The sequence below is a fragment of the Varanus komodoensis genome, unplaced genomic scaffold (genome assembly GCF_004798865.1).
Source record: "Varanus komodoensis strain SLA01 unplaced genomic scaffold, ASM479886v1 scaffold26, whole genome shotgun sequence".
In the NCBI taxonomy this organism is placed as follows: Eukaryota; Metazoa; Chordata; class Lepidosauria; order Squamata; family Varanidae; genus Varanus; species Varanus komodoensis.
The window spans coordinates 12,242,802-12,385,526 of record NW_025335684.1 but is presented as its reverse complement, the minus strand read 5'-3'; the positions used below and the strand labels follow the sequence as shown (position 1 = coordinate 12,385,526).

At 50.7% G+C, this 142,725-nt stretch overlaps 1 protein-coding gene across 1 annotated transcript; it reads left to right on the top strand.

Annotated features, from left to right (window-relative positions):
- The first annotated feature begins 48,935 nt into the window (after window positions 1–48,935).
- On the top strand, window positions 48,936–138,575 carry NTN3 (netrin 3). The gene is made up of 6 exons (XM_044433548.1): window positions 48,936–49,902; window positions 74,574–74,762; window positions 104,538–104,687; window positions 105,473–105,526; window positions 135,322–135,396; window positions 138,247–138,575. Exons 1-6 carry the CDS (start codon window positions 48,936–48,938, stop codon window positions 138,573–138,575), a joined length of 1,764 nt encoding a protein of 587 aa, XP_044289483.1.
- Window positions 138,576–142,725: the final 4,150 nt, after the last annotated feature.

Sequence of the window (142,725 nt, the reverse complement as noted above, 5' to 3'; positions counted from 1 at the left end):
CCTCAAAACATCTTCCTGAGAGAACCTGGCTTGACCAGCCGAGTTAGAAACTCTCATCCTAGTTTGCCCTTGCGCTGGCCTTCTGCTTGCATGGGCACCTCTGATGAAGCAAGCCCAGCAGCCTGTTCCAAAGGTCCTCTTTCCATGCCCTGTGTGTGTGTGTGTGTGTGTGTGTGTGTGCACTTGGGAGATTAGTACACAGAGGGAGGAGACGGAGTCCTGGAGGCCTCCATGCGCTAGGACAGATTATGTGTGTCCTTAATCCATGGAGCTGGTGGTACCAGCAATCCTTGAGTATGTTACATAAACAACTGCCTGTGCTTTCTAGCCACCCGTTCATGTGACCGATTGCAGAAAAGTGTGTCTTATGTGCGATTCGGAAGGGAGGGGCATGGACTCCACAACTGGTCCCAACAGCTCCGTTTCTTCCCTCAGCTGTCCTTGAGATGGCCTGGGATGCAACCTAAAGCCAGCACCTGGCAGAACCCAATCTGAATGCCTGCAGGACCACCCCCTGACACACACGCTCCACGTTAAAGCGCTGACAAAAGGCAGCCCGTGCGACTTCAGTACCAGCCACGGTTTTAACTCTGCCCGCCCCACTCTTTCGCTCTGCTGGCCGTCCTGCCCAGCGAACAGCCCTGAGGCTCTTGGAAGCTGCATGCCTGGTTTGCTGGCCTAATTAAGACCTGGCACTAATGTGGGCTTCAGCCCCAGTGAAGGATCAAGAAGGGGCGGGTTGGATCCTCTGGCTGACATCAGCCGTTGTGTTAAATTACTCTCAGTTGCACTGGGACTGCAGGATGGTTTCTGCAGGTGCCCTGCAGAAGGTGGGGTGGGGGAAAGGTCATCTGGACTTGAGGGAACAAGAGAAAGGGATCAGGACCCCCGGGGAGGTCAGGGGAACTATAAATGTGAGGTCTCAACCTGAAAATGTTAGAAATAATGAGCCGGGTTCCTTCGCTATCCCAACTTTGCTCCTACAACAGTCCCATCGAGAGCAATGCCCTGATGCAGAAGGACAGGTGATGTGACGCCTAGTCCACCCCACCCCCCAAAAGGAACGTGGGGCTGCAGGCGAGGGAAGGGACAAACAGATGCCATGAAGTCTGTCCCATCCACGTTTCACAGGCGGCCAGAGCCCCGTCATTCCATTCTGTGTGCTTTTGTGCAAGTACAGTCACATGCCTCGTGCAAATCCAGAGCTCTGCAAATTCACACTCCTGTGAATGCACATCTCTCTCCCCAGGTATGCAAATCCCAGAAAAATGCAAATTTTCACACTTGAGCCTATTGGGGAAATGCACATTATGGTTGGTGCCTTTTCATTGTTTGTCATTTTTAGCTGTGTACAATTACATGAGACAATTATAATTATACTTCCTCAAGTCCATGGACTCTTTGCGAATTGGGAAATCCATGGTGGATTTTTCCAACTTCCCTTGTGCCTGGCCAAAGGAACACCCAGAAACCCGCAGATGCCAAAGCAAACTCCATTTTATTCCTGTAGTTATCATAATGCTGTGATTTAAGCGAGCTTGAAATGCAAAACAGCACATGCTCGGGGTGTGTGTGTGTGTGTAAATAAGTGAGAACTGGCAAACATTTTGTTGTTTAAACATGTCAGGGATGCAGGCAGCATTTTAAAGCACAGAATGGCAGTTGGAGAGAGAAAGAAGGAAATGTTAGCTGTATGTTTCCAAGGGAGGTAATCTATATGGTCATTAAAAGCCATCTGCCTGAAGTTCAGTAAGCAAGGTCTGGCATCACGCAGGTGTCGCACTGGGAGGGCCCGATCCTCTCATTTTGAGGCTGAACGGCCTCAGTGCAGAGCTGGGCAGGACCTTGAGGAAATGCTGCCGGGCGATAGAGGCCTGGATGAAACTCTGTTTGTGGCAGCATCCTGTATTTACAAACGGTACATGCTCAGCAGGGCTGGCACTGGTCCCTGGCATCTCTGGGCACTTCCTGGGGCCCCCACAGCCGGACAGGACCCATTCAAGTCCCTTTTCAGTTCTTTCCCTTGCCTGGTACACTGCATGTGAAGTTCCCACAGGTCCCCGATGCAGCGCTGGGGTGGGGCATTGTGGGAAGTTGCAGTGGAGGTCCTCAGTCCTCCAGTGCTGCCGCTGACTACCAACAACATGCCTTTCCAGATTGGCTGGGGCAGATGGGAGTTACAGTCAAACATATCTGACATGCACATGGCGGGCATGTCATGAGCGGAGCTGGCTGGGGCCGGGGGTCAGACTAGATGGCCCGGGAGGCCCCTTCGGACTCGCTCTGTTTCTATGTTTCTATATCTGAAGGGTACCAGAAGGCTGCAATTAAATGGGGGAATGTTTACTGTGAACAAAGCAGATACTAAGTTACTCTTGGTGAGCACCATATTTCTGTAAACTCAAACAGGTGAGGCCCACTCCCCAAAGAACACAACCAGCTGGGAAAAATGGAAGGCAGATTTTGAAATGGTGGGGAGAGGGGGCATCCCCTGTCATATGAATTTGGGACATTTATCCATTTTCCCTCCAGTCCTTGAGTGTTTTGCCTGTCCGTTGTATGTTTATTCTTAAACCAAGCATAGCTGCAACAACTAGGACTAGAACCTTGCATTTTAAAATGCACTGTCTTTTCCAGGATTGTAGCTAGACCTAGAGAATATTAGTCCTCCAGATATTGTTGAACCGCAACTCCCATAATCCACACCCCAGGATGACTGGAGCTCATTGGAGACGGAGTCCAGCTTCTCCACCCCTGACATTTATCCATCACATCCTGCCAGCTTATGGAGTAGTTAAGGAGAAACTTTACAGGAATACAGAGGGGGGAACAACTTTGCAGGAAGGAAATAAGGTGGGATATGAATGTACTACCACCACCACCACCTTACAATATTAACTTGAAAGGGTGTATTAAGTTTGCAACTCTTCACATGTTTACTCAGAAGTAGTTCCCACTATGTTCAGGGGGGTGTATCCCTTCCTACAGTTTCCCTGACCTGGAGCAGCCCAGGTTCCTTCCATGTACCTGCAGATCCCCAGCCAAGCCGGCCCATGGCCTTCCACACGTGCCAAAGGATAGCGCAGCTCATGCCAGCCCCAGCAAGAGGCATTCCTTTCTGCCTTGCTTCCAGTGCCTGGTCATCACAGAGGTACACTGCCCTGGGATGTGGAGGCCCCATTCCTACCTACCCACATTGGTAGAATTTGAGCGATTCTTGCTTGCTCATGTTAGCAGTTACTGTCACACCCCGTGGCTGCTTTTGTGTGACCAGGTGAGTGCCTGGCTGCTGATTCAGACCCTGAGCATCAGTGCTGTAGTCCAGCCAGGGCTCACAGGGTTGAAGCACTGGGAGTCTTTTACTCACAGGAATTTAATTTATGTCTCTGCTTGCTTGCTTGCTTACTGCATTCCTATTCCACCAACAGCCAAAGCTCTTTGGGAGGATGAAATCATGCCACCCCCTCAGACTTCTCTCTGAATTTAACTGCACCTTCTCACAGTAACTAGAGCAGCTGGATTTTCTTGGCAACGTGAGGTTGTTGTGGGCTAGCCCTGCTGCAAGGCAGAGCCTCTTGGGGTGGCTTGGTCTGTCCTGGGCAATTAAAACCATTCAGGTCACAGACGGAGCTGGAAACTGCTAAAACTGGTTTGTGGGTAAGGATCAACAGGGCTGCCTGCATGCTTGGACTCCCTCTGGGGCTGGGAACTGCTGTGGTGCCTGCTGTACAGCGTGTATCATCACACCATACTGCGCATACAGAAAGACTATGCAAGGACCATCAATAAAGGCAAGGTGTGTGCCTTTGATTGAATTTTGAGGGCTCTGTAGAAGCCCAGATACTCCTGGCGAGATGCGGGGTGCTTGGAAGGCATGTGACATTTCATCCAGGATGGTATGCCCCCCCCCACCCGCATCTTGATGCTCATAATTCAATGCACCCCTCAAAGATCCACAGAGGTTTGTTCTTAGTCACAGATAGATTTTACTTTGGGGGCAGCATGGTTTTGCCTAGGAGCTGGGCAGAATCAGTGGGAAAGAGAAACACACAAAGAAAAGCCACAGAGGTTTGTCATTTGCACTGCTGTGATTGTGTTTCCAAAGAGCAATGCTGAAGGGCGTTGTGAAACTGTGCCCTGGAGGAACAAGGTGATCTGCGCTGGAGGAACAAGGTGATCTGCGCATGGCGTGAAAGCATTGTGACTGTGCCTGCATAGGCTCAGGGAAAGATCACATGCGCTACATGCAGGAGGCCACGGGTTCCAGCTCTGGCGTGCCTGGGGAGGGCCGGGAGAGATCCTGGCTGGAAACCGCTGCCAGTCACTGCAGAAACTCCTGAGCTGGCTGGACCGAGGAATTAACTCTATGTGAAGCACCTTCTTATGCTCACAGGCTATGGAAAGCTTCAATGGCTGTCCTATCCAGCCAGCAGCCATGATGGACCACAACTTACTGGTTGCGCTACAACTCCCATCAGCCATGAGCAAAACTGCCCTTGCTGGGAATGGGGATGAACTTGCTGTCTGACCCATCCGGAAGACATCAGATTGAGGAAGGCTGGCTTACGGGACAGTTTCCAGCTGCTGAGCCGCGTCCGACACAGGTTTCTACAGCCGCTTAAGCCCGTCTCTGACCACGGAAAGCCCTTCCACCCACATCCTGTGCCCAAGGGCTGTGTGGGTCGTCCGTGGTTGCTCCAGGCATTGCCCACACCCTCCGAGGGTAGATTTTCTGCATGTGTTGCACTTCTGATCTCTGCCACTTGAGGTCAAGGTGGTGGACAAATGTTCTGGAATTCTCTACCTCTTTGTTGGCAAGGATACGGGGAGCTCTGTTTCGGCAAACTTCCACAGGAGGAGGTATTTCCAGCAACTTTTCAGGAATGGGGCCCACCATCACCACCAAAATTCAGTAATTCTTCTCCCCCCCCCCCCCCCCCTGCTCTCCTGCAAGCTGCCCCTGCAAAGGTCAGTGGTGGGAACCACGTCAGTAGAGCGTCTTGCACTGACCGCAATGCCCTGCCCCCGGTGGCGTCCTGAGGCACTGCACGTGGCCGCAGCAGAGAAATAGCCAGCACAACGAAGTTGGTGAAAATATTTAGAGAAAATTCTGCAAAATGGTCTCCCTTTTCCACAGGGAGGAAAAAATATCTCAGCAAAATGTCTAGGGAGAGCAACACAACAGTGGAACCATCTGCCTGGAGAGGTGGTGGGCTCTCCCACGCTGGAGACATTCACAAAGAGCCTGGGCAGCCACCTGAGTGGGGTGGTGTGACTTGGTGTCCTGCAACAGCAGGGGGTTGGACCTGATGGCCTTCATGGCCCCTTCCAGCTCTTCTGTTCTATGATTCTGTGACTTCTGCTCAGCTCAGTTATTGGATGAGCCCCTGAGTTGGATGCAACAGTAAACTGGAAATCCAGCAGGCTGTCTTGCTGTTTCCCTTCTATTATTATTGGATCGCATTATATCCCACCTTCTTCCCTCTTGTAGGCAACTCAAGGTGGCTTACAGAACTCCCCGTTATCCTCATAACAATCACCTTGTGGGGCAGGTGAGGCTGAGCGGCAGTGACTGGCCCAAAGTCACCCAGTCAGCTTCATGGCCAAGCAGGGACTACAACTCAGATCTCCTGGGTCTGGATCCAAGACTGGAATCTCTGTCCTGCACTGGTTCTCACACTGGCTTTATGGACGGAGATCACTTGCTCCTGAATCAGAATATGGAGGGGGGGATTAGTTTCTTGATTTTCTATATTTTTCAAATGCTTATTCCTCTTTCTTTTTCTCTCTTTCAGCCTTTGGGTTTTTTTTTAAATGCTGTAGCCACTTGTTCACACCCAGTGTTACTTGCGCGGGTGACTCCTGGATATTTGTGCAGCCACGACTGACCATTTGCTCCCCATGAGTCCGACACTAGAACACAGCTGCATCCCTTGGGATGGAGGAGTCGCAACGGGCCTCCTGCTGGCTCACACATGAATGTTGCTGGCCGCGGGCTGGCAGGATGCGGCGTCCAGGGCGGCTTTGAGACTCCTGGCCGGAGCAAAGCAGGAGGTACAGCTTCCATCAACAAAAGTCAGGAGTTTCGAACGAGGGCGACCTGGGTGGCTTTGGGCCGCAGTGGTCTCTCCAGCCTCAGTTTGCCTATCTGTAAAGTGGGGTGGGGGAAATGAAGGCCCACACTGTTGCGGGGAAGAGAAAGAGGCAAACCGAGGGGGTGACCCTCAAGTGCCCGGAGAACCGATAAAACTCCTGAGTGGTACCGACAGAGCAATGCGTCTCGGGGCAGAGTCTGCAGAGGCTTCTCCTTCCCAGCTGGGGGAATTCTGCCCCATCCTCCTCCCCGTCCCAGAGCATCCCCCGCCTTACCTATCGACCCCGGCTTTAGCTGGAGGCGAAACTCCCCCTAGTCGCCCCTCCTGTTTCAATTTCCTAGAACCTGCAAGAACCCAACAGCCCATGAAGCCAAAAAAGAAAAGAAAAGAAAGGAAAAGCTTGCCGGCTTCCCCGCCGCTTTTCCAGCAAGCTGGAAGTGCGGCAGCGCCCGGCAGTCCCCCGGGCCCGCGCAGCTCCTGGTCCGCTTTCCCCCGGGAGCTCCTGCTTCCCTTTCCAGACCCCGCTCTCCACCGCCCGGGTCCCCGGCCAGGACCGCGCGTCCCCCTCGCGCCCCCGGCGCTCGCCCCTCCGCTCTCCCCCCTCGCGGCGCTGCCCAGCCGGCACTCGGGGTGCCCCGCTCGCCTCCCCCGCCTGCCCCCTCGTTTCCCCGCTCCGTCTGGGGCCGGGAGGGGGGGCGGCGAGCGAACCCTGCCGGCAGCGGACCTCCCTTTAAAGCGCGCGGCGCGCGGAGCCGGCAGCCAGTGCAGAGGACGCGGGCGGGCGGGCGGGCGGGCGGGCGCGGCGAGAAGGCAGCCTGCTCCCTCGCACCTCCCTGGATGTGATTAAATGTCTTGCAATCTGCTTCTGATTTCCTCAGGGAGTTGACGCCCCCCTCTCCTCTTCAGCCCTCGGATTTACTGGAACCTCTTCGCTCCGGTCGAGGCAGCCCGCCGGGGCTCAGTTTCTCCACTGTTGCGCTGCTCTCCACCCCGCCCCCTGCCAGGGCAGGAGCCGCGGCGCACGGCCGAGCGCGGGCGCGGGCGCGGGGGCGAGGGGCGCGGGGGCGAGGGCGAGGGCCGCCCGCGGACCCCGGCGTCGCCCGCGGGCTGCAGCGGCACCTCGGGCGTTCCTGGATCTCCGGCAAACAGCCTCGCCGCGCGGAGCCCGCCTTGCCCCCTCGGCCGAGGCGAGCCGGGCGCCTGCACCCGCGCTCCGGGGACATCTTCCGGCCGGCGCTCTGCACCGGGACTTGAACCTGCTCCTCTGGCCGCAGTAAGTCGCCCGCTCGCCCGGGGTCCCCCCCCCCCCCCCCCCCCCCCCCCCCCCCCCTCCCCGGGACCCCCCGGTTTTTACGGGGGGGAGGCCTTTTGCGCCCCCCCCCCCCCACCTTTCTTTCCAACTTCTGACAGTATTTTCAAGCTTGTTTATAGGGAAGTGGAAAAGGCTCTCTCCTCTCGTCTTAAAATTTGCTTACTGCGTGGATTAAGGCTCCGCTTTTACACACAGCCTCTCTGCTAATTCTACCCTGTCCAAGTTAAATAGCATTTAATAGGGTTCTGCCTGTATGTGTGTGTTTTAAAGAAACTTTCCTTTCCATCCCCCCCCCCCCCTTTTTGGCTCTCTTGTTTTCCCACTCTCCCCCCTTTCCTTTTTATTTCCTGTTTAAACCTTTCATAGCCTCACCTTGGAATGTCAAGAAAGGGACAGAACTTTGAAAACACTTTCCATTTGATAAATCCTGCCCTAACGCCGAAGGTAGCTATGCTTGCGTGAGTGTGTGCGTGTGTGCGCGAGAGAGGGAGAGAGAGGGAGAGAATTATATAACAATTTGGCACCTCGAAGTATTGTGTCTTCTAAACTAGCTGCTCTGCTGCTTGCTTTGATACGCGGCTTTTATACGAGGAGCCGGGGAGCTTGGCGTGGCTCTCAGCGGCAACCTGGGCTGCTTCTCCCGAAATGCGCTCCGCAAGCGAGGGGAGGAAGCGGCAGCCAGAGGTGGGCGCCTTCAGGACAATGGGGCCGGCGGGTGGGTGAGGGCCCCGGCTGGTGTCCGCAGCTGCGGGCGGGCACCGGCGATGCTCGGGGTCTGAGGCTGGCCGGGCGTCCTTCTGGGGCAGCGTGCTGAGCCGAGGCCGTGTGCATGGTCCCCGCAGCTCCCCCACGCTGTTTTGCCCGCGCACGTGTGCGACTGCAGCAGGGACACCAGATGTCCTTGGGAGGGTAGTCTGAAGTCCCACTTCTGGAAGAACACCACCTGCCGCGACGACGGAGCGCCCACCGCAAGCTGTTCGCTGGGCATGCTTGGCCCCCGGAGGTGGACGGCGGTAGAAGTGGCTCTTGTAGGGAGCATCTTCCATCCCTTCAGAGACATCCCAGGCTGATAGGCTGATCTCTGTGCCTGTGGTGCTCAGCAAGAGCGATGCCACAGGCTTTCCGTGGAAGTGTTTCGAACCTGTAGCATCCTTTCCTGCTTGCTGTTCTGGGGATGAGTTGCTCATCCAACGCTCTGTGGAGACCCCTCTCCTTCCTGGCATCTGGGCGCATTGCAGTGCAGCCTGGAGCAATCCCGTCCTCTTGCCTTGTGCCGGCAAATCCTAGTGTCTGGAGCGTGCTTCCTGGAGTCTTTAATCATATTTTGGCCAATGGGTATTGGATTTGATGGAAAATAGAAGACATCTTCTAAAGGCATTTTTTTAAAAAGACTGTTTGTTAGAAGGCCCATCCCTATGCATAGTTTTCTGGGAATGAGACCCAGGGAATACAGTGAGAGGTCAGGTCTGTGTAAGACTGCGCTGAAAGGGTGCTCAGTACACCCACTGATTTATTTCGTTTAGCTGTCCTAAGTATATTTGTTCTGAAGCTTTTGTGCTGTTCAAAAACCAATGCCATAATCAAATATGCCGAAAGCAGGCAGTGTGTGAGGAATACGCACGTGTGTTTTTCGGCGGGTAGCTGCGATGCACTTATATGTGAAACATGTGAAGCATCTCTTTGTTTCAACCCTCCATTTCTGCAAAAGTTTCAGAACTGCCTCCTTCCAGCTGCTTCTCCGGGGCCTTCGCCATCATTTTCGTGTAATGCCATGCGCATGTCGTGCGTCTGTTGTGAGTGGCTGCTTCTTGGCAACGCTTGCGCACACGCACCTGATGCTGCTCAAATGCAGACACTCGCCGGGCCACCCAAGAACTTTTACCTGCCGGAAGTGGAGGCGAGTAATTTGGGCACACGAGGCAGAAAACCAGGCACACGCCTGCCTCCTCCCACCACGCCTGGCAATGAAAGATCTGGATAAAGCGCTAAATCAATACACATTTGATATGTGTGATATTGCACGTTTAGGGATAGTGGATGTTTTTAGTTTCAATCTGTTTTTATTGTGGTTTTTGATTTCTGATTGTGAGCTGTCTACAGATGCTATGGCGCAATAGGAGGCATACAAATGTTTTAAATAAATGCATAAGTAAATATTTGCCACTCTGTCATGACACCCGAGATCACCCAAGCCAGGACAGCTGCCCCACTCTGTCTAAACCGGGGGTCTCAAACTCGCGGCCCGCGGGCCAATTGCTGGGCCGGGCAGGGCACGGGGGAGGGGCCCTGCGGCCTTCAAAGCGCCGGTGGCGCCTGGGCCGGCCTCCGGGAGCGACGCGGGATGAGCGGCCCCCCACCACCGCTTGATGCGGCCCGGCCTCACCCAGACTCTACTTCCAGCAGCCCCCAGGTAAGTTGAGTTTGAGACCCCTGGTCTAAATGCAGGAACAGCCTTGATGGCCACCAACATTTTGCCAAAGGAAAGAATAACCCACGGCTAGCAAGCAGCTCTCGCCTTGTCTCATCTCAAGGGTTCTGGCTGGTCAAGCGTGGCACGCTGCACCCACGCCACCGCCTCACGCCCACATCCGGCTGTCCTGCCCTTACAATATAAGGTGGTGGTGTTCAGGTTGACGAGGCAGTAGAAGCAGCAGCCATGTCCCCACGCTGCCACCTGTTATTCAGGAGTCGAAAATGAACCTCAGCAGCACGTCAGGTGGCGAGTGGTAGGCAACAGGCTGCGCCCTCAGGTAGTCCGGCGCGCACCTTCTTTCATTTACGTGCACTGGGGACAAGAAACGTGCACCTGCCTGCCCATTCCGTGATGTGGCTCCCAGGCGGAAGGACAGTGATGCTGGATCCGATGGGCTCACACAGGGGGAGCCAGTGGCTGGTGAGGAGGCCGGCAAGCGGGACGTGAGCGCAAGAGCACCTTCTCACCCATGTTCCCCGGAAACTGACGCAGACAGGTGTGCTGCCTCTTCTCCTGGAAGAAGTGCAGCTCTCGGTCTTTGCCCTGTCCTCCAGGAATGGGCCCGTCCCCTTCTGAAGTCCTCCCAGGTGGCAGCCATAACAACATCTGGTGGAAGTGGCTTCTGCAGCTGGACTGTGTGCTGGGTGGACAAGGCCTTCCGTTCGTTCATCCTGAATTGCCACTGTCAGCTTCCCAGGATGACCCCACTGCTTTCTAGCATTACATAAGGGGGAGAAAGGTCTCCCTGGGCATTTGTCCCATGCTTCTGCCATGTCCCCTTTCCTACGCCTTTAGCTGCAAAAGGAATGTTCCTCGAAGGGAGTTGCTCAGCCCCCTTTCTTCTTCCCCAGCTCTGCAGAAACCTTTTCCCAGTGCAGTGACCAGAATGGTATCCAGTGCTCCAGGTGCAGCGGCTACATGATAGATCTGTGTAAACACATTATGATATTAGCAGACTTATTCTTAATTCCCCTCCTAATGCTTCCCAACACAGCGTTTTCCGCAGAGGAGGAGCTGCCCTGGAAGAACGAACAGGCTAGCAGATCAAGGGAGCTGGTGTGCTGTGGGGTGGCCCTGGGACCTGGGAGAGCCAGGTTCTGGTCTCCACTCAGCCCTGGAGACCACTGGGTGGCTCTGAGCCAGTCACAGACCCTCAGCCTAACACGCCTCGCAGGGTTGTCGTGAAGATCACACGGAGATCATTGTTGGATAAAATGGGTGTACGCTGCCCAGAGAGCTTCGGCTGTGGGGCAGTGCAGAAATGAAATAAATGGAATAAGAGGAGGAGAACCTTGTAAAAGGAAGAATGTCAGGGTAAGCATGCAATAGTTTTTGTTGTTCTTTTAAAGTCAGGCTAATTGCATTAAACAAGACATTCATAGGAGGTAAATTGAGACCATAAGAAGCAGCTTTACATTTGGATTCAGACTCTGGTTCATCAAACTCAGGGTTGTTGGCACTGACAGACAGTGCCTTTGCAGGGTTCAGGCAGGGCCCTTGCCTGCAGATGCTGAGAACACAACCTGGGAATGTCCATGTGTCGAAAGCGCTTTGCTGCTGAGACACAGCCCTTCCCTGGGCTATTCTCAGAACGACTCCATAAATGTTGGGGCAGCAGTATCACCAGTGGCTAGGAATTTAAATACATGCATTATGGATGTCAGAAAAATATGCAATGGATTAAAATAAGTTCAGATTTCTATGAACCCAACCCACAGATTCCACAGCAGTCTGACTTTTTCTGAGTCCTTCTGCAGCAGACCATTTCCCCCCACTTTTGGGGGCATTTGCCCTCATTTGCAATATTACTGAAATTCATATGCATCTGAAAGTGTGGCTTCGTGCTAAACGTGATTTATCTCAAGTAGAATTTAATCCAGGTTTGAAGAATCTGGCTCTGTAAGAGGGAGGATGAGAGAATGACCGACTTGCCCCCACCTGCATGGATGGAATCGGCAATCGCTTCATTCCGTCCTAGGTGACTTGCTTAAGATCAGGGGGAAAGCCTGTGGTTACAGGAAACGGTGAACCCTCTGCTCCCAAGCCATTCCTCAGCAGCCCAAACATTCTTCATGCTGTTAGCAGACATTGCTAAACATGTTCTCTGTTTTTGCTTGAGGCCGGGCTGCAGATGGTCCTGATCATTTGAGCCAGGGTTCAGTCCTGCCTCATGCGAAGTAGTAAAGGATGGGGAAGATGTAATAGCAAAGATAAGAAGTTTCTGAGCATGTGCAGAGTGCATTTTGTCCTGAGAGCAAAGAATTGCAGACAAATCCACAACGCAGCTGGGACTGGGACAGGATTTCCGGGTTGGCGAGCCTGGTAGCATCCTAGTTCTTTTTACAACTTAATGACGTGGAGGTCAACATAAGGCTGTACACCTCTGGAGCAAGGCCTCTTCATCCCCCAGCTTGCCCCCTGCAGATGTGTTGGCTTGAAATTCCCATCATTCCCAGCTGTCAGGGCTGACACATCTGGAGAGTACCATGTTCCCAGCCGCTTTAGAGGGAGTGTCTCCAGTATCCCTTTTACTAATTTCTGGTACTGATCCAGTTTCCAGTGTGGGGCTTTTTGTACCCTCTAGACTGGCAAGGAGTTCTGGATAGCTCAAATCGTCCCACCTTTTTGCAGGGGAATTTGGTCAGTCCCCCTAAATTCCTCACTGTGGATTCTGGATTTCTTCTCACCCTCTTCTGGACCGGCATGACTGTCCTTTTTTCATGCATCAAAACATGCGGTTCGTCACAGTGCTCCCTCTGAACATTGCTGGCCAGCAGCAGCCCCAGTTCCCCCCCCCCCCACTGTGCGAAGGGCATGCGCTGCATATGTGTACACTCCCGCTTGCCTGGTTCGCGGGGGCAGCCTGTCGATCTCGTTGGAAAGTGGCGCTCTCAGTGCTGCTGGGGAAGGCAAAGGGCAAGGGTGTAAAGAGAGGGAGAAGCGATCGTGTGGAGCACCTTGTGAGTAACATTAAGACCAGCAGTACAGAGAGCGCGTGGGAGGGTGTGGTGGATCGCTGGGTGGTGAAGGAGCCAAAAGGGCTCCGAGGGAGCATGCCTGAAGGCAGGTGGGGGTCTGCAGTGCTGCTTGGATGAAGCAGAGGCCGCCAAGAAGCATCCATTTCCATGGGTGGTGCAGGATGACTTTTGGGGTGGGGGGGACACAAAGTAATTCGGAAACCATGTAATCAGAACTGAAAGCCTGGCCTTTAATCACATCTGCATGGGGTGTTGGCTGATGTGAAAGGGCGACAGGGGAAAGGCACTCTTGGCATGTTCAGAGATCATAGAATCACAGAATAGTAGGGTTGGAAGGGGCCAGCGAGGCCATCAAGTCCAACCCCCTGCTGTTGCAGGACACCATGTTACACCATCCCACTCAGATGGCTGTCCAGTTCCACCTCGAATGTCTCTTGCCTGGCAGAGCCCCTGACTTCTCTAGGCAGCTGGTTCCACTGCCGTGTTGCTCTGACTGTGAGGAAGCTTTTCCTGATGTCCAGCCTCAATCTGGGTCGCTGCAGCTTCAATTGCTTATTCCATGTCCTACACTCCGGCATCAGCTGGAAGAGATCCTGACCTTCCTCTTTCTGACAGCCTTTGAGGTACTTATAGAGGAATATCATGCCAGTGTGGTGTGGTAGTGAAGAGCATGGGACTGGGACTCAGACGATCAGGGTCCTAATCCCAGCTCAGCGATGGAGCCAACTGGGTGACTTTGGGCCAGTCACAGACTCTCAGCCCAACCTACCTCACAGGGTTGTTGTTGTGGGGATAAGATGGAGGAGGAGAATGATGTAACTGTCTTGAGTCCTTTGAGGGAAAAAGGCTGGATATAAATCTAAATAAATAAATATCATGTCCCCCCCCACCCGCAAGTCTTCTCTTCTCAAGGCTGAACTTGTCCCATTCCCCCAGTCTCTCCTCAAAGAGCAGTGCTTCCAAACCCTGGATCATTTTCGTTGTACTTTAGTCGTGAGCATTACATCTGAAACTGAATCTGGGGGCAGAGCCCCGAAACAAGCCAAAGGCACCGGTAATGAAAGGAGCCAGAGACGTGTGCATTAAGCAAGGTGGCTCCAGCTTTAGCAGGTGCTACTTTTATGGCAGCCATCGCTGGACCGGAGTGATAACAGGCCTTTGTGGGAAGAGCTCTTCAGGGGTTTCCGCTCAGCCGCCTCAGGAAAGCATTCAGAAGGCTCGGAGAGCAAAGCGATAAATCAGGGACGGATGGGCCATTAGGGCCGCTGAGCCTCTCCCTCGTGCTCTCACTCTCCAAAGTCAGCTCAGAGGAATTGGTGCATATTCTAGCCAGACCGGGGAGGGGTGGGGAGAAAGGAAGGGGCATTTTCTGCACACCACTTGCTCAGCCTGTGACTGGGCTTTGGGATCCGAGAGGCGGTGTGTAGTTCCCGCACTGTAGGAACCGGCTTGGGTGACGCAGTGCCCCGGAGACACATGCGCTCCCCATTCATGCCGTGTTGCTGCACACAGCCCGGAGCACACCGCGCCCGCTCACGGGGCATGCGCGCTGCTGCTGTGGCCGTGCCTCTGGAGGAGCTGGAGGAAGGTGGGCATGAGCCCCACTTTGAAGCAGGGGTGCCCCGTCCGGGCTCGTGCCGCAGGGAAGGCGCTTCTGTCTGGGGCCGCAGCCGGAGCAGTGGCTGCATGGGGCGCCTCTGCCCTCACTCCCTGTGATGGCAAGATGCCTTGCGGTCCAGTTGGAGGAGCAGCAGGCTGATACGCTGACGTGCGCACAGACTCGCTTCTTGCCCCATCTGTCCTCGTGGGTCTTTTCGCTGCCATCATTTTGGCCCCTTTTTGGGTGAGGCCCTGGGGAAGTGAGGATGGTGGGTGAGATCTGAGCAGGTCAGTGCTGGAGCTGGGAGGCTGGTCTGGTCGGACACCTGCCGAGCCTCGTGGCTGCCTGTCCTGTCCTGCCCTTGCTCCTTGGCACTGGTGGGAATGAAGAGGCATGGCCTCTGTTTCACTTCCTCCCGAGTGCTTGGGCACAGAGAAAGAGGGTGAGCGAAGCCCCAGAGCCGACAGAGGACACGCTCTGCATGCCAAGGGCCCGGCTTTGGTCCCTGGGCCTCCACTGAGCGGGAATGTCTCAGGCCCCAAACCCTGTGGAGAGGCAGCAGGCCGCCAACATGGGTGCAGATGGACCGAGGTGGACCGTGACTCAGGACAGCACAGCCTCCTGCATTTCATGAATGACGGATCCCCCTGCGGGCAGCCTGGCAAGCTCCCCAACTCACATTCTGGAGCTGGCAGTGCTGCCTGTGTGTGTGCGCGCGTGCGTGCGTGTGCGCAGAATGCCGGGATTATGGATATTTTACAGCACTGGACACATCTTTGGCTCAAGATGATTAAACCATGCATGATTTCTCCATAAACTCCATTCTAGCCATTACAGTCTTGGCTGTCATTTGGGCACAGCAAGAAACTCACTGTTCCAGGCCAGGTGAAATCCATTTCTGATCTCTGAACTGTATTGTTTCCTTATCCTTTGTCCAGTTCTGTGATTGGAAAACAAAACGATGCATTTCATCAGCCGTGCCTGCAGTGGACACAATGGAACCGAAGCTTATTTTCTGGGACTGGATGGCGCAACAAGCAACATGCATTTTTGTGTAGAACAGTGTAAACACTCCTCCCCTCACAAAACCACATCGTGTGGGATCAGATCAGTGGTAATAAAGCTCCCTGTATGGCATGCGCTACTCTCAAGAACATGTGAGGCAGCCAAACAATGTGGCAGGAATGTGTGAAAGGGTTTAGGATGGCTGGTCTGGGATTAAGGTCTTGAAAAGCCACACGTTGGACGCTATTGAGCATTAATAAATCGCCTATGGCAGAGAAGGCTGCTCCATCTCAGAGCAATTTTCTTAAAGGACCTCATTACTAGCCGTCTCGGCCTCCATCCTGAAACTGGTTTTAGCAGCAGTGCAGAGAACAGAGTCTTCTTGGAAAAGCCGTATCCTCCAAGCATCCATTCATCATCTCGACTAAGGCAGATGATCCAGAGAAGATAAAACTTCCTTGTTTACCTTCTCACCTACTCTCTCCAGGCCTATCCATATGATTTCATTCCAGCCTCCCAAGTTTTTAACTTTGGAAGTATTGAAATGTTTTGGGGGATGAGAGCACAAGAAGCTAGGAAGAGTTGTGCAAGATCAGGCCAAGGTTTCACCTAGTTCAGTGCTTTGCTCCCACAGCAGCCAGCCTGTTGCTCACCTGAAAGCCTTCTGCTCACATTCTCCAGCGCTGGGTGTACAGAAGCACACGGCCCTGGATATGGGAAGCGGTGCAGCGTCGCGAGAAACATAGAAACAGAGCGAGTCAGAAGGGGCCTCCCGGGCCATCTAGTCTGACCCCCGGCTTCAGCCGGCTTCGCTCATGACATGCCCACCAAGCGCATGAGAACCCACAGCCATTGTTCACCTTATTCCCCATTAATGCATCCAATCCCCGTTTAGAGCTGTCCAAACTGGAGGCCACCGTTCCATATTTTAACTATGCACTGTGTGAAGAAGTACTTCTTTTTGTCTGGGTTTAAGAACTGGATACTTCAAGGACATTCCCCACCTGCTGCGTCCTGCAGGAGAAGCCCTCTTCTGTGTCCCCTTCATCTTGTGTCCTAACTAGGTGCCCTCCTCAAGATGTTCTGCAGAACAACCCTCAGCATCTCCTTTCCCACTGGATTGAAGTCGACTGCTCCACAGGGCAGCCATTCCCAGCTGCTAAAATGAGGAAATGCATCACCAAAAAAGAGAGCACAGCACTGCATAACATTTGGGTGGCTAATTTATGTGTACAGATGCACATTTAAACATAATAGCTGAAACGTACACAGAAAGAAAATCCTTGGTCACTGGATTAGCGAGTTTGAAATTGAGACTCGATTAGCATTTTCTCCAAAGCGGTGGCGCTGAGCCGGCCACCGACAGATTGCACAAAAGGCAGAGAGGAAACGCATCATCCCGAGAGAGGCCAAGCAAGGGCACGGATGTGGCTGAAGTGTTCACACGCCGATTGAGCTGCAAAGTACCAAGCCGCACTTAGAAGGAATTGCTATAGGGAGCATGTGAGCTCAAGATTTGCTTAAGTGCAGTTCCTGTTAGCCCTGACCAGCATCGGCGATGATGAAAGATGATGGGAATTGCAGACCACCACTCTTGCGCCCGTGACCAGCTGATCCAGCGCTACCTGTGGAAGGGTGACTTCATCTCCTTTCAGATGGTGCGTGATCTTTAAAGTGAGATCCTATGCATAGGGTTGTATCTTGAACTGGACCTGAACTGGCCGGTGCTTTCCAGCAGAGAACCCCTCAAAGCAGAGGACAGTCCTCTGGGAGTCCTTCAGATAAAGGATAGCCCTCTGTAAAGGAGGGCACACAGAGGAAAGTGCTCTAGTTAAGAAAAGGGATCATGGAAAATTTTCCGTCTTGCATCAGTGTAAACTTAGGTTTAGCTGTTCACAATAAAATGCAAACTCTGGAAGTTCCCGATTTTTTAAAAGCTAAATTTAGATGCTCAGTCTCATATTTCACAGAAGGAGTCATCATTAGGATGTAAAAGCACCGTGGCCAAATGGCCCAAAATGACCAGGAGCCCAAACGGCAACTCTGCCAGCTGCATACACTTGTGGGAGATGAAGAGGTTTCAGTGCGATCCGTAGTGCTGCTCTGCAAAGCGTTGCAGAGGGTGGGATGTGCGGACCCTTAGAAGACAATAGTCTTGGTGATTAGCCCAGCTTCTCTCTCTCTCTCTCTCTCTCTCTCTCTCTCTCTCTCTCTCTCTCTGGTTACTTTACGGAGGACAGTCCTCTCTTTGGAGCCACATGCTCTTGGAAAGACTGGCTGAATGCTGAAGAACATGGGAAAACTCAGACAAGACTGGGCTCCTCAGAATCATTCACCCACAGGTACTACCTGCTTTTTTTTATAGTAATCCATAAACATATTTAAGTCTATGCATAGTCCCGTTTCTCTAGCCAATAATAAAAGGAATTCCAAGTTTGATAGAAGTCTGTATCCTCTTTCTCCTTCAGAGACAAAGTCAATCTGTCCATTTTGGCACAGTCCAAGATCTTCTTTAAAATCAGTTCGTCAGTAGGTGGTTCTTCACTCCTCCAATGCTGGCCAAATGCAATCCTCACTGCAGTAATTACATGTAGAATCAAATGCATTGCTTGATTATCAACATCATCAAGTACAATGCCTAATAAGAAAAATTCTAACTTTAAATATTAAAGGTTTTTGTAACCTTCCCTCAAGCCAAACCTCAGTTTCGTCATTTTTGCTTCTAGGGCAAGCTCAGGCTTGATTTGAACTAGGCTCCCCTTGCTCATCTTTCTGTGGATCCAGAGCATTTACAAAGCTCTCCTCTGGCACCATGCTTTGAACATGCGCATCACGGCCATAGTGAACGATGAGGCTTGGGATGTGCATCTTGCTCAGAAATTGGGTGCAGGGTTAGGGTTCCCTGGCCCAGGGCTCATGTTCACAGAGGGCTTCCAGTGCCAGTGTGAGGAGCAGGTCAAGAGCTGCTTCTGCTCCACTGGGAGAAGCAGCCTTGGAATGCTTAACATAAGCTGCGAAATTGCAAGGGAACCACATCTTCCTGCAAATTTTCCCTGGTTTATTTAATTTCATTTATATGCCATCCTTTGCAGCAGCCTCAGGACGGCTTACAGAAGATAAAAATAACAAATAACAAAATATTTACCCAGGTTAAGATGCAAGTTCAAAAAGCACATGCTAAGATTTAAAAAAAAAAAACTATTACAAATTATTGTGTTGTATCTTGGTTGTGATAAAAGCATTTGTTTGCTAAATGAAAACACTGAAAATGTAACAAATTTATGACTCTGTTTTGGCATTTTTTCATTCTTTAATATGCTTAAAATGATTTGGGATTGACCTGGGCCACTCCCGGTCTCTGGGAAGGCCTGGTTTGGAACTGTAACATGAAGGTTGCTGATGTCATTTGTGGACTCTTGTAGGATATGAACCTTGGCAATGTTTGGCCTGCCAATGGACCAAACGCGCTTTGTTTGGGTTTGGGTTTGTTTTAAATCTTTCTGGACAGTAACCAGTCTACTCGCCAGCCCTCCAGCAAGGCCTGGCTGCGGACGGGGTGAATCAGATTGCCATACAAGGGCCAGCGGAGTGTGTGCGGCCGCGCAGGCTAGTTGTGCCCTGTGGAGGGCCAGCCTTGCAAAGGGCAGATCAATCATATGCTCTGAGCCATATATGGAGGTGTTTTTGGTCTGCGGTGCTGGTGAGCAAAACCTGAGTCAGTAGACCCCGGATTCATGACAGCTTTTGTGGTTTGCGTAGGATGAGCACTCTTTGTGCCTTTCTGTTTGTTCGTGCCTGTGCAAAGCTGCTGCCGAGGCAGAGAGAGCCAAGGCTTGTGAGTTGCGTGTTGGTGCGGGGGAGCTCATGCGCGGGCCCCGTGGAAGGGCCGAGGAGCTGGAGCTGGAGCTGCTGCTGCTGCTGCGTCGGGGCTTCAGTGCAGGAAACGTTGCTCCGAGCAGGACGAGGTTGAGAATACCAAGCAGCCTTGCCTGGATGGAGCCCTTCCTGGCATATCTGCTCTTAAGGGCTTTGCACTCCTTCTGGGTTCTTCCCATTGTGTTTCATAGCCTAAGAAATCCAGCCTCTTTTTCAAAGGATGCTAATTCCCCCCTTTACATTGGGAGGGGGAGGGGGAGGGGAGTATCTGACCTTAATTAAGTCAAACTCGGAAGACAATAGGTTTAAGCTCTGATTGATGCTACACCACTACAATAGGCTGGTTATTTGTTAAAAGAGTGCTTAAGGAAAGATTGGGTGATGGTTGGTTGCAGTTGAACCAACTTTCAATATATTACAAATGTAGCTGGGTATATCTTGGATCCTTTCCAGTTTAGAGTCTGACCGAGTTGTGGAGGATCATACCAATGTACAGCCTTGGGTCCATATATACATAGGTGCTAGATGCACATTTAAAGTGATTATTTTGGCTCCAAGACTGGGATGCCTTTGTTCAAATCCTCACCCTCCGTGACTGTAGGCCAGTTGGTATATCTCAACCCAGTCTCCTTCAAAGGGCAAAGATGGAAAAAAAAAGCTTGAGCAGAGAACCACATAATCTCCCCTCAGTGCTTTGAAGAAATCCTAAATATAAGCAATCCTGAAAATACTTTATGAAATTGGTGGTGCCAGTAAATTGCATTCCTTGAACGGAAAATGCTTCTTCGTGTGTGTGCATGGATTTGACGGAAATACATTCTGTACGTGTCGCAACATGCTCTTTCTCGCAGTTGCACATGCTCACTTGGCTGAGCTACAGCAGTCAAGTTCTACGGCAAGAGGGTTAAGACGACAGGTTGACGAGCTTGCTGTCTGAACTCGGGCGGTGCCTGCAGGCAGAGCTTGCTGAATGGGTTCAGGGTCATTAGTCATGGGAGGACTTCAGTCACAGGCCTTTGGAGAGACAGGTTACAACCTTACATCTGGACTCGCTGCATGTCTTGGAAAGCCATTGACCTTCTTGAGCCCACAAGACTTTGCAGACGTTCTGTCTGATGTTACCTTTAGTGTTGCAATTGAACCGACCCTAACCTGTCTCTGGCTGGGTCCCTGCATCATGGCAAGCCAGGACACAGGCGGAGATTGGGGTAGCTGAACGGTGGTTTGCTGAGGACTTGTTGTACGAACCAAGCTATACTAACAAAGTATGGTTTATTAGCACGGTTCACAGCCCAACAACAAACCATGGTTCTCTTCCTGGGTTGTTTGTGGTTATAGTGAGGCTGGGCTCACAAAACAACCTATGATTCAACAACAACACACTGCAATGACAATCAGTATACTCAACCCACAGGCAACTCATAGTCTGTGCTGTTGTTTTGTGTGAACTCAGCCTTTGTAATTCCCTTTCTTATCGCCACGCTTTGTCTGTGCCACAGAACTCGTGAATGTTCATTTTACAATGTCTGTGCTTCACCTAAGGATGGAGGAAAAGCTAAACAAGATTTTTCCTAATTCCACAGTTCTGAATCACTCCGTGAAATCTGATAATCCTTCAAAATTCACATTTCTCTGCATGTTTAAAAATGAGATGAATTGAACTGGGACAATTCTCAGTGTTCAGTGCAGTCCAAGTTGAGCAGTGGAACGCTGAGAGAGTGAAATTGATAGAGGCGGCTCTCCCTCGCCTCACCCTTCCTCGGCCTATTCCTGCCGCCCCTGCTAGGCTTGCAAGCACGTTCCCCGGCTTTCTGGGCTGGGCATGCCTGTTTCTTGGTCCCCTCCCACTCCTGCTGCACCAGTCAGGACTGGAGCTGTGAATGGCCAGTGTCTCTGGCCAACATTTCTGCCTTTCCCTCTACTGATGGGCTGCATATTGCAATACTTCTTTGAACTCATAGGTGGCCAAGGAAGTGCCCCCACCTCTGCCTGCATTCATTGCCCTCTTCCATATGCTGCATCTGATCCTCACGAGTGATTCGTTTACTGCATTCACCAGCATGTTGGAAATACTTCGGTAAAGTCCAGCAATGGGCATAAGCACATCTAGCTGTGCGATCTGAATTGTAACTCATGGTTTGCACAACTCTTTTGCGCAGCCCTGTGTTTCTGCTAAGCGTCTCCTTCCAGGCTCTGAGCATCCCTTAGCTATGCTTTTTGAAGGCTTCTGTGTTGCCTTCATTCCAACAGTGGTGCAGCGACACCATTTCAGACTTTGTGGTCTTAGGAGGGCCCCATTTAGGGGACTGAGTGTCTTCCTTTTTTGGTGAGATGCACACAACAAACATTTTACTTCTCTGACACCATTCAACCACTATTTCATGTTTAAAAACAGCATCTGTGGCCCTGAAATGTTAGAAAAATACTAACATAACTGGTTGCCGGCCCTTAAGTTAAAATAAAACAAAACTCTGAGCATTTGTAGTTTTGCATTTTAAGCTGAAATCATCATTCCCCTAAGACAACTGAAATAAAAATTAAGTGTATTTCTGCATGTGCCACTTTTGGGGTTTCTTTTCATGGTGCCTCTGGGGCCCTCGGCTTTGACCCAAAGTACCAACCTGAGCTACACTTCTGCACACAAATATGTATTATACACCAGGTTCATCTTTTCCTAACCTGGACTCCTCCAGATGCTTTGGACTTCAACCCCCATCAGTCTAAGCCAACCTAATCAATGGCTAGGAAAGTTGGGAGCTGGATTCCATAAAACATCCGGAGGGACCCAGATGGAGAAAGCTGGCTCAGTTTGATGTAAGCAGCTTTGATTGCCACCAGCACCTGAGCAATCTGCGTCCTGGGAGAAGCCAGAGAGCAAGGCTGGGACCTTCCGTGGGCCAAAGGCCGAGCGTCACTGCAGAGCCCTGCCTCCTCCGGGACTTTCCCTCCTGTTTGCTGTCTGGATGTCTCTGCCACTCTGTGTCTGGATAGTTTCCATGTGTTGTGTGTCTTACCCCATGGATTGATTTATTCATGACCAGAGCTAATGGTTGGTCTTGGCACATTCCCGAATGAGAAGCCCTCATTCCTCTCCGCTCTGCACTGGTCAGACCTCACTGTGGATGCAGCATTCAGCTTTGGCCACCCAGGCTTAAAAAGGATGCTGATAATCTGGCGAGGGTTCCGAAGAGGGCAGCCCAGGTGGAAAATGAGTCTTATGGTGAGAGGCTGCAAGAGCTGGGACTGTTCAGCCTTGAGAAAAGAAGACTACGAGGTGACCTGCTGGCTTTCTACAGGCACGTCAAAGGCTGTCATAAAGAAGGGAAAGACCCATCCACTCTCACTCATCCAGAGTATGGGACATGGAATGGTGAACTTAAACTACGGGACACGAGGTGCAGACTAGATGCAAGGAAGGATTTCCTGACTGTGAGAGCAATGCGACAGTGGAACCAGCTGTCCAGAGAGGCTTTGTACTCTTCCTCACTAGAGGCATTAGAGAAGAGGCTGGATGGTCATCTCAGTGGGATGGAGTGCAAAGGACTGGGCATGAAGGCCTCCTTGGCCCCTCCTGATCCTACAGTTCTATGATTCCCCTTGTCAAGTGAAGAAGCCAGACTTCAGCCACAGGCTTGAGAGAGAAAATGAAAATGCTTGAGGCTGAAACAGGCCAGAGTTCTGCTGGACAAGGGCAAGCAAAGGAACCCTCTCTTCTCTTCTCTTCTCTTCGCTTCGCTTCGCTTCGCTTCGCTTCGCTTCGCTTTGCTGCATTTTTGTCCCATGTTTCAGGCAGCTATTGTTGTCCAAAGATGCTTTAATCAATAAGCATGTGAGAGAATGGGAGAACTAAAGTTACCAGCTACAGCTACAAGCTAAAGTGGCAGGACGTGCAAGCGAGAGCGAGTGGAGGAAAAGGGCAGAGGAGGGCGAGCAACCCTGGGTGAGCCCTAAGCAATGAATGTGCGTAGCTGTGCCCTGGCCACTCTGATCTGCCCTGGCTGGAGTCTTTGCTGGCATGGTGACTGGTGGCTCTTGTTCCTTTGGTGCAGGATTGGGCAGCCTGGGCGTTCTTCCCTCTTCCTTCTGCAGCACTGGGCCGCCTCTCTGTCAGGGTCGAGTGCTTCTTCTGCGCCCGCTGCTGGGCCAGGGATGGGCCAGGGTGTCTCAGCCTTGGCACGATAGGCTCCCTAGGTCCACCTTCCCCAACCTCGTGCCTGCCAGACACACTTGGACTGCAACACCCAGAATTCCCGGTCAGTGGCCCTGCTGGGTGGGAATTCTGGGAGCCGTGGTCCAAATGCCTCTGAAGGCCACCAGGCTGGGGAGGCTGCCCTGGCTGCCCTGGCTGGGGGCAGAAGCCAGGCATCTTGCCTCCTTCGTGTGGCCATCTGTTCCCGGGACACGCTGGGCCGGCTGGATGGAGCTGTAAGCTGCTCTTAGCATGGAGAGGATCACTTTGTACTAGCCGTCCAAGCAGTGGATGAAGATGAGGAGCCATCAGAGAAACAGCGATGGCGACCGTGATGCAGCACCACATGTGTGAGCAAATGCACCGGGATCCAAACCCAGATTTTAAGGGTTTTAAGCAATTTGAAAACAGTGCTGTTGCAAGCTTTGAATGCTGTACCCCGGCTTTTGAACCTCTAAATCCAATTGCATTCATAATAGCGAAAGACTGGCCGAGTCCTTATGAATCTCCCTGTGATTTAAATTATTCTTCAGATATCCTATTTGCATGCCTGGCACTAGGACTGGTAAGACTGAAGAGTGAGAGGGAGGAATCTTCCCTCGGGAATCTGCTGCTGAGAGATATATGGCTAACTTTATTAGTGGTTGCTTTTAATAGACTTTTAAAAACATATTTGTTCTCTCTGAGTCCACTCTTGAAGAGGTTTATGGTATTTGCTGCAGTTGGATATTTGAAATGATGTTTTGTTTTAATTGGCTTATTTAAAAATGGTTTAAATCTAAACTGCTTTAGTCATTTGATAGTGAATGCTATTGTTTTATAATGCAAGCCACCTTGTACAGTCTGATGCTCTGAAAAGGGGATATGGAATATATTCAATCAATCATGTTAAAATTAAATTAGACAAATATGATTTTTGTAGTTAGGTTCGTATTACATGCATATCTCCTGTTTATTCCATGCAATGCAAAGCATGGAATATCACAGAGCTGGGGACACTCGCTCCTCCAGCTGTTGTTGGACTCCGATTGCCATCAGCCTCAGCCAGTGCGGTGGGTGAAGATGGGAGCTGAAATCTAAGGATATTGAGAAGGTTACCTGTTCCCTGCCTATGTTATATGAGACTCCCCAAGTGTCTTCCACCAGATTATTGGCCTGACCGGGACCTTCTTTGCGATTGTGCCTTCAGACAATGCCCTGAGGCCTGAGCACTGGCAAGTAAATGTGACTTCATGAAATTGCTCCGGAAAGCAAATGTAAGCATCATCACGACTTGCCATGCTAACGTTGCTCCCAAACCTTGTTTGCTGGAACTGTTCCCCCTGAATAAACCAGTGCGCTTTGGGCCGCCAGGTTGATGCCAAGGTGAGGTATGGCTGGGCAGAGGCCACGGACCCGCAGCCCAGTGGGGGCTCCCTGGCAGAAGCCTTGGGAGCTGCCAGCCACCCAGCAGGGGCCCATAAGCACGAACCCTGACAGGCGTTCCTGCGCTTCGCCACCGCAACCCACTCGTGCGCCTGCACGGCCAGACGTGGTGGTGGCGGGAAGGAGGAGCCATGGATCCCGCCTCCTCATCGCTCACGGGCTCTCTTCCCTGTCCAGCAAGCGAGCGGCATCAAGAGGAGGGGGAACCAGAGTAGCTGGTGAGAATGGTGGCGAGCAGGCAGATGCTTGACAGGGTCTTGCCAAGGCCCCTCCGGAAGCAGGAGATGGCACTAGCTGGTGGTAGACGAGGGTTGTGAGCCGTCCAGAGATTCAGTGTGATTGGACGGCCTGGAAATAGCCCAAACAAACAAGCAAACAAACAAACAAGGGTGCATCACGAGTGTTCATTGCGTCGTATGTGCCGCACCATGCCCAGAGGTCTGTACAGCCTGCTCCATACAAGGCCCCCCTTAATCTGCCTTAAAGACCTCGGGTCTCCGCATCATCCTCTCCCCAGCTGCTCCCCAGTGCTCAGCGCAATTGTCCCAATCTCAGCATCTGAAATGCTGGCTAAGTGCCTTGCTGGAAGGGTTCATGTCCACGGGGACAGACTGGGCCCGGTCTTCAGCCAGATCGTGCCACGTTTTGTGTCTGTTTTTCCCTTTACCTGCAAACTCAATTTTACCATCATGCAAATCGGTTGAGTAGCTAGTACCTGTCAGGCATGGATTCTTGGAAATTAATGTGTTGCACACGTGTGTGTGTGTGTGTGTGCAAGGGGGAGATGAAATGAGCAGTGGAGTGCACTGCTAGAGGAGAGACCAGGTTTTTCGCTGCTTTGATATCAATTCCAACTAAGGCAAAGCCTTTCCCAAGAGAGTGATGAAGAGACAGGGTAGACGTGAAAATCCACAGGAAACGGAACTCCCCCCCCCCCCCCGCTCCCCAGAAAGAAGGAGGATGGGTTTGACTATCACACTCTCAGAGCGTTAGAAATGATCTTCTAGGACATAATCCTGATCCACTGGGATGGATGGAGGTCACTGAATGGCCTTCTCCATCTGGAATCTCTCTGAGTCTTGCTAGGCTGGTATCACTTACAGTTCTGTTATAGTTATGGTTGTCATCTTTTATTAATAACCAACCACAAATTCTTTTTACGTCTTGGGAGGAAAAAGTCTTTTATGGCTCTTTTGTTTTGTTTTGCTTTGTTTTTTGTTTTGTTTTGTTTTGTTTTGTTTTAAGGAGTGCTGGTTGACTGAGAATTCATCTGGCCTCTAACTGGAGTGCCTATTTGAAGAGCAGCTATTTCCTCCACATGTTCAGGTTGCTGCCAGTTGCTGGTCTCTTCCAAATCTGTACCTGGTGCTGAGATGTGCTTGCTGACTGTTCCTTGGTACAATGCCTCTTACCTGGAAATTGCTTGGTGCTTCTAGATAAGGTGTTTTTAACATATCACCAGTGCCAGATGGTGAGAACACGATCGATTTTCAGAAAATGTCTATATCCTGCATATACAAATTTAGCATAGTACTACCATGGGAGGTGGCTGTGGCCCCATTGGTGTGGGTGTTCAAGGATAGGCTGGACGTCCACATGGTGGGCATGTTGTGAGTGGAGCTGGCTACAGCCAGGGGTCAGACTAGATGGCCTGGGAGGCTCCTTCTGACTCGCTCTGTTTCTCTGTTTCTAAAAGGGAAAGGGCAGCATTTCAAACTGTTTGGGAAAACCTTTATTCATTTAATGCAGCTTTCCCTATCCTAGCACCTTCTAGATGTTTTGAACTTCAACTCCCATCAGTCCCAGCCAGCATGCCCAATAGTCAGTACACTGGAAAGCTGACCATGTGGGTGTTCTTTCCCCACTCCAAGTACTGGAACATTTCTGGATGCAAATTATTCATGTCTTTTTTCTTTCAACAGAATATTCTTGGCAAAGAATAACTTACCACAACAACTATCTTTTCAGGGAGGGAAAGCGGCAGGCTTTCCCTCCCTCTCAGTGCCGTTGCTCAGAACATGTTCCTCACGGCGTCCTCTGGACGCAGCCCCAGGAAGCATGTTGCTCTGTGCCCTGGTCTGGTTTTGGCACCAGCATCAGCCCCCTCTGGGAAAATCGAGCGCTGGCACAGAGTCTCTCTCTTCTGGGGCCACAATCCTCCTGGGAAGCACTTAAAACGCCCCGTTTGTCATATTTGCACGTTGTCACTGAAACATTGCATGAATCAGCTCGTGCACTTCCTCCCTGACCATCCTTTTCTTTTCTCTTAGCCATGGTTTGTTGGGATGTGGATATGTCCAAGCTCAGACAAACTGTGGCTAGTTTTCAATATGGTTTATTGAAACAAGCTAACTTCAGGTTTCAGATTCTGGGTTGTTCCAATAAACTGCAGTTATACTAACCCAAATTCCCAGTTTGAACATGACATGATTAGTTGGAATGGAATGGAAGGTGGTTATTTATTTATTAGATTTGTATGCTGTCTCTTTTCTTACAAAGCACTCAAAGCAGCTTATATCATTTTCTTCCTCCTGCTCTCAGTCTTATCCCCATGACAACAACCCTCCCAGGTAGGTAGGGCTGAAAGCCTGTGACTAGGCCAAAGTTACCCAGTTGGCTCCATGGCCAAGTGGGGACCAGAACCCAGATCGCCTGAGTCCCAATCCCATGTTCTTAACCACTACACCACACTGCCTCTCAAATGGTTAGTTGGAAAGGGAAGAGGAAGAGGGGAAAGGAGATGTGGGAGGAGCCCAGGCCTCAAAGCATGAGACACTAAAATTTAGTGACTAAATGTTGGCTTAACACTAAGCATGAATTGGGCCCTTGTTTTCAGTGGGAGAGTTACAGTTTGCACTGAAATCTGTGAGAATGAAGACTGGATCATGCTTGGTAGGAACAGTGCCAGGAGCTGAAAAGATCTGGGACTCTGCCGCACCGTACCAAAAAGTGTGCACATCTGCTTATGCTCATGTCCATGCACTCTCATGTCTGTGTGAGTGTTGATTTCAGAGAGAGAGAAGACAAAACCCTCAGGCAGGAAAATTCAGGGAGGCAGGCCACGGGAGATCAGCATATGTGGGCAAAACGCCAGCTGCCTGGGGGATCTGATGCAACAGAGATCACCTGGGCCCCTGGATCTCTGTTTCAGCAGGTGGCCATGGACAGCACTGAGCAGAGGGCCTCCCAGAAGCTCAGGGCTGCGAATGACGGATCTAGGGTGCAAGCCGCAGCGAGCCAGCTGCAGATCCTGCTCTTGAACTCATAGTGTCGGAGCTGCAGAGTGTCTACTGTCTGGAGAAAGTTTCAGGCTCCCTCGCAGGAAGCAGGATAGTGAAGACTCCGTGTGAGGTAGATTCAGAGTAGGATGAGAGGAAGCTGAGAGGGAGGCCTCTGCTACTCCAGAACGCCCCAGACCTTAGATATGGGCCACCTTCTCCTTGAATAAAGGTAAGGGTGGGCATGGGCTGGACAACCTTCCCAGGAGAGGACTGGCCTCTGACAGCCCTGCAAACCGAGGACTGTTTCTCGGAAGCAGGGCAGCCCTACGAGCCACCGGTTCTTGGCGTGGCTTTTGGAAAAATGACTTGCAGTCGGTGTTCGTGTTCTTCCGCACCTGCCCACAGTAAATAAATGCATACCTGCAGTCTGGCAAATACCAGGCTGGGGTGGTGGGGATTAAGTGGAACGGAATGGCCTTGTAATGTTTCGTGCTCTCCTTAACAATGCAATGAAATCAGGAGTCCGCATGTGTAAAATCAGTTCAAAGGGTGGAAGAAAAACGGGGGAGGCACAGAGCAGGAAAGCCGGTTCCCCTGCAGTGGGGCTGCTGCTTGACCCAGACTTTTATTTCTCTTGCTTCCATCCCCACCCATTAAAAATAATAATCAAAGCCCTGTTCTGGGCTCCGAGCCCAAATTCCTGGCCCACCCTTGATTGATGTGGCTGGTCCCGCTTGTGGTGCACCAGGATCCCCCATCTGATTGTGGAAAGGGGGCTGCTTTGAGCAGAAGCTCAGCAAAGTCTGCCGAGTGAACGGGGATGCAGAGGAAAATAGGTATGCCTGTTTTACATTAAGCAAACAAGGGATTAATAACATGGGAATGGGCAAGCCAAATGCCTTTTCCATGAGGTCTGGTGACATGCCCTGCCAAAGATGTTTTGAAATATCAACCGCAAAAAAGTGTGTTTCCGTATGGTCTATGCAGCACATTTTTCAGATTTGAATGTCACCGATTTGAACGTTTTGTCTGGTTGCAAAAGATTATGAAGATCTCAGCCTCCGCATCCTATCATTTTGTAATTCCCAAAGGCTGTGCATAATAGGAGGGTTGTCAGGTGCAGTTCCTGAGCATGGCAGGCAGGCAGGCAGGCGGGACTGGACCCAAGGAAATCATCAGCAACTTGCGCATGTGGCGAGAAAATGGATGTCCAAGGGAGGGCTTGGGTTGATGGGCCTGGATCAGACTGTGGGACAGGAGGCCCTGCCAGAATCCTGTGTCATTCGTCACTGCTGAATGCCGTGATAGTGGCCGAGTCGCAGCAGTGACTTGTCCAAGGCCGTCCTCTGCATGGGGATTTCAATCTACATCTACCGACATTTGATCCATTCATTTATTAGAGTTATATCCCATCTTTTGTTTCTTTTAAAGAACTCAAAGATGCTTTCATTATCCTCCTCCTCTCAATCGTATCTCCACAATAACAACCCTGTGAGGTAGGCTGTGTGAAGAGTTGGAAAACCTGAGGACTTGTATGCATTTATCTTAAGTTAAAGGAAAGCATTTCCCCCAAACTCGCTTGGGTAGCTGATTGACATCTTAAAAACCAAGGAAAAAGCTGAACAGGAATATGTGGGAATTCAGTTCTGACTCACAAAATACACAAGTGTGCCCAGTTCAAAGCCCTGAATGTGAGCACAAACCTCACGTTCTGCCAAAGTCTGCCAAATATATTTACAATTTGTTGAACATAAAGCTTGTATTCATCTTTTTCCCATCTCCCAGCCAGTTTGCACAAACTTCCCCCATGGACTGAATTACCCTCATTTTATTTAATGGAGCAAATTTGCTCAAATTTGGGGAGATTTGTGCAAATCTCACATTTGATCACTGCTCTATTTGCACAAGTTTGTGCAATGTTAGAAGCATCCCTAAATGGAAATTGGACATGAAATGGTGTCTGGAGAATTCTAGTGAACTCGAACATCACTAATTTGTTGAACTTACATCAAACTACTTTTGAGCAATTTGCAAAAGTTTGCAATTAGATCTTGGAATGAACGAAGAATTCAGTTCATTTTTGATCAAAATGTACATCATCTGCCTTTTCCAGAACTGGATACAGACCAGGCTGCAATCTGTATGTGGAGCTCACACATTTCCCAGCTTGTGATGCAGTTCATGGAACAAAGAAATCTGTGCGAGAAATAGGCACTTTTGAAATCACAGTAGGGAACAATACAGTGCTGGGAAATTTCATTTCAGTGGCTACTTCTGAGTGGCACCTGCCTGCTTATGGAATGTCCTCCCCACGGAGGGCTGCCTTTTTGTGCCGGGTTAAACTGTTCTTTTCCCCAAGGCACTCAGCATACGGGGCGGGGGGGGGGGCTGTTTGAAATTTTTGTTTAAAATGGCTCTAGAGTTAGTGGTTCTATCCCAACAATATGATAGTTCTTCTGGAGAATCAAAATTGGTACTGGAGGATGTGATTCTACCTCCTGAGCAACTGCAATCGCCCGAGTCCCCGATGGGTGGGAAATTCAGGACAGATAAAAGGAAAATCTCATTTACTCAGTTTGTAGCTGAACTATGGAATTCACTTCCACAAGAGGTTGCTATGGTCACCAGTCTGGACAATTTTATTTTATTTATTACATGTATATCCTGCCCTTTCCCATTCAAGGAACTCAGTGCAGCTTGCATCCTTCTCCTCATCCTTTCATTCTGATCTTCACAGCGACAACCTCGTGAAGTAGGCCGGGCCGGAGTCTGTTGGGGTCCTGAGGTCGCCCCATGAGCCCCGTGGCTGAGCAGGGACGGGAGCCCCCTCAGGGGCCAGGTCCCCAGCCCTCCGTCCTGACCGCCTCACCACGCCGGCTCTCCGGCAGAGGAAGAGAAGGGGAGCCTGGCTGCTGGTCCCGGCGGCCCAGCACGACCACCAGGATGGCACTCCCGCCGGCCACGCAGCTCATTGCCCCGGGTGAACTGCGGGCTGGATGAGGTGGCCCTTCTGCCTGATCTGGCACGGTTCTTCTCCGGCTCTTAAGTGCTTCTGCAGCATGCCCAGTGGTGCCGGGACAGGTTTCGAAGTGCGGGGGTCCCTTCATGTCAGTCAGAGCCACACCCCCATCAAAGCCACATCCATTTCCAACATGATGCAACCCATGATTGTACAATAAAAATGAGATTTCTCGGTTTGTTCGAATTTCTGCTGAGTGAGGACTGCAAGGGGGGGGGTCTCTTTTTGAGGTGGAACAATGACAGCTTCTAGAAGTTATTCCTGATTACATTATTATGAATGAATTAATTTCAGCATTGCAGTCATACCTTGCTTTCCAGCCAGAAAGCTCCTGGAGTGACGTATGTGGATTTAATAAGGCAGTTCCTGCCCACAGGCTTACTATCTAAAAATATGACATACAAGGGAAAAGGGGCAGGGAGGGAAGAGGGAAGGAGGACCCTCAGGCATTAATTGCCACACTTATAGAAACGCATGCCGCTGTATTCCCCCAACAGCAGCAATCTGGATTGACGAATGCAATCCTGCTTGGTTTCTTTCTGTTTTCTGTGGCCTCTGCAGCCACTGGCTTGGCGTGTGCGTACATGTGTGTGGGAGCTCATGCAAGAGTCGAGAGCCCAGAGTTTAGGAGTTCCAGTTTCTCAAAATAGCCAGTGATCTTTTTTATACAGTCTTTGGGTCCGCACAGAATCATGTGTAATGTAGCCTCGCTGAAGGAAGAGGCGCTTGAGGCTGTCAGCAGCCATGGCCGGTTTTTCCCATTGATTCCAGTGAACAGCTCTGGAACCTGCAGGAGTGGTGCCTTTCAGATGCCTCCTGGAGAGGCAGAGGGACCAGCTTCTGAAGCAGAGGGGGATGCTGGGAAAGCACCGAGCATCACCGAGCATCTTAGGATGCATGATAAGGCCCCCTTGCATACTGGAGAGAACCTCTCGTGGGCTGGACGATCCTCATGGGAGACACCAGCCAAGCCTTGGGCAGGATGCAGCTGAGCCTTGGGTGTGTGGGGCTTTGACAGCTTCGACCTTGCCAGCTCTCACTCCTGACTTGAGAGTAGCTGGAAGCATCCAGGCTGCGCTGCCCCTTTCCTCCCAGATCTGGCCACGTGTTTGGGCTTCTGCGTGACCTTTTGGGTTCCTGGCCGATTCCTCTTTTGGCCTGCATTTCTACTTGGGTGATCTCCCGGCTGTTGACCTTGGCTGTGCTTCAGACCTCTCTCCAGAAATGCTGTTCCTTGCCAGGTGAAAGTGAGCTAGATGATCTGCCTGCTGCACTGATGACTCCGCAGTGGACGTTCCTCATATCCCTCCCAAAGAGCAAAGAGCAGGGGGGAGAGGAGCACCGCACGCTTCCCTTGCACCCCAGTTGCCCGGGTGCAGCAGAGCCAAAGGGAAGCTTGCTCTGGTCCAGTCCATCAGTCGGAAGAAAAAGGCTGGTGGACTTTCCTCTCTCTTTGCATTGTGGCTTGCGAGCTGTCTAGAGCATCTCCTGTGACTAAAACGAACAGTAATAAAACATAGAATGAAAACAAAATAAGGATCAGAGTATCGCTCTTAAAAATCAACTAAGAGATCACTGGAGCAACAATGATCCTAATCATTATACACGTTCGCATTTAAGGAAGAGGTTTTTTTAAATGGAGAAAGAAAGGGAGGGCAATTTAGAGAAGAGGCGAGATGCCTGCCTGCCTAGCCCGCTTTCCCCTGCCTGGCACTTCGTTGCTCCACATCAGTGCCCCCTTGATCTCCCCTGTAGGGACCTAAGCATTAGTGGCACTGCTGTTTTGCATTTATACCCCGCTTTCTTCTCTGGCAAGGCTTACCTGGGTCTTCTCCTTTCCATCTTATCCTTACCACAGCAACAGCCCTAGGTGCTAGCTTAGACCGGGAGGCAGTGACTGGCTGAAAGCCACCTAATGGGCTTCAGGGCCAATGGACCTCCTGAGTCCCAGTCCATCGCTCTTACCCACTACTTGTGAGCGGAGCCGGCTGGTGCAGGAGGTCAGACTAGATGGCCCGAGAGGTCCCTTTTGACTGGCTCTGTTTCTATGCTCCTTACCCACATGGCTTCAGGTACCTGCTTGGCACCTGCAGGGGAAAGCTGGTGGTGGCAGCAACATGGAATGGAAAAGTGGCAAGCAGGATTGGGTGAAAGCGCACACGGCGCCACTCCATCTCTCTCTGACAACCTCTCCCAGAGCGGTTTCCTCCGCAGAACATCACCACTGGGATTTTGCTACATGCCAATGTGTACCTAGGCTTCTGGATGCATGCTCGACCCTCTTTCAAAGCCCCACCCCGAGAAGACGCCCCCAGAAATGATTCTGTGCTTCGACTGAGTGTTGGCAATGCTGAGGTTTTGACCCCAGGTGCCGGATCGGTGACCAAAGCCCAGGCGATGCAAGCAGAAGTGGGCGTCATCATGGCAGGAACTATTTGGGCCTGGAGGCTTCCCTGTCAGTTGCTGACTCATGATCCTTCTACAGAGGGATTCCAAAAATTGTGGCCCCTTCGCTAGCAGGACAAATTTCGGTCCAGCAAGACTCAGCCCAGGCACAGAGAGCAAACGGGAGCGGGTGTGCGGGACGCCATCGTCCTCCTTGGGACCATTCTTCCCACCCAAAAGCTGAGCCCTGGAGTTGGCACACCCTCTGTCCTTCTGACCATGCTGCCCCCTGTCTTGATCCTAATGGAGGGCTGCTTTCCATATAATCTATGGAATGCGCTCCCCAGAGAGGTCCGCCGTCGTTATTTGTTTTTCGGCGCCAGGCGAAGACCTTTTTATTTAAACATCATTTTAATTGTTAACAATATTTGCTTATTTATCTGGCCAGGGCGACTTCTTTTATATTTTATATTTTTTATTTATTTTATATTGTTAATTTCAATTTTATATTGTTATTTTTGTATTTTATTGTATTTTATTGTGTTGTAAGCCGCCCCGAGGCTTCGGCAAGGGGCGGCATAGAAATATTCTAATAAATAATAAATAAAATAAATAATGGAGAGCCAGCGTGGTGCAGTGGTTAAGAGCGTGGGACTGGGACTCAGGTGACCTGGGTTCGAGTCCCCGCTTGGCCATGGAGCCAACTGGGTGACTTGGGCCAGTCACAGACTCTCAGCCCAACCTACCTCACAGGGTTGGTGTTGTGGGCATAGGATGGAGGAGGAGATGTAAGCTGCCTTGAGCCCTTTGTAGGAAAAAGGCAAGATATAAATCCAAAAATGAATAAATAAATTATATTATATTATATTACTGGCACGTTCTCAGGGTAGGAATGCATGGAGAATTGCAGTGCCAGCTGTGTTCTGGGGGCTCTTGGCTACCCCAGCGCCCTGCTCCCTGAGTGACTCGCTGCACTTGTCCCCACCTGCTGCTCGGCCTCTGCTTCCCCTCACCCACCAGTCCTGGTCGCCGGGGCCGGACGCAGGGGCCGGAGAACAAGCAGGCTGCAGGGGCAGAGAGGGCGAGAGCAGGGTCAGGGCGCATTCATGCAGCTGCTGGGCTGGGTGCCCTCGGCCAAAGTCGGATGCCTGCAAAGTTGTTTCAGTTGATGTCTGACCAGAATTTTCCCGCTGGCGCTTCCCAAATGCAGGTGCTACCGGCAGTGGAAGCTGGCGTGTTCCCCAGCATTTTTCACAGCAGAAAAATGTATAGGGAAATGGCACTCTTTAGAAAAATATGCATGAAAAATGTGGGGAAATGCATACGAACACATAACACTGGCTAGGAGATGCTTGGTACAAGGGAAAAGCTTGCATTCTGAGGTGGACACAGCTTGGTGGACCAAGCTTCAGGGTGGACCTTGGAGAACATAGATAAACTTGGGTTTGCTGATTTCCTCATCCCTAAGAGGGCTGGATTCATCCAGAAGAGTGCACTTTCAGAGTTTCTTCCAGTTCAGGAACAGCTTCTTTTGTTGCTACCTGAGATCTTGTTGCATGAGGTGCAATGCAGAGCAGCAGTCCAACATTTGGATGGGCAGAGGGGATTCAGGTTCCTTGCTGTAAGGGCCAGGATTGGGTGGTGGCTGGGACAGGCAGAGCACTGGGGACCTGTGCGTGGTGGGCTGCACAACGAGTTGGGGACCCGAGGCAAACGCCAGTTCAAACCAGAGGAGGTGTTCAGGTAGAGCAAGGTGGGAACAAGCCAGGGTCAAGCAGGAGCAACTGGAGCGGAGCTGGTGCAAGGCAGGAGCAGCTGGAGCAGGGCTCCGAGACGTGGGGCCAGAGCCCGAGGTATCTCCCAGGCGACCTGCACTGCTGTGGTGAAGAACAGCAGTGCCGGGAAGCCTTCAGCACGGGTCTCCAGGGCCTCCAGCTGCTCAGCATCCTCGCGCCTCAGCTGCTTCCTGCAAGCTCCTCCAAGGGTGTTCCTGGTTCCTCAGGCACTTGCAGGGTCCCTCAGACCCTGATCCTGACAGGGGACTTAGACTCTCCTGATCTCTCAGGCCAAAGGCTTCATGTGCCTGTCGTGAGGATGAGATGCCGCCGCTGCTGCTGCTGCTGATGATGATGATGATTCCATTTATATGTCACCTGCTACCCAAAGGTCTCAAGGCAGCAGGTGAGACATCATCTTTGTCATCGTCATCAATTATTAGCAGTGCATTTTTTGTAAGAAAAAAGATGCCGCAACTCATGAAATCATTTACCTTTCGCACATAGTCAATCACTGTACACACACCCACACACGTCAGTTGTGTAACGAAACATAACGGTTGCCACCTGCAGTAAGCAGCGCGCAACCACACGACCAACCACAGGCCGAGCAGCACCATCACAACCAGCGCGGACGAAGTGCGCACGCATCGGACTCGGCACGCAAGCAGCCCGCATGCACCGTTTTCATGATTTTGCCACTGACCTGCTACACTCGACAGGGCGATTCAAATCCACGTGGACCAAACATCAAATTTTCAAAAGTTATTTTTAAACCCTGGAAAAATCTGTTGAAAAAAGGTGCCGGAATCCTGTTCCGGTGCGTTCTATGACAAAAAAAGCAATGATTATTAGTATTATCACCATCAGCACCACCATTTTGTTGATTATATACATTGTGTTTTATGTTGTCTATTTATTGACAATATTTAATTATATTATTCTAATAATGTTATTATTGATCTTTCAATTATGCTAACAGGCAGGTTTTATAAAAAATTTAACAGACAAACCCATTGTCCATTGGCCACCCTGGCAGAGGCTGATGGGAGTGGTGGTCAGCGACACCCGGAGGGACACATGCTGGGGAAGTCTGGTGCAGCGGAGCTTCAGCACTAGGTTCCAGCATGTGCCGCACATATAGCAAAGCCAAGTAGTCATCCAGAAGAAGCAGAATGGGAACAGGTGAGGTGAGGCGAGCACTAAACACGCTGTCTCTTTGAGAGCCACAGATTTGGGATGGACTCAGTAGGCTCCAATCAAGCCAGAGCGTTCCCGAGAAGCAAACCTGACCATGCCGAGGCTGCCCTGCTTTGGGCACATCATGAGAAGGCCAGACTCCCTGGAGAAGACAATCAAGCCAGGGAAAGCCGAAGGCCATGGAAGAAAAGGAAGGCCCCGTATGAGATGGATGGATACCATAAAAGAACCAGCCGCCTTGACCTTCGAAGAGCTCAGCAAGGCTGTGAAGGATGGGACATTGTGCAGGACTGTCACTCCAGGGTTTCCACAAGTGAGAGACAGCTTGATGGTGCATACCAACAATGTCAAGCAGGCCACTGTGAATCATGAGCATCATCCTTTTCTCCCCGGAAGTCCTCTGGGGCGGGGAATGCATGGGGAGATCACAGAATTGGGGACCTTTGTCCTTCCATGTGTCTCCTAGCCCAGTGCAAGATAAGAAGTGGATCTGGTTCTCTTCTCAAGTCCTCTGCAGCAGCAGCAGAATTTTTCCCTCTCCTTTCCTGAGGCTGTGGAACCACTGAAATGTCAGCCTGGAAGTCCTTATTCATGTTATTATTTCAAAGCCACCTTTCAAGACTGTATCTTTCCAGCCATGCTGTTGTAAACTACCCTGAAAGATGGGGCTGCTGAGCAATATGGAAAATAAATATGTTTAAAATAAGAATGACTTACTATAATAAAAGCAAAATGCAACATAATTTAACTTAATTTACGACCAGTGTTTAAGAAACCAGCTGTCAGGAAAGCATCGCCAAGCTCAGAAAATGAAAGTGAAATCAACAGAAATTCAACAGACTCGTATATCCTAAAACCGTTCTTTCGCAAGTTGGAGGAGGCAAGCCTTATGAACCCTTGCGAGGGCCTGGATCGATGGGGCCGAGCACATACTCCTTGGGGGGACCTTCCGTTGAGTAAGGGCTGCTGCTAGGAAGGCCATCTCAGGATCCGCTTCAATGGGCGTTGGAGGCGAGCCAATGAGTACGACCTGTGAAGCTGATCTTAGAACATTTCACATTCGTACTGACAAATGTATTAGTTTTATATCCCGCTTTGTTTCCTTTCAAAAACTCAAAGCGGCTTACATCATTCTCCTCCTCCTCACCATGACCACTCTGCAAGGTGGGCTGGGCTGAGAGCCTGGGACTGGCCCCAGTCTCCCAGTGAACTTTGGAGACAAGCACTCCGATTTCCCGGGTCCTGGTCCTGCCCTCCTAGCCCCTACCCCCTACCCGGTGTATCCTTGTAAGGCCCTGATGTGGGGCAGACATGACTGAATCAAACAGTGGTACCTACAAGCCACCTTTTGGCCACTGCGGACACGGGAGGTCTAAGGCAGCTCCCAGCAGAAGGGTGCCAGCGGCTGTCTGAGCTCTCTTGCGGTGTCCCGAGGTGAGGATTCAGCACTGGTCGCCTGTGCTCTTTGCTGGACAGTTCCCAGCGAACACTGGACGGAAAGAGGAGAGGCAGCTTTGGCGCAGCATTGAAGGTCGAGGACTTGCCATCTCTCCTCCACTTACAACGCTCCCTGAGCCCTGGATATAATCTGCCGTCCGAGACACCTGAAATGATGCCGCATCCAAGCCTGGAGCTGCGTTGCAGAGCGGAGGCAAGGCTGAGCTGTTTCTGCCGTTTAGCAAATGCGGGAGGAGCAAAGGCCCTGGTCTTTTCAAATCGGTTACAGGGAAACTGGAGAAGGGGTGTGTGTGGACTCTATTCGCCCCATTAAGATGAGACCTACCCCTATAGATACACGTGGATATCGACGGGGAAATGGCAGATAGGGCCAAACGGCCGCTGATTAATTTTCTGCTAGTTCGGTCTTTTTGTGTGTTTCTTGCTGCTTTCCTCTTATTGTAGCTGTTTTAATGGCTGTGTTTTTCAAAATGCTTTTTGAATTTTGTGAGCCACTTTGAGTAATATCTTATTGCAAAGGGGAAAGGCTAGCAACTGGGAACAATACAGCTTTCCCAGTTTGCCATGGTAGCCTCAAACTGGGAGGGTGTGTGCACGGGAAGCTTGAGTCTTGGGTCCCAATGAATCGACTCACATTTGGAGATAAATTCTAGTCCAGATTTGTGAATGGTTTGTGCATTGACTGGGATTCTCGTGTACATACGGCTTCTCTCTCCGCCTCACTTTCGGCGTGTGTGTCATCTCAGTCATTGTTCCCTGGAAAACTCTTGGAAAGGCAAACTCATAAATCCTCTCGCAGATTAGCTTGACTTTGCCGTATCTGCTCCCAAGGACCTGCCCAGACTGTTCTTACAGCTGACATTGGTAAATTCCTTCTCCTTTGTTGTTTGCTTGCTGCTCGCATTCCACAGAACTGGTGTGCAGTTGTTCAAACTCACACCCAGCTCACATTTCTTTTAGAAGGTGTTTGTTTTTTCTCCTGTCATATTAGTTATGGATTTCTCTTAAGCCACGTTGAGACTACTTTTTGCAGTGGGAAGCGATGCACACATTTGGATGATGATGATGATGTTGTCAGGTTAATCCAGTCCTGGCAATTGTGCGGGTAACAATAGCGAGCCAGCAAACCGCAGCTTTCCCACCACAACTTGTGTGAGCTGCCTTGGCTTGCATCCTCCCCTGGCTTTTCTTCTAAGCTGCCTCCGAGAACTTTGACTCCACCTCTCACCCCAGACAGTGATCCTTGAATTTTTGCCTGCTGCAGCCTCTAAAAACTTTCTGGGGAAAAGTTGTGCTCATCAGCCAGGTCTGGACAAAAACCACACACACACACACACGCCCAGTCTCCCACTCTTTGCAATCCTTTTTCTTTCACAATGCCTTGAAACCTCCCTTTCTTAGAACACACACACACAGACATTTAATTAGAAGGTTGGTGAACACTTACCTGTTCGCCCTCCTCCTATTATACAAATGCTATTAATTAAAACGTTGCTGAAAACATAACTGTTCCCGCCAAGCCTTGAATGCATCAGCGCTGCAGTTGCGTTACGTTTCAGTGGCTGCGCTGGTTTCCGACGTTGCGGGGCGTGGCTTGTCTTTTTTAATTGCTGGAATGGTTTGCACGGGATTGATTGTTCCAAAATATTATTGTCTCCGGTTATTTCTACATGGTATGAATCAGCCTCCTCTACCCTGCCAGTGCGGCCTTTGGGTGATGGGATTTGTAGTCCAAGCCACCTGGAAGTCACCCGGTTCAGGGATGCTGGTATAAATGGATGCAACTGTATTTCTTTACGGCGAGGGGGGCCCTGATCCCAGGCGGACATAATGCCAGCACCACACGGGGGAGTCGCAGTCTGGAAGCACTGCGACTCCAGCAGTAAAGCAGAAAGCAAAGGAAGGCCTGTGGAAATGAAAACAGTTGTGGCAGTTCTTCCCCAAGCTGGTATCTGCCACATGTGCTGAACCACAGCTCCCATTATCCCCAGCCAGCAGGCCAATTGTAGGTTAGGGAAGGCTGACCCAGCCCCAAGAAGCCTGTGGGGAGCTAGAAGCCATCTAAATTGGCTTACATGCATCCTGACTTCTGAGAGCCCATATCGTTAATCTTTGCGGACTGAGATATTACATGGCCATAAGAATACAGACACTTGTGGCAGCTGTGTGGAAAGAATTCCCTCGTGCTTTCTTGGCTTCAGGGGAAAGTATGTTTTGGAAATTCATATTTCAGAAATGCCTTCTTGGCAGAGCGAGGCATGCAGGCAGCCAGTGGCTGGCTTCCTTGGCTTGCCTGCTACTGTACTAAAGACCCTCCTGCTCACTGAATATAAAGGGAGTGTATCTATTTCCCCGCTTGAAATGCTGCAAGGGATTCAGGGCCATGCAAATCAATCTGGCTTGTGCGGAGCTGGGGAACCTGGAGCCAGGCGTGCAAATCCAGCATCGGGGGCTGGAAGAGGAGACGCTCTGCCTGAACCCGCATGATTCAAAAGGAGCACTCAGTGCGCCTTCTTTCACTCTTCCCTCCCCGTTAGTTCTGGAATTAGGGCAGGATGCGAATCGGGGGCTGGTCATTTCCCCAGCTGACAGAGCTGTGGATTTTTTCTTTCTGGGCCATGACGTTTTTCAGCAGTGACCCAGAGTACACAGGCAAACGCCACTTTATGGGCAGCTTTGCACCATCACTGGGAAAAGGCAATCCCTTGTCCCCTTTCCTTGCTGCTGCCGCTGGACGTGTTGTCTGAACCCGCCCTGCAACAAGCCACGGCTTCTGGGCGGGCCGGGACAACTCCTGCCGCCGCCTGGAGGACGCAGCCGGCTGCAAGCCCCGGGGGCTGCGTTTACCCTGTGGCCACGTGAATCTGACGGATACCAAGTTGCACCACTGGTCTGCACGGTCCTTTTATCTTGATCCATTTGTATCCAGTTTCTCCTCCAAGGAGTTCAGATGGCACACGTGATCCTTGTCTGTTCCCCTTTATCTTCTCAACAGCCCTGCAGTGTAGGTCAGGCAGAGAGCCAGTGACGGGCCCAAAGTGAATTTCCTGCATAAGCAGGGCCTGGAGCCCAGCTCTTCTCAGCCACTTCGCCACACTGGCTTTCCAGTTCTGCACCCCAGGGCTGTCGCTAGGCTCTGAAAAGTTTAGAGGCTGCAGGCTTATTTGCCCCGGCAAGGGGAGTGGTGGGGAAGCCCAGCATGCAGAGCGGGGGGTCAAGCCTTCTTTTCCAAGCAGGCGTCCCATAGGAAATCCTTCTGCATTTGCCGTTTAGCTTAGAAAAATCGTCCTATCGACATCAGTTGAAGCATTTCCCTCAGCTTAATGGTTTATTATCATTATTGTTTATTCTATTTTTATCCCACCTTTTTCTTTCTTTCATTTTTAAGAGCTTAAAGTAGTTTACAGCATTCTCCTCCTTCTGCTCTCAATCTTATTCCCACAACAACAACCTGGTGAGGTAGGTCAGGTTGAGAATCTGTGACTGGCCCAAAGTTACCCAGTTGTCTCCGTGGCTGAGAGGGGACCAGAACCCAGGTTGCCTGAGTCCCAGACCCCACCCTTAACCAGTATACCACAATGGGTCTCGCATGTGCAGGCGGGATTTGGGGAATGGGGTTTACACATCCCATCCCAGCTCCAATCCCTCTCAAAAATCTTCTTCGTGGCAATGAAGCTGAGACAAAACCCTTCCATTGGCATGAATGGACACTAAGGGCTGTGGAGAATTGAACAGGGCCCTAGAAAATAGAGTCGGACCCAGGACCGGAAGGAACCAGGCCTTTGAATGGTCCCAGTCCATGTACCTCGTCTCCCAGCTTTACAAGTGCGACCTTCCCTCCTTTCCTGCATTTTTTGTTCTGTCCATAGTTTTGTCTTTGGTGAAACGCCATGCAGAAACACGTGTGGTACAAATAGCTAGTTTCCCCGTGCTTCAAGGCTGAGCTTCCAACCCCAGGTCTCCCTCGAGGATCTAATGATTCACGGAACAGGGAAAGGGCAGGGCCGTCTGAACGCAGGGGCCTGATGGGCACTTGCCCGTGGGCCCCATACTAATCTGTGTATGTTAACCCTTGGAAAACTTCCAAAATTAACAGTAGTTGTAGTTGTCGTAGGGGCCCCAGGACACTGCTTTGCTCGGGACCCATCATGCTGTCAAGGCGGCCCTGGAAATGGGTGTATCTCATGTCTGGCTCACATCCACATAAAGACACAAACATAGAAACACAGAAACAGAGCGAGTCAGAAGGGGTCTCCTGGGCCATCTAGTCTGACCCCTGGCTCCAGCTGGCTCCGTGCATGACATGCCCACCATGAACAGGACAGCACTGGCGGGCGCATCTCTTGCTGTTTCAGGCACTAAGACCTACCCGGAATGGCTTGCTTTGTGCTTTCCTTCACACTTGTTTAAACACACCAAGCAACCGTCGTCTCAGAATTTCTGACGCACAGGAGGGAGACAGTTGCCTGGCAGGGCCAGCCCTACCGTTAGGCAGAGTGTGAACATCACCTTGGGTGGAAGATACGGGAAGGTGGTAAACAGGAGCCGAGGGGAGAGCTGTGCGCCATATCCCCTGTCCTGAACGCCCTTGGCTAGGATAGGCTGCCATCCCAGCCCTGCTAAGGAAGGCTTGCGTCAACTTGCCGCTGCTATAGTAGCCCTGGGAAATAAGGACGAGGGAGGCATGTGCTTTATGTTATGCAGAAAGTGGGTCCTCGTCGTCCAGGTTACCATAGAACAGAAGAGCTGGAAGGGGCCATGAAGGCCATCGAGCCCAACCCCCTGCTGTTGCAGGACACCAAGTCACACCATCCCACTCAGGTGGCTGCCCAGGCTCTTTCTGCATGTCTCCAGTGTGGGAGAGCCCCCCATCTCTCCAGGCAGTTGGCTCCACTGTCGTATTGCTCTGACTGTGGGGAAGCTTTTCCTGATATCCAGCCTGAACCTGGGTTGCCGCAACTTGAATTGATTATTCCGTGTCTTACACTCTGGTATCATCAAGAAGAGATCTTGACCTTCCTCTTTGTGACAGCCTTTGAGGTACTTATAGAGGGATATCATGTCCCCCCTTAGTCTTCTCTTCTCAAGACTGAACATGCCCAGTTCCCTCAGTATCTCCTCAGAGGGCAGTGTTTCCAAACCCTGGGTCATTTTTGTTGCCCTCCTCTGGATCCTTTCTAATTTACCTGCATCTTTCTTAAATTTTGATGCCCAGAACTGGACACAGTATTCTAGATGAGGTCTTAGTGAAAAGTGTAGGGGAACTTTTACTTCTCGTGATTTGGAAGGAAAACTTCTGCTAATGCATCCCAAAATATCATTTGCCCTTTTGCAGCTGCATCGCATTGTTGGCTCATATTTAGCCTGTTGTCCACAGTAACTCCAAGGTCTTTTTCTTGTCAGTTCTGTTGAGCCACATATTCCCCATCTTGTATCAAGGGTTTCTTTTTCCTCAGTGGAAGACTTGGCATTTGTCCCTACCAAATCTCATTCTGTTGCTTTCAGCCCGCGTTTTGGCATTTTGCTGCCTCAGGTGAAAATCAAGAGGTGCCCTGTTCGCGTTCCAGGTACAAAGGACGCCTGGAGTGGTGGCAGAATCTTACTTCAACATGGGCAGCTGTACACCATTTTCTGTGCACCTACAAGCTGCGTTCAGGGCACAGGGCGGTTCTGTCCTCCAGCACCTTGCTGACATTTACCATCCTTTCCAGCAATACCCATCTTTGCCTAATGGTAGGACCGGGCCAGCCTGGGGTGAAAAGGCTGAAGACTCATAGAACATTTGAAAGAAGGTATTTTAATACTAAGGTTGGGTGTTCCCCACCCTTTAGTCCTGGAGAGTATAGATCACCTCAGGCCAGTCTGTCTGCTTTACTTTTTCCCGCATCCAGATTGTTCAGATCTCCTGTCCTTCTCTCTCTCTGCCAGGATGAAGCAATGTGAAAGCACTGTCACATTCTTCTCCAAAGGAAATGAGCTGAAATTCTCCCCCATCTGCATCACCCCGATTTGCTCAGCATCTGAGGAAAGCCATAGTTGTACCTGCCTGCCATGTAGGTTTTAAAAATAAAATAAATATAGAGCATTTTCCTGCTATACATGCATAGGATTGAACCCTAAAATGGTCGATTGCACAAGGATTCTAACCCAGCATGAAGCACTCAGAGAGAAAGGGTAAAACACATTTAGTCCACGGCCTGATAGAGGAATATTTCACTTTCTCCCACATTCCATTTTTTAAAAAATCAGGTCTTTCCATTCTAAATGTGAAAATATCTGTGCATTGCAAGACGTTCTTCTCAAAATTGCACCGCATCAAAATTCTCACCCAGTCCTAAGTCTGGAGTTAGATACCTGCACTGTCAAAAGCAAAGCCAAGAACAGCTCCAGAATATCTTTGCATAATTTTTTGACATGGGATCCTGCAAAGGATCCTGTTTTTACAGTGCATGTGAAAAATGTAGGGAGCTGTGATGATTCAGCGTGAGGATGTATTCAGACCAAGCAAACATCCCAAAATGAGCTAACTTTCAGGTGCTCCAGACCCCCTTGAACAAGCTGGAGCTGGAAGGGGGTGAGGAAGAGAAAAAGCGGGGCGTTTTGTGCAAATGAATTTCGATTTGCCTCTGTTTGGTGATCAGCAGATCTCCAGAGTGCTGGGAGCAGAGCAGTCGGGACTGGTCCCCTCTTTTTATTTTGGAGGGAGGGAAATGCAGGAGCCTCTTACGGCTCTGGTCTGTCTCCAGCACTCGGGGCGAATGTGTGGGTAATGCAGAAATCAAGGCCTGCCCGATGCTCCCTTCCAGCGTTTGTGCGGGACTCCAGTTAGACGTTTCCCTCTGCCCTCCCCCCCCACTGAGCCCCCTTTTTCCTTCCCCCTTCCCCCCCCCCCCCCCCCCCCGCTCTCCTGCCCTCGCCTGCTCTCTGTCCAATTACACCAGAACTTCAGGTGTCCCTCTCCCCGGAGGACAGCGTGTTCCTGCCACATGCCGGGTGAAAATTCAAAGGTTTAATTAGCTCCTAATGCCCTTGATGGGGAAGCCAGCCAGCTTGCAAACTCTGCCTGCCACATCAAAGGCTGAGGGGGAAGGTGTGAGCCCAGCAGGGCTGATCCCAACCCCACTGGCAGCTCTCCTCTCAAAGGAGCAACGCTGGTTCCCACCCACTCGACAGCCAGGGCAAGAGTTGACTCTCTGAATAGGATGCTAATCAGGGAATTTCCGGCCTGCCCCCATCCCGGTCTTGGTTCCCTTCGAGCTGTTTGTCCTTCAGAGGATGGCGCAGCAACAGTTATAACATGGGTGGCTGGGAGGGGGTTTCTTTGAGGTGGGCATCTGGTAGCTTGTCCTTCGCTGGAAATGTGACGAGGAGAATGCTTCCTGCCCTGTGTTCGCAAAGCAAAGCAAAGCAAGGCAAGGCAGGATTCTTGCTCGACAAACAGGCATGGATGAGACATTTGTTTTGGTTCCATTGTAACAGCAATTTACCAAAATCTGAAAAGTGCTCCACATTTGACACAAACAAACTTTGACTTTGAAGAAGAATTTGGAAGTGGGAAAAACTGAAAATGGCAGATGCATCCATCTAGGTATAAAGTGCTTTGCTCTTAAAAGTCTGGGACCGAACCTCTGTGTATTCTAACCGTCCTCGTCCGGAATTGCTTCTTCCAGGCAGGTGCTTCATCTTTACCAGCCAGGTGGCTGGCAAGGCCTTCGTGGGCCTCTGCATGCTGAGCGGCAGCCCCGCCTATTGAACTTGGCTGGCGCAGCAGGGTGGAAATTTCATTTCGGTCTGCTTTTGATGAAAATTTACCAGAATTCACTAAGTGCACTTTTGGAGGAGAAAGAACTTGCGACTTTAAACATTTGAAGGTGGGAGGCAGATGCATGCAAAAGTCTTCTGATTAGCATTCCCCTTTGTTTGCTAGCATCTTGGCAGGTTCCACTGGCCCAAATGGTAAAGCTTTAAAACTGCTTTCATCTTCCTGCTGTTTGAAAAGAAACAAAAGTAACTACTTTGTCTTTCAACCCTAATAAGAAGTGGAAAAAAGCCAACTCTCAGCATGTGCGATTTCACATTTCAAAATTAAATTATAGCACTGTCATAATTAAAGAAATAAAATGGAGTTGGCCTCAGCTGCCCTTATCTCAAACGTATTAACTTGGGAATGAATACCAGTTTGTCCTAGAAAAGACCAATAGATTGGAGTAGAAAGAACAACGTAAGCGTCAGCCATTACATATTTGCTAGGTTCGCCACCCCGTGACAACAAGATGAATTTTGAAGTTCAATGAAAGAAAGTGTGCCGTGGCAGCCAGCACGGCCCGGATGTGCCTCCGGGAGCGAATGCTGGGCTTGTGTGCTACCATCCCCGGCTGATCCCTGAATGGTAGTTTGGGGAAGTCTGAGCTCGAGTGTCTGTCCTGGATGTTGGCTGCAGGGCCCCAGCAGTGCAGCGGAGAGGTTGGACCATGCCGGAACAGGCAGGCCACGGCTGGATTCTCATTGGCCGATGCAGAGCAGGGGAACCTCAGCGCCGCCATCCTGAGCTCTTTGGAAGAAGGCTGAGGCAGGAGAGGGATGGATGGATGGACGGACAATGACACAACCCAACTCAGCTTGGTAACTTCCCGATTAGATTACTGCAACATGCTCTGTGTGGGGCTGCCCTTGAAGACGGTCTGGATACTTCAGATGGTCCAGAATAGAGCTGCCAGGATGTTAACGGGGCTGGCAGGTGCTCACATACAATGCCGGTCCTCTGTCAATTACACTGGCTGCCAATTGAAGTCTGGGCCCAATTCAAGGTGCTGGTGAGGGCCTATGAAGCCCCAAACAGCTTGGGTCCTGAGTACCTGAAGGAGCACCTTTTCCTTATGTGCCCCTCTGCCCCTTGAGACCTGAGGCAGAGGCCCTGCTCTGGGAGCCCTCCTTGAGGGCAATTAGGAGAGTGGCTACCTGGGGAAGGGCCTTCGCTGTGATGGCACCCCATCTAGAATACCTTCCCCAGAGAGGTTTACCTGGTGCCGACGCTTTATTCTTTTCAGTGTCAGGTGAGAACTTTTTCATTTTCCCATAATTTTCATGTTTAGGTTGCGTTAACTGGGGTTTTTAATCTTGATTTCTGGATGCTGTGTTGTTTTGCTATTTTATTGTTCTTCACTGTAAGCCATCCCAAGACTTCAAAGTGATGGACAGGGTATAAAAGTTTCAAATAAATACATAAATAAATAAACCTTTGGCATGCTGCTCGTTGCCTGGATCAGGCAGGCAGGAAGCCTGACAGCCAGTCGAAAGCTGTCTGCATCCTTGTTTACAAAAGAAAGCAGTTGATCAATCTCGGGGCAGGTTGGCTCTCTCCTCCGTGCCAAAACCACTACCGGCACTGGAAACTCACCTCTTCTCAGACCAAGGGATGGGCGAGCATGCAGGGTGGCTGCTTGGGAAAAACAGAACCGGGCAGGCACTGAAGCACATTTCCCGAGGCCAAAGCAAGACCGATCCGGTCGCTCTGTTGCAAGAGCCACTTTGAAATTCTCTTCCGCCACAAGAAAGGGCAAAAGAAGATGCCATGCCGACATGTATGGATACATGCAAATGTAGAAACGATTATTATGACTCAGGCAGGAGTAGAGAGTCTCCCGGCAGAGTGGGGAAGGCTGCAGCCCGAGGAGCAGGGCACCTCCCTGCCCCATCTGCTGCCGAGCCTCGAGGGGCAGCGGTTCTGACTCTCCTTTAGCATCTTCACACTGGAGCACTTGCGAGAAACCCAGATCAGCTTGCAAGTGTCATCTCCTCATTTTATCCTCACAACAACCCTGTGAAGTAGAGTAGGCTGAGAGCCTGTGACTGGCCCAAAGTCACCCCGTGAGCCTCATGGCCAAATGTGGACTGGAACCCAGATCACCTGGGTCCCAATCCCGCGCTCTCGGCCACTGCTCTTTCGCATCTCGCTTCGGTCTGTGCCGATGTAGCCAGGGCGAGCTCTACATGGCTGCACGCATCTTGCGGCTCTTAGCAAGACCAAAGTCCTTGGTCTTGTCTTTCTTATTGCACTTTTGTTCTGCACTTCTCCCAGGCATTCAGGCCTTTGCACACCCCTCTCCTATTGCCTTTTATCTTCACCACAAGCCTGTGAAGTAGGTGGGATTAAGAAAGCCCAAGCCCGCCCAGTGCCGTAGTGGCTCGAACCCAGTTCTTCCTGGTCCGCTCCCCAACCCTCCAACCACTGTACCAGCCTTCCCCAGTGGGGCACCTGCTTAGCTCTTGGCCTGCAACTCAGAGAGTATGTAATCCGACCTACCAGGTTTGGGAAGCCTGCCTGACAACAAGCTGTCTCCCTGAGATGACCAAACAGGAGGCAGCAGCTCAGTGGATGACAGATCTTTGTTTCTGTAAAAAGAGCTAAATTTTCTTGGCAGGAGCTTGAAGGGTTGCATTTTTCTCCACTGCAGCATATCCAGAGAAGCTCCAAAATGGATGTTCTGCAGCTGAAAGTTGCATCCCTGAGAAAGGGCCGGCCGGTGTTTCCTTGAGCACAGCAGGAGGAGGGGTTTGTGCACCGCCTCTCCTGGCAGCCTGCTCTGTTCTGAACCAGCGCTATTGCTTTACTGTCACCTTTGCTGCATAAGTGAAGCAATCCAGGACTTTGAAGCTCACCAGATTTCTTCTGCCCCGCCCTGCCCCGTCCTGCCCAAATAGCAAAAGAGGACCAGTTGCTCCTTCCGCTTTCCCACATCTTCTGCAATGGTTGCAAACCATCTACCGCTTCCTGTTCCGCTCCACGTTTCCCTCCCCAGGCCAGACATATTGTAGCAAACCAACTGCCCCCTGCCCAACTGTTTTGATTTTAATTTGTACTACCCTTGCTTTGATTTAGAGAGAAGCTGGTGGCGGCGACCTCGGAAGATCGCACAGCACAAGGATGGACCCCATGGCTGTGTTGTGGCTGCTGCTGACAGCCTGGGCGCTCGATCGGACTTGGGCGGTCAACCCCTTTGCGGTACAGCAGATCCCCCCCGACCCTTGCTACGACGAGAAAGGGGTGCCCCGCCGCTGCATTCCAGAGTTCGTCAACGCTGCATTCGGAAAGGAAGTCCAGGCCTCCAGCACATGCGGCAAGCCGGCCACCCGGCACTGCGACGCCTCCGATCCCCGCAAAGCTCACCCAGCCTCCTACCTCACCGATCTCAACACGGCCGCCAACATGACTTGCTGGCGCTCGGAGACGCTGCACCAGTCCCCACAGAATGTCACGCTCACGCTCTCCCTGGCCAAGAAGTTCGAGGTCATCTACGTGAGCCTGCAGTTCTGCTCGCCGCGCCCCGAGTCGGCCGCCGTGTTCAAGTCCATGGATTACGGCAAGACCTGGGTGCCTTATCAGTACTACTCGTCGCAGTGCCGGAAGATCTACGGCAAGCCCAACAAAGCCACCGTCACCAAGCAGAACGAGCAGGAGGCGCTGTGCACGGATGGGCACACGGACCTCTACCCGCTGACCGGCGGGCTGATCGCCTTCAGCACCCTGGATGGGCGCCCTTCCGCCCAGGACTTCGACAACAGCCCCGTCCTCCAGGACTGGGTGACGGCCACCGACATCCGGGTCATTTTCAGCCGGCCTCACTTATTCCGGGAGCTGGGGGGCCGGGACCACGAGGATGAGGATGGAGGAGCGAGCTCTTCCTCCTACTACTATGCGGTGGGGGAGTTCCAGGTGGGCGGCCGCTGCAAGTGCCACGGGCACGCCTCGCGCTGCACGAAGGACAAAGAGGGCAAGCTGGTGTGCGACTGCAAGCACAACACGGAGGGCCCGGAGTGCGACCGCTGCAAGCCGTTCCACTACGACCGCCCGTGGCAGAGGGCCACGGCCAGGGAGGCCAACGAGTGCCTAGGTAAGCGAAGCCCTGCCTTCCCCCCTTGGGCTTGTCTGCTCCCAGGGCTGGAGCCAGGGGTTGGCATCACTGGGCGCGCACCAAGGCGCATGCCTCTGCGGGGGGCCCGGGCGCAACCCCTGCCACTTCCTATTCTCCTCCTCGCTGTCCACGCTTGTTTGCCCAGCCAGAGAGAGCCGAGCTGAGCCCCCTGCTTTGGATGGCTCCTCAGATCAGGCCTAGAGGGGGAGAGGAGGGGCCGGTGGGCCGGCAGCGCTCACGGGGTCAAAGCTCAGGCACTTTTTTAGTTGCAGGAATGCCGATATCGCCCACTCCTCCCTTCAGACTTGGTCCCGCTGCCCCAAAGAGACAGACAGATGGTTCAGGGAAGGCAGGACAAGGGAACAGCAAGGGGGCAAACTGCCAGAGGGGTAACCTTGGGCAGGCTTCTGTTTGGAAACTGGATTTCTATGCAACACCCACCTACAGCTGGGAGCTAAACCGCAGAGAGAAAAGCCAGCAGAAATTAAACTCAGTTCCTGCTGAGGACTAAACTAAACCCACTTTAGTTCCTAGGAGCCTAAACTCTTCCTGAGAAAGGGGGAAGAAAGCAGTGCTCATCTCTGTACTCGAGAGCCACTGCACAGCCTTAGCGAGTGGGAGAGGCAGCTTTTAAGTGTAAGGCAAGGCGAGCTTTGTTTTGGGCCACGTTCCGGGTCTGTTCCCCCGGCCCCCAGCAGGGCTTCAGGTGAGGTTACAAATCAAGGCCAACAAATAGCGGAATCCCAGGTTTGTCACACACTAAGCAAACCAGAAATCCAACCTCAGCCCTTCACAGATCACCTATCTGAGTAGTGAAGTGACCAAGTTTGCTGATGACACTAAACTTGTGGGGGTGGTTAAAATCGAAAGGGGCAGTGAGAAGCTCCAGCGGAATTTCTCCAAGCTGGGAGAATGGGTGTCAAAGTGGCAAATGCAGTTCAATAAAAGGACATATGGAGTGTGGTGTAGCAGGTAAATGTGTGGGACTGGGACTCAGGTGATGTGAGTTATTTTTATTATTATTTATTATTTATTTTATCATTTTTTATTTTTGTATGCCATCCCATCACTTATGGCCTCAGGACGGCTCACATAAATAAATAAACATGATACAAATACAATTAAAACCCAGAAACACCCTGGCTGCACAATTAAAACCTATAGATATTAAGCGTTGCTAAAATATTGTTGAAATAAAAAGGACTTGGCCTGGCGCCGAAAAACAAATAACGACGGCGCCAGGCAGACCTCTCTGGGGAGCGCATTCCATAGTTGGGGCGCCACTGCAGAGAAGACCCTCCTCTGGGTGCTTTGCCTCCTTTAGTCTTCACTCAGTCATGGAGCCAACCAGGTGACTTTGGGCCAATCATAGACTCTCAGCCCGACCTACCTCACAGGGTTGTTGTTGTGGGGACAAGATGGGGGCAGCGGGAGAATGAGTTCTCTGTAAGAAAAAAGGTAAAATAGAAATATAATTTAAAAATTAAAATGGCACGTTGGGGCAAAAAAACCCCAAGTTCAAGTATGCGCTGATGGGCTGTGAACTAGCAGCAAAGGAGCGAGAAAGGGATCTCGTGCGTCAGTCACACTGTCACTGCTCATCGACTCGATGAGCCTGTTGCCGAGTGCACAGCGGCTGTGGAGAAGGCAGACTCCACGGCAGGCATCCTCAGGAACGGACCAGGAAGCAGAATTGCCAAGCTCTCACTTCCTAACGCAAATCTTTGGTGCAACCACATTTGGAATGTCGTGTTCAGTTCATCTTATCTGAAAAAGATACGTTTCCATTACTGAGTTGGAAAAAGAACAGAGAAGGGCAGCAAAAATGGTCAGGGGGCTGGAGCAGCTCCCCCAAGAGGAGCAGTTGCAAGAACTGGGACTGTTCAGCTTAGAAAAAAGGCGAGAAAGGGAGACATGATGGAGGTGTGAAAAACGATGCCATGATATGGAGAAAGCGAAGAGGGAGTCATCTTTCTCCCTCTCCTGTAACACTCAGACGCAGGATCATCCCATTAAGCCGATTGGTTGGATTTTAGGGCAGAGAAAAGGAAGTACTTCTTCACACAGCAAATAAACGATGGAACCCGTTGCCACGGGAAGGGCTCATGGCTGCCCGTCTGAATGGCTTTAAAAAGGGATTGGGCAGATCCATGAGGGAGGAGGCCACCTGTGGCCACTAGCCTTGCTGGCCGTGGGCGCCCTCCTTCCCCAGAGGTGGCCTGCCTGCCTGCCTGCACCGGTGGCTGAGGAGCCTGGGCAGGAGGAGGTCTGGCACCCTTCCTGCTGGAGGGATCCTCTGGGCAGCTGGCCTGCCACTGGGAGTATGGAGCCCCGGGCTGGATGGACCTTGGGTCTGACCCAGCAGGCCTTTTCTTATGTTCTTTTGATCTTCCCTGGAATCCTCACAGCAGCTGAGGGCGGGTGGGGAGACATAGATTTTCCAGCAACAATGGAGCGCTCCCTGCTGGAAAGCAAGGTGTTTTGGGAAGTCTTGGTTGTGCATGGGCAGTTTGGGCCATCGCTGTGCAATAGGGATGGAACCTGCTAGGATGGGCTTCTCAGTATTCATCAACGCTGCTGCCTGCAAGTGGGGACTCTCCTCACAGGCATGACGAGGGGGACTGTCCTTGTCACGGCAGTGGAGGCGCCATGGAGGACATCTTGCCAAAGGCCTTCCAAAGCATGGAACCAGCACTAAGTGCTTTTACCGGGTGACGTTCCTTTTGTTCAGGTGCGCTGTCTCTGCCCTTGCTGTCATAAAACCCAAATGAAACAAAGCAAAGCAAAGCAAAGCAAAAACTATGCAGCCAGAGGCCAGATATTGCAATAGTGAGAAACATGGTGAATCTTTTTGGGAAAAGCCTAGTGCGTACCTGGGCAATGGTGAGATGGCCTTTGCCAGGCCGAGTCCTCAGCTCGCTCTGTGTCATTGGCTGGATCACACATTCATGAAGAACCGGCAAGTAAATGTGCATGTGGTTAGCGGTAAGAGAATGATGAGCTGAATTTGGGTCGTGGCTGGTTTTATAGGCCTGGTCAAGAATAGGATTCATGCCTTAATAAGGGCTGGTGCCAAATAATTTGCTGCCTGAGGCAAAGGAGAAGATGGTGCTTCTCCTGTCCCGATTTTGTGTGCAGAAGCTGACCAGACTCCAGTGGCCACTCCAGCACTGGAGAACAGACAGCCTCCTCCACGTATCTCAGGGCAGCAGGGGAGCTTCTGGCCAGCTGCATGGTCTGGACGGCCCCGTCCGCCCAAGGCCTCTGGCCAACCCGTTGCCTGGAGCAACCACCTTACTCTGCCCGAGTGGCTCTTTGTCCATTGCGGCTTAGCTTCTGAGCTTGCTGGGAGCTGTCTGTGGTGCTGAACTCAACCCCCAGCGTAGCTCCACCACCATGAATGGCTTTGATCACATTTAGAGCAGAAGTTGCAATGCAGAAGAAGCCCTGCTGGGACCAGAGCTACCGCTCTCCCCTGCCGGTTGATATTCCAGAAAACAGAGACCGTGTTTAGATGGACAAAAGCCGCCCACACGGAGGGCCAAACCCAAATGTCAAAAGGCCTGCTGCAGTGCGGAATCCCAGGGAGGACTTACCTTGCCATTTCGGAAAGCAGGAAATGGTCTCCTTCTCACTTTCCTTCTTAGCTGAAAGCTCCAGAGAGATACCCTCCCGAAAGAGATCCAGGAGCTGGCTGCTTTCCTGTTTCCCTCATAATGTCCCAGAGAGAAGCAATGCCCGAGTAGTGTGGGAAAGGCAAGATGGCAGCAGCCAGCCCCACCGCAGCCCCCTATTCTCCATCTGGGATGTGCTGGGGGGGCCCAGGGGTAGGGAGAGGTAGCTAGCGGTCACTTCAGTGCTGACAGCAGGCCTTCTTGGGACGGCAGGTGCTTTTCTGCTGTTGATCATGGTCGCCATGAATATGGGCTGGAACGATGCATGTTCAGATGGAGAGTGTCTGAGCATCCCCTGCCAGCCAGCTGGGGCCATAGCGCTTATTTCCACATAAACATGCATAGTATTGCACCTACTGTATACCGTATTCTTCAGCTACAGCACATCTTTGCAGCATCTCTAGAAAAAGGAAGATGAATGGAAAGATGATGAGTTAAGGGCAAGAGAACAACTGATGAAGCAAGTGTTCATTCTTCACAGAATGAGCAAAATAATTTCAGCTCAGCAGACCAAAACCTAATGAAAAAGGAAGTCTTTGCAAGCTGATGGAAAGACCATGAGTAAAAGGGTCAGGTGACCGTCTCATAGAATCATACAATAGTAGAGTTGGAAGGGGCCATGAAGGCCATCGAGCCGAACCCCCTGCTGTTGCAGGACACCAAGTCACACCACCCCACTCAGGTGGCTGTCTAGGTTCATTTATTTATTTATTAAAACATTTCTATGCCGCCCCATTCGCCAAAGCCTCGGGGCGGCTCACAACATTAGGTTAAAATACAAGAAATAACAATATAAAATAAGTCGCCCTGGCCAGATAAAATAATCAAATAATATTAACAATTAAAATGACGCTTAAATAAAAAGGTCTTCGCCTGGCGCTGAAAAACAAATAACGACGGTACCAGGCGGACCTCTCTGGGGAGCGCATTCCATAGATTGGGCGCCACCACTGAGAAAGCCCTCCTCCGAGTACCCACCCTCCTAATTTCTTTCATGGAGGGTTCCCAGAGAAGGGCCTCTCCTGCAGATCTCAAGGGGCAGGCGGGCATATATGGATGTAAGCGCTCCTTCAGGTTCATTGTGAATGTCTCCAGTGTGGGAGAGCCCACCACCTTTCCAGGCAGCTGGTTCCACTGTCGTATTGCTCTGACCGTGAGGAAACGTCCTGAAGTCTAACCTGAATCTGGGTTGTCACAACTTGAATTGATTATCCCGTGTCCTACACTCTGGCATTAGCAAGAAGAGATCTGGACCTTCCTCTTTCTGACAGCCTTTGAGGGACTGATCTGCAATTGCTTCTCCATCTTCTGACCTCTCTGTCTGCCCCACCTCCTCTGATTTCATTGGCTGATTGAATCTGATGCCGGGCGTCGAATTGGGTTACATGCTCTGGTGTCATTCCGTGACACGGAATCCCGGGGGCAGGGCACTCGGCACAGACTAAACTCCATCGTAGGTCAGCGAGCAACTGCTGTGACATAACGCCACCCTTCCCCGACTCCACGCCCTCTACGTGTGCTGGACTACATAAGCTATCCCTTCCAGCCACGATGGGCTGTGTGGGTCAGGGCTGATGGGATTTGCGCTCGAACACGAGCAGGGGGAGGAATGCGACGGGGGAGAGCTGAGTCATACCATCCAAGCATTGTTCCGTCCAGACACCGGACACCCTCTTCATGTGCAGTCAGTAGGGCACTGGCAGTGACGTAACCCAAGACCAGAAGAGCGCAAAGGAAGGCAGACTTCAGTCCTCGTCAGGGAGGGCCTGAGGTCATGGGGGACTTCCAGCTAGCTGAGGAATGTTCCCTTAGCATCCCTAGACCCTCTGGAGGGTCAGCTCTTTGGCAGGTGGCACCCAGAAGACGAACAAGAGAAAGGGACACTGACCGAGGGCTGGGGGAGGGAGGCAGTGTCCCTTTAAGACATCCCCGACGGGTCCAGCTGCACAAAGGCGGCTTAGCGGAGCTGCCGTGTGAAAGTTTCCCCTGTCAGCTCTGTCTCCCGTTTCCCCCGTTCCTCTCACAGGCTTTGTGCGTTCTGTGAAAGAGCCCCTCCATCACACGCCTCTGAGGGGCTTAGTGGCTGAAAGCCGGATTAGCTCCCTGAGCGTTCCCCTCTGTGCCTTTCAACCGTGACATCTCGCCAGCCAGCAGGAACAGACGCAGCAATTAGTACCAATTAAAGGGAGAGGGCCCGCCTGGGAAGTCCCCCCATCCCACAGCAAGGCCAGGCAGGGCTTCGTGTGCCTGTCTGGTGGCAGGCTGCGCCAGGCTGCCCTGAGCAGCCTTCTCTGCCGGGTAGACGGAGCGCAGAAGGCCAGGCTCCGCGAGCCAGAAGTGAGCAAGGGCAGCGGGCCGGTTTATCTGTAGGATGCTGCACTGCCCAGGAAAAGGCACCACCGGCTCTCACGGCCTTTATAGCCAGGGAAAAAGCACTCCATTGCCCACTGCCACACCCAGGGGGCTAGAGGATGTTCCCACAGGCTTGCAGAAGCTCTCTGGCCAAGAGTGAGGGCTGCCCAGACTTGAGGTGTTGTGCCTTTAAAGCAGCGGAAGGCCCTCCCTCAGCCGCATCTCAGAAGCCCCCGGCCAGGAACCACCACTGCAGTCTGGCCAGGCCTGCGCCTTTAAGAAAGAGGAAGTGCAGGGTGTCCATTTGCATAATATTTACATCTGCTAATAGACTTTGGAAACAGTTCTGATTTAAATGGAAATACAAGGCATCCCCCTGTAGCAGGGAAGGCTGAGACTGGGGCTGGATGGGCGGCCTCGAGGCTCCTGGCCTGCTCTCCCTTCCTGGGGCTCCTTCTCTTCCAGGCAGACTTGGACGGGCCGCTGCTCCAACTTCAGGTAGAGGATGGTCCTTGGACAGCTCTTCGAATATTTATTGATTGGACCCGTGACCTGCCTTTTCGCCCCGAAAAATGGCTTGCAAGACAGTCAGAGGAGCAGAGGACGCCTCGCCAACCCAGTTCAGGCCTGCTGCTTGGGGAGGAAGAGGGAGGGAAAGAGAGGGGGAAACAGAGGGAAAGAGAGTGTCTGACCTCCTGGGTGGGCTGGAAGGGTGGCCAGGCCGATGTGTCCCGGGGCGCAGACTGCCACGCATCTGAGCCAGGCTTCGATCCCCTTCCGTTCTAGTGCAGACCTCTGGGAGTCCAAAGCGTGGCATTCGCTGCATCACGACACCGTGTGCTGACTGGCTGCTGCAGGCCATGACACCGGCCCTCATTGTTCACCCACTTCTGCCCCCACAGGCCCTTTGGGCTCTGGGTCTTGGCAAGGCACGCCTGTCTTGCCAGTTCTAGTCATGTCTTGGGACTGCTACCAGAGAAAGGCTGATGTTGCTTGTTTTTCCTGTACCCACGTTACCCCGTTTCATTCTGTAGTTTGGAACTCTTAGCCAGTGGGGAGAGACCGTGTTGTTTTCTTAATCTATGTGCAGCACCCAGAAAATGTAGGCACTTGATAAAAAATGATAACAGTCATTAAGGAAGGGCACCCAGGTGGGAGCTTCTTGTCAACACAGATCGCATCTCCATCCTGATTTGCTACACGCCCACTCTCTGTTGACACGCAGCTTTGGGGATCTGGGGTTACTCGGAGCAGTTTTCCTTCCAAACATGTTTTACTCACTCCCACCATGGCTGTCTGGGAGTTGTAGTCTGGTTGTCAGCACAGAGAGCCGTGGGGACGGCTGGCTTCAAATGCATCGGGGTTTGGGTGATGTTCAAGCGAGGCTTCCAAGGGAGTTAGAAGTCTGGAGAAAGCCATGCCTCCCTTCTCGGGTAGTGTAGCAAGCGCTGCTGTCAAAGAAGGAATGTCCCATTTTGCCAGAGATTGGTGGGTGGCATGAATGAATTGTGTGTGTGTTTTCCTAAAAAGAAAATGTGTGTGGTTACTAAAACAAAAACACACACACACCTCGGATCTGAAAACTTTCAGGGTTCAGTACATTTTGTGGCTTGGGCAAACATCCAAGTTGTGGGTTTGGTGTGTTTGGCACAAATGTTTGGTTGTCTGCAACTTAATTTTCTTTTATTATTATTTTTTGAGGAAAAAGAAAAAGGCGGGTTGAGTGAGTTATTCATCTGGGAGTGTTTAGGGCTGAGGAATGTTGCCAGAACAAGGATGGACTAGATGATTCTTGGAGTACCATCATGACACAAACCTGAATTACTTTACCTGACTCCCTTTAGAAAGCTTTCCATGCCTCCCATCCAAACATTCCACCTGAATATGATGCTGATGGTTTTTTTTAAGAGAAAATGTATTTCTGTTCCAAATATTCTAGCTGGCTCCAGTTATTATAAGGGAAGATTATCTTTCACTTATATTGGCCAAGGATGCCGAACATGGATGGGGATTGCCATACAAATGTGCAGAGACAGCTGTGCCACAAAGAGCTAAACGGCGCTGGTCTTCTCAAATTTAGGGGCATGAAGTAGAAGCCACTGAGAAGGAATGAGGGAAGATGGCAGCCTTAGTGGGATTGTGGGTAGCCAGCGGGGCGGGGGGAGGGGCGGTCTCCACTCTTGCTGGGTGCTCCCTAGCTATGCCTGACAACCGGCCGAAAAGGCACCATACCTGGTTCGGACCTCAAAACAAGCCACCCTGAATAACCCAACAATAAGCCATGGGTTATCAAGAGGCTTGTTTATGGACAGCAACCCAAGGTGAAAACTGCTTCAGGTTAGGGTTAGGGTTGGGATACACAGAATGCATTGCAGCAGCTTCACGTGGAGATTAAGAGAGTGTAGATGACGGAAACCAGGCTATCCCAGGCGAACCTCATTCGGAACAGGCTAAGCCTGCTCCATCTGGGCAGAGGAGCCACCAGCTCACAGAATCCCAGTCTCACCTTTGTTGATCGGCACTTCGTTAGCCCTCATCCTGTTCACTGCCCAGCTCAGGCACCGGTTTTGTGCGCCCGCAGCCTCATCTGCTGGAGATGAAAGGGAAAAGGAGAGCCGCAGGTCGTCTGTGCCCTCCGAAAGTTATGCCAGCCTGGGCTGTCCCTTCGTCCCCTTTTGCAGGAGACTCACAGCAGGCGACTGGATCTGTCACATTCTCGATGCGAGGCTGTGGGGAAGGGGACTGGGGGGGAACGGGGCATCACATGCCTGCCCCTCTGACGGTTAGTGTCTGCAGACCATGGAAAGGGAGCCCCCCATCTCCTAAAAGGCAAAAGATGGAAAAACAGACGCAGTGGCTAAAGGTACCAGAGAACAGGGGCTGTTCTCCTTGGAGCTTATGCAGAAATCCCCAGAGACAATTAGATGCTGAGATTTTCTGGGCTTCACATTGATTGAAGTTCAGTTTTTCTCCCTTAAATACAAATTAGCATATGCAACTATTGGGCAAATCTGTACCCTCTCTGTTTGCATGTTCTTTTTTTGGGCAATGCTTAAGTTGTCACCCTAGCTCCATAGTCTTCAGGCCAACAGAAGAATTAAAGCTGCCGATTCACTGTGCATCAGCTTCTGCTTGCAGATGGAACAGCAACATGACTAATTTGGAAGATATTCCTCAGGAAACAAAGAAAAAAGTGACAAAAATCCCAAGCCATAGATACAATCCTAAGCAAAATAACTCACTGACGTGACTAACACCCTAATCCTGTCTGTGTTTATTCAGTTCATCTCCTGTCATGTCACAGTGAACGATGCTCCATTCCCTCCCTCCCCGCACCCACCCACCCACCCACCACAGTATCCACTTAGGGTAGTGCATGGTACTGATGCTTTCCAAATTCACCTGACCTCAAATGTTGATGCCAAGTTTGAAACAGCAAATGTTCTGTGTTGTTTTGGATGTGATCAGAGCTCTCTGCTGTTTTATTTTTTTAAAAAAAGTTCAGATGTTGTATTCCATGTATTTATTGCAATCATTTTCTGCCTCACTCTTCAGTCAAAAATCATGTTATAGCCATTTACAGAAAGAGAACAACACTCTCTCAGACCTCAGGCTTACAGTCCTCCAAGCATTCTCCAGTTCTCCTGACCGGAAATGTTGCTCGTCAAACTGGAATTTGGAAGGAGTGGACTGTAGAAACAGTGGAAGGATCAAGGAGCAGGGTTAGGAAAACTCACTCGTATCCTAGTCACTGACAGCCACCCACCCCAGTCCCATTTTTGGGTGCAGTACTCAAAAATACACAACGTCATTTTGTGCATGCATTTCTTGACTGGTTAATTCCACTGACCAGTCAGGAGACACGTCAGGGTAGGAGGAGGAGGAGGTGTTGGCTCATGTATTCCTCCAAACCATTCCATGAATGGACGCCCCAGCACCCTCCCCCAGCCCTAGGGCAGGCAACCTGGCGCCTCCCAGATATAGTGGACGACAGCTTCCACAATCCATGGCAATTGGCCATTGGCTGAGGCTTCTGTGCACTGTAATGCAAGATCCCATGGCGCCAATCCCCAGCCTGTACGCGATCCTTTTGGCCCCAGGAGCGGAGAGCGATGCCAGCTCAGGACGCAGGACATATACGCACATGCTCACACATCTCGGTGATCCTGCTATGGATCCCTTTCCCCTCCCCTCCCCTCCCCTCCCCTCCTTTTCTGTGGCCAGCTGCAGTGGAAGCAGAGCAAACTGTTCCACAACTGCTTGTGGAAGTAGCACAGGTGAGGTGGAAATTCCTGGGTGAAGACACCCATGGCAGCCACCCAGGAATGGCTTGTAGGGACCACGTGTGTACACAGGAGCACAGGGTCCATGGTCTGTGCTGACCGTGAGTAGTGTCTGAACAAGGACCTGCAAGGCAGAGGTTCCTCTGTGTGATGCCAGCCATACAGGTCCGGAAAAGGGGGAACAGGGGGCACGATCTCGGCGCTGTGCACCTTCACCTCTCCTGTGCCCACCGACGCGGCTGGTGCTGTGCAGCCTACAGACTCTGCCTTCTCTGGAGGGAAACGTCTGAAATTTAAAGGAACTCTGGTCCAGTTAAGAGAAACTTGCAATCCAACTAGATCTTATTGATGCTGCAATATGGCAGGGATTGGTCCTGGACCCGCTTGCTCATCAGGAGCACCAATATGGTTTGCAAGGAGAAACTCCCACTTCTGTCGCACACACAGCTTTTTATCCGTCCCATTAGTTGCACCTGGTCCCTTCTTGGAACACAAACCAACTCAGAATCACAGACAGGTAGCATGTGGCCACTTCTACTGTGTCTTATGCCTGGGGATTTCAAAGTACTGACTGTAACACAAAAATACCCCCCACCCCCCAAAAATGCAATCCGTAGTGTCCTTTGGGAGATCCTTGGCTTTGGTTATGCTTTGCTTCTTGATACACTTTAAGCTCACTTTCTCCCTGCATTTTATTTGAGCAAGCCCTTTCTGTCAGCCTCTCTCTCTTTGGCCAAAAGCACTGGGCATCGCCCTCAGCTTTGTTCAGGAAGCACAACCAGTTCAGGTCAAATCCAGCTGCTTTTTTTCCTAGCTGACTTTCCTTTTAGGCCATAGGATACTGTGCAGCCACGCATCCCACCTCATGGCACCCGCATAAGAGGAGGCTTCCAGGATGGCTTGGACAAGGGAAGGAGGTCCAGGAGGGACATCTCCCCCTTGCTCCAAGCTCCGTCCACAGCGTAGAGGAGGCGGCCCGCAGCAAGCCGTGCAATCCCAGATCCAGCCGCAGGCTCCCAGGATTGTTGTCCCACTTAAGCAACTCTCCGTTTCGCTCCAGAGCTTGCCTGGGATCCAAGCTGGGCCTCGCTATACCAGTGGGAATTCAAAGCAAGCAAGCCAGGTTCAGTCTGACAAAGGAATGACGACAAGTCTCTGCGGCATGGTTAACTTAATATTGTCACGGTGGATTTCGTTGCACTTTTGAGAAAACAACTGCAGCACAAGGAGAGTAGGCAGAATTCTCTATCTGGAGAGGCAGTTAAGTGGCAGGACGACAGTGAGAACACCCCAGCACATGTGCATACGATACGCGGATCAGATAAACAAACAGGCAACTCCTACATTGCCTCAGAAAGCACCAGAAAGCCCTGACTCACTGGCTGCCAGTTCAGAAAATAGGGACTGAACTGTAAGATACCTCCCCAGACATAAAGCAAATTACCCACCCAATAATATACCTAAAAGTCTTGTAAGGACTTGCTTTCCTCCTCCACGCTTATGGCACAAAGCAGATGCCTATCAAGAAAAGCAGTTTTTCGGTGTGTTTAATGCTTTCTGTTTCCTATGGATGGGTTGTAAAATGAGGAAGTAAGAAACCAAGCTATTGTGCCCCGGATGCAGAGACCTCTGTAAGCAGGCCCCTCCCGAAACGTCAGGGCTAGCCTGAGGTGACAGTCCCGGGACGCGGCTGCGTGGGCACGGCAGCTGGGGCAGCGCCAAGGACGGGCTCGGTGGCACCTTCCCATTGCTCACTCCCCAGTGAGGGGCATTCTGACAAGAGCCCCTGGAGCCGCTCCCCTCTCTGCCTCTGCAACCTGTTTGCTCACCTGCCTCCAGCAGAAGTGCTGAAAAGGGTGCCGGTTTTGTGCAGAGATTTTTAAAAGCAAGGTTGGCTGGCCTAGACAAAAACAACCCAGAAAATAATGAAGATAAGTGAAGGAACTGAACACCCAGGCAAATTTTCCCGGTCCTGATCTAAAATTGATTGGAGGAACTATCCCCTTTAAACCAAAATTCAGGAAGTGGAAGATGGGGCATGATGGACTTGAAAATAAATTTAAAACCATAAAGGATGGAACCAGCAAAATGTGCTAGAGGGTTAAAAATTGCAGTCTTATTCAGGGTGGCTTATTAGCTCAGGAAAGAGACTCCGGTACTCACGTCTGATCTGCCTTTAGGGGCTTTGACAACTGGTCTCCCAACTTTATCTCAGTTCTGGTCAGCATCATCTAGATATTCCGTAAGGTTCCTAAACTGTGTTGACAATTCAGCAGTTCAGACTCCTGAGCTCACCAGATCAAAGAACAGCTGCCTGGCTCTCTGAAAGTTCATTAGCTCGCTCTCAGTGGCACAGCTGGTAATGTGGTGCACATACAAGCTGATAAATCTGCACAAACTGATGTGGCATCTAAGCTCGTGGACTTTAGTAACCTTAAGATTCGCAGCGCCTGAAATGCTGAATGAGAGTGGAGCTCTTGACAAGAACTTAAATACTTTGCAAATGATTAAGGGAATCTGAGCTGATAGCTTGGATCTATGGTTTTGCAAGCAAAGCTTGTTGGAAAGGCTCAGCTCCAAGTGTATATAATGGCACCATGAAGATGCATTTATTATTTGGCAGTGGCATAGTGCAAACCGAAGCCTGTCGGGGGCCAGATACCATGTCGGGCAGACTGCAGGTTTCCCGGACCTAGTTTGAACTAGAATGCCAAGATTCAGTAACCGGCTCCAGCTTGGAAAGGTGAAAGTCGGGGATGGAATTTAGGGGTGTGCTAATCCAGTTCCTCATTTGAATTTTTATAGGGTGCTGAAGACCCCTGGGACTTTCATGTCCCTGCTGGCACTTCCTTTTCAGGGGCAGCTCAGGACTGCATGGCCACCAGGATAACCATGAGACTGTCTCAGCACGACATCAGCCCAATTCATGGAAAAGGTCACACGCTTGAGCTGGTCTTTTCAACAGGGGAGGAGGGAGGTGGTCCTGATGTGAAGGCGATAACTATAACCCCATTGCCATGGCTGGATCACTCCCGGTGAGATTAAGACCACTGAGCCCTTCTTCCCTCCACAAGGTTGGAGGACCTATTAGAATCATCTGCCCTCGGAGACTGATGGATCCTGATGGATTCCAGAAAATTCTGGAGAAATACTTGGTTTATATGGCAGGCACGCCTGTCAAAGCCCAGAGAACCCTCCATTCTGGCAGAGACCAGCAGGCTCCATGATATACACCAGAGCAGAAGCGAGAGAGCTAGAGCGCCAGCAGAGGAAATCTCGCAACGAGTCTGACCAGTCACAGCTTAGAGCTCACCATCGAGCCTATGCCGTGGCGGCGAAGGTGGCAAAACCGTATTTGGCATCTTGTATCGCTTCCTAACAATGCCGTCCAGCTGAATTATGAATTATTCCAAGTGTTCTTGTACTTCTCCCGTACTTGTACTATTTATATTCTTAGTTATGTAGAGAGTCCTCTGGGGTTATTGAGATACATATAAATTTGAAAATAAATTAATTAATCAGCCTGCTTTTCGGGGAATAATGTTTATTTATTTATTTTAAATACAAGTACCAGGGGAAGAGGGGAGGAAATCTGTTGGAGCAGAGTGAGCCTTTATAATCAGGTTTTAAATTTGGGTTCTGTGAAATCTGCAAAATTTATTTATTTATTTATTGGGGTAGTTTTTTTACCCCTACTGATACCCAGGGTCTCAGGACGACTTACAGTTCAAATCCCATAAATACATAGATACCCAAATATTACAACATAAATGATCCACAAAGGAGGACGGTATTTGCCTCGTGCCAGAATGAGAGCAGAGACGGCGACAGGCCCATTCCCAAGGAAGGGAGCAGCCACCAAGAAGGCCCTTCCGCGAAATGCCGCCCCTTTTGCTTCCTTCAGGGCTGCTTTCTCAGATGGACCCCATTCCCAGATCTCAAGGTGGGGAAGGAGCATATTGGAAAAGCCGGTCCTTCAAGTAACCACATCCCAAACCGTTTAGGGCTTTGTATGTTAAAACAAGTCCTTTCAATTGGACCCGGGCTTCAACTTAATTAACAGTAGCAATAATCAATTAATTGTTAATTGAATCCTTAAATGAAATAATTAATGTTAGCAACGTTAACAATACTGCCGGCATGCTCTGTTTATTCATTCCGTTTCTATGCCGCCCAATCGCCCCAGCTCTCTGGGTGGTTTAAACAGGATTGTGCTACACCCATAAAATGTTTCTGTGGCAAACAATTTAAACATAGTTTACATATTGTGAAAACATTTAGCAGCAAGACAGTATTAAATACAGAATAGATCTGTTAAAAAAAACTTCAGACATTGTTACCCTATCAAACCATTAGGTAACCCTTAAATATCTTTAAATGCTTCGGCGCAGAAGAATATCTTATTCTGGTGCCGAAAGATGCCTGGCATGTTTGGTGCCAGGAGGGCCTCAGACAGGGATCCTTCCCTGGATGGGGCCACGACGGAGTAGCCCACCCCCTTGTCGCTGTCCTCTGAGCTTCCTTCAGGGTCTGCTCCTGGTCTTAGTGTCTGGGTAGATCGCCCTCTACCAAATAAGCAAGGAGCAGCTAGTCCATATGGCCTGGTATTGGCTGCCATGACCTGTTGTGTCTCTTGGGCAGCAATTACTCATGATCCTTTGACCTACAGGTGCCAAGGACCGAGTACTCCATAGTAGCTACAGCGACCCGTTATTACTGGCTCTGGACCTGACAAAAGACCAAGAGCCGGTTCACACGATGTGTTGGGTACATGCTGGTTCCTTTTGCCCCATGTAAAGAAATAGAACTTTAAAGCCAGTGTATGCACAGCTCATACGGAACTGCATAGGAAGCTTTCAGGCACCAGACATCACTATCGTCATCATCAGGATTATTACATCGCATGGATACCCACCTTTCTTCCTCTTACAAAGAACCCAAGGAAGCTTATAAAGCTCTCTTCCTCTTTCTTTCATCCTGACAACAACCCGGTGAGGTAGGGCAGCCGAGAGGCAGTGAGGAACCCCAGATCACCCCGTGCTTTGCCACTAAGGGGGTCTGGAACCCAGACCTCCAACCCCGCATTCCAATCGCCACCCCATTGTTTATTCTTAAACGTGATTCTCCAGAGTCTAGGGCAAAGTGTGTGTGTGTGGCGGGGGGGGTGGCGGCGGGGGGGGAGCGTTCCCCCTGCCGCATTCTGCCCAAGGGCTCCAGCTCCGCGCTCTGCCTTCTTCCCCATCACCGTGGTGCCCCTCTGAAGAACTGCTGCCAGCTTGGTTCTTGCACAATCCAAGCAGCAGGCCAAGGTAAACACAGCGCTGTGCTCCAGAGCGATTCCATCAATCAGGCAGGCGGGGCGGGTGAGAGGCGAGGCGGTGGCATCTGCAAGACCTGGATTCCCCTCCAAAATGGCGGAAGTGCCACCCGGCCCCGCAGGCACCGCAGCCAGTCCCTCTTCCAGGGGAGGCGCGAGGTGCAGCTCCAGCCTGTTGTGGGTTTGGCACCGCGTCCGCTCTAGGATTCCACGGAGCCTGTTCCATCGCCTAATTGTTCCCAGGCAGTTCCCAGGCCGGGCGCTCAGCTCCCTTGGGGAGAGGGCACAGGTTAAGGCTCCACGGGAGAATTCCAGTGGCTTCTTGGAAAGGGAACAATGGTTGCAGCATTATGTAATTGGCCCATTATTTACAAATTAATTGAACCTGAGATTGGTTAATTGGTCATGTGCTTCTTGGGAGGGGGAGGAAAAGACTGGTTGTGCTTGCATGAGGAAGGAAGTCAGCTCCTATATAATTAGCCCCAAACTATGCAATTAAATTCCTATTAATACCCTCAAACAGCAGGGACCATTCAGGCCTTTAATTAGTGATTAACATGAGACAGGGAGAGATTGAGCTGTTACAAAAATGAGCTGGTGGTTACAGTAACAAGTTTTTAGCTGCTCTTCCTCCCTTCAACTTGGGAGGGAAAGCAAAGAATATGCAAACGATCTGCTTTGGGTGGAAGCAGATCAAGTGCTGTCATGTTGGGGAAGGGACCGGAGCAGCCCTTGCAGCTCGGCTGCCTTTGCTGAGCAGCGTCTCCTTTCTCCAAGGTGCACTTGCCTGGGAAGCTCCCTCTCGGGGCTGGCGGCCTGGAAAAAGCTTCTGCTCGCCAAGGCAGGTGGCTGAACTAGGGACCGTTCAGCTGGGCTGCCAGGAGAAGGCTGGCTGGCTGTGCCAGTGTCTCTTCTCAGGCCTTCCAGTGGCTCATCTTAGTCATGGTGGTTAGGTTGGACTAGGGCTGCAGCCACCTCTGCTTGGTTTTGGTGTCATTTCTGGGAAGAGGGAGGGGAATTCCATTTCCCCTGCTAACTGATGAGGCCAGCGTGAGTTTTTCTTCTGCTTCTGGTCTCAGGAGGACTCTCCATCTTCTCTGTGTTCCCTTTCTCCATGCTATGGGTAACTGATGGTAAGTGTTGAGTCTATACAGCCTGCCCAGGAAGCCAACAGGCCCAACGCAGGCTGCCCCCCCCCCCCGACACACACCAAGGCTGTATCCTGCCAGGGGTCAGAAGTGCCCCATGCCTGGCCTCCGTGCCCTTCCCCTCTCCGTGCGACCAGTGGACCACTTTTGACCTCGCTGTCACAGCGCCCTCAGCATCTTCCACCCACAGCATCTTGTTCCTTTGCCTCCTCGGGGGAACGACGCTTTCTTCCTGCAACACTGTCGTGTCTGCAAACAAGGATGAATTAAGCCCATACACAGAGCTTAGGTAATGCTCTGGAATGGCTCCTTTCCACTGCAGGACACAGAGCAGCCAAGACGGAAAATGCCTCCTGCACAGGTCACATGTCACAGCTGCCAGTGCAAACCAGGGCAGGGAGCCTTTTAGCTGGCTCAAAATGCTTGAGCTGTCCCAGCAGAGAAAGTAGGTTTAGTTACTCGTTTAGGGCACACATGTAATTAATACACCTAATTTAACATACTAATGAATACACTTAATTTAATTTACTTATTTAACAAACGTTGTTCCTGCAATAGTCCGGTCAGTACAGTCCGATTCAGCAGTCCGGAATGGTGACTGTGGGTGTCTTGGAAGGGCTGTCAAAGGACGGTCGTCTCTCTTAAAGTCAGCTAGGTCCCCTAGCCAATTGCCCTCGCTGGGCAACTTGCATAAAGAAATGGCTGGGTGTCTGGCATGGCTGCGAAGCCGCGGTGGCCTTGGCTTCGCTGTCGGCATGTGGCTGAGTAGCGCCTTCTCCCAGAGGGGGGTAAGGCAACCGGGAATTGGTAGGCAAGGCAAATTCTCTGATGCGAGTGTTTGGTCATACTTTCTGCGGCAAATGTATCTTCTTCCATTTGCAATTTCAGGGGAAGCTGATCAAGGGCACTGAGTCAGCGTACCTTTCGCTTGTCCAAACATTGGCCGCCCTCTTGGAAAAACAATTCTTAACAAAATGCACGGCTGTCCCTTGGTCACAAAGAGAAGTAAACCACTCTGAACGGACTGGCCCACTTGCTAGAGAAAGCCATGTTTCTCTTCCATGCGATCCTTTGAATCATATTAATGATGGTGACCATGATACTGGGAATTATATTGCTAACATTTTCATGGATGTATTATCTTGCAGTTGGAACATATTTCTCAGAGTCATCTGCACTTCCAAACTCACATCTAGAACAAAAGAGAATGTATACTAAAGGTGCTTCCATGAAACTGACAGGCTCTCTGTGTTGGCAGGCTGTATGATCTCTCTTCTGTCTCCTGACCCCAGTTTGCGAAAGCTCAGCTTGTGCGCAAGATGCCCACTGGCCCATAATATGCCCCACAGCAGGCACATAAGGAAAGTTGCAGCTCATTGCCAGAGTAGGGGCCCCTGCTTCCGGGTGATGAGGGCTCTCCGGGGTAGAAGACGGCAAGGCGCATAAATCATGGACGCGTCTGTTGGAAGGCATCCTCGGGGTGAAGGTCCGCATGGGCCAAGTCCAGGCTGAAGGCAAAGATCCCCAAGAAAGGAGAATTCCCAAGGTCTGACGTTTCCGACGCATAGCTAAGTGTCCGGAAGCAATCTGCCACATTAGGCTGAGTCTGCCTCATGACACTCTTGCATTTGCATTTAAATGGCAGCCATGCTTTCAAGTTTTGGATCAATGCATAGCCTATGCCAAGGCTATGCAAGTGTATGTTCTCATTTTGGCAATGTGTAAGTGTCCACCTTAACTATATCTGATCCCTACCATTAATTGCCATGTGTTAGTGAGAGAGAGAGAGAGAGAGAGAGATTTAGTAGCTTAGCAAGTCAGCATGAAGAAAAGAATGGGGTTCTAGCTCCCTCTGGTTGCTTCAAAGTCAACTATGATTTTTGAAGTTCCACCACTTCTTCTGCTAGAACATATTACTGCTAAGAGGAGCAGGGCCTTCTTCATAGTGACCCCGACTCACTAGAATGATGCCCCAGGATGGCCTAGCTATGGATAGGCAACTTGAAAGCCTCTGTTCTCCTTGTTTAGCATTCTTCATCCTTAAACCAGAGTTGGACTGGTGGGTCCTTCAGATAGAAGATGCCCTCAAATACAGGACTGTCCTTTGGCTCCCCTTCAAATAGAAGGCTGCTCTCTGCAGAGTGAGAAGCACGGCCACCCTCCTCCTGATTCTGCCTACCCCTCTTCTTATGGTGATGGTGGTCTGGGCAGAGTTTTACTGCCTATTTGATTTGTGCCCAGGTGCATTCTAGGAATTGGTGGTGGTCCAGTAATACTTGTTCTGCAATTTGGATGGAGCAGGGATGCTTGGAGAAGGGTGGGGGAGCATTCGCCTGGTCCTCGTGGAACTGTGGGCACTTCCAGAGCTTTCCCCGTGAGCTTTGCAGCCTTCGGATCTTCTGGGGGTTTGCGCCCAGCCCCACTTTCTTCTGCCATGAGGGAAGGAGGGGAGGAAACACGAGGTAGAGCTGCGCTGCCTGCAAGGACGGGGTGGGAGGTCGTTAGCGGAAAGGAAGCTCCATGCCTCTGATAAATGGGCCAGCCGGTTAAATCTTGGCCTGACACATTAGTCGGCTTCACAGCAAGCCTGGGAAACTCTCGCCCCGGCCTGGACATGACCGGGGAAGAGAGGACGGGGTTGGGTGAAGTAAGGGCAAAAAAGGATGGTGGGCTATCATGGAAGGGCATCCCATAATCTTGCTGCAATTGTGCTCAACAGGAGCCAGTGGTGCGTTCCCTCTCTTTGTTAAAAAGAATTTGCACGTGTATTTTATTTATTTATTTAGGGGACTTCTATGCCGCCCCATTCGCTGAAGCCTCGGGGCGGCTCACAAACCATAAATAAATAGAATTCAATAAAACAATATAAATTAACAATATAAATTAAGTTGCCCTGGCCAAAGAATAAAATGATAAATAATATTAACAATTAAAATCACATTTGAATAAAAAGGTCTTCTCCTGGCACCGAAAAACAAATAACGATGGCACCAGGCGGACCTCTCTGGGGAGAGCATTCCATAGGTGGGGCGCCACCACAGAGAAAGCCCTCCTCCGAGTACCCACCCTCCTAATTTCTTTCACAGAGGGTTCCCGGAGAAGGGCCTCTCAAGGGGCGGCCGGGCATATATGGATGTAAGCGCTCCTTCAGGTAATCAGGACCCAGGCCGTTTAGGGCTTTATAGGTCATCACCAACACCTTGAATTGGGCCTGGACTTCAGTGGGAAGCCAGTGAACCTGACGGAGGACTGGGGTCATGTGAACATAACGCCCAGTCCCCGTCAACAGCCTGGCAGCTCTATTTTGAACCAACTGAAGTATCCGGACCACCTTCAAGGGCAGCCCCACGTAGAGCGCGTTACAGAAGTCAAGTTGGGAAGTCACCAACGCGTGTGTCACTGTCGCCAGGCAGTCGTTCTCCAGGTAGGGGCACAGCTGATGGATCTGCCGAAGCTGAAAGAAAGCGCTCCTCGCCACCGCTGTCACCTGAGCTTCCAGTGAAAGCTCTGGGTCAAGGAGCACTCCCAAGCTGTGGACCTTGTCCCTAAGAGGGAGTGCAACCCCGTTCAGGACTAGGTTCAATTCACCCTCCCGGAAGCCCGATCCGCCAACCAACAGGACCTCCGTCTTGTCTGGATTGAGCTTCAGTTTATTGGCCCTCATCCAGCCCATTACCTCGGCCAGGCACCCGTTCAGCACAGCCACTGCCTCACCTGGATTGGTTGAGAAAGAGAGGTAGAGCTGGGTATCATCAGCGTACTGATGATTCCGCAGCCCACACCTCCTGATGACCTTTCCCAGCGGTTTCATGTAGATGTTAAATAGCAAGGGGGACAAAATGGATCCCTGCGGTACTCCATGGCATAGCTGCCATGGCACAGAGCCATAGTCCCCCAGCACCACCTTCTGGAATCAACCATTGAGATAGGAGCGGAACCACTGCAAAGCAGTGCCTCCGACCCCCAATCCCGCTAGTCTATCCAGAAGGATACCATGGTCAATGGTATCAAAAGCCGCTGAGAGGTCCAGGAGAACCAACAGGGACGCACTTCCCCTGCACAGGTCATCATACAGGGCGACCAAGGCAGATTCAGTACCGTACCCAGGTCTGAAGCCGGACTGAAATGGGTCCAGATAATCAGTTTCATCCAAGAGTGCTTGGAGTTGTCCCGCCACCACCCGCTCCAACACCTTGCCCAGAAATGGGATGTTGGCCACTGGTCTATAATTAGTGGCCATCTCTGGATCCAGTGACACTTTCTTCAGGACCGGTCAGACTACCGCCTCCTTTAAAGGGGCAGGTACCCGACCCTCCCTCAGAGAAGCATTAACTACTTCCAAGATCCAGATCCCAATCCCGTGCTTGGCATTGTTTATTAACCAAGATGGGCAAGGGTCCAATAGGCAAGTGGTGGGACGTACTCATCCAAGCACCTTGTCCACATCATCAGGCCGCAATAACTGAAATTCATCTATTAATTTTGGACCAGACGGCGACATTGGTATCTCCCCAGAAGCCTCTGAATCACTAGTAGAATCTAGCTCGTGACGAATCTGAGCGATTTTCTCCCTGAAATGTTTGGCAAAGTTGTCACAGCGGGCCCTCAAGGGTGGAACCAGATCTTTCTTAGGGCCAGGACAGACCAGCCCTTGTACCACCGGAAAAAGCTCCGCCGGATGGCATTTTGAGGAGGCAATGGAAACGGAGAAGAATTTCTTTTTCGCCGCCCTCACCACCACAGCATAGGCCCGATAGTGAGCTCTCAAGTGTGTTCGGTCAGATTCATCCCGTGATCTCCTCCACCTATGCTCTAGCCGTCTCCCAGCCTGCTTCATCGCCCGCAATTCAGGTGTATACCAGGGGGAAGAGTAGGCTCTGCCCGGCAGGAGAGGACACTTAGGAGTAATCGTGTCACTAGACACGATCGTGTCAATGGGGGGTCATTTCCCCATTCCATAGTTCGACCAGAACATCGACAGGAGCACCAGCCTTGTCAATCGGAAATTCTCCAGGGCCTTCAGGAATCCATCCGGATCCATCCGGCTCCGGGGGCAGACCAACACAATCGGGTCCGCACCCTTACAGAGGGAAAAGCCACTCTTGAGCTCAAACCTCACGAGGAAGTGATCTGATCATGACAGGGGAGTCAGACATAAATTCCTCACCCTCAGATCCCCTCTTCCTGCCCCGTCGAGAAAACCAGGTCCAGAGTGTGTCCGCATTCATGGGTCGGGCCAATGACATGTTGAGACAGCCCCATGGCCGTCATGGAGGCCATGAAGTCCTGAGCCGCCCCGGTCAGGACAGTCTCGGCATGGAGATTGAAGTCCCCCAGGACCAACATCCTGGGAGTCCTCAACACCAGGTCCGAGACGGTCTCCGTCAGCTCAGGCAGGGAGACTGTTGGGCAGAAGTGTGCACGGTACACCAGCAGAATCCCCAATCAGATCAGTATAGGTCACTCGGACCACCCATTCCTCCAGTTTGGCTTCTGGGGCTAATCAGAGGGGGCAAGGGACCACGAGCTCAGGGGGAGCGGAAGCCCAGGGCATGGCTTTAGCAGCATTCCTCTGCCACCTGGGCCTCCTCTGCCCCGACTGCTCCGTAACCTCCCTCAATAGCTCAGGCGGTGAGTGACAGAAGACTCTTCCTGCTCACCCCACAGCCCAGTCCAAGGCAGTGGTCTTTGCATGGGCACTGGGAAAGGGCTTCTGGATGCAATGGGCTGTCTGGAAGGAACTGGGAGCCAACAGGAGTGGGAGACTTGTTTTTCCCAGGTTCTTTGGGGACCTCCGTTATGGTGTCAAGTAAGCCAGTGGCCATAATAATTGAATCTGGGGCTCAATGGAGGCTTTTAAAAAGTGTTATTTAATGTTTAAATGCTCAGCATTTCTATATCTCATCCCCTTATGACCTGCTGAAAAAAGAGGAAATGTGTCTTCCAAAGAGGGGACAAAGTAGATTGCTGATCTGCATAATATTTGCCTGTGCCAATTCATAGTTATGGATGCAATTATAAGAATATTTATTTATTTATTTATTTTTCGATTTATATCCTGCCTTTTTCCTACAAAGGGCTCAAGGCAGCTTACACCATTCCCCTCCTCCATCTTATCCCCACAACAACAACCCTGTGAGGTAGGTTGGGCTGAGAGGCTGTGACTGGCCCAAAGTCACCCAGTTGGCTCCATGGCCGAGTGGGGACTCGAACCCAGATCGTCTGAGTCCCAGTCCCGTGCTCTTCACCACTACACCACACTGGCTCTCCATAATACTTATTTATAATAATACTTATTATTCAGTCGTTAATACAGTGAATCTCACCATCATGTGAAAGGCTGTGCCCCGGTGAGCTGATAGCTCTTGTTCAATTTGCTGTCCAGGTGATTACTTCAAATAGCGGATGGTTCACCATATAATAGACACGTGGCCACCCTAGACCCCAAAACATGCCCAGGAGTCTGAAGTGGTCCAGTCCAAGGAGGCCAGTTCAGCGTCCCATTTGTGCAGGTCTAACTCAGGCTGCCTGTTTTCCAGGAGCGGCGCGACATGTCTTCCTTCCTTCATTTTTTAGTCAGCCAGGATGGCTCGGCGGGATGAGGAGGGTTCCTGCCAGGGAAATCAGCTTCGCGAGTAATTGACAGGCGGGCCCAACTCAGGCACCATGGCCAAAGCCTGGCCTGGGTGTCGGGGCTTTCCTTTCGCTTCATGTCTTCATTCCTTCTCGCCTGCTCACGCTGTCCGGTTCCCTCTCCCGCTTCTTGGCTGATGATAAGCATTGTTCGCTCTGGCAGCCCAGCTGGGCAAGCGGCAGCTACTGCCTGGGAGCTGGAGCCCAGAGCAGGCTTCCGGCGCTGGTTTGGGCATGTTGTCATCTGCAGTAAGCGTGGCTCGTTCGAATCAAATGCCATGGCTAACTGAGGCCAGAAACTGGGGGACGCAGTGATGTCAGGAATAACCCATGTTTTGGCTGTGCCCCATCTGAACTAGGACTGGCTGGGAAATTCCTTGGGTTCACATTTTAATGCATGACTTGCTCCTTTGGCTCCTCCTGGGTCCAAACATGTACCCAAACAGAACTTTCAGTCTGCAATTGAATTGGCAGTGTGTTTTGCAAAACATGCCAAAAATGGCACTCTGCAAGATGGTCGCCTTTAGCAAAATGCACGTGGAGAAATGCATGGGCTTTAGTCAAGGGGTGCATGTATACACAATGGCATACACTTGAAAAAGGCACACATCCTTCAAAATGGGGGCAAAGATACGCACACATTCCTGTGCGGCAGTAAAAAGGAACAGGGATGGAACGAATCCAGCGCTGGAAAACTAAGCATCTGGATGTGTCTGATCGGAAGAAATTCCTTCACCCCTAATTGGGAGCGGGCAACTGACAATCCAACAGTGAACCACAAAGCCTTTTGTGTCTTGGTGGCCTGTGCTTTGGAAACGGCCTCACACATTTATAGCCAGGATCTTGTGGCCAGCCCCAGGTTGCTGAGGGTCACTGGGCCGGGGCCCCCGCTGGCTCCTCCCTCAGGAGCCTCTGTCATCTCTGTCATCATGGCTACCTCTTGCTTTCTGGACAAGCAGCCAGGGAGGAAAGAGGCCAGCGTCTCCTCCTCTGAGGAGACCTCTGGGGAGGCCTTGGCCAGGCCAGCGGCAGGGGAGCAAGCAGGGCGCCTCTCCAGGGCGGAGAGGAGGGACGAGTGCAGGAGGCGCTTGTCCATGGGAAGGCGCTGCCCTTGGGGCCTTGGCTGAGGGACTGCGCCCATCCTTGCCATCGGCCCCGCCGGGCAGACGGGCGGGCGAGCGAGTGAGCGAGCGCGTGGCCATCTCTGCAACCCTCCTCCTCTTTGTCCCCCTCTTCCTTGCAGCCTGCAACTGCAACCTGCACGCCCGCCGCTGCCGGTTCAACATGGAGCTGTACAAACTCTCGGGGCGGAAGAGCGGCGGCGTCTGCCTCAACTGCCGCCACAACACCGCGGGCCGGCACTGCCACTACTGCAAGGAGGGCTTCTACCGCGACATGAGCAAGTCCATCACGGACCGCAAGGCCTGCAAAGGTAAGGGCAGGGGGCCCGCCGGGTCCCCGTCCGGCGCCCGCGTCGGGCAGCCTGGGCACGTGGCTCTCCCAGCTGGACTGTCACCGGGCTTCCACACGGGGGCGCCTCCGGCGGTGGCCCGGGCGCTGCGGCTGGGGTGGAAAGCCGCTGCCCCTGTGACCACATGGGCCGTGACACGCCAGCAGCTCGGAGCCGCTCGGGAGCGTCAGTGCTGGTGGCCAGTGAGCTGCTGGGTCCAATTTTGACATTTCGATTTGGAACGTGTAATCTGGTTGCAATTCACCCAGAGAACATTGGTAATTGGGCAGATTAGAAATGTAATGAATCAACAAACAGCATTCCAACTGTTAGGGTACTTGAAGGATTGTTTTCCATAACAGTGACTCTTCTGGAATTTAAGATCAGCCAAGGAGGCTTAGCCTGATGATGCCTTGGAGGGATGTGGTCTGTGGAGCTGCAAGACGAAGCAGGGTGTTGTTGGTGGTTGCACTCAGGGGGAGGCTGCCTTCTGGAAAGAGTCAGCCGCCCCCCACTTCCACCCACTGCTGTCATTTAGGTGCATGTTAAAGACCTACCTATTTGTTCTGCCTCTTTGGGAAATGCCTTGTAATTCCATTCACTGATCGAATGGCTGGCTCTCTGTATTTTATGGACTGGGTTCAGACAATGCAATAACCCCTATTCACAGGCTGAGTATGGGTCGAATGTGAGCTGTTGATGAAACATGGGTTATCATGTGGTCTGAACCCAACCAAGATAAACCATGAAGAGCAACCCTACCAACAAGCCTTGGGTTCTCATCATGATTAACCAAGCAGGTCTTGTAGGTGCAGCTGAATTCAGACAATGCAACAACCCATGTTTCGACAACCCATGGTTTAGCAAGAGCCCACAGTCAACCCATATTCACCCCCAGAGTATGGGCTCTCATGGTGCCTGAACCCAGGCACAGGTGGCGTGTGCGTAGCTCAGGGGTGGAGCCCACACCTTGCTTGCGGAAGTTCCCTGTCATCTCCAGAGATGAGGAGAATCGCAGGAAATGGGGCAGAGGCCTGGGAAAGCCACTGCTCATTAAAATAGACCAGGGGAGGGAACCAGAGTGCCTCTGAGCATGTACTGCCCCAGGAATTCCTTTTCAGAAGTAGAACTCGACTGTTCATAGTTTGCTCAACCTGGAGGGAATGGAATTGCTCCATGTGGCATCTGAGTGGTGAAAACAAGGTTTGGAGCTATGTAAAAATACAGGCTCAAATCATGTTTGCATCAATAAAATTCAATACATTCTAAAGAGAGAGCAGGAGTTGGTGGTGTGGTGGTTCGAGCCTGTGGCTGGGTCTTGGGAGGCCTGGCTTTGAATCCCTCCCCAGCCATGAAGTTCACTGGGTGACTTTGGGCTGGTCACTGGCCTAGCCTACCTCACAGGGCTGTTGTGAAGCCAGTGTGGGAAGATCAGGTAACCCCCTTTGAATCCCCTGCAAGTTCAAAAAAGGCTGGGATATTTATTTATTTAAAGTTTTTATATGCTGTCCCCTTGCTACACAGCCTCCGGACGGCTCGCAAAAGTAACCATTTATATCCAAAAAGGATATAAATGTCGTATCAGTAGTAAAAACAGGGGAAGCAGTGGGCTCACAGTCCTATCTCACAAAAATCCACGCCTGGTTTTCCCTGTCCCTCCATACTTCCTTCCATTTAGCAAAATTTAGATGGTGGGGGTACAGTGAGAAGCTTCCCTTTGCAGAACTGCTGTGGAACGCTCGCCGTTGGAAACCTTTGGCAGTCTACCGTTCATCATGCAGAGATCTGCCTGTAGATACCGATCCCCCTTCTGCCCAGCCTGAATGCCACACAGGGTGGACGGGGCCCGATGAGAGAGCTTGCAATGTCTGAGGCTTAACCTGTGAGTGGAGCAGCAACTGCCAGCCAGCGCAATCCCAGCTCCCAGACGCCATGCGCTCTGTTGCTCCCCGACAAACACCCGGACGGAGGTGGGCTCAGCATGGCCCATGTGGCCCTTGTCCCAGACATCGCCCAAGTGGAATCGAAGGGTTGGAAGGGACTTTGGAGATCCTCCAGCTGAAGGTCCCCAACCTCAGACCTGCATGCACAGAGACAGTTCCTCCTCCTCCTTCACTGGCTCTTTGGAAACCTTCAACAGGAACTGGGCAAGCTTAGCCAGCATGAGCTTCCTCATGGAGGCCATTGCGTTCCCCACGGTGGCCCAAGGCCAAAACCTTGACACACAAATGGATGGAACTTCTCATTTAAGCACATGTTCTATATATACGTAAGATATTGGTTCATTAATTTAAAACAATCTCAAGCCTCCTTTAAAGGGGAAACCCTCCCAAAATGGCCTTCATAAAATAAGCATATCAAATATTAAAAACTAATAACATAGGAACAGCTATTACAGATAAAACCAGCAGTTCAGAAATACAGTTCAGAAAAGCCCAATGAGCATGTGTCTTTCTGGAAAGACTGCCAGGAGTATGAGCTTTACAAACTCCCAATGGAGGCTCATTCCAGAGGTTTGGAGCCACTACCAAAAAGGCTCTCTCCTTGGTGATAAGAAGGCATCTGCTCACGACCTTAGAATGCACCAGGCTGTTTCAAGTAAAGGCAGAAATCATTTACATTTGTAAAAGTTGAAGCCAGCACTTTAAATTGGACTCAGAAACAGGCGGGCACCTGGGGCAGTGGCTGCAGTGTCCATGTGACACAACCCATTCATATTTGGCTGGCTGTGCTGTGCATCATCTTCAGTTCCCAAACGGTCTTAAAGCCAGCCCCCCGTGAGACACGTTACAGCGGACCAGCCTGGATGGTACCAGGGCATGAGGACCAGCTGTTTCCCTCTTTCCAGAGCCATCGGTCTCCCTGCCCATCACACATCCGTCTTGTGAGGGTTGAGTATCGGCTGGCTTGCCTTTGCCCTTCCTCAATTGCCTCCGGACACTGGTTCCAGAGCTGAATGGCCTTCTGTGGGTCTTTCGGTGGAGATGAGCTATACGGCCAAGGGCCACCGTGCTCAGGCCTGGTTGGGAATCATGTCCCTTGCCCAGAGGAAGGAGTGTGATCAAACCCTCACCAAGCAGACCAACTACATCATGACTGCCCTGGCTGCTCAGAAAGGATTGGCTAAAGTCCACCGATTTGTGTCACACTGGCAGTGTTAAGGAATTTATCCCATTATTTTTATTATTATGGAAGGCCGCTGGCCAGGATCATGCACCCAAACCCTAACCCTGAATGAACCCAGTCAGTACCTGGGGTGTGCGTGTGCATATTCTAGTTTAATTAATTTCTGAGTCGCCATGTGAGTTTATAACCAAAGGCGAAGAAGAGGTGCTTCCTAGCTTGGCAGTGCTCTCAGGCAAGAAACCATTGCTCTGTCAGCACTGAATAATTCATGCCCACGTCATGGTTTATTTCTACTGATCTGGAGTCTGGATTTAAATGAGCAGCTGGCTCCAGGGTTTACCTACAGAATAACTTCTCCTTGGGTTAATGTGTACCCAGAGCAATTACTTTCCCTCCTTCATGCAGGCTTCCCACCACCCTGTTTCAAAATATATTTCTTCACCGCACCATTGCGGGAACAACTCTCTGAGGGCGTGTCCAAAAGGAGCTTTAAAATATTCATTAAATATTTAAAATATTCATTTGTTACAAGGAGCCCTGGGCAGAGTAGATGTGTGTCGTCCTCTCCGGTTGATCTTCACAACAGCCCTGTGAGCTAGGTTAGACCTTCATCAGGGGCCGCCTGCAAGCCCCCCAGGGAGCAGGGACTAGAACCGGACTAGAACCGGGCCTCCCTAGTCCCAGTCTAGCACTCTGACCACTGCACCAGCTGGTAGCTCTCTGTGCTGTTGCCTGCGCTCAGACCAGGTGCAAATCAGCAGCCTGGGCGAGCCCTGTGCAAGGGCTGCCTTCCGTCCGTGCCAGGCAGTGACGCGCATTTCTAAAAGCGGGTTCACACGTTGTATGCTCAGTTGGCATGTGTCGCGGGAAAAGGCCCTTTGCTGAATCAGACCTGGCATCTGCCCAGGCCGCATTCTGTTTGCCCCACAGCCTGGGGGAGAAGGACAGGCAGGAGAGGGTGCGGGAACAAAGCCCCCCACTTGTGCCCAGCAGCGACCGGCCGGCGCACAGGGGCACCCCCCTCCTGCAGCACCAGGAGCCACTGGCCGCCCTCCAGGGTCCTCCTGCCCCCTTTCTCGAGTTGTCCAGGTTGGTGGCCAATCTGCATCTTGAGTTGTGAGCGTCATAGTTCAGCCATGTGCCAGGTGAAGAAGCATTTGCCTTTCTCTGTCCTGAATCTTCCCTCCTTCAGTTTCATGGAATAACCTTGAGTTCCATCATTCTGGGGTCCGCTTTTGGTTCCTTTTCTCCGTGCCATCATAATTTTATGCACCTCGGTCATACCTGCCTTTACTTGCTTTTGCTTTGGTAAGTGAAACAGTTCCGGACTTCGTTGTCCCAGCCCCTGGATCTTTTTGGTTGCCCTTTTGTGCACCATTTCCAGCTCTGCAATGTTCCCTACACACACACACACACACCACTGCACACACACTTTAAGATGCGGTGCCCCGAAAGTACATGCTAATTTTGCATGTATAAATATCTCAAGTTTACCAATAGTCAAAGCAGCTGAATGGAAATATTCAAGGTGGGGAGGGGGCAAAGCTCAGCCATGGTGCGATCCTGCAAGAGCTGACTCAGGAGTAACTCCCTTGCACTCAGTAGGGCTCCTTCCCTACACGGTCTGCTTAGGGCTGCAGCTGTGGTTTAAATGCTATATCCAAACAAATTCAATACCTAACTTGGAGATTATTTTTATTGGGATACTTGCAAATATTTTTAAGATGTGACAACTCAGTAGCATACACTTCTCTGACATTATTTTCATTTTGAAGAGAAGGAAAAAAATGAAGGCACCGAAAACTGTTAACATCCCCTTTTAGGTGATGTTATGTAGGAGAGCTACATAAATATGTACACGTCCTATGAATCGTCTTCTGCAAAATATTAATCGCAACTGGAATTTTAGCTTTGATTGGTAGTGTGTATATTCTAGTGGCCCAATTGCTTTTATTATGTGTTCATTCATTATGTTATTAATTAATTTTATGAATCAAAGCATCTCCGAAAATAGTATTTTTCCACAGCAAAATATAGCAGCAGCCTCAGTAACGATTTTCTGGAAAATTTAATTTTCCACCCAACATTCTTGCTGTCAGAGCCAGGGCCATGGGCAGCTGGACAGGGAACCAGACTCGGGGCACATGTTCCCCAGCCCGGGGACCTGACCTGGCCAGGAGCCTCGGCTGTCTCAGGCTGGCCTTTGCATGCTGTTGCTCAGCCGGGGAAAGGCTCCTGCTTCTCGGGGGGCTCAGTGTCCTGCTTTATGTAAGGCAGTCCTCAACCTGCAGAGCTGACTAGTACAAGTCGGGTTTAACTATTCAGAACCATAAGAAGAGACAGTCCAAGGGCCTTGATGTTGTCTTTATTCATTGAGAACCAGTGTGGTCTAGTGGTTAGAGTACGGGGCTGAGACTCCAGGTTCTAGCCCCCACTCAGCCATCAGTTTTACTGGATAACTTTGGGCCAGTCACTGACTCTCAGCCTGACCTCCCTCCCAGGCTTGTTGTTCTGTGGATGAGCTTCATGGCTAAGTGGGGACAAGAACCCGGATGTCCAGACGCCAGTGCTGCACTCTTCACCATCAAACCACACAAGTTCTCCAGCACACGTCAAACTGGAGCTGCTTTGAAACTTCCAAACACTTGCTTGACTCTGGAGTGGGCGTTACCTGTGGCAAAAGAAGGGGCAAAATGCACCATCTGCATTTTAAGGGGGTGGATTTGGAGGCAGGGATAGGAAGCTTTCTGGAGCTCTTGAAGTGCCTTGCCTTTGCCAGCTCAGCTGCCATTTTTAATCCCCCACAAGGCCCAATATGACCTGGTCACCCACTCCTCTCACTCTGGATTTCTGCTGGGGAAAAGGGTGTTCTCTCTAATGGCAACACGAAGTTGGCCACCTCAGCTGCCCTTCGAGTGGCGTGTGCTACCCATGTGCTGGTCAGTCGCATTCATGTGCTGAACATACCTGTCTTGGCGCCTTACAGTGGAACCCTAGGCAGCAGTAAATCTGAGACCAGTGATACTTACTTGTGAGGGAGTGAGCGTAGGATTGTGTAGATGGGTTTTCTCCGCTCTTAGTCCTGCTTAGAGTATGTTCATTGCAATTCAATGAGTTAAGACTAAACTACCATTAATTTCAATGGGTAGACTGCAGTGGAACGAACCTTGGAGAAAATCCTCAGGAGACAGTCCTGGGTATGCTTAGCTGCGAGAAAACATCCTTCAGCTCCCAGCATCACCCAGCCAGCCATGTTGGCTGGAAAATGCTGAGAGCTGTGACCATTTTCCCTGTCTAGATATGCACAGGATTGAGGACTGGGCCCTTAACATCTCGTTCTCAAGGCAGGCTCAGAGGTGTTGGCGAAAGATCATGCTTCTCTAATAATGCTCCACGAGAGGTGGTTGAGGCCCCATCGGTGCGGGTGTTCAAGGACAGGCTGGACGTCCACATGGTGGGCCTGTCGTGAGCGGAGCCGGCTGGTGCCGGAGGTCAGACTAGATGGTTCAGGAGGCCCCTTCTGACTCGCTCTGCTTCTGTGTTTCTATGTTTCTTATCTGAGTGAAACCATCCATGGTATTCTGCTGTGCTGATCACTAATTCCCAGCCAGGATTAAGAGAGCTGGCAGGGTCTAATTCTACTGCAATGCTCCATGCTTTCCCTGTTCTTCAGCCTTGATTTCCATGCCAGAGCGGAATGGTAACTAGAAACATCTGTGCTCTGGCCTGTTCCTCAGCCTCAGGTTCCTTTCATCCAGTCTGCCCAGCCACCCGAAGATCATACTCGTTGCTTCCCAGGTTCGCCAACGCCACAGCTCCCCGAATCTTCTGGTTCTCATCATGCACACTCCCAGCAGTGCAATCCTATACATGCCGGACCCAGTGGGATTCACTCCAGGCTAAGCATGTATAGGGCTCAGCATGTATGTTACTGAGGCAGAAATCTGACTGAATGCAATCGGAATCAATCAGTTAATTCAATAAGCTAATTCTCTCTTAGGATTACCATCCAGAGTTCAATTCTGTGCATTGCCATTAACCCTCAATTAATTGAGATGAATTTTTTTGTTGTTTTTGGCTAAGGGGTGGTATAGAAATCAAATAAAGGAATAAATAAATGTGACTCAAGTTCCATGGCAGACTGGCCTCTTCTGAGTCACACACTCTTGCACACTCTTTCCTACTTTCCATAATTTACCTGGCCAAGATGGTGGTAGGATCACCACTTACACGCATCGGCAAAGATGACCCAACGGACACGTATTTGCATGGGTATACCTGCCAACCAGTAAATAATATCCATAATTTCAAGAGGCAAGAACACATTCCACCATAACCGAGAAGAAGACTCTGCCCAGGTGACATGCGTGTTTGATCTGTCTGCTGCCCAGGTGCTAAATGTGACTCGGTGGCCTCACGATCCCCCTGGCCTCTCTCTTCTGCGGTTTCTTTATCTCTGGATTATACTTGTCCTGGACAAAGCTCTTCCTGCAGAGGCTGCTTTCGTGTAGAGGAGATGGAACCTCGTCCCCACCTGTGCGCACAGAGCTTGTGAGGTGCTGCTGCACACCTGTTCAGCGATTCTAGTTTTGCTGGATGGTTTCTGGGAAGAGACTGAGAAAGGACCGCCTTGGGCATGTGCTCTGCTAGGACCAGGGCCTGGCTGGTCCCCCGAGTGTCTGCAGCGCCGGGCACTCCTCCGTGGGCATGAGCGGGAACAGCTGGGAAGCAAGCATGCATTACAGCTGCCGGCCCTGGAGACTGGCAGAAAAGACCCTTTTGCACGGCTGCTCCTTGCCACAGCAGTGCAAGCCGTCCACGTCACTCGCTGTGCTGGGACTCCTTGCCGCTCCATGCATGTTCCTGCCCTCCTCTGAGTAGACCCTGCCCTGCTCCACCTGCTCCTGTTCTGTCCCTGCTATTCACTCTCCTGTCCTCACGGTAGTAACTCACCTTGGAATTCATTCTCTCTCTCTCTCTCTCTCTCTCTCTCTCTCTCTCTCTCTCTCTCTCTGCATTAAGTTGGTCTGCTCCTTTCCACTGACTGGGCTTCTAGCCTCTGACCCCTTGGCCAAGGCCTGGACTCTGGCTTGAGCTCTTGTCCTGGAGCCAACACTCCGCCCATCCCCACTGCCACCCACGGCCCGGTCCTCACACGCTCCTTCTCCTCTTTTGAGCCAGACCAAATCGTAGGCTCCCTGCAAGATTAAACCCTAACATGTGTTTCCTCTACCAGATGCAGTGACATATTTAAGACAAGTTTAAATTGATTCAGTGCAAGTTTTCTCTGGTGTGGTTAGAAAGGGTTTTGTGAAAGGAAATTTAGAAAGCCCAGCCCTGCCTTGAGACCCCTTGCGGCGCTCTCCCTGCGGATAATCCCCGTGAGATTTACCACCTAAATAAGACATGAAGTATGTTTAAGGTTGCCACTTGCACATTATTGAAAAAGCAGAAATACTTCACCGAAAGAAGGTGCAGCTTTGCATACTTCCCATACGCTAGTTGCATAGCTATAGATGTGACTTTAGAAATACTGGCTATAGTTTAGATTAGAATCCAAAGCACCTCCCCACAACGGGGAAGATGGCGACTGGATGACTCACGTATGCCTGTGCAGCCTGGTTTCCTGGTCCCACCTGTACGTGGCCTTGCCCCCCCCCCCCCTTTCCTGCAGTTCTTGATCTTGAAATCGGATATGAAAGAGGCACGTGTCCACCCTGTGCTCTAATACACGTCTTTTCTGACCTATCCAACAAGGATGGTTGGCGATAGGATATGGAACTAGGCGGCTAGCTGGAATCTCCCGGTTAAGGCTGCCTTCTTATAGTGAAAGCTGTCCGGGAGAGGAAGATTTGCAGTCGGAATCCAACATCTGGAACATACTGAAATTGCACTTCAAATGGCTTAGATCACTCAAATCAACATTTCTGCAGGGACTGGCTGCACTTTTGCAGGCCTGGTGTGGGTGGGGGAAGCAGTGACGGCTGAAGCTCACATTTTCTATATGCATTTTCAATTCCAGACAGTGTACTTTTCAACCTCCCCCTTCAAAATGTGAATTTTAAATGCCCAACCATGAATGTATACAGAATATTATACCAGCATGAGGGCACTGGAAAGAGGTGTGTGTGTATGTGTGTGTGTGTGGCGGGGGGGGTGCTTTTAATTTATAAGCCTTGGCCACGGCTAGGATTTTGCGGGACAGGAGTGTATGGTGCTGCTGCTTTATTTTTGCAGTAATCCAATCTGGTTTTCATTTATGAATGTTTTGCACCTGGAAGAAATTCTCTGGCAGATCATAACAGTCTGCAGTTGGGCCGCACAATAGGTCAGAAGGAGCTGAGCGCTGCTCTTTGAAGCAGTGGCTTGCGCAGGGTGCGACGGAAAGCCCTTTCCCCTGCCTGATTGCATTACCTAGAAAAATCCAACTCTGCCCAAAGGCATTAGATGGAACATGGATGATGCGGCGACGAGAAACTTCGCAGCTTTAACAAGCACCTCATAAAAGTGGAGGCCGTGGTGGCGGACGGAGTGCGGCGCAGGCCTGTGCCTGTGCCAGGGCCACGAGCGCAAGCCTCCCGGCCAGGTCATTAGGAAATGGAGTGCTAATCATTTTTAATCACCCAGCCAGCCGAGTTGGCAGGGCCCCTTTTCATCTGTGCCTTGCTCCAGCCCCATCCCGTCTCCCCGCAGCTGGAAGGCTTTGCACTTCTGCGAGTGTGATAGGCGGTGATGGGGTTGCCATTTCTGGCATGCGGGTGCTCCTTGGGAGGGTCCCCGTGGCCGTGCTCCCTGACTCCAAGCATGCCGGCCACGCCGTTGTTCTGTATCAGCCGAGCAGTTCTAGCAGTTTTAGTAACACGAATAGGTTCTAATTCCCTGTCCGAGATCAAGCCACTGCAGAACACAACAGGGAACAATACAAATTGGGTCCAGGCAAGATGATACTCGGGGACTGTGGGTAGTTGCTGAAATGTTGTCTGAACCCAGTCAAATGATGATAACAAACGATGGCCAGCAACTCACAGTTCACAACCCAATGGCAAACTATGGGTTCCTTTCATGGGTTGTTTCTGGTTAGCAAGCCATGGCTTGTACATGCAGCTGGGTGCGGATAACATAATAACTCCTCTATAATGTGTCTATTGAGGTGGATAGAAGAAACAGGCATCACTCCAAGCATCTCCTCATGGGCTGAGCAAGGGGTCCCAGTGCCCCCCCTGCAGGCCCGAGGTGGAGGCATGGTCCTTCCGGGCCTCACAGGAGCCGTTCTTCACCCCCGTGCTGTGCATGGCACCGCTAACACAGCAGGGAACTTCTCACAGAGCTTGGGTAACATGGATGAGTCAGAGATGCTTGTCTCCGACTGCAGCTGCTCCGACCATGTTTCAAAGCAGGCAAGCTTCTTAATAGCCTTGTCTTTGGGAACGTTCTGGGCACAGTGAACGCAGTGGATAGGCTGGGCATGCCGTTAGCCCTTCCTGGCACAGCCATGATTCCTTCTCTTCTTGGCCGTCTTGACACCGAGGAGGCATATAACCCATGTCTCAGCAACTGCTCATGCTTCAGCAATGATGCGCGTCGTTGCTGGGAAAATTCATTCCTCCTTCCCAGCTGTTGCTGTGAAAATTGCAGCAGAGTTCAGAGCCAAGGGGTCTTTCTGAGGGCAGTGGAGAATGTCGTCAGCATCCCTGTCGAGCCAGGAGCACGTGAGGCTGCACCGGGGACTCACAGGATCATGGCCGCCACATGAGCTGCAGCTTTGCTGTGGTGCCAGCATTGGCAAGGCAGCCCGTTTTTTCCCTCAGGAGCTGACCATGACTACTACCACAGCTTCTATCATCCCCTCCCAATAGAGGCATTTTGGGTGGGGGTGGTGGAAGTTCCACTCCACTGTTCCAAGAGAGGACCAGGCTGGAGAAGCCTGCTGTGGGGTGACTGGCTAGATCGCTCCAGGGTTTCAGGATGGAGTCTCTCCAAGTCCTGTGCGGAGATGGTGCTGGTCCAGGGAGAAGCTGCAGAGACTCTTTCCTTCCCCTTTGTCCAGAGGAGGGCAACAAGAATGGCCCAGGGTTTGGAAACACTGCCCTGTGAGGAGAGACTGAGGGAACTGGGCATGTTCAGTCTTGAGAAGAGAAGACTGAGGGGGGACATGATATCCCTCCATAAGTACCTCAAAGGCTGTCTCAAAGAGGAAGGTCAAGATCTCTTCTTGCCAGTGCCAGAGTATAGGATGTGGAATAATCAAGTCAAGTTGTGACAACCCAGATTCAGGCTGGTTATCAGAAGTTTCCCCATGGTCAGAGCAATATGACAGTAGAACCAGCTGCCTGGAGAGGTGGTGGGCTCTCCCACACTGGAGACATTCAAGGCAAAACTGGACAGCCATCTGAGTGGGATGGTGTGATCTGGTATCCTGCAACAGCAGGGGGTTGGACTTGATGGCCTTCATGGCCCCTTCTAGCGCTACTATTCCATGATTCTATGACCCTGAGCTTCTTGAGATGCGGGGGTATTTTCAGAAAAGCCAGAGCTCTTTTGGAGCCTGCTTCTGATGGCGCTTCAGGGTGAGAACATGGTGTATCTCTCACTCCCTTTCTAGAAACATTCTCCTTGGGGGAAGACACGCCGTCGTAGGCCAGCTCCTCTGAGCCCTTTGGCTGCGCCAGCTCAGGTGCTGCATCTCCATCACAAAGGGCTGTATCCCCATTCTTTACGAGTGGGTGGATACCCTGAGCCCTTTTCGACCATCAGAAGCACTGGCCATTGCACAGCCCGGCCTTTTGCACCGATGCCCCTCCTTTCAGTTCACCCGGTTTCCTGGAGAGCAGCTGGGAGTGAGAAATAAGTCCTAAATATTGCAACCTAGCACAAAAGTGGCAGGACAGGAGGTGAACTTGTCAGCTTGCGGTTTCTTGAAAAAGCCCTGAGTCATTTCCTCTGTGGGGCTGGGAAGAGATTTGCTGGCCCCTCTGCTGCTGCTGTGAAATTCCCCTTGCCTCCTTTCCCTTCCTAGGCATGTGTGCAAACACAGGCTCTGATCTGTGTGGATGCTTGCCAGAACGGATCCTTTTACGCCGTCCTTTCTCGCCTTCCTTTGTACATCTGGTTTCCATGCATGGGCCAATAGTTCAGTGATGGAGGACAACCTTGCAGTGCTGGCTGTAGGTTTTGGAGGCCCCTTGGGCAAGAGGTCATAAAGGCCCCCTTCCCCCGTGAGGTTGCTTTCTTAGCACCGTTGTCTCCACCTTTCCTGGCTCCTCCTCTCTTTCTCATCATGGCTCCCCCTCGGTTGCTTGATGGGCCGAGAGCCAAGCAGCAAGCGGGCAGTGCCATCTCCAGGTGCTCCTTCTCGCCACCAGGACCATGGTCTGGGCTTGAGCAAGAGGTGGTGGACCAAGCAGGTTGCCACGGTGAAGAGGAGGAGCAAGTCCAGGGGACTTTTGTCAGTGGCCCCTGCTGGGCCGTGGGTCTTTGGGAGATGCCTGCCTATGCCTGCCTTTGACATCAGCCCAACTCCAGGTCCAACTCCAGCTTCAAGGATTTCAGGTATCAGGGTCAAGGAAGAGTTTCCTTGAGATGCTGGAGGAAGAGGGAAAGACAGCAGTGGCAGTCAAAGTGGACTGCTGCCTCCTCCAGAAGAGGTCGCTCACAGTCTAGTGTGACCCTAGATGTTCGGGATGCCAATGTCCTGCCACTACCCCGTGCTGATGGAAGCGGTTACATAAAGCACCTGGAGGAACCCGGCTTGGGCAGGGCGGCCCCAGCGGTTTCCAGAGGACCCACGTGCCTGCCCTAATCCAAGCCTATGGAGCTTCTGGGGAAAAGCAGAACGGTGCGGCCACTGTTTTGATTCCATACTTCTAAGGCTGCATGAGAGTTTTATTTCTGTTCCCAAACCATGTGGATATGTCATGTGCGTGACCCTGAATGTGAGCAGGAGCACTTTTTCGCAAGAAATGTTCACAAATTCCTAAATTTATGCTTGCATTTGAAAAATGTGTGATTTTTGAGAAGTGCATACCTTCAAAGGCACAATTCCTCCCCCAAATAGCATTTGACACCTCTGAACACATGTTCATAAACGTGCACCTTTCCTGCTTGAAAAAGGGGTTGAGACTGAAAGCAGGAATGAGGAAAAAGGGAGTTAGAAGTGGTGCTTGGCACAGTTAGGCAAGCTTGAAAGTCACCAGATCTTCCATCCTTTCCCTTTGCATCTCCAGCCTCTCCATCAGTGCTGGATGTGCTGTTTCTGTCCCGCCCCCCCGCCCCCGCTTTGAGTGCCTGACTAAGCTAAGGGAGAGTTCCTCAGAGTTCCCTATGCTGTGTGTTCAGTGAAAGGGCAGCAGCCTCGCGCACAGAAAGTCTCAGGTCCAGGCTCCAGCACCTCCAGGCAGGGCTAGGAAAGGATCCTTTCCAAAGCCCCGGAGAGCTGCTGCTGGTGGGGCTCACAGTGCTGGGCTAGATGGACCCATGGATTTTCTCAGAACAAGGCGCGGCTCACAATAAATTGTGTTCCATTCACTCTCTGTTTTTTCTCCCTGGGGGTGGTGGCCACAATGGAACGATTTGCTCTCCAGATCCAACAGGATCTAGACAGACTGTGGAAGTGCAGGATGGTGTTCAGTGCAGGTCAGTGCAAAGTCTTGCACTTGGGAATGAAGAACAAGTGCCATAGGTGCAGAATCGGGGACAAGTGGCTGCAGAGTGGCCCTTGTGAAAGTGAACTCCGGGTACTTGTCGACAGCAGGCTGAACATGAACCAGCAGTGTGACACGGCGGTGAAGAGGGCAAACACCTCCCTTGGATGTGTAGCCGGACGTGTGGCTTCCAGGTCGAGTGGCGCTCTGTAAGACTGGTGTGCCCATGACTGGAGTCCTGTGTCCAGTTCTGGGCTCTGCATTATAAGAGAGACATAGCTAGGATAGAATCAGGGTCACAAGGATGGTAGCCAGATTGGTGGCAGGTGTGGGGGTGGATGCCAGACGAGATGAGATTGAGGGAGCTGGGTCTTTTCATCCTGGAGAAGAGGAGACTCAGAGGGGATCTTATAGCAACTTATCGGTATGTGAAGGGGTGTCACATGGTGGAGGTCATGACCTGTTGTCCCCTGGGGTGGAGGGAAGGATGTGATCAAACAGGACAAAGCTAAAGGAACCAGGTTTCAGGTTGGATGTCTGGAAGTACTTCCTGACGGTTAGGACCCTCAGGATATGGAATGGGCTTCCGTGGGAGGTGGTGGAGGCCCCATCAGTGAGGGCGTCCCAGGAAAGTCTGGACAACTACATGATAGAGATTACAAGAGTGGAGCTGGCTTGTGCCAGGGGTCAGACTAGATGGCCCAGGAGGACCCTTCTGAATTGTCATGTTTCTATGTTTTGAGGTTGGGGAACATTCCCAGGCCTCCATGGAAGAGGTCTTCCCCTTCAGATATTTTCCCACACTTTCTTGTCTCTCTGCAAACCTTGGGGGGCCCTGAAGTCTTCCATGGGACCTTCAGGGGCCCCCAAGGAAGCCTTCCCAGTGTGGATGGAGGATTCCCAGGTGGATGGGACCTTCCCAGTGTGGATGGAGGCAGCTGGGCTGGCTGCTCAGGGTTGGGTGCTTGGAGGCCTGTGTGCACCTCTTTTCTAGAGGATGCATATATCGGCGCTGCTTCGGCAGTGCGGAGTTCTCCAGTCTGTTTCTCCTTGTTCTTTCTGGCAGCTCTTTCCCATAATTTTCTACAGGCCAGTGGCATGACTGATAAGACTGGTTTGTAGGCCAAGTCCACAGTAGTTAAGTTCACTCCTAAAGGGAAGGTTAACCCAGTTGTGGCTTGTGTTGGATGCCGGCTCCCCACATACCCACCCTGAAAGGCCATCTGGTGGTGGGGCACACACTGCAAAGGGCACCATGCCCCGTTTCCTCACAACACCCCCCTTGCACCCCCCCCGCCTTCCTCCCCCCTTGACATCCACGCATCCTCCTTAGCTCTCTGAAAAAGGGCCTCCTGTGGAATTGGGGTGAGCAGGAGGCCTCCCTTACAGAGGATAGCCTGCTTTTGGAGAGCAGTGCTCTGTTTTGGAGAGTCTTCTATCGGAAGGTGTCTTTTGTCAGAGAGTCATTTGAAAAGCAGACCAGCCCAAGCCTGGTTCCAAGACAAAGGGCCCCTGGAGGAGAGCCCGAGGCCTGAAGCTGCCCACCAACCCCTTGGCCAGGAGGCAGCAGACTGAGCCGGCTCATCAGCCGCCCACTGTGGGGATGTGTGAGGGATCTGCAAGTGGGTGAAAACCCAGGAGAGGTTCATGATTCAGCCACTGCACCCTCTCCCTGCGCCCTGGCCTGGCTCCCCGTGCTGACTTATCGCAGTGCAAGTGAAGGCCAGCTTCTGGCTGTGTGCACTTTAACTGCCAAGGGAATCTGCACACACAGGCATGCGGCTCTGGCATGGCTTGTGCAGAACCAGTCGACTGGCACACCTCAGATTGTGCCCCTCTGTGTAAATTGACCTATTCTGCACAACTTGTGCTTAGAACCCCTTTTTTATCTTATTTTATTTTATCTTATTTTGGCAGAGTGGGTGGCAGAGCTACTTGTGCAAATTTCACTGGTGCTTGTAAAAACGCTCCAGCTCCAGCCTGTCTTAGTGAGGAAGATCCATAGGATCAGAAGCAGGCAGGAAGGCAGCGGGGCTTGAGCGAGCCAGCTTCCCCTGCTTCATCTCATGCTGGTTCTCTCCCCTCTGGTGAGCTAGATCGTATTTCCACTCAATGCACCGTTATTACTTGCACCCGCACTGATACACCAGCAGCCGCAAACACTATGGAATTCTGTCCTCCACTCGGGTGATGCTTCCCCTCCGTTTCAGCCCAGCATTTACGGGTATCCTACAAGCCCGGGGTCCCCCCTTCCCCCCTCTGATATTCAACATGGGAAGCCCTGGGACATCGGGGGCAGCCTACAGCTCGGCCCCGCTCTCTTTATGCACCCCTTTTAGGTGGTTGACAGCTGCAGGAGCTTCTGTCGAGGGCCGCATGACTGCATCGCATGGGCTGCAAGTTCCAGCAGTCAGCCATGGTTGTGTGAAGAACCGCTTCCCCGTGCCTGCCCTGCAACCTCGCTCCCACCCCATTCACTGGAGCACCCTCACGCAGTGGGAAAGCCTCGCTCTCCAGACACCGCTCCCCCCCCACTAAGCCCGGGATCCAGACTGGATGTGGGCTAGCCAGATATTTCCTGACCTGGGTTCTCTGCACCGTTCTGAGCCTCTTATTTACCTTTCCCCCATCTTTCCTGGCATCACTGGAGCCCGGCACTGTGGAAACAGAAGCTCTTGTTACGTAGCTTAAGTTCTTTGCTCAGGATTTAGGCGTCTTCCTTGAAGATTTCCTACTTATCCCGTGCCACACATGCACACACAAACTGCTGATTGTGGGGAGGTGGGGGCGTCAGGAATCCACCCAAGAAGATGTTGGGCTGTCTGTGCAGGAACGGTGGCAGCGAGGAGCTGGTGGGGAGGCAGCTGGCAAGCTCCCCTCCACCCACTTCCCCCAGACCAGCGCTGGCAGCCGTTCAGTCTCCGTTCTTGCCGTCTTGCTTCTTTTTCTTCCTCGCCTTTTTTTGCCACATCCATTCTGTCTTCAGCAGTCTAATCTGGCGGTGCTGAAGCAGCAGCCCAAAGTCTGTCGAGGCAAGTCCTGCTTTGAGAGCCTCCCGGCAGGTAATTGCAGAGCATCAGGAAGCCACGGCGCATCTCCATTAAGAGGGGACGCGGCTGTGATGGATGGCCAAACCACAAGCCTGAATGCTCTGGGTGGGAGGCTGCTGGCGGTTCAGCTCGTGTGCGATTTCTCTGCTGGAACAAAACTGGCCAGTCCTGCAGAGCAGGGCAGCTCCCTGCCACCTGCCTGCAAAGCCCGAGACTGGGGCTGCACCGTCTCTTCCCGGTGCAGAGCTTGCCGGTGCCACCGCTTGTCTAAGAGCGCATTGTTCCAGGAAGGTGGACTGGGAGGCATGACGGAGCCCTCTTGGAGGATCCCCACCAGCCACGTCCTTCAAGCCTGGCTGGAGGAGAGCAGCCCAGAGAAAAGGGAGCCATCTGAACACCAAGCCGCCTCTCCTGGTGGCTTTTTTGCCACAGGGGAGATCCTGCCACGACCGCGCTTTCCTGCAGATGCTGTTTTCTCTGGAGCAGAAGGGGTGGATCCATTTCTTCCTGCAGCTGGCTGGCTGGCTGGCTGGCTTATTTATGTAAAACTTTTGTATAGCGTCCACTACCAGATAGTCTCAGGAGTGTCTTACAGTTAAACAAAGTAAAGCGCAGCATTCATTCTGTACCATAATGCCCCAATTAAAATCACAATACAAACCTTAAAACACTGGGAAATGTAAAAGGCTTTGGCATGGTGCCGAAAAGAATGAAGTGCCGGAGCCAGGCAAACCTCTCTGGGGAGCGTATTCCATAACTGGGGAGCCACCACAGAGAAGGTGGCTCCCCCGTTACCTTCCCAGTTACCTTCTCCAGGTAGCCACCCTCCTAATCTTCAAGGAGGCCTCCTGAAGAAGGACCTCTGAGCCAGATCTTAAGGTATGGGCACATAGGGAAGGAGATGCTCCTTCCGATATCCAGGTCCTATTTGTATAATGTCATTCAGTCAAATGTTTCCCTGGATAATTTACAGGGTGATAACAATAAAATGATCAGGGTTAAATCATATAAAATCAAAGTACAAAGACGGCCAGCTATTAAAAGCAGAAGCTTGGACAGTTCAAAAGCCAAGGACTCTAAAAACCTGGGGTGGAGGATAAAAAGGTGGTAAAGGTGGTAACTTTGTTTTTATCCCTGTGGGTTCAGATCCATGCGGGTTCAGTTTGTCAGGCCCAAAGAAGCTGCACCAGTTGAAATCCCTCCCCTCTCCCAACATGCCCATTAAAGGTAGAGGACGCCCATCTGCCTTTCCTTCTGGCCATACTACTTTCTAAGGATATACTACAAAGTTGTGCGAACCCTTGTGCTGTAAGGATTAAGGTGCTGGATGAGCACACGGGAGGCGCCGGTTCAAGCTCCCAGTTAGCCACGAAGCCCACTGGGCCAATCCCTTTCTCTAACCCAAAGGGTTGTTGTGAGCATAGGATGGTGCGTGGTGGCCCACAAACTTCAGCCAGATATCCTTGGAAGAGAGGCAGGATAGAATATGTAATAAATTAGCAATTACATAAAATTAGGTGATGGATGGTTTTCAGTGTACATACATTACAACGTATCTCATTTTATTTTTGTAAACTATGGTTATACTACTGTTACGTTAGTGTATTTTATTTCCTGTATTTTATTGTGCTTTTAGTTTCTTTGTTCACCACCTTGGGTGGACCTGGTCTAGCAAGGCAGTTTGCAGATATAAAAATAACAATTATAACTGCACAGCTGATGCAAAGAAAAGGGTGGGGAAGTGACTGGGTTTGCAAAAGCAGGAAGGTTTCCTGGTTTGCTTTGTTTCTGATGCCATTCAGAACATTTTCAGATTTCAGTTCTAATTCATTTTCTGCACCGCTGCCAGGAATTCAATCTATCCTTAAGACAGTTCCAGACTGTACTCGCAGCAAATCATGACGCGCAGGGAAGCGTCCCACTGCGTCTTGGTGCAACATCCCAAGGACGTCTGGAAGGAAAAGGCTGCATTAAAGCTGACAGACTAATACCTCTAGTGATCCCCCTGCCAACGGATAAAGTCTAAATTGAACCTGATAATATGGAAAAGCTAGGCATATGGAAAACCCAGGACGAAAGCTCAGACAGGGTTAATTGAACGGCTGCTGCTGAAAACGCCAACCCAAGGCACGGCTCGATATTAATCCCCATAATTTAAGTGGGGCCCTAAAATGTGCACCGAATCTCCTGGTGAGGCAGCAGCAGCTAAGCCCTCAGAAGCAAAAATGCCCCTCTGCTTGAGGTGCAAGGCAGTCTCTTTGGCACACGGGATGTGATGCTTCAGCCTCTGTGCTGGCCACTTGCGGCTTCAGCCAAGAAGCTGCCGCTCCGGCAAAGAAGGGCGAGTCCGGCCAGGGGGGGGGGGGGGGGCAGGGATGCGGGAAATAAGGTCTTCCTTTGAACCAATGCGCTCACTGAAAGTTACTTCTCTGGGGAAATGTGCACATCTCCAAGTTTTGCAAATGTCATGCTCCAGTCCAAAAATGTGGACAAAAAGGAATGAATTTGACAATGGTACAGACAAAAATCCGGATACTAGTGAAAGAAATGTTTGAAAATGGCATAATGCAGGGAAAATGCCTTGTAAAAAAATATGTGGTTTGCAAAGCAGAATACGCAAATGCATAGCATAGGACATGTCCTGTGAAAAGAAGAAAATAATTCTGTATGTTTGGGACAAACCAAACACAACATTGAAAAAATTAAGACTGGGGATGGGGGGGGGGGGGAATGGAGTGAAGCCAGATTGACAGATTCATCCATGCTCAGTCCAGAGGCAGAAGAAGGCAGCGCTGGCCATGTGCGTCTCCCATGAATGACCTGGACCTCTGCGTCTCCTGCCTCTTCGCCACAAGTGCAGGTGGAGGCAAGCGGGAGGTCCAGCACGGCCAGCTCAGGCTACATTTCACTAATTACGACCAGGGATGGATCCTCAGGAGAAAGGACAGACTGGCATGAAATGTACATTGCTGATTTACATGCAGAGCTGCAAATGTTTAGATGCTTGCTGTGTTGTGGCGGATTGTGACCAGGGGCCGTGGTCATTCTGCTGAATGAGCAAGTGCTCACTGCAGGTGGGGAACTTCAAACAGGTGGAGGACACACAGCTACCTTAGCTGAAGGATGGAACGATCTCCCCTAGGAAGTGATGGCAGCCAACCTGGAGGAGAAAGTTATCAGTGACCACTAGCCTGATGGCTATCTTGTACTTCCAGGATCGCAGTCAGGATGCCTCTGGGTGGGCAGCTTCAAAGGGACAGGTATCTAAGATCATAGCATCATAGGATCATAGCATCAGACAGTTGGAAGGGGCCTGGCAGACCATCTGGTCCAGCCGCCTGCTCCATGCAGGACTCAAGTCATCCATCCAGGTTTCAACCTGGCCTGACCCTGCTTAGCTTCCACAATTAGGAAGGAAACATAATCAGATACGTACATAATGCCTCTGACACTGGAGGTAATAGAGAGCCATCATCACTGCTAGTCGCTGACAGACCTATTTATTTATTTAGGGATTTATATCCTGCCTTTTTCCTACAAAGGGCTCAAGGCAGCTCACATCATTCTCCTCCTCCATCTTATCCCCACAACAACAACCCTGTGAGGCAGGTTGGGCTAAGAGTCTGTGACTGGCCCAAAGTCACCCAGCTGGCTCCATGGCTGAGCGGAGACTAGAACCCAGATCCTCTGAGTCCCAGGCCCACGCTCTTCACCACTACGCCACGCTGGCTCAGTATTTCCCATGAATTTGTCCAGTCCCCTTTTAAAGCAATCCACATAATTGCTAGCATTACATATTACGGCAGTGAATGCCATAATCTGGCCAGGTGGCGTGTGAAGAAGCGCATCCTTTTGTCCGTCTTGCATTTTGCACCGTTCACTCTCATGGGAAGCCAGACCGGATCAGCACCGTGCTCCATCCAGCCAAGGACGCTGTCCACACAGTGCCCGAGCTCCTCAGCAGCTGGCGCATGCAGGCACACTGCCTCTGGAACCTGGGCTGGCCTGTGGCCCACAGGGCTAGAAGCCGCGGATCGGGTTGGTCACAGAAACAGGTCTCAGGACTAGCAGAGCCTTGAGTCTGACTCAGCAGGTCTCTTCTCATGTTCGAAGTCTGGCCTTTTTGGAGTTGGGGTGTTTATGCATCCGTAATACGAATGGTACTTTTCCAGCACTGTTGCCTTTCTGTCTTACCACCAAAGCACTTGAACTCCATGTGTAGGAAGTTGTTGTCTTATTGACACAGCTTTGTACAGGGATGTGGGTTTGGAAAAATATCTATAACAAAATAGCCTTTCAGAGAATTTTCCACTACTAGATTTTTCCATGGGAAATTTTCCATTTCTATAAATGCATCATCATAAAACTAATTATTAACACAATGAATGGATACTAGTCCAATATCAGTCAAACTGAGTAGTTTTAAAGTTAGGATTATTATTTTCAAGTGACCACCCTTAGGAGGCCGGTAAGTGTGCCAGTGCATTAGGAATACGCACCAGTGTGTTTTCATCCCCTCCTTTTGAAACATAGTCGGCCTGCGAAGAATGCATGCTCCTGAGTTGTCATGTCCTAAAAGTTATTTACAAGCTTTCCAATGAAAATCATTTCCAAGTAAAGCTTTGAATTCATTTGAACATAACATTTACACCACATTAAGTGGACTTTATTGAGCTTTTATTCCCAAGAAAATATTTTTAGCAATTGGGCAGGGGGCGTGATTTTGTTTTAGTTGTTTATATATTTAACACGAGTTCCTTTTTTCCTTAAACAGAGAGAGAGGGAGAGACGTTTGTTTACTAAGTATGTCAAACTTGTGAAATTGGATCCCAGTCAGTTCAAGACATTGAGAAATGTTCCGATCCATTTTTTCCAGAGAACACACACCGCAGCTGGTGCGCAGGGCTTTTGGGCTCAGGGCAGCGATGTGGCTCACAGCCAGAGCTGGGGTCGGCACCCACTTCTATGGGCAGCCACAGACCCCCGCGTCGGGGCTGCCCTGTCTGTCCATCTAGCTGCAGGCGTCTTGGAAGCTCCTCCTGGTCTGGGAATCCCCTTGTCCTTTACACTAGTGGCTGAGTTGCTCGGGCAGGCAGAGGCCTTGCGCCCGTCCTGCCCGAGGGGTCCTGTGCACGGCGTGCTGGACCAGAGGGACCTTTGCTCCCCTCCGGCTGGGCTTTCCTTACATCCTGTTATGCACCAGAGCACTTGGGGCAGCTTCGGTTTGGAGCACCGGGGTAAATGAAGAAGCGGCAGCCGCTTCCCTGGTACAGCCAGCTCTGCCGGGGGAGCCCCCTGGCCCAGCATCCACTAACTGTGCCTCTGGCACAACTTGGCAACTCTCCAGGGCGCTCTCAAATCTGGACCCCTCCTCATGTTTCTCCTGAAATTTTACTCGTGCGGCACACTGTTCTGTGATATGGTGCGGGCGTGCAGGAGTGTCCATTGGTGCCTCCTTCCTTCACAGTAACATAAAGTGGCATTTAAAACCCACAACAAGCCTTGTGACAATAATATCGCATTTCTTTTTGTGTGTGTCCAACGAATACACTGATTCCTCTCCACGAGTCAGTGTGGACCAGTAAATTGTCCACAGCATAATAGTAGCCCATGCGCAAGGCGTGAGGAAGCTCCCCCGCTTCCCGGATTGTCTCAAGCGGCCCCTGCCTGCACGGGGAAGCGGCGTCTCTCTTGTGAGGCAAGCCGGTGGGGTGGGGGCATCTTTATGGGTGTGCAACTTAGAGGGCTGGCCTTTGGGGCAAAACCGTTGGCCTTTGTCGCACCCTTACTGAATTAGGCTACATTGATTCGCTTCTTTGTTTATTTATATGCTGCTTTCCCACACTCTTGTGGCCAAAGCAGTGTACATTATATCTGATTATCAAGAATAAAGGTAGCATTGCAGGATATAAAGAAACACATGTATCAGTGGCCATGTCAATAAGCCAACAGGGCTATAAAGGTGATCAATGAATCACAGAACTGCTGCCTGTAACCCTCTGAACTTGGATGACAGAAGGAATGCGAAGGCAAAGGCCTTGAGTTTGGTCATCTTGGATCAGGAGGAGAGGAGGCTGAGGTGTTCCTGGGCTTTCACGCCTGTGGTGTCTCTCCCCGTCCCTCTCCACCTGCAGAAGTCCATCTTGGGAGTCTTGACCAGGGTGGTTCTTCCTGCACCAGCTGTGCGGGTAAAGAGGGCACTCCAATTCAGAGTCCCAGCTTCAAAGTTGCCACACGTTTCCAAGGTTGGAGCTGGCTCTCTGAATGTTCTTGGTGGTCTCTGTCAGGCATTGGAAGCTCCCTGAAGCCGCAGCAGAAGCAACGAGAGCAAAGAGTATTGCCTTGGACCCCATTCAGAGCCATGAAGCAAGTTCATCACGACGCGTTTCAGTCCCCTCGGTTTACGTGAAGAATGGCTAATTCTGGAGCCATCTTGATTAAGCCAATAATCTAACTCAGCTGCTTAAAACCACCATGCAGCTGATGTACAGGGCAGTGAGGGAGCTTACAAAATAGAAGAGTCACTGAAATTTGACAAACCCCTACATCTTTGCAAGTTTCCCTCTATTAGGGAATAGATACAGAAAATACGGAAAATTGGAGAAATGTTTTTTAAAATATATATAGCTTTTTTTTCAAAAAAAATAATAAGCCAAATTTACAAATTAAAAAAGGAGGCAGGCTTGTATCCAACTGGCTTCCCTTTAGCCATATTTATGTAAACAGCAATATAATGTAGATTGAGATTAAGTTGGATGGTTCAGAAATGTCATCTAAGATCATACAACATAGATTTCTCATGTTTCTATCCAATGTTTATACTAGTTTATAGTTTAACGTTTAGATTTAGATTTATTCTCGGCATTTTTGTATAATTTTTTTAAAATAAAAACAATGGAGAAACCTTAAACTGAAATGTTTTTGAACAATTAAAACTATCAGATTAAGCAGATAAGTTCAACATTAATCAGGAGGGTGGGGAAAAAAAATCAACAATAAACATGGCCATCCACCAAGAATAAAACCAGTAAAAAAAAGTCAGTTAAACCAAAGACCTTTGTAAGGAATGGATTGGAACCAGATTTGCAGTAGTTGCATTGAAGTCAATGGGGCTTAAGTTAGCGCCATTGCTTTCAGTTGGTCTGTTCTAAGCGAGAAGGATGAAGTCTGGATTTATTGACAACAGCAGCGAGAGTAGGACAACAATGAATAAAAATATCTTAACTAAGATTTCCAAAAGGCAAGATGAAAAGGGTGATAAGCCTCTTTTAGGGGGGAGTTGTTAAACGATGGATGCTACCACTGGATGTTGGACCGAAATGAAAGAAAACGTTCTTCTCCGAGCTATAATGGATCGACAGCTGACAGGTGGCACCTGAGCTGAGGGCTCCCTCGTTTGCCTTGTACAAGATGCCACAGCAAGGCTGCCAGCCGGTGATCTCTTGTGCCACGGGCCTGGAGGCTTCCCCCGGGGGCCTCGCAAGCAGTTTGGCCTGTGGCCTCTGGCCAGGCTGCTGCCTGTGCTGCTCCAGTTCAAGGTTTGAGGCTGACCTGTCCGCATGGCTGGAGCCATCGTGCAGAAGTCCAAGGAGGTGCCCGTCTGCACGTCCATCATAACCGCCCGGTGCTCGTGCCACTCCTGCGCCACCTCAGCAAAAGAAAGCGCGAAGGAGACAGACAGTTGCCTCGCTTTGGCACTTGCGGATGCTCCTGTCTGTGTTCACGGGAGCAGTCGTTCCTGTTGTTCAGACGGAAATGCGCCAGTCCTTCTGGCCCCAGTGGGAGACATGGTGCTAGGCAGCTGGTGCGCCTGCCACTCGTTCTGCAGCCCAGATGCTGAGGGCGACGCCAGGGTCCTTCTGCTCTTCTGTCTCAGAGTTCTTTATCTTTCCTCCAGACTTGGACCAATTTAAAAACAGAGGACACTTTGCTCTAGAGCAGGGGTGCAGGCCCTCTTTCATCCTGAGGACCAAACCCCGTTTCGGCGAAGTTCTCAGGGCCACATGCCAGGACTGAAGACAGAAGGGGTGAGCCAAGATACTGGCCTATTTTAGCATACATCTCCTCCTCCCAGTAACTAAGATGAGGATAGCACCAAAAGCCTGGGGGTCAGTGAAAGCAGCGTGGGAACAGGAGAGGTGGTGTGATCGTCTGGAGAGCCTTGGAGGACCAGACTGGCCCTCCCAGTGGGCCACCCTTTGCTTGCAGTGGGCCAGCTGCAGGCCGCAGGCCTGGGGTTCAACACCCCGGCTATAAAGAACAGCTGTGAATTGCCCAGAGAGCTTGGGCATTACAAATAGAGAACTGCTATATGTAAAGAAGGGCCCGTGGCCACCCTACCAATATTCCTGTGCGGAAGGAAGCGTGTTGCCCGCCTTCTTGGCACCAGAGCATGTTGTGGCTGAAGGATGGCTTGACATCATCTGAGGACTCCGCCACCCGCTGCCACATGGTATCCCAGCTGAGCCCCCCCGGAGACCTTCGTCAGAAACACGTCCGTTTCCCATCCTGGCCAGGATCTGATAAGGCCCGTGGCATCTGTTCCCCATTAGGCGCCGTGGACTCGCGCCTTGCTGTGTTCAAGAGAGCCCTTGCGCTGGGACACGGTGCTTTGGCAGGATCCCATCTGGTGAAAATTAGGGAAACGATAACATCTCTTTTTGGGGGGGGACATGTGCGTGTGTGTATTTTTGTTTGGCTTTGGAATCATGTTTGACTATTACACTGATGGAAACCATGATATTTCTCTCTGCTTTCCCCACCCCTGCCCCACATTTTAAACAGGCCCTAGTCCAAGACCATATGATGGGACTCTCATCACGCTAAATCTTTTCTCTCCTTCTTTTCAGCCATTGAACACCGTTGCCAAAAGTGAGGGTGCCCAGATTTCTGGGCTGTGAATCTGTTAGCTATTTCATTAACTCCCAAGTAGGGTGGCTGTCCTCTTTTACAGAGAACAGTCCTCTGTTTCGATGACATTCTCTATTTGAAGGGTTCCCTGTAGTTGGTATACGGAGAAGAAATTTCAGAAGGAAGGGCTGGGCCTTCAAGTTGTCCATCAACAGCCAGTAACTACACGAGTCGCATGCTGACCGTCTTCTACTCTATTCCATTCAAAATATTACAGTTTTTTCTACATATAAAGTATTTTTTTCCTCAGGTTGGTGATGCTTTCCTTCTTTTCAGGGCAATTTTCACAAGTGATTCCCCTGACCTGAAGGGATCCAGAATATGTCTGTGAACATTTCTGTGTGCAGGACAAGAATCCAAGCTGTGGTGAAGGACAGTGTAACATTGGCCTGGCCAAAAATAGCGAGTTCACACCACACAATTAAGGCATTTTGGTTCCCAGCTCGAGGCAGGCAGATGCTTTCTACATGGCAAAGCAGTATTTCCAGCTTGAGGGAGGGGCCAGGTTTTTGTGTGCAGTTCTAGGCCTAGGAATAAGTAGAGTCTATTTTCTTGTAAAACCACCCAGAGAAATTTGGTATACAGGTAGTATAGAGATGATGATGATGATGATGATGATGATGATGATGATGATGATGATGATGATTTCTTAGGGCTCATCTTAACATGCATCAGAATGAGGGGAAGTGGAGATTGAGAGAGATCATTACTCAGAGATCAAAGACAGAATACAAAATAATGGAATAGACAGACAGATGCTAAGATTTGAAATCAGGACCTTCATGAAATCAGGAAGCACATCCTGACAGTCAGGACCCCGAGGGTGTGGAATGGGCTTCCACGAGAGGTTGTTGACGCCCCATCGGTGCGGGTGTTCAAGGACAGGCTGGATATGCACATGGTGGGCATGTTGTGAGCGGAGCCGGCTGGTGCCGGAGGTCAGACTAGATGGCCCGGGAGGCCCCTTCTGACTCGCTCTGTTTCTATGTTTCTATATGGGCTTTCTGAGCTGGTAGGCTGGATCATGCCCCTTTAGACCTTTGGTGGGGGAATCGCCATTTTTTCCAGTGCTCCTGTCTGAACTGCTGGCAGGCTTGGGGGAACTTCCTCCAGCCAGCGGGCTGCATTCGATCCAGGAAAGCCCTCCGGCTGCGGAGATCAATGTTCCGCAGGCCATGGCAACTCCTTGCGCCCTGGTCCCCCAGCCTGTGCTGGTGCTGCCAAGAACCCTGGGGCCAGAGCAGAGCTGGAGCCAGGGCCAGCTCACCCACCCGAGGCTCAGTAAAACAAGCGAGATGGGCTTCCTCACATCCATGCCCCCCCGGCTGTTCCTCCCATGCCCCCCTCAACTCTCTGACTGGAGAGGGGCCACTCCCGGGGGGCCTTTACAACACAGGCGTCCTTTACAACACAGTTTTTCCAAAGTTCTTTTGATTCCTTTCCGCTTTCCTCCTATCATCCCTTCCTCTCGCAAGGTTGCATTTTGGTACCTTTAATGAGCCTTAACACACTTTCCCTTCCACTCTGGCTTGTCCGTTGCTCCTGAGAGGCGGGAGATGAAGGTTGCACGGAAACTTCTACCATTTTCCACATGAGCCAGACTATCACACTCCAGCACACACACAGAGGAACAAAACTGGCCATTGCCGTTGGTTCAGAAGCTCTAACCTCCAGGAGCTTAACCCAGAAAATGAATGCTTGGAAGGCGCAAACTTCAAGCGAAGATTTTCTTTTTGCATGTTTGTTTTTATTTTAAAGAAAAGCATAGCAATCATCTGGGTGCATAATCTTGGAATGGCCAATCATGATTCACACTTGTCCACAAAAAATCAGTATGGGATTCTTTTCTAGGGAAACTCAGGTTCTGTGTTTGCAGCCAGAAAGTTGTTGCCTACAAGTGTTCCCTGGAGGAACAATGGAGTTTGCATTGTTTCATTGTTTCAGGAGTAAGCCCATCACAACAGTGCAGCTCAGATTAGCCCTAACTAACCTACATTCCACTTAAGTCCCATTCACTTGAATAGGTCTACTCTACCTGGATCCAGTCCATGCTTAGCACAGGTGCCAACAGCTTGACCTTGGAACACTTATGCTTGCAGCGACACACATCCCATCAATGAAAACATCTAGCAGCAACAATCATTTGAGACCCTGTCAGTGTCCCAGCAGCCCGTAATTCACCCGTGGTGGCCAGCAGTTTCATATTCAGTGCTGGCAAAGGCAGCCTATGGCTGTCTCCCCAGACGGGGTCCTGCTGCTGTCCACGAGAAGCTCTCGTTAGCGCAGGCAAGTCCCTGCGTGCCGACAAGGGGGCCGGCGCAGTGGGTGGATCCGCTCCCTTGCTGGCCTGGCTTCCCTCCCCACAGATCTTATTCTTTCATTTACTGCTTGCCATGTCTTATCCATTACTCCGCTTTCAAAGAATGCGGTGTCAGAACTGGAGAATTTCATAACTGGAAAACAGCTGTACTCAAGATTCTCCTGCAAGATCTGAAATTGCTTATCAAGTTTTGGAAAGTGCCAGAAAAATCAATGTTGGTGGATCACTGTTCACACGCGTGGAAAAAGAAATGTATTTGATCTCCTAAGGGATGGGTTTACATTCCGAAACCATGGCTGGCTAATCAGCTGGTGCTGTAAAGGGACCAAGGAACACGTGCTCTTTCTGGAGGCTGCCGCTAAGAGTTGGCGGCTTCTCCGTTACTCTAGCGGAGTCATGTGAGAGCGGGGAGCTTTCGCAATCCTAGAATCCAGTGGGGTCACCCCATGAAGCTGGCTGGTAGGAGATTCAGATCAAAGGAGGGACACCCTCACACAGTGCAGAGTTAAGCTATGGAGCTCACTTCCACAGGGTGTTGAGACAGTCACTAATTTGGACAGCTTGAAAAGGGGGTTGGACGAATTCATGGCAGAAAAGCCGGTCAATGAGTACTAATCCTGACAGCTCCGTGCCACTTCCCGTTTCAGGGGCAATATGCCTGTCCATGCCACTTGCTAAGGAACATGGGTGGGAGGGAAACGCTATGCATGGCTGCTCCTGTGCTCTTAAGCTGGGATTGGAGGAAGTGAATGCAAAAACAGCCGAAGGGAGCGATGGAAGAACGTGGCGGCTGGAGGCAGGTTGCGAGTTCGCAATGAAAGAATGGGAGAACGAACGGCCTGCGATGGGGAAGGAGGCTGGGAGAGGCGAGGGCCTCAGGAAGATGGCTGACGATGTCCAGCTGAATTGCGGCTCCTCTCCGCTGCACCTTCTGGGCTGCTCAGGTGCTCATAAGTCTCCAGCTCTGGCGCCTTCTGAGCATCAAGGGTGCAACGAACAGCACGGACCCCTTGTTCTGTGTCACGAGTCTGTCTCTTCCCTTTTCACTCCCCAGCAGATCCAAGTGAAGGGTTTCTGACGACACTCTTTCCCTGAGTTAGGTCGCCCAGTTGAGGCTGACTCTGCACTACAGTGCGGTTAATGTAACAGTTGTCAAGCATCCGTCAAGTGGTCCCTTGTAGAGTTAGTTCTTTCCCATACAAGGAGATGATTCCAAGATGATTCCCCCCCTCCCATTCCCGCCTCTATCAAACAGAGTTGGTTTCGGGGAGTTTTGCACTGCTTGTAGGCCAGGTAGTGGAAATACCGGACATCCCTTCATGGTTTGCTCACTTGATCTAATGTTAGACCACCGGGCTGACAAAGCTGCAGCCCTCCCCGTCTTACCCTCTCGGTTCCGTGGCCTCTTCCCCCAAGCCAGGGCCCGTCTGTTCTCTCTGGACACCTGGCTTCTCCCACCGCTCGCCGGCCGTGCTAATTCAGCTGCGCATTCTGAATCCGCCTCTTCTTGCAGTTCTCTTCCAGGCTCTGAAATCTCCCCCTTGGAGCACTGTATGTTGGGAGAAGGGATGCTTGGTTCTGGCACGACTCAGCGTCTCACACAGTGTCATTGGAAGAAACGTGAATGTCTTTGTGCATGATTGCAATGTCCCACTCTTGACTTTGTCTCCCCTTTCTCTCTGCTCTCCTGCCACCTTCCCCTTCCTCTTAGCATGTGACTGTCACCCTGTTGGTGCAGCTGGAAAAACCTGCAACCAGACGACTGGCCAATGCCCTTGCAAAGATGGGGTGACAGGGTTAACCTGCAACCGCTGTGCCAAAGGCTACCAGCAGAGCCGCTCACCAGTCGCTCCGTGCATTAGTGAGTATCATTGCTCCTCGGCTTGGCTGGCACTGTTGGCAGGAGGCGGATAGAGGGTCACTCTTTCCCCGAGGTGGCTGCCGAGGTGACGCATATGAGAGAATGCTCTGCTTGAGAGCTGAGCGGGCCTGAAATGATCACCCTGCTTCCCATGAAATGTTCCCTACGCAGGTGAGCTTCTCCCAGGTGTGGGACCTCCCTCAGGGACCGTGCTGTTCCACAAAGCCACCAAAAGAAATCCCTTCCATCCATGACATTTATATTGCTCCTCCTGAGCAAGTGCTTGGAGGTCAAGGTAGAGTAGCCACTTATAAATTGCCAGAATCAGGGGCATGCATTACCAGATTGGAAGGCAAAGGAGAATGGCATTTTGCATACAATTTGCATATGCTAATTCATAAGTGCCCATTTAGAACCCAGTTTTGGAGAGTCAATGCCAGGCAGAGTAAGCATATGAACTAGCATATAGCATATATTGTGCATGTATGTATTTATGTATATGTCTTAGGCCCCACATTTTTGGTCAGTTATTGTCCTGCTCCTTCTCTCCCTTGTATGATGTTAACTCTGGGAAGCAGGGAGAGCGTGGCTGGTGCTCCCTTTTAGTGGCGAGCAAATAGCGGAAGACTGCAGAAACTCTCTGACAGCGACGCTTCTCCAAGGGCCTGTTCTGAGACACAGACACCTGCACAGCCCCTCGCGTCAATCTTTCCATCTGCCAGGGATGGGGAAGGGGCAGGGAGCGTGGGCCAGCCAACTAAGAAACCCCACCCTTTCTTTTCCAGAGATTCCTGCCATCAACCCAACCTCTGTGGTCACCAGCACAGAAGAACCAGCAGGTAAGCGATGGATTTCACTTTCTAGGTTTATGTATGACATCTACTTCCTGTTCCCAAAGCACCCAGTTTGTCTTTCAGTTTATCCTTGCAAGAACAGTCCTGTGAGGTAGGTCACCTTGAGAGTTGCTGCCTGGCTTGGCATCACCCAGTAAGCTTCATGGCCAGGTGGAGAGTCAAGCTGCATCCCAGCCCGGCACTCCATCAGCTACACCACTCTGGCTTTTGCTATAACGGGCAATCAATAACACGGATACTGCCCTGGCACGGAAACTGTATTTATCTGTAACTTGAAGGATCTTTCCAAAGCTCTGGTATGATTTTGTCCTAGAACTTTAACAACCCTTGGTTTCTTTGCAAAGTGGGACTGATGCACTGGATATCCTCCCTGTTTTTCATTTCCCATGTTTAGAGATGCTGCATGTGTGCGATCTGTTGCTACGTACGTTCAGTTCTGTTGGTGTGTTTGTTGCAGCATTTTTCATGTGCAGTTTCGCAGAGGCCTATGTTGGCTTGTGTGGTTCGGTAGTGTATCACACAACAGTTCAAACCAGTCACACGAACAGACGTAACTAGATTGCATTTCACAGGGTTTTACCAATGCGCACGTACTCATCAATGACACGGGGGAGGCATGAATCAATTATAGAAATCATGCGTACTCTGTTCTGAAATTATTGCTAGAAATCCTCCTGTGTGAATTAGGAGGAGCAGAAAGCCAGGCAGGGTAGACAAGAGGAACTATAAAGGAGCACAGAAAGGGCTGTCAGCAGATATCACAGAATCACAGAATAGTAGAGTTGGGAGGGGCCCTGAAGACCATCGAGTCCAACCCCCTGCTGTTGCAGGACACCCATGTACACCATCCCACTCAGGTGGCTGGCCAGTTTCTCCTTGAATGTCCCCTGTGTGGGAGAGCCCACCACCTCTCCAGGCAGCTGGTTCCACTGTCACATTGCTCTGACCATGAGGAAGCTTTTTTTGAAGTCCAGCCTGAATCTGGGTTGCCGCAACTTGAACTGATTATTCCACGTCCTACACTCTGGTATCAGCAAGAAGAGATCTTGACCCTCCTCTTTGTGACAGCCTTTGAGGGACTTATGGAGGGATATCAGATATGACTGACTAGAGAAGACTGAAACCCCAAAATGAAGGAATTGGCCGATTTTACTGAGTCATAAGCAGAACCGGCACAGCAAATCAGACCAGGCTCCTAACAAAACAAAAGCACTCCAACTGCCAAACGTGTCAGCTTTTCTCTTGGCTCCACCGAAAGGCCACCTTCTGCCTCCTCTTTTTGGCTCCTCTTTGCACCCAAGGCTCTCTGATGCACCCAAGCCAAGATGATCTCTGCATCCTGACTCATCCTAGTTGCTGAGGCACCGATTGCGTTAAAGTTCTAAAGACAACAGAAGCCTTACCTTGCAGCCCTTTGGTGTTCTCTCCCGTCATTTCTATCCAAAACTGAGTTCATTCTTCAGGTGCTGATCCTCAGCAGAAGTGAAGGGACTCCAAGTTTTGCAAACTTACCAGGAAGAAAAAGCTACTTAGAGGGGGGGAAAAAAATCTTAATTAAGCTTCCAAATAGCCTGAAGTGCCTGATCCTGCCTAATCTCAGATGCTAAGCAGGTCAGGCCTGGTTAGTATTTGGATGGGAGACCTGAGCCCTGCAGTGAGCAGGGGGTTGGACCTGATGGCCTCCCAGACCCCTTCCAACTATATGATTCTATGCTTGTGGGAGGCGGGAGACTTCAAAATCTCCCACTGAGGGCTGAGCAGGCTCCCTATCTGTCATGGGCCCGGAGCCGAAGCACTCATCCTTGGAGAATGCCAAGCTCTTGTCCTCTGAAGATGCAACTCCAAAGCTACTGGTCCGGGGAGAGGACTCTGCCATGGAAAGTCATCAGGAGGCTTCGGTCTCCTCAGGGTCACTCTTCCAGAGAGACTCCAAGGGCCAGCCCCTTTGCCTCCAGAGCAGATCGCACCGCCGTCTCAGACTGTAAGGACTTAGGCCACAAGGAAAGCAGAGTTGCACCGCCATTGCTGAAACAGGCCAGGCTGCTTTACCAGGCAGTGCAGAGCTGGGGGCAGCTAGTCGGCTTCAGCCCCCCCCCCCCTTTTGAGCCCCCGCCCTGCCGCCTGCTGAAGGACTGCAGGGACGGTCCCCTCCCGCTTCCAGTTCCAGCTCCTCTCAAAATGGTGGTGGTGCTGATCTTTACCCATCCTGCTTCCTGAGACCCGACCTGCCGATTGACTTGCTGCTCGGCATCTGATCTATCGGCAATCCTTGCAACCCAGGGCAAGGTGCTGGCAGAACCCACAGCCTGAAATGGCACAGCAGATACAAAATGCTGAGTTTCTGCGGGTGGGTGGGGAGCCTGACATCAGAAGGGAAGGGAAGGGAAGGGAAGGGAAGGGAAGGGAAGGGAAGGGAAGGGAAGGGAAGGGAAGGGAAGGGGAGTATCCTGACAGAGGGCATGGCCAGCTGTCTGGATGCCACACAGCCAACATTTCTGCACGACCCCCTAGTTCCCCTGCTCCCATGCTTGCAAGGATCCCTTCTGCCTGCCTCTGTGTCTCTTGCACCCTCACTGTCTATGGAGAGGTTCTCCCCCGTGCATCATCTCCAGCCTGGGCTCAGCATTGCCCTGTAATAAGTCATCTGCTGGAATTTTAATGTTGGAAACATGTCTAGCACCAGATTTTTCTGGAAAGGAAAGGTGAGAGTAGCCAGGTTTCCTTCAACTAATTTTTTTAATGTGCAAATGAGGTTTTAAATCCTATTTATTCTTGGAAAATGACCAAAGAAACTCAACAAGGGTTCTTTAGGGGTTTGAAACAAAATTCTCTGAAAAGGAAAAGAAAGAAGACAAACAAGCGAGCCAGCAGCCCTCTCTCGCTCGGGCTAGCACCAGCGCTGTCCCTCCGAAACCTGGCGAAGGGCAGGGCTTTCGTGGAGGGGGAGGCTCTCCCGTGCTGCCTCCTGCAAATGCCTCAGCCATTTGCAAGAGCTTTCTCTTCGGCTTCTTGTTTGTCAGGTGCAACCGCTGCACTGGACCTGCAGCAAAATGCTGGAGTGCGGAGCGTTTCCATTCAAGAGTCCAGCGAGGCCGGCCCTTTCACAGGATGCTCCATTCCTGCCCTGCCGTCCCAGAATCCCCCACCGGAAAGTCCATTAGCATGCCACGCCCCCTGGGCCTGCTTCGCCTGCACGGGCAGAGGAGGCTGCTGACTCCTGTGTCAGTGGGGCTCCTCATCCATTGCAGCTTTTCTTTTGAGCTTTATGGGAGCCAGCCCAGGTGGTGAACCCATTTTGTGGGTGGAGGCCAGCACTACAGATAGCACCTACAGTGCTCAAAAGAAAAGCTGCAACTTGGAGAAATGAGTTTGTCGTTCGGATCTAGGAAGGCGGAAGCTTGGTACTGAAATCTTAGCTCTCTCTGTGTGTGGAGCAGGTACTTGCCTGAAGCCTGTGGGATCCAAAGCATGCTGGGCAAAGGAAGCGTTTCCGTTAAGGGCAGGGATGCTTCCGAAAGTCCTCTTCACCCAGATTTATCTGGATGTATCCTTCAGGATAAGCGATATGCATCCAGTGTAACCTGAAGGATGTTATCTGTCCTTCAGGATGAGATGCCTGGGAAGAGGAGGATGCCTGAATTCTGCAAGAGCACAGCCCTTTTCAACCGTGTTGCTTTCTCGTGCCAGAGTCACCCAACCTGGGCATGAAAGAATCCACCTAAACCACGTGTTGTCCCTCCAACCTGAAACCTCCACTCCCAAAAGTGCCATTCGGTTTAGCACCGTGTCCTCATCCTTCACCCTGTTCCTCCAGCCCTTTAGCACAATTGCTCCTTTGTGCTGGGGATCGTGTGGGAATGTGCTTTTGATTTGCCCCGTGGCTTCTTGGCTGAATTGCTCATGAAAACTCTCCTCTCAGTCTATTGTTCTTCCCTCTCTCCCCGCTAGTTAGGTACAAGGGGAGAGAATTCAGCCTTGACCTTGAAATGCATTGGTTGCCTCCACGGTCTCCTCCCTTGCATTCCACTGCCAGGCTTAGGCAGAAAAGAGTCCACGGCCGGAGGTGCAGGACGTTCTCCTGAATAAACGTGTCTTGGATGGCACCCTAGCACATCAACACTTGAGATTTAAATTCCTTGTAATCTGCCGTCAGGCAATTTAGGAATATAATAAATGAGAAGTTCCTGACAGTCAGCCCGAGCTTCCAGGTGGTCCATCTTACGCTTGTTCTCTTAAATGACACACGCACCGTGGTTGCTCTCCTCACCCCAATCCACTACCTGCAGGGAGGAGGTTGGGATCGGGGCAGGAGCAGGGTGAGTGATCTGGGTGAGGGGTGAAAATCCAATGGATTTTTTCCAACTTGGCCCCATGGATGCCATTCAGTCAACTCTGCACTGGTGCCAATTTGACCTGACATGTTTTGCCATTTAATTTTATTGTTTAAGCTGGGTAACGAGTGCAAAATTCAGGCCTCCATCCAGCAATTTGCAATGGGTGTAAATCTATGCAAAATGGAGGCCCAAGTTCGCTGCCAGAAAATTCAAGCTAGCCAGGGTGGGCTGCATTCATACGCAGGGAGAGGAAGGTGTTTCTATGCGTCTCATGTTAAATGCTGCCACAAGGAAAATGAGAAGAGCAACACAGAATCAAATGTCATGACTGGGTCGCCGTTTGTACAAATTATACCAGAGATGCAGAGTTCTTGGCCTCAGAACTGTGTAAACAGTTTGAGCAATTTTTGAGAAATTGAACCTCCCCACTAAACTTGGCCTGTGTTTGGACATCATGTCAGAGATGCATTAAAAGTCTGTGGCTTGCACGCAGAAGCCGCGTCCCAGAGTTACACATCCCTAGGAGGATTGCAAGGGAAGCAGGGTGTGCTAGACTTTGCGTTACCAGTCATCCCTTGACTGCTGGTGTGGTTCTCTTTTGTGTGATCTGGTCTCCTTCCCTAATTTTTTCTATGGTACTAGAGCAGTGTGGGAATTGGCCATTTACTTCCCGTACGATGAGTAGCCAGATTTTTATCCATGCTTAAATGGGACCAGCTTTCCCAATGAGTTATTTAAATTATATCTGAGTGTGCCAACAGCCTCTCAAAATTCCTCACCTTATTTGTGGGCAGAGAAACTGGGGGCAGAGATGGGCAAGCAAGCAATTTTTGTGATTGCCCAAATTCTCCGAAAACCAGTGGGAAGCCTGCTTTGCCCCATTGTCCACTGTTTTCATTATGTTCAAATGGGGAAAGTGCAGATTTCAAATAGCATAATGCAATTTTTAAAACAAAAGTATACCCAAAATGCACTCCTTACCCCAAAGAGGAACTCATAAAATGTGCATTCTTCTTACAGCGATTGCGAGTTTTGGTATTTGCAAGGATTTGCCCTTTCTGTTTGTGTTCGCTTCTGGGACGGGATCGTGGCATGTTTGCACGATTTGCAAACATTAACAAAACTCTCATACATTCCCAACTGGGGGCACCATTTTGCTGACTTTTTCCAGGGGGAGGAGAAATTCTCCAGCAGCTTCTGCGTGCGGAAGGGCATGGTGGGCGCTGGCCATGAGCAGCGGCGTTCATTTTTCCCGTGGCTCCCGCCAACCCACTCCATTGCCGCTGCAAGCAGCAGACAACAGCGACTCTGTTGCCAGGCTGGCCCATGTTTGGCACTCCCCTGATGCCCTCGGGGCCTTTATCGCCCATCCTTAGCAACGAAGAGAGGAGGGCGAGAATTCCAAAAATATTCCCCTGGTCTTAATTTCCTGACAAGAAGGATTGTGGGGAATACATTCATGGCAACTCACCAGGTTGCTCCCATACTGAACCTCCCCCTCCTCCTGTTCATTTTTGGCCGTTTGGCATCCTAATTAGGAATATCAAAGAGGGGATACTTCAGGAAAGCAGTGGGTGGAGGTGTGTAATTGCTTTCTGTAAATTTTCATTCCAAGATCCCTTCAGAAAGGAAAGATTCAAAACTTTTGCTGAAAATACATTGAGGGCTCTTATAAAAGCCTGAGTTGGAAAAATATAAAACAAACTAGACGAGAAACCTCGGCACTTTATTTTACTTTCAGCAAAGGAAGTCTGCTAAGTGGTCCATAGAATTATCTGTGGTTTTCTTTTTATAAACCCTGTTTCTAGCTTAAATATGTGCAGCACAAAGTCTTCTGCTGTTTTCCAGGGTGCACATCCAGGAAAGAAGCAGCGGTGAGGGTGGAGGCGGGCTGCTCTGCGGGGCGATAAAAGCTGGATGTGCAGGTGCCCCATGTGCGCGTTGACGTTGCCACATGGCAAAGGAGGGTTCAGACTTCAGGCGGCCTCATCTGTCCATCTCTCTGAGCAAAACAAGTGGTTCTGGCAATTTTTATCTGGTAGGAGGGTCTTTTGTCAAGATTATGGTTCTGAATCGCCCGTTCAAGACCTCAAAATGCTTTGCATTGTAATCCTATACACCACCAGTGGGTCATCTGCGGTGCAGGGCTCATGCAACCCCCTGTCTGGTTCCAAAAACTGTATGCAAGCCATCGGGGCAGACCTTTTGAAAGAGTGATCTGCCACGAAAACCTACTATGCACACGTGCGTGTGTGCACGCGCGCACACACACATACACACGACGGGTGGGGGTATCCCTTTTGTTATGGCCTTGCCTACCAAGACTAGCCCAGCTGTATGAGCATTTAAACCGTGACAGGCATACCTTCCTGCCCAGTCTTGCCATATGTATGTTTCTGGGAAGAAGTCACATTCAACTCTACAGGGCTTACTTCTGAGTAGACATCCTTAGGATTATGCTGCACATGAATTGCAGCCAAGAACATCAATCAAATGGTGGGCATGTTGCGAGCGGAGCCGGCTGGAGCCAGAGGTCAGACTAGATGGCCCGGGAGACCCCTTCTGACTCGCTCTGTTTCTAAAAGAGATAAAAGATGCAGGGAGACAGCTTTACAAGCCCTACTGAGAGGTGCCTTGGGGAGAGGAGGATACCTTCAGCATGCAGAGCACATAGAGAGCCAAAGTTTTGGACAGGAGTTGCAGCGCAAAAGCATGTTGCATTTATCTCTGCTGCAAAAGATTCACGTGTGCGCACGTACGTATGTGTGTGTTTGCGCACACACACATGTGAGGAAGAATTTACTATTTCTCTGCCCTATTTGTGCACAGAAAAATGAAGGAAGGCATTTTCTTCTTCCAGCAGTTTAGAAAGATGACTTTTTCAAACATCGCTTGGAGAATCTGTTCTATGAAATTTCAGCCCGGCTGTACCAGAGAACAGCTGTTCCTACTGAAGATGGGTAACGTCCAACCTGTCTCAGGGGAGAAATCACAGTAACTCTTCCCTGCCCAGGAGATGCCCTAAACTCTAGCCCAGGTGCCCCACCTTGGAGGCAGATATGCAGAGAGTGAGGCATTTCCAATTTCTTTCTTTCTTTCTTTCTTTCTTTCTTTCTTTCTTTAGTGCTTGTCTATACTTTCCTCGTTACCAAAAGTCTCAGGATGGTCTTACAATAAAACAAAATAAAACAAGGCAAGAACAGGGCAATCTTCCAGATATCAAGGCTTTTGCAAAGGATGGCAGACAAATGTCATAAATAGATAGATAGATAGATAGATAAGATCTTGCTCCCACATCTCCACGGTTCAAGTGACCTGATTTTGGTCGCCTCTCAAAGCGGCTGCGTTCATTTTGATGAAAGCGCTGCCAGAATGGCCTGCACTGCAAATAGGGGTGCCTGGATGCTGTTAATCCATCTGAGTTTTGAAGATACTCAGGTGCCTTTTAGACTGTCAGCTGCTCATCAATAGAATCATCAACGGATGGATAGCATTCTTCCTTTCTTGTTAACAAACACACTTTTGTGCTGATCCTGCCCATCCCCCCTGCCCCCCCCCCCCAACACACACAATTTTTAATGGTTTGGAAGTCTGCAGAATCTGTGTGACTCCAAAAAAGCTGTGTGCTGCAGAACCGTAGGTCAGTTTCATAGAAGTACGAACACTTTAGAGTATGCTGCCTTTTCCTTGATTTCTACCTCCACCTGTCATTCTCCAATCTCGTTTCTATGGCCATTTTCTTCCCTCCTGCACCTTTTGTGACATGACCTCCAATACATTGTGAATTGCAGCTCAGCAGAAGTCAGTTTCCTTTCCGTGTGAGCGGGCAGGCATGCTCCGTAAGTTGCACAGGGAGTTAAACAGGTGAGGGACATGGTCTGCAAGAGCCAAATGCGGATGGGGCTCGTCTCTCTCTCTCACCCCTTCACGGATGCTTTGTTATGCCCACTCTTCTGTCGTGTATGGCTCTGAAAGAATTCAACAGTAAAAGATTTGCAGCCATAACACCTAATTAAGTTACATCTCACTTAAAACAAAATATTCCTTTACAGGAGAAAAAAGAAAAAGAAAAAGGCAGAAGAAATAAACCAGATGTGCAAACTCCCTCAGTCTTTCTCTTTTATATTATACAAACAGAGGGAGAGACACATAGACAGCTGGTGCCAAATTCAAACAGCAAAAACAGTCGGTGAACCTAATGGAAGTGGAGCCCGGCAGCCAGCCTGTTATGCCAGCTCCACCCCAGGTTCTCTTTCACGTCCACACTCATCGCGCGGGGATGCTGTGAGACGCTTGCTGCAGCCGCCTTGCACCCGCTCAGTCTTGCACGGTTGACTTGCACACACAACTTACACACAAATGAAGGGACCCTCGGAAACCTGTTGTTTTTTTTAAAAGGCCCTGCACAGTGTTGTGGAACTGATCTGTCTATGGAACCTTGCAAAAGCACTCTCAGACTGACTTGTAGAAATGTTATTTCATGGAATCGTAGAATAGTAGAGTTGGAGGGGGCCATGGGGGCCATCGGGTCTGACCCCCTGCTGTTGCAGGACACCACGTTACACTGTCCCACTCGGATGGCTGTCCAGGCTCTTTTTGAATGTTATTTATGTATTCATTTATGTACAAGCTTTGTAGTCTGTTCCAGATTCTGGAATGGAGATTTCAGAGCAGTGAACCATGAAAAAGAAAACAGGTGAAAGAATAGAATGACAGGTAAAAAGAAGAAGAAAGATGTGGTTATCTCAGGAAGGCTTCTGGAAACAAAAATGTTTTCAGGAGGTGCTGAGATTAGCCTGACCACCAGAGGCAGGGGGTCCCACAGAAGCCTCTTTTCCTCAAGCCTTTAGCAAAGACCCCAGGACATTTCCAGAGGTTAAGCATGTGTTCTCGCCATTTTTCAAGAATCAGATCCAGTGACACTCACGGGAGGCGAGTGAAAACAGAAGCAGGGCTGGGGCCAGGGGCCAGGGGCCTCAGCAGTGTCCCCTGACCCCCTGTGAGGCATTTTCAGGGAGCTGGAGGAGCTGCCATGTGGGGGAGAAGGCAATGAAGTTGAGGACCACCAAACACCTGTGTCAGTGCAGCGTCTTCTACAGGTTGTGCCACGCAGATGTGCATGTATTCCTTAAAACAAAACAGATCTGTCTGCACAAAGGGGCTTCTTCAGTTTCTGCCTTGTGCAAAAAGGGGCTTCTAAACAATGCAGAAAGGGCTGCATTTCTGACAAGGCCTTCCCACCAGAGGGGCATCCGCTGGAGAGCATCCCCACAGACCGGCTCCGTTCAGATTCCGGTTCTGTAGATATTTTCAAAGCCAGACACCATCTCAGCAGACTTCCTATTGCCGCAGACTCACTGAACAAATTGCTACAGAGATTGCAGCATTAAAGGAATTGTATTTGAGTAATGATAAGGGTCACAGTCAATTAAACAAGTGATCTCTCAAATGCCCATCCATTTATCTAGTGGTACGCAAAGTCATTTTGAAGCAAGATGCATCTTTTCCTTGTTTTTAGAAATTACCCACATGTGTTGCTGCAGACATAGTCTTACAAGGTGCGTGAAGAGACACTTAGAAGAGGCACTGGCTAGGCCTCATCTGGAATCCTGGGTCCAGTTCTGGGCACCACATTTTAAGAAAGATGCAGACAAGCTGGAAAGGGCTCAGAGGAGGGCAACGAGGACGATGCAGGGCCTGGAGGCAAAGCCCTGTGAGGAGAGATGGAAAGAACTGGGCATGCTTAGCCTTGAGAAGGGAAGAGAAAAGATATGACAGCACTCTACAAGTCCTTGAAAGGCTGTCACAAAGAGGAAGGACAGAATACCTTCTCAACCATCCCATAGTGCAGGTCACAGAAGAGCAAGTTCCAGGAAGCCAGATTCTGGCTAGGTATCCGGAAGACCTTCCAGATGGTTACAGCAGCATGACAATGGAAGCAATTACCTGAGGAGCTCGTGGGCCCTCCCACCCTGCAAGCATTCAAGATGCAACTCCGTGTTGATCCAGGGGATCTGAAGGGAGCTCTTGCTTGTGTGCCTTTGGACACACCTGGGCAAGGGCAGTAGCCAAGCGAGGCACGTCTGGCACCTGCCTAGGGACCACTGCCCAGCAGGGGCCTGTTCACAAGAGCCCCCTGGAGTTGCACTTCCTTTTCCCCATGGCCTCTTGCTCAGCCATCTGCCTCTCACTCTGAGTGAGGAGGAGGAGCAGTAGCCCCCACGGTCTGCTGCCCCTGGCTCTCAGCCTGTCCAGTGAGCAAGGGACAGCAGGAGAAGGCTGCCCCAGGTGAGGGTGGAGGTCAGACGGCGGGCTCCCTGAGTGAGAGCACTCAGAAACACAGAAACAGAGCAAGTCAGAAGGGGGTCTCGCGGGCCATCTAGTCTGACCCCTGGCTCCAGCCGGCTCCGCTCACGACATGCCCACCATGTGCATATGCGTCCAGCCTGTCCTCGAACACCCTCAATGATGGGGCCTCAGCGACCTCCCGGGGAAGCCCATTCCACACCCTCGGGGTCCCGACTGTCAGGAAGTGCTTCCTGGCATCCAAATGGACCTTGGCTCCCTGAGCTTTGCTCCATTGGAGCGCGTCCTGCCTTCCTCTGCAGGGGAGAACAGGTCTCTCCCCACCTCCGTGTGACACCCCCTCACATACCTGCATGTCATATACACTCCTGGTGGGTGCCTTGCCCAGTGACCCTCCAACACCTGGCTCTGGGACCAGCTGCTAGACCAGCAGCGGCACACGCTGCCCAACACGTGGCCCAGCAGAAAGCATGGACTGGGCGCCGTGTATCGTTGGCGTTAAGAGGCATTCTCCCAGTCAGTGCAAGCAACGGACTGAAGCGGTGGAATCTTGTTGGGACGAGGGGACTGTACCACTTCAGAGTGCAGCTGGGGAGGGATGACCCCTTTTTGAGCGCCCCCCCCGCACATAAAAATCTCTCTGCAATTGGCACCTTTCCAAAAGGTGGCTAAATTTGCCCTGCGGAGAGTCCTCCATCCTCTCCTTGCAGGAGGTTCACAGAGAAGGCTGAAGGGGGGCCCAAACCCAGCACCAAGTTCTGAATGGACCTGCAGCGTGGCTCAGTGGCGCAAATAATGCCCAGGAAGACAAGACTGGCATCTGCAGCGCGCCCACGTAAGTGGACACAGGAAGCACGAGGGCACCGCTGTGCTCCTCCAACACCGGTTTGCAGGCATGCGAGCGCAGGCCTTGTTCCTGCCGTCTTTCATAATGCCAGCACCAACTTTCTGCCCGTCTCTCTTCCTTGCTCACACTCTTTCATGCAAATGGCAAATATTTCTTTCCATGCCCACCTGGACGGATGCCACAGAGCAGGGTCCCCCTGCCGAGTTCGGCACATTCAGATCATTCTTGGTGGCGCAGAAGGCGCTGGCCCACAGAATGGAAAAAGGAGTTCAGAGGCAGTAGAAAGAAGGGATGGAAGTAGGGAGGGGAAGGACATAAAGGTTGAGGGTATGGATTTTGGGAGAGGAAAACGGCAAATGAGAGAGGCTGGCTTTGACAAGCTGTGAGTGGCGGAAAGCAATGGAAGGTTCGGGCACTGTGGCCGGGTGAGGGAGGAGAGCGTTTTATTGGTGCCTGTTTCTAATCTCATTTTCCCCTTCTGTTCCAATAAAGCTTTTATTCTGCAATGCAGGTGAACAGCCCAGACTTAGAAAATGTTAAACGAGCTCCACCCGTCCCCCTGGTGTGTGTGTGTGTGTGAGAGAGACAGAGACAGAGACAGAGACAGAGACAGAGAATTTCCCTGTACAGGGAAAATGAATAGGGCACCATGAATATCTGGCGAAAGTTCCAGAGGAGTCTAAGGGAGAATCCGGTGGAATTTTGTCCTCGGTGCTGTAGGAGGAAGGAGAGTGTTTTCATATAATGAAGGTTACTTTGCTGCCCTTGCAGCTGGGAGGGGAACATGAAATGTAGTGAGATGGACAATGTCTTCCGCGTCCAAACACAAATGGGTTAGCACAGGGTACCGCTGTGTAAGTCGCAAGGGTTGCTCAATAATTCTATCTGAAAAAAAAAGCAAAATGAATAGAAAAGATCACAATTTCTATTGAATGAATGCAAGTTGAAATGCGTACACATGAATGAAATTGGAATTAAATGCTTGGTTTCTTTCCATTTCTTTCCTTAAAAAACTGCTTAAGTTGCAGAGGGAGGGAAAAGAGAAGCTACAGACCCAAAAGGAGCAGCTGGGGAAGCATATACCTGTCTTGGGGATTCTCCATCCTCCCACATACAGTCTGTGCTTTTCTTTTGTTTTGCTTTTCTTTTCCAACCTACACTGAATATTCTGGCTACTGAATATGCTTGATCTCCTGAGGCATGCAGGATAGTTGGAGCGATAAGTATTTCTTTAAAAAAAAAATACTCCCTCAAGCCTGCTGGCCTCTCCGCCTTGTTTCTACACGGTCCCATTCTGGCTACAGTCCTGTTGGTACTCAGCACCTCCACTGGCTCTCAGCGTCAGTGATGGCCAAACAAGTGTTTCAGGCTTGGAGTCTTCTCTTTGCAACAGGAGCCGTTCCACCTTAGCAGAAGTCACGCTCCCGTCCCGTTCACGGGGGAAGGGATGCTTGCCTGAATGCTTCCACGGCGATTAAAATCCTGCTTAGTGTGCAAGAAACCCCTGCACTGGTGCATTGGATAAAGTAGGAGGGAGGGTGCGGCCATTAAAGATGGCCATCCAGCCCCCTTTCTGTCCAGGAGGACAGAGGAATTACTGCAGAATCGCCCTGCATTGTCCCTTTCCACCAGTTTCCTCTGCAATGGCTCCAGTAATACCAAAAGCAACACCTGAGAAAGTAATCTGGAAGCCAGAGGAACTCATGTGACCGCAAGCACTAGGCTTGGGAGGCACCCCTTCAGAATCCAAGCCTCAAGCATTCACGGGCTTGCTCTCATTCTGGGTGCAATCCTGCAAGGCCAGCCAAGCCAAGCCAAGCCGAAGTCCATGGATGCTGGTTGCACCCCCAGCAGAAGGGTGGCGCTGCAGGGGCCGCACCAGATGCCTTTCCCAGAGGCTAATCTTCTTCCCCGGGTGTGCGGCAGGGGCGCTGCTTGCACCGGGCACAGGGGCTCCGTCCCTGGAGAGGCTGCGAAGGCTGGGCACGCATGCCAGGGACCTGGGCTCAGGCCTTTGCAATGCGGAGTAGTCAGGGAGCTGAGCTTGGGGAACCCAACGGATCCCTCACACATCCCTAGCAAGAACAACGCTGCTGAGGGACCCACTGCTCAGCCACATCACTCTTTGGGGTCATCCCTGAGAGTAACAGTGGTAAGAGGCCAGGCGACTGTGGGCAACAGGGAAATGCAGGGGGGGCCCTTGGCAGGATGTGTTTTTTGGCTGCGGGGCTGGAGCCACGGGCAGGAGACACGGTTGGGCAACCACCCATGGAGCAGGGGCTCCTGGGCTTGCTCCCCTCTCCATCACGCCACCTGCTTGCTCATCTTCCTCTCTCTGAGGAGCATCTGACTGAGGATGCGTCCGGTGAAACCAGCTCTTTTTCACCCGTGTCTTGGTCTCCAGGAGGACGTGCGCTTATTCTCCCCCCTCCGCATTAGCCATGGAAACAGCACGGTCTGGGATGGCCTCCGGTTCTGTTCTGGGAGGGGAGCTCCACCAGCCTGACGAAACGGCTCTGGGTGCCCAAGTCACCAGCCATGTGCCTTAATCCTGGCCCCAGTCCTTGGTCAGGAAGAGCGAATGGGCAGCTGCTGCTTCCCCCATGTCTCTCCTTCTATTCCTAACATTATCTGGTAGCCCTTCATTCCCTTAGAAACCTGCATGGAAGAAAGGAGCAGTCTGTGGTCCTGCTGCTCTGCAGGCTGCACACTTGCACTTGCCATGAGGGTTTTAGGGTTGCGGACTAGTTTGGACACCACTGTCCTAAAAGGCTTCGATCTACCGTATCTGAGAAACTTCAGCTATGTCCTACGACACTTTTTAAAGTTCAGCTAAAAGCATGACTCCCCACACCCTACCCCAAGCAGAACTCCCCCCCTCCAATGTATGGAGAGTTTTGTTTGTTACACAGATGTTGTTGTTAGTCACGGAGCCGTGTCCAACCCATCGCGACCCCATGGACAACATTCCTCCAGGCCTTCCTGTCCTCCACCTTCTCCCGGAGTCCACCCACGCTCACACCAACTGCTTCAGTGACTCCATCCAGCCACCTCATCCTCTGCCATCCCCTTCTTCTTTTGCCATGTATTGTTCCCAGCATCAGGCTCTTCTCCAGGGAGTCCTTCCTTCTCATTAGGTGGCCCAAATATTTGAGTTTCCTCTTCAGGATCTGGCCTTCTAAAGAGCAGCCAGGAGGAGGACTGGCTGATTGTTACACAGATAGCCTGCCTGAACTCCAGACAGTGTGTGGAGGACGCACTATCCTCTTCATTCCCATTTAGCCACAGGGCAACTCTCTGAGCTGCCAGGGCTGAGTCATAGAAACACAGAAAACAGAGCGAGTCAGAAGGGGCCTCCCAGGCCATCTAGTCTGACCTCCGGCACCAGCCGGCTCCGCTCACAACATGCCCGCCATGTGGACATCCAGCCTATCCTTGAACACCCGCACCGATGGGGCTCAACCACCTCCCGGGGAAGGCAGGGAAGTCACGCTTGACCCGAGCTGCCCTGGTTTGCTCCATGGCCAAGTGGGGACCAGAACCCGGATCGCCTGGTCCCCCATCCAGCACTCTCCCCCCCAAGCTGCACCGGCTGCCTCAGCAAGCCGAGAACGGGGAGGCATGAGCACGATCCCGGACTGCCTCCCACCCCGCAGCGCCTTTCCACAGCAGGGCACACGCGAGCGTTCTGGGCCGCTGAGCACAAACACCCCCCATGCGTGGTTTGCAGCCCAGGTGGACACAGGGCCCCACACAGCCCCGTGTTCTTTTTCTGTGCCTCTTGCACGGAAAACTATTAGCACCATCAACCTCCGGCCACATCAGAGGAAGCTGTTCTTTTTCCATGTTCCCTTTCTGAGTATTACAGAAATAGGGAGTGAAATTAATTTTATAGCCTTGGAAGAATATTCTGCATAAGAACTGATACTTAAAAATATTCTTCAGTTACCAATTCCAGAAACCATTTCCTGCCTTTCATAGACACATTTTTATTAAATGAGCTGTGAAAATCATTATGTCTTTTGTCCTTCCTTCCTTCCTTCCTTCCTTCCTTCCTTCCTTCCTTCCTTCCTTCCCTCTTCCCTTTCTGAATCTAGCCAGCACTTTGGCTGTGGTCCAGCGGCCAGGGTTCCATCTCTACCCCCAGACATCACTCATGCCCTCCCGACCCATCTGGCCCCCAGACCTGAAAAGGTTTCCTGCTTCTGGTCTCCAAAGCATCCCCTCCTACAAGCAAAAGGGGTCCTTTTAAGGAGAAATTCAAACTAAAAATTAAATTTTTGCCTCTTACAGATCAAACAGGACCCAGACCAAACATTCTGTATACATGAGTAGGAACCTCCCCACCGCCATCACAGTAGTTGTATTTCTGATGCCCACACAGTCAGAAGAGGTGCGTCTTCTCCTCTTAACCTAGTTGTGTCCATGAACTTGGCTCCGTGCACCTGATAAAACATGCCGAGACGGCCAAAGAATCAGCCAACAGGTGGACTGCTTCCTTTGCTGCCTGATTAGAACAAGAGCAGCATTGTTTGCAGATCAAAACCAAAAACCAGTTGTGCGTTGGAAGCTCATCCTCCTTTTAAGCTGCACACATGTGTAGGGGTGTGCGTGCACACACATAAAAACTGATGTGCTGCGACCTTGAATGTGTGCACAATTCATTGCTTACACTCTAATTCCCAGCTAAAGGCCTCTTGCAATCAAAGACGACAAAATACATACAGGCTTGATAAACAGAGCAATAAAGCAGCTCCCAAAGACAAGATAAAATTACAGCATGAAGTGTTGCTCAAAACATTGCCAGCTGCGGTAAACAGTCTACAAAAGCCTTCCTAAAAAGGAAGGTCTTAGGGCCAAAGCACAGCAGAGGACATCAGCAGCTCCCTGCGCTGCCAGCTTTAAATGGCCATGGCAGGGCGGGGGGCAGTCTGGATTCCTGCTGTGGCCCCGGGGAGAAGGGAAGGGGGCGTAACCCTTTCTCCCCCACGCACTTTTCCCGCTCTGATTTCCTTTCTCTGCATGCTCACGCACACCTGGAGCGGCTCTTTGCTACATCAAGGTGGAAGTGCAGTCAGCTTCATGCCTGGGGCCGCATGAGAGGATGCTGCCAGGACCGTCGCAGTGGGTCCCTGCAGGGGCCCTGTGTGGGGCTGCCCTTGGGGCTGCCCTGGAGGCTGGGGCGAGCGCAGGAAGCCATGGCTCAGTGGCTCTCGGGCCCAGCACCCCTTCAGCATGCGACTCCCCACCGAAGGAGCTGCGAGGGCTGCCTCCCTTCTGCTGGGCCAGGCTTGAGGCTTTATGAATGACAGAGCCCTGAACAACTTGGGCCCAGCTGTTAGACCCGAGAGAGCAGCACCTGCTCTGCCGCCAGGCTGAGGTCCCTGGGGGATGCTGTCCTGGTGGACCCAACGCAGACCTAACGCTGGGCTGGAATCCACCAGGAGAAGGGCCTTCCGTGTGGTAGCCCCGTTCCTGTGGAATTCCCTGCCCCGGGCACCAATGGGGTGCTGCTTTTGGCAACACAGGTAAGCTCTCTGTCCCAGGGAACCTTTCCTGCTCACCAGCCACACTTTTGATGTTGCCTGTTCTTTAGATTTTGTTTTTATTATTTAACTGTTTTTAGCTTTCACTGCTCCCTGCTCTAGAATTTGCCAGGATATGGAGCAGAGTGCAAATACTGTAATTTGATGAAAACACATAAATAAAAATAGGAGCAAACTCGAGGAAGAGAACAACTCCCCTGGCTGCAGTTTCTCCCTGAGCACATTTCACAGGAATCGATGTGCAGGAATTTTGCCTAAGGGCACAGAGGACTGTAGCAAAATACCTAAGGGCCAAAGGAGGTTCTAGAGAGCCAGTTGTGCTGTAGCTGTTACAATGCTGGGCCGGAACTTGGGAGATATACATTCCATTTTAATTAATCAATTAATTATACTTCTATGCTGCACCCCCTTAGTTCAAAAAGCTCTCAGGGTTGCTTACATAGTACAACACTGGATTAAAAACACTTCAATTTAAACAACAGAGTAATAAATATAATTTTATAAAATATATGTAATTATATAAAAATAGAAAACAAAGAACAATAAAATTAAGTATTCAATTAATAATAACACCATTTAAAGCAATCACTCTAAATCAAATGGTCTGGCAGCTAAAGTTCTCGATGTGGCAGTAGCAATAATAAACCAGTGTAACAGCCCATCATAAAACCAGCTCACTCACCAAAGCAGATTTGAAATAAAAATGTTTTCAAGGCGCATCTAAAAGGAAAAAGTGAGGGTGCCTGGTTGATGTCTTTTGGAAGTGAATTCCACAGGTGGGGGGGGGGGGCGGCGCTGCTGCAGGGAAGGCCTTGCCCTGGCCCTCTCCCTGCTCCCGTCGTTGTGGGGAGGGACTTGGAGAAAGGCCTTCCATGAAGATCCCAAGGATCGGACAAGCTCATGTGGCAAGAAGCATCCCAGTCCCCATTCAGGCCCTGACGCTCACTCTCAGCCTCAGTGACTGGAAAGGGCTCTTGTGAGGACGAAAGAGGCAGAGGCAGAGAAGGAGCAGGTCATCTGCCTCGGAAGAAGAAAAAAGACGGCATAGGAGGGTCACAATCACCAGCACCACAATAAATGCATGGATGCATTTTGAGTGTGTGACTGCTGTGGAAGGGGTTCGCCTCCCATCCAGGTGGGTGGCATCAGCCCTGGGGTGGCAGCACGCGCAGGAGGGGCAGTGTCTCCCCACCGTGCCATGTTCCTGATGCCCTTTGCCCCCTGGGGTTGATGCTTGTGGGGCGGCCAGAGTGGGGGGATTCCCACTGGGGGGATGGCCTTGGGGAGGGAGCTCAACTCCACGTCTCACATATCGCAGTGCCAGTCCTGACTCCTCTCTTGCAATTGCTGCTCAAAGTTGCTGTTCAAATACATTCGTACCTTCGGAATATTTTCTCCTTTGAGCTTAAGCGAGCATTTCCAGGAGCAGAAAGTGTTGGCCCAGGGGTAGCCAAACCTGTCAAACTTCAGTTTTGCTCAGCTTCTCCTTTTTCAGCATTCTGCTTGGCCCATCTCACTTCTTCTTCAGTTTATGACTCGGTTTTCAAACCTTGACGAAATCCACATGTGCTTTTGTCTGTATTTACCCAACTAGGCTTGCTTCCGCCTGCCCCTCAAACAGGCATTTTGTTTGCTTTTTTCCCTGACCAAAATGCATTTGTTCTCCCTAAAATAAAGTGCTTTGGTACATTATTCCCTGTAATGTCCACATCCTTTCATACATTTGCTCTCTACGGAAGGAGCAAACACTGCCATGTAACCAGGCTGCAGTTTGTGAGTCGGTTCACAAGTGCCGGTGGATTTTTCTCCCCCCTCTGAGCTGGCATGCCAAGCTGAGTTTGCAAGGCTTGCGGCTCCAGTGGCCTGATCCGGAAGAGGGAGCATCATGTGGCCGGGCACGGACTAGCACCCACCCCCTTGGCCAATGTTACCTCCCCATTTTTGCAAATTCAGTCTCTCCTTGACCCAGTGGCTGTGCAGAAGAACGATTCCCATAGATGCCAATTCTCACCCCACCAGTGACAAGCGTCAGAAGCCTACGATCCCTCTCTGCCTTCACACTTTGCCTTTTCCAGGAGAGAGTGATAGAAATAGAGGAATACGAAGCAACACCTCAAGCTTTGGGGCTGAGACACAGCCCGGAAAATGGGCGTTGGGTTCAGCCTTGCAGAAGTGAGGGCCACAGGTGGTGCTGCAGGTGACCCTGCTGCTTTGGCCAGGTGTAGCCTGCCTCACTAAGGTCCCCCGATGGGCTCCTGCTGTGTGCCCTGTTCCATTTCCCTGCTGGGAAGCCCCGCCTGTTTCGGGCAGGAGGGCATGGGTACGGGACTGCTCAGAGCACTGGACTGGGGGAAAGGAGTTTGCCACAGGCTCACCCTGATGGGGGAGGGAATGTTACAGCTTTTATAAATAATGTCCAGGCCTTTACAAAAGCCTTTTCCCCACTGAAGCCTTTCACCAGAGATTGCCCAAATCTATTCCTCCAAAAAAAGGAAAACAAAAACCATGTTTTTCTAACCGAGAGGACTAGTTTACATCTTGTGACACTTAAAGTATATATCATACGATTGCACAAAACAAGGACAACGATTTATGGCCGCAAAGCCCTCTGGCAGTGCCTCTTCTATTTAGATCACTGGCAATTCCTTCTGGCTTCGTCTCTTGTTTGCAAAAGAGCCGTTCCAACAATCAGGTCTCTCTTTCTCCAAGCCCCCCTCTTCTGATCTCCAACCTATCTTCGCTCTGGCGTGGAGCTCTGACACAGCAAAGCCACAAGGAGGAGTTCCAAAATATCGCTCCTTGCAAAGTCAGGATCTTTACCCAAACCAAGCCACCACTCCATTTAGCTCATCTCCAGTCCTGGCCACCCAGACAGACAACCTTCAGGTGGTCTGGGGTGGAAAATTCTTGCACCTGAGAGCCAGGGTGGCTGGGGGTTCTACTTTGTAGAGGTCAGTCCTCTATTTGGAGAGCTGGCAAAGGACTGCCCTCTGTCGAAAGGTGTCCTTTAGTGAAAGAGACACCCAAGTCTTGTTAAAATCAAAGAGTCCTAAGAAGGGAGAACCTGTGGGCCTTGAAACTGCCCGGGCACCACATTCAACAGAAACATGGATCGGACCCTCAGTCTTCCCCCCTATCCTGAGATACACTGCTTAACTATTTGAATTATACTTATTATTTCCAAATTTGCACATAACTTTTGAACTTCTTTCGCATGGGCAAATTGATGGCCCCTTTTGTCCTCTTTCAGCAACGCTGCTGCCAACTGGAGGTGGATGAATGTCAGGCCAGCAGGATTAACAGTTTTTTTACCAGTCCAGAACTCTGCACTCCACTAACTGGAGGCAGGTGTAAAAGATACTCTTATACTTAAGGGACAAGAGTGCCTCTGAGAGCATGCTGAGCATAGGAATTGGTTTTCATTATGAAAACTGAGCCGGCAATCCCATTGCAGAAAAATCCATCACAAACTTGTCACACACCCTTCACACTGAGCCACACAGCTCTGCATCCTTCCATTTCCGTTTTGGTCTGCAGAGGATGCTTCTCATCTTTCCCTGCTATTGTTCTTTCCTTTTTAAAGCGCATTTTGTTACTGCTTCTGAAAGCCACCAGTTTTGCTGGGAAATGCTTCTTGGGAAGAAGAACAGTAGCAGCACCCTAGTGCAGCTCCACTGCTGCAACCGGACCACCAAAAGCCAGCAGATTTGAAGAGTAAAAAACACAAGTTTCAAAGACTCATAGACTCATGAAAGAGTAGAGTTGGAAGGAGCCATGAAGGCCATTGAATCCACCTCCCTGCTGTTCCAGGACACCAAGTCATACCATCCCACTCAGATGGCTGCCCCGTTTCTTCTCTAATGTCTCTAGTGTGGGACAGCCCACGGCCTCTCCAGGCAGCTCTCATGACTGGGGAAGGGGGAAATCAGAAGGCCCGGCCAAGCCAGAAGTGCAACCTTCCCCCCTCCCCTAAAGTGCAATTGAACTTGCTTCTCAAGTCCTGCTCTTGCTGGCAGGACTTGAACTGAGAACCTTTTTGTTTGCAGTTTTCCCACGGGCTGAACTATCAGCTTGGAACATCTGCCAGGCACTGAACTGCTTTCAAGCCCCGCAGTGTCCAGATGGGGCAGGAAGGCTGGGAAAAGAAAGCTTGGGTCTGCCTGGCTCTGCTGTGTTGCTGTGTACCTTTTGGCTGCTGGTTCACTTGTGACTCCTGCCTGCAGCTCAGCCTCGAAGCTCTCTCTTACCCTCTGTCAGAGCTGAGGAAGGGGCAGCCCTCCAAGAAGAGCGAAGCGCCCATGTCAGAGCAGGGGCAGCACTGAACCGAGAGCCTTGACCATGCCGCCTATTATTGCCATGCAAACCTGCAGCATGGACCAGAAGCCTTGTTGCTCCTCCCACTGAGGGGCTGGGGGAAAGAGCAGTGCCGAGTGCAGCTTTTGAAACGGAGTGGCATAAACCAGCTGCGTTTGCAGGCGATCGCCAGGCTTTGGACGTGCTCAGATGACACCGACATCATCTGCTGCTCCAGAGGCCACCGCGAGAAAGCCGTGAGAAATGGTGTGTCTTTCTGGGTGTCGTTGGCTCGCGATCCATCTCTCGCTCCCTCTCTCTGCAACGCTAGACTAAGCAAGAGGCTCAGTAATGCCAAATATAGTCAACCATTCGCAGAAAAAAAATTATCCATAGCAAATGAAGACTCAACAAAACATAACCTCGCCTTCCCAGTGCACATGTCTCCGTCCTTGCGCTCTCTGACAGCTTTATTTATGCTATGCACATTCTTCTGTTTGGTCGGGGTAGAGCGGTCCAGAGCTGGCGGGTGCCGCCGACGTGTCGTCCCATTTATCAAGGGTGCCGTGGATGGGAGGAGGTGCAGTTCCGTGAGCAGCACTGCGGGGTCCTGCTCTGGCGCGCTTATGTATGGCCGACGAAATGCTTCTTGGCACGATGGGCTGTGTTCGCTTCCTCCCAGAAGCTTGCCATGCTCTCACCACATCACCTCATTGTCGGAGGTGGATGTGTCTCCCCCCTCCGAGAACTGGCACGCTGAGCGGAAGGGGGCTCTCAAGCCAGTGCGCCCGCAGCAGGGCTTGGGAGGGTCCAAAGCAGCGCTGGGCAGGGAAGACAAGGTCCCACCTTGAGGCACGGCTGGCAAGGGTGAGCGCTGAGTCTCGAGAAGCGTTCGCCCTGGGCCACCCTTGCTATCACTGTGGACACCAGACAGCCTTGCCCCGCTGTGAATGTGGCCTGGATTGTTCATAGGGTGTCCTTCTTTGCAGAAGATCGCCCTCTGTTTTGGACAGCTGGCGGAGGACATTTCTTTATTTGAACAGGTGTCCAAGCCACACCTGGTTTAAACACAAAGAACCTCAAGGAGGGAGAGGCCAGGGGCTTTGACGATGCCCCTCTGCAGTTGGCTCCCGGACAGCAACCGAAGGTGTACACGGAACACCTTGTCCCAGCCTCCCTCCACTGGGATGCACAGTTTTCCCTTGAGTTATAGGCATTATTTCTAATTGTGTGCCTATATATACGCGACCTTGTGCAGGTGTTAGACAAATGGGCATCCTCTCTTGGGGAGATGCCTTTCCTTTTTCCTTTTTGAAAAGTTCCCACCCTATCAGCTCAGGGATTGTTTTAATCTCCCAGTACAGAAAAGGAGAAAGTGGAACTTAAACTTCCTCTTGAGTAGGATGGCCATGTGTGTCCTACTTTACAGGGGACAACTGTAATTTTGACGGCAGTCCAGGTCAAGTTAATGTTAAAGGTAAAAGGTACATTTTAATGGTACTTCACAGGGTTATTGTAAGGAAAAAATGGAGAGAAAGAGGATTATTTCCCCTTTTGGTTCCTTCCAGGGGGAAAGCAGGATGAATATGCATTTAAATAATAATAAATAAACCGGTGCTCCCCTTTTTGGAAATAAGCATGTGACTGTTTCTGACTGTATAAAACAACACAAAACTTGAAACAGACGCACTGGGCTGAGATATCCTTTTCCCTGCCAGAAAAGATGGTGACAGCTTCTCTGCTGAGCCTGCAGTTTGTCTGAGGATGCATTTTGTGGAATGTTGAAAGCTCATGCCATCTGTAAGCTACTGGTGGGCATGACAAAATATATGACTCCACAATTCTCTTCCTTTTCTGCCTGTCCTGCTTCCTTCCTTCCTTCCTTTCCGTCCAGTCATGCTTTCCAGAACTCTGAGCACCTTTTCAGAAGGTCTCGAGCGTGCTGGGTGAATAGGAGGTCAGCTTTTGGAATGGGCCAGATACGTATCCATTTAAAAGGGGCAGGGAAAAAGCACTGCAACGCACATGGATTCAACCGTCCTATAACTTGCTGCAGTTTGGCTCAGAATGTTCCCTCATAAAAACTGAATGGCAGTACAAGACAAAGCGAACAAAGGCCTGGTCAGTTCAGGCCTGACTGAGGTGGAAAGGGGCAACCGAGTCTTTATTGCTTTTCTCTCTCCACTTTGGGGCAGAATTAGCTCCATGCTGAGTCGTTTTGAGCAATTACAAATTTGGAGCAGGCAACATAAAGCCAGAATAGAAAGGGAACGGGGGTGGAAACGGCAAGAGCCACTGAAGCCCAGCTGGGCTCACGTTTCTTTTTGGGATTCTTCCCTTTTGGAGTTGGCACATTGAAGAAGTTGTCTGTTTCCTGCTGCCCTTCTCAGGCTCTCTGTCTCCAAAATCACTGGCAAGTCACAAACAACAGGGAGCTTCAGGGGCTGCGCAGCCGATTCCAGGAGAGAAGGAGCCAGTCGTGGAACACAGAGAGGACCCAGAAAAGAGGGAGACAGAAGGGGCGGCAGTGCGGGCTTTGCTGGGGGCCAGAAAGCACAGCCAAAATGGGACCTTTGGAGAGAAGGCAAATTGAGACATTCAGAGGAAGATGGCGGGAGCAGAACAAAGGAGAGGGGAAATGCTTCTCTCTCCGGTCTCTCTTCTTTTATTGCTAAAACAAAGTGCATGGAGGCAGGGAGGGAGGGGAACTCCGGGGAGAGCCAAGGAAGAGGGAGAGCCGGCATCCTTCACGCTGCTTGTGGGTAAAGGAACCTGGCCATTTCAGGAAGCCCCTTGTGGGTGGCAGAACCTCACCAGCCTGTTGTTGCACCGCCAGCGGTGGAGAGACCGGGGGGGGGGGGGATAATCCCTATTCCCGCTGCCGCCGTCCCTGTGGGTTTCCAGGCAAAGAGCAGCTGGCCCACGCCAACACGACGGACTGCAATTCAGAGAAAAGGAAGTATGCCTCTGCCGTTGCATTTATCGATTTTGTTGTGAACCGTCCAGAGACTCAGAGTGATTGGAAAGCCTAGAAAGATCCCAAATAAAATAAATAAAATATGCCGAACTCCACCGGCAGCCAGTGAAATGAATCCCAGTTAGACGACCCCAGCACTGAATTGGCAGTGGTGGGGTTGTTCTCTGATTGGTCCATGCAGACTTGGTGGGGGGATGGGGAATGTCGGGGTCAGGATCATACGTGCAAGAAGAAGATGTAACCCCCCGCCCCCCGTGCAATCTAGATTGCCCACCAGCTCACGGTTGGCATTTACATGGGGAGGAGAACTCTCTTTGGCACAATGGTTGCTTCCTCCCGATCGAAATGGCCGGCCGAAGGGCGCAAGACGAGGATGCAGGTGGTGGCCTGTGGAGCCTGGACTTGCGGGGGTGCCTCGGAGGAACTTTAAGATAAGCGGGGGTGCTGACATCATCTGCCAGCTCACCCCACCCTGCCCTCCGAACACCTGGTTCGTGCTGAGCTTAGTTGCAAACCTCACTAAAGCTGGGTGGAAATGAACTTTTCCCCAGCTCCAATACATTATTCCTTCCTGAAATGCAAAGTATTTGGGGTTTGCCTGGTCTCCAATGGCAACCAATGAGCTTCACAAAAGAGCTTCTGCTGGTGGAGAGGCAAACTGCTGGAACTCGGGGATATGAACTCTCCTTCGCATGGCGATTGGTTCTAGATGAAGGGCTGATTATGGGTCGAGTGTAGGTTGAGTATGGGTTGAGCGAAGGTTGTTGCAGAACTGTGTGTTGTTGAACCACCCGCCATCTGCCATCTGAACCCAGCTGAGACGGCTAATCATGGTGAACAACCCCCAGTTTACCACCCAGCAACAAACCATGGGTCCTCTTCATGAATTGTTCATGGTTAACAAGCCGTGACTATTAGTGCAGCCGGTTTCAGATAATAGACTAACCCATGTTTCAACAAGGACCCACAGTGAAATCAGCCCTTGACTGAGGGTTTTGCCCTCTGAGTGTCTCCACTTTAAGATTTGCCATATCACCACTGTATATACATTAAGACCGAGTAGGGCAAGGAATGGCTTCTTCCCCCACCACGCGTCCAGCCCAAGTTTTATGCTGTTTCCCTTTTAGCTCTACTAGTTGGTGTTTATTGTTTAGTTTGGCCCGTTAAGAACTAGCTATGCGATTACGCCCAGTTTTTTCCACTGGGATTTAACAACGTGGAGCCCCTTTACAAGTGGTGCTTTGGCTATGGCAGCACTTCGAGATGGGTCAATGTCCGACTGCACACAAAAAAGGCTATTTTAAGCAATAATGGACCAAAGCAAGGAAATGCAGAATGAGGGTGGTCCTGCCTCTCCTTTTAGAAAGGACAGCTCTGTTTGTGGAGGACTGCCAAGAGGGCAATCCTCCATTTGGATGTGTCCTTTAGTTGAAGGTTGTTCTGCCCCATTCCAGGCGTCCCCACTATGGGGAGGTGAATGATATTTCTATCCAAAGTATAACAGTTCTTCAGTCTGCATCCACACATTTACATTAGTGTGTGCATAATTTATTCAAATAGCTGACCTCTAGGCTGGCGATTCCTTTTTTGGTGATTCCTAAGCAAAACTTCTCAGAACTCTCCGGATTTCCCTACACAGACGCAACTCATTTAGGCTCCCTCCCATTTTCATTTGTGACCCACTTTCTGATTTGTTCAAATAGGAAATGCACATATTTTGAACAAAGCGGGTGGATTTCAAAAGTGCACTTTTTCAAAAGTGCAGACTTTTGTCCTGTTGACTAAAGCATGTACATGCTTTTTCTTAGTGCATTTCAAAGTGTGTATTTTAAATTTCAAAAACACATTTGCTTAATGTGATTGCATGTTCAAGATTGTATGGACTTTTGTTTTAAAAGTTCCTGTTCTGTTGTGAATGGGAAAAGCCCAAATCATTTGTGAATGAAAATGAAATTCCCCTATGTAATTCCATACGGTTGTGATTTGGAGCTATCTATTTGGATATATATTTAGTTCTTGCTTTCCTTGCTCTGGGACTACATTTTGAGTCTGTATTGTGTTGGTTTCTCCACTGGCCATTATGCTGGACTTCGAGAAGCTGTTGCTAGTTCTAGTGCTCATCCAAAGGAGTGGTCCTATATTTATCCATGAAATGTTGGAAGAATGGCCTGCCCTCTTGGAAAGATATCCTAGAATTTTCTTTGCTTTGAATTCTCTGATGCAAATGGAACTTTGATGCTGTGTTTCTGCACAATCACACCTTTGGGACTGTATTTATTGCTTTACTTCATTTTTATACCACCCAACGGACAAGGCAGTCTGGGCAGTTAACAAAAGCTAAAATTAAGCAACATTGAAAAGAGAATTGCACAAAAATAATTTAAAAGAACAGAACCATAATAGCAGTAGCAATCGCTATTATTCAACACAGAAGCCTAACAGCACTACAGAATAAAAAGAGAATCTAGAAAAACAAAAAGTTTAAAAGTTAAACAGCCAAAATGTGCAGAGAGCCAGTGTGGTGTAGTGGTTAAGAGCATGGGACTGGGACTCAGAGGATCTGGGTTCTAGTCCCTGCTCAGCCATGGAGCCAGTTAACTGGGTGACTTTGGGCCAGTCACAGACTCTCAGCCCAACCTACCTCACAGGGTTGTTGTTGTGGGGATAAGATGGAGGAGGAGGTATAAGCTGCCTTGAGCCCTTTGTAGGAAAAAGGCAGGATAGAAATCGAAAAATAAATAAATAAATAAATAAATAAAATAAAATATCAAGGTCTTCCCTTGACACTGAAAAGAATACAAACAAGGTGCCAGACACTCTTCTTTGGGAAATCCATTCAAAAAATGGGGGCCACAACCAAAATGGCCCTCCCTCTGGTAGCCACACACCTTTGGCAGGTGACCCCAGAGAAGTACCCCCAGAGATGACCTCAGGGTCTGGGTAGGTACATATGGGAGGAGGCGACCCTTTCCCGTCATAGCTAGAGATGGAAACATCCACAATGGATTCCAATGAGCTTGGATGGCAATGATGGATTCTGCAGTGTGCTGGCTGTTTTTGAACTGCACAAATTCCATGGAGTTATGGATCACAAATTCGTTAGAATGTCCATTTTATGGAAATTTTCTCAGAAAAAAAGATGTACTTTGAACGCATGCTTCACTCCATAAGCTAAAGCATGAAAATTGACATATTTGCATTTTATGGGGGATTGGCACACTTTTGGGAGTGCACATTTGTGAAAACGCATTTTCACAAAATCCAGTCCTGTCCATGAGAGGATGATGAAATGAAAGGTACCCAACAATTTGCAAGGAACAGGCAGGTTGGGTTTAACATATTCCATGCATCCTTAGTTATAGGCATGTGGCTTAAATAACAGGCTTTTAGAAAACAGTTACAGGTGAGCAACATTTTTTCCCCCAGTGGAGAAATATTTTTGGATGGAGGTGCTGGGGGTTGTAGAGCAATCATTTTTCTCATGAACTTTGAAAGAAGACTCAGTATTTTTGGCAAGCTCCTCACAGTCAAAACAGTAAAGGAATTAAAGCATATTGAGGGCTGAGGCCCAACTGAGATGTTATTGTCTTGACCACAGGTCTTAACCAACTTAAAGCATTACACACACAAATAAGAGCTGTAATGCCAAATTAAATATAATAGTATGAGTATAAATAATACAAATTAAATATAATAGTATCAATAAAATAAAATCATAACAAAAGCACACAATGAAATGGTACATTATCCTTCTAGAAATCTATATAAGATTGGCATTGTCACATCACTTGAAAAAGGAAATAAGGTCACATTTTTATTTGGTTAATTTTCTTCTACTTTTCTGTTTTTAATGCATATGCACACATTCACCTTCTCGCATCATTGCCCTTTTAATACTGGCAGCAGTTCTTCCAGGTGACTTAAAAATCCAGCCATTTATTTAATCCTTGAAAGTTGGTATAGAAAAATATAATGGGGGGACATGTTACAGCTTTCTCCATGCTAGTACCATACAGATGTGTTGGGACTACAGCTCCCATCATTCCTCAGTGCTTATACCCATTCATGGACGTTGTAGTCCAGCACTTCTGGAAGGGACCGTGGTGGTGAAGGGCTCCTTAGTACTTCAACCCCGGTGCATTTGGCCTTTTTGCAGCCGTAATCCAAAACAAGGGCTGGCTGAAAGTTCTCTTCTGGCCTCTCTTGCAATGTCAGATGCTCCTGGAGAATATCTGGCAAAAAGTTTCTCTGTCCATGAATCAAGTGGCAACGCTGTGGGTCCAGTTTTATTGACTGTTTAAAGATTCTTTTAATACTGCTTTAAGGAAGCAAATGCCTTATCCCCAAGTATTGCTAATCCTTCTTGTTCCTTCATCAATCAGTTTCATTCAGTATTAATTGTGCCAACACATATCTGAAGAGAAAGATTTTTTTTTTTTTAATGGCAGCAGAATTCTACCCCTCATCTTCCCAATACACCTGGGAGTACTCGGCATCACTCTTTCCCAATTCTTTCTACAAGCAAATACGATGGAGAATTGTTAAAGGCCTTTTCCAATTGCTCTGATGAACAAATGGAATTTGTCCAAACCTCAGGAAAGTGGAGCTTCTTCATATGGGATTATGAGTGTGCTGAAAATCTTGGTCAAATATGGTGAGATTTTATCCTTTGGAGCCATGAAACTGACTTGAAATTGCCCAACAGTATCAGTTTATGCTGAATTGATGCCATTCTCAATTGATTTTTAGCTTCCAGTTTAGCAGCTGCCATGTATGAATAGGTCCAACAGCTGAAGCAGCCGAAACTGGTTTGGTTTCAACTGGTTGAAGCAAGTTTTAGGGCACTGCATTGCTCTTTTTGAGGTGCTGACGGAAACCTGATCATAAAAGCATTTCTTGAGGTCTCTGATTTAAGTGTTTGTTATACTGATACAACAGTTTACCTGGGACTGCATTTAAGGCATAGATTGCCAGAACTGGTATCTATGGCTATTGTTCAGTTCTAGGTAAAGGGAAGAGCTTCATTCAGTTTGGATTTTGATAGGCATTTGCCAAATTGCAAAGTGGCAACACAGTTGCTCAAGCGGCCCAGCATTTTTCATTGCAGTGTCCAAATGAAAGGTGCATACAAACATGGATAACACTGGAAAATTGTCTAAAAATGTGTAGATGAATGGGGGGGGAAAACATACACAAACAAATCATTAGGGAAAACTGTTTTGCAAAAACATTGCTTATCTTAAGCAGCTTGGCACAAAAATGGATACAGATTTTCATGCATTTTTTCTTTACCTTTTGAAGTCACAATGACATGAACTAAGAATTGGAAAAATGAGAAATGGGGAGAAATGGAAGCTGACAGGTGTGTTCATCCCTTCTCAATCCCGTAAGCGATTGTGGCTACAGAGATGGGGTTGCTACTGCTCTAGTTGCTTTATCACAGTCATTCTAATTCTCTTTTCTTCTGTTCCCTGCAGACTGTGACTCTTACTGCAAACCAGCCAAGGGCAACTACAAAATCAACATGAAAAAGTACTGCAAGAAAGATTATGGTAAGGCAGGGCTTCTTTCCCACCACAAACCCAGTACTCAGATCTAGAATTTCATCTTCAGGATCATCTCTCTTCCAGTCTTACCCTCTGGTAGGCCAGGAAGAGCCCAGTTTGCCATGTGCTTCATTTGTCCTCTGCCTCTGGCTTGGGGAAACACTTCTGAAGGAACCTCTGGCAGCCATATTGTTGAAATCTGCTGATCAAAAGCTTGGGCTTCCCAGAATTAGACCTAGGCAGCCTGCAAGGTGTGGCTCGATCTAATGAAGCCCTTACCCCTCATTCAAGGGTGGGTGATGTTGGAAAACCCAGGGAGTGTCTTGGTCTCCTGGACTCCAGCCACAGACACCGCTGTGGCTGGAGTCCACACTTCTCCATAGTGATGAAAAAATAGTCAGGGCGTCTGAATTGACTCTGAAGTACCAACAGTGGCAAAATTAGCTTGGCTTCAAGCTAACCCGGGCGGCTCTGTAGGGGATATTGAGCACTGCAAGGGTTGCAAAAGGCTTCAACATGGCCTTCGACAGATAGAAATTTGGGAGATTTTTTAAATTGTTTACAATCAGGCGGCAGTGGGAGGCAGTGGTGGACCCCTGCCTTCACACAAGATGCACAGGGACTAGTTGGAGGCACCTTAGAGGTGAGAGGAAGGTACGTTTCATATGCTCTCCGGCTGGTTAAGTGATGCACAGCTGTTCTGCATCATCATGGATTCCTGCTGAGCTTGGGTAAGCCAGGATGGGCAGACCCGGAGCACAATGTGCGGAGGCAAAGGCTTGTCCTGAATTAAGCCAGGAACATCTCCTGCACGTTCCCCGTGCTTGTGGCTGCTCCAGCCCCCGCCCCCGCCTCCAAAGGCTGCCAATCTTGCCTTTTCTGCCCAGCTGAGAATTCACACATACTTGCGCACACAAAATGCCCCCGAACCTACAAAAACATTTTGTGCACTTTCACCCCACCCACAGTCCCTCCCTGTCTGCCAAATATGTTAAAAAGAACATTTTCTCTCTCCGCTTGTTGTGCGAGGTGTGTGGGGTGGGGGGTGGGGGGAAGGCTTGAATGGACGGGGAAGAGTGCAAAGTGTGGGCCTGAGGCATCCTGACTGGAGGCTGTAAATCACCCAGACACAGGAACATTCAGCCTTTGGAGTGGAGGGAGGATCGCTAAAGCGGCTGAGGTTTGTGATTGATCTTCCACAGGAACTCCTTGGCTCCAAGAGAATAGATGTTTTTGGCAAGGTGGAAAGGCCTGCCAGTAGAAATAGTGCTCACATGGCAGCAGTGCAGTTGAAGGAAGAAGCAGGAGGTGGAGGAGGAGGAGAAATCACATTTGCAGGGGCACAATTATCCTTCAGATAATTGCCATCAGATTCAATGTAGGCAGTCCTTTTAGCATTCATCAGTCAGGCTCCAGAAGACGTCACTATGAAACAAATAAAGCACGATTTTAAACACTGGGAAGCATTTCCCTGTGCTGCAAAAATAAAAGGGCTGCTGGCTAGACCCATGGAGATAAGAAAAGCGATCTATGGTGATGTGGCAGGTGCCCCAAGTGGCTGATGCTGGGAGGTGGGTGGAAGGCGCTTGAGGAGGAAGCTGTGGGCCCGTGGGTCTGTAGTCCTTCTGAAGTCAAAGGCGCTTTTGTGCATCTAGCCTCCAGGGGATTTTGAAGGGGCCTTACATCAGCAGCAGTTTTGCATGCAAAAGGTCCTCAGATTCAGTTTCTGGCACCACCAAGTAGGGTTGGAAAAATTCATGCCTGAAATCCTGGAGCGCTGCTGCCTGTAAGTGTTGACAGAGCTGGGCTAGAGGGGCTGATGGTGTGACCTGGTGTGAGGGTGCTTCCTCTGCTCTGTCTCTTCGTTATAGCCCCGGCTTTGGCTCAGCTTCACCCTACATAGGGAGTTCTGGACGGCAAAAACCTGCAGGAATTCCTAATGTACGGGGTGGTGGGAATGAGATTCCATGGCGCCACCATCTTGCCAGGGGCCATAGCTCAGTGGTAGATTGCATGCCTGGAATGCAGAAGGACCCGGCTTTGATCTCTGCACCTCCAAGGCAGGCTAGAGAACTCCTGCCAGAAGCCCTGAGGAGCTGCTGCTGCAAGCCCGTGTCAACTGCACCAGGGTGACATGGTCCAAGAGTCTGGCTAAGCACAAGACCGCTTTCGATGCTCCTAACTTTTTATAATGTATGGCAGTCCCCAAGGTTCCCATGGCCTAAGGAGCAGCGTGCACAATTTACACCTGGAGCATGGGTGAAAAATCTCACAATAGTGCAACAACACTTTGAACACTACATTTTTTTCATTCATTCATTCATTCATTCATTCATTCATTCATTCATTCATGGCATACATAGACTGCTCCACATCAAAACATTAAATGGGGGGAACCCGTAAGAGGAACAAATCAAAACACTAAAAGTCAAAGCAAAACCAACATAGAATGCCAGTAAAAACCATGGTTGATCAATCAGGAAGGTTCCTGAAAAGAAAAACTGGTGCCAGAAGCAGAACAATGCTGGTGCCTGAGTGATCTCTAAAGACAGGGGATTCTACAGGGAAGGCGGCAGCTCAGATGGTCCTATGCTGGGTGGAATGAAGTTAAGCCTGGGCCATCATTGGCTTCCATGGGCAGGAGGAGACACAGCTTGCCCTTGCTTTAGGCAGTAAACTGTTCTGAGCCTGCTCCAGGCCTAGGTGATCCACAGAGATGGCAAGCCTCTCTCCCAGACCCAGGAGCCAGCAGGGCTTACCAAGGCATAAACCTGAGCATTGACAAAAAAAACTTTGGGCATCAGCTTAACTCTCTCTCTTTTCTTAACTCTCTCTTTTCTCATGCTCTCCCTTCAGTTGTCCAAGTCAACGTCCTAGACATGGAGACAGTGGCCAACTGGGCCAAATTCACTGTCAACATCCTCTCAGTCTACAAGTGCAGGGACGAGCGGGTCAAACGGGGTGACAATTTCCTGTGGATTCACATGAAGGACTTGGCGTGCAAATGTCCCAAGATCCAAATCAGCAGGAAGTACCTAGTCATGGGCATCAGTGAAAACCCCACCGACCGGCCAGGACTAATGGCAGACAAGAACAGCTTGGTGATCCAGTGGCGGGACGCCTGGACCCGGCGCCTCCGGAAACTGCAGAGGCGGGAGAAAAAGGGGAAGTGCTTGAAACCGTGATTGGCTTAGGCTCACGTCTGTTAATACATGCTTCCCTCTTCTCCCGCCCATTGGTTCCCTGTGCACTCCGCTCAGCAGACTGATCTAAGAGACTCTGTACATAGACCTATCATGTGAATGGATGGACTCGCTTGTGTATAGTGTATATTTTGGCAACAGGTTCTCTTCTGTGTGTGCGTGGGGGGAGCAGGGAGAGATGTGTGCATGCGTGCATGGGTCTTTTTTAATGTTTATTAAAAGTAACACGGTAATGACAAACCTTTAACAAGGAGCAAAGTGAAGGAAAGGTCTGGTGAGAGCCAGTTAATTGAAGAAGCTCGGGGGAAGACAGCTCAGATCTTCTCTGGGCAGGAACGACTAGCCTACCTTGTCCTTTTTTACCGTCTCTCTGAATCTGTTCAATTCCAGAGGGCAAGCCATGTTAAACCTGAACTTAGATTTGGACCTCCTGAAAGATCTCTGGGTGGGTTGCAGTAGGTTGGCGAGGTTTTCTGACTCTCAATCCTTTGGTGATAGCAGCGGCAAAATGACTCCACCCCACCCTAAATTATACTGCTAAAATGAAGAAAGCTTGTGGTAAATACGAGAGAATTTTTGGGTGGAAGGAAAGTGAGCTTCATTGAGTTTTGTGATTCAACATAATTTCTTGGACTCAGAATTCTTAAATTCCAAGCGCATGCCTTTCGCACCAGGCTCTGGTTGGTGGATCTTGGGGTTCTAATAAAAAACCGAAGCAGATCCTACAGGCCTGAAGCCTGCCTGCTCATATGCTACCATGGAAGGTCCCACACAAAGAGCAAAAGAGAACTTCGGGGTACCTTAAAACAAATGGTTCTAGTACAAACATAGATGGTTGGAGCGTTATCCTCAGTTGGCCAAAAGGGTCTGCTAAAATTCTCAACTGTATTCACAGACTAATAGGATTGTCTTGGAAATATTCTCTGGCGGGAAAATACTGCAGCAGATTCGCAGGGGGAAGCCTTTTCTATCCTCCCAGCACAGTGCCCTAGACATTCCAGGACGTTGTGGGAAAATAGCTGCCGCCACAAGATAACGGTGGAGAATATGGTCAAAATGGCCTTCCTTTTCAGAGGAAGGAGTGAAAAATAAGCATACAAATGGAGTGATAAAAGAAAGCCCATTTTGGTGCAATCTACAGCTGGTAGACACTGGCTGGCTGGCCGGCCATAGCAAAATGCATAGTCCCAGCTCGGATCTCAGAAATGCGTTCCAAGCTCAGAGCTGGAACCTGGACCTTGCCATGCCTTCCCTCTGCTCTTGCAACGGGCACGGTCTTTTCTACACCAGCCGAGGTTCTGAAGTCAGGAGACTGATCAAGGCTGCTGCTGGTGGGGGGAGGATTCCTGGAGGCAATGAGCCTCTGCCAAAATACTAAGCATAAAAGGTTCCGCTACGTAAGCGTTTTGTAGGGCCGGAGGAATAAAGGGGTGGCCTTCACCTCTGCACTTTTCCCGTCCTCCATGGGATGGTCTCTTCAGCTTCAGGAGGGCCATGGGCATTCCGACTGGTTTGTACACTTAATCATAGTTTTAATTGATCGCTCCATTAAATTTGCATACATTTGCATGTGAAAAAGCTATTGTTTTAAAGAAACAGTTCTTCTTTTCTTTCTAGATATTGCACACATGTCACAGTGGGCCTGCTCTTAGAAAGTCCTCCCCTGTTTTCTCACAGGAAGGACCGTCTCTGTTAAGACGGCATTTTCCATCTGCAGTTTTCATTAAGTGCCTGTATTTAAAAGGAAGTCAAAAATAAATCTACAGTCTAATTCACTGGGGGGCATCATGTTCAGAAGATCAAAATGTTTTCATTGTTGATTCTAACCCAGGGTGGGCCACATGTGGCCCTCCTGATGTTTTGACCCACAACTCCATTATCCCCAGCCAGCAATGGTGAGAGAATGGGAATTGTAGGCCAAAACTTCTTAAGGACTACAAGTTGCCACCCATGATCTAACCGACTGATCCACTGAATTGTACAACCCCAGTGTACATTCATTATGGCTAAGCCCAAAGTCCTCTAATGAGAAATTTATTTTTTGTGCAGGCAGGTGGGAGAGATTCTGGGGGTGAAATCTCCCCCCTTCCACATTCATTTGCCCCACCTGTTTTGCAGCTGTGGGGCCTCAGTCAGCAGCAACAGTGCCCCTCACACCTTCTCCCCCCAGCTAAATCCCTGTGGTCTTGCTTAGGGGTTACGCCAGATGGGTCGGGGGCAGTGGGCTGTGCATGACAGTCCCTCCCATCTCCGCTTCCCCAGCGCCCAGCCTCCCTCCATGAACCACGAGGTCTGAAGGAACCTCTGCTCCCCGTTGCGTGCACGCAAGCACGGGCCTTCCCAGGCTGGGCAGGGGCAGCCTCAGGGGTAGCTTTGCTGGGGCACCTGCCAAGGCCCCCTCCCAAGCTTTGTCCCACCAGCACGAGCCACATGGGCTCGCACCTTCGCACCACCGCAGCCTGCTTCTTCAGCAGTCTGGCCCAGATCGTGGCGGTGGGGAGAAGGAGACTGAGAAAATGCTGCCGCCCGCTTGCTCCTGGCTCCCTCCTTGCCAAGTGAGCGAGGGGGGCCATGAGGAGGAGGAGCAGCAGCTGCTGGCAGTGGTGGCGAGAAGGTGCACTTGCTCGAGGACGGAGCCCACAGAGGGAAAGACGCCAAGGGGCACCAGAGGCCTGGAATCAGCACGGCAACTGGGAGCTCGGCTTGATGCGAGTCCTCAGTCTTGCTCTGGGCAAGAAGGCCAGGGCTAGGAGGGGAAGGCAGCAGGCACAGGCCCCCAGCCGCCGCAAGGGTGACTTGTAGCCCATCATCCAGGGCTGTTGCTTCAAGGGGAACGCAGCAGTTCCTGGTCAGGGAGGAGAGTTCCACAGACAAGGCTCTCCTTGGCACCCCTTCTGACACCCCCCAAGCTGGCAGAACGCCCCCTCCCCAACCCCACTGCTTGCCATTGTTGCAGTGCAGGGGGCAGGAGGCACTTGGGCTCAGCTTTCTTGTCAGCACAGAGAAAACCACCCTCTGAGCTCGTGTGTCGCTGGCTGCACCTTGCACTGGGGGTGCTTTGGCCTCCGCTGCTGACGGGGGTCTCAGTTTCAACCTCTGTGTGTCTGTATTTGCCATGAGAGGCGGTGGGCTGCAGTCCATGAACACATAAAGCCACAATAAATCTCTTAGCTTTTAAGGTGTGACGAGACTCTCTTTGTGTGTGTGTGTGTGTGAGAGAGAGTGGGGGGGCTTTGTCTGCACCTGTCCTCTGATTCTGGGGCCATCTGCCCCACGCCGAAGGTAGCGCCTACTGGCTGGGATTTCTAGCAAGCCCCATTTCTCCTGCCTGTTCGTAAAGCTCCTGTTCTTAGTAGAAGCCACTGGGCAGTGATTTGGGAACGACTGGGACAGCCGTCTGAGTGGGATGGTGTAAACTGGTGTCCCGCAAGAGCAGGGGCTTGGACACAGTGGCCTTCTTGGCCCCCTCCAACTCTAGTGTCCGATGATTCTATGATTCAGCTTCTATTTAAATGTTGCCGCTGTGGTTTTTAGTTCCTTCTGACTGTACAGGGGTGCCCTCGCCTTGCAGACAGATAGGCCTGAAAAATAGGTAAACTGCATAACTCCTGGGCATCAAAATCCCGGGGGGGGGGGGGCTCTGCAGTGAGTAGTGCTGAGGCGCCTTCTTCCTGCCCTTTGACCCCTCTGCCTGCCCCCATCTCTCTCGTTGCTGGTCCCACCTGTTCCGGGGGGACAGTAGCCACATCCCACTGTTGCTTGTGGACTCCAAGCCGGCCCACTGCCAAGACAGACGTGCAAATCCGCCCTGAAGCAGAAAGCCAAATTTGTCACAGAAACTAGCACCTGCCTCAGCCGCTCGGGAGCCACGGAGGTTTGCCTGAGGGGCCACGGCTGCCCTTGGCCCAGCTGCTGTGACGTCACCGAGGGCGTTGCCTAAGGCGTCATGGCGGCCTTCTGCTTGCCACTGCGAAAGCTTAGGGCCAAGTTGCCATCTGCTTGCATGCATGTGGAGAGCAGGGGGAGCTCAGCGCTGAGGTCCACGGACGTGGAAGTCCGGTAGCATTAACACTGCACGTCCATCTTTGCCCGTCCGAGCACACCTTGCTGCTTAGATGTCTAAAGCCAATCG

What these genes read in the sequence shown, in the direction of transcription:
- NTN3 (XM_044433548.1), top strand. Translation starts at nt 48,936, where the DNA reads ATGGACCCCATGGCTGTGTTGTGGCTGCTGCTGACAGCCTGGGCGCTC. An exon ending in GGACCGCAAGGCCTGCAAAG is followed by an intron (nt 74,763 to 104,537) that starts GTAAGGGCAGGG and finishes CCTTCCTCTTAG; the next exon opens with CATGTGACTGTCACCCTGTT. An exon ending in GTACTGCAAGAAAGATTATG is followed by an intron (nt 135,397 to 138,246) that starts GTAAGGCAGGGC and finishes CTCTCCCTTCAG; the next exon opens with TTGTCCAAGTCAACGTCCTA.